This window comes from Harmonia axyridis, chromosome 1 (assembly GCF_914767665.1).
Source record: "Harmonia axyridis chromosome 1, icHarAxyr1.1, whole genome shotgun sequence".
In the NCBI taxonomy this organism is placed as follows: domain Eukaryota; kingdom Metazoa; phylum Arthropoda; class Insecta; order Coleoptera; family Coccinellidae; genus Harmonia; species Harmonia axyridis.
Window position 1 is genome coordinate 7691263 of NC_059501.1, and position 144179 is coordinate 7835441.

General features: G+C 33.5%; 4 protein-coding genes across 15 annotated transcripts; 1 reads left to right on the top strand and 3 right to left on the bottom strand.

Annotated features, from left to right (window-relative positions):
* Positions 1 to 33371: 33371 nt before the first annotated feature.
* LOC123672868 lies at positions 33372 to 35569 on the bottom strand. The gene has a single exon (XM_045607229.1). The coding sequence runs from the start codon at positions 35552 to 35554 to the stop codon at positions 34013 to 34015; it is 1542 nt and encodes a 513-aa protein (XP_045463185.1). The 5' UTR covers positions 35555 to 35569; the 3' UTR covers positions 33372 to 34012.
* Positions 35570 to 37022: 1453 nt separating this feature from the next.
* LOC123672945 (homeobox protein HOX3-like) lies at positions 37023 to 94038 on the bottom strand. 12 transcript variants are annotated; one of them, XM_045607421.1, is made up of 6 exons: positions 93797 to 94021; positions 61071 to 61203; positions 52393 to 52740; positions 52232 to 52304; positions 50448 to 50806; positions 37023 to 37734 (listed from the first exon to the last, which is right to left on the bottom strand). In XM_045607421.1, the coding sequence occupies exons 3-6, from the start codon at positions 52705 to 52707 to the stop codon at positions 37351 to 37353; spliced, it is 1131 nt and encodes a 376-aa protein (XP_045463377.1). In that variant the 5' UTR covers positions 52708 to 52740; positions 61071 to 61203; positions 93797 to 94021; the 3' UTR covers positions 37023 to 37350. The 12 variants fall into 12 exon arrangements, with proteins under 12 accessions (XP_045463377.1, XP_045463455.1, XP_045463783.1 ...); XM_045607945.1 differs by lacking the exons at positions 37023 to 37734; positions 50448 to 50806; positions 52232 to 52304; positions 52393 to 52740; positions 61071 to 61203 and adding exons at positions 65162 to 65367; positions 65430 to 65581; positions 67031 to 67106; positions 67195 to 67542; positions 69886 to 70018 and having other exon boundaries at positions 93797 to 94028; XM_045607499.1 differs by lacking the exon at positions 50448 to 50806 and having other exon boundaries at positions 37023 to 38084; positions 93797 to 94022.
* LOC123673504 (homeobox protein Hox-B3-like) lies at positions 41858 to 46968 on the bottom strand. The gene is made up of 2 exons (XM_045608059.1): positions 46946 to 46968; positions 41858 to 42916 (listed from the first exon to the last, which is right to left on the bottom strand). The coding sequence occupies exon 2, from the start codon at positions 42906 to 42908 to the stop codon at positions 42174 to 42176; it is 735 nt and encodes a 244-aa protein (XP_045464015.1). The 5' UTR covers positions 42909 to 42916; positions 46946 to 46968; the 3' UTR covers positions 41858 to 42173.
* Positions 94039 to 128720: 34682 nt separating the features above from the next.
* LOC123670843 (60S ribosomal protein L24-like) lies at positions 128721 to 129260 on the top strand (the record flags this gene model as incomplete). Its single annotated transcript, XM_045604409.1, has 1 exon — positions 128721 to 129260. A coding segment is annotated over one exon (540 nt), but the record flags the coding sequence as incomplete, so codon positions are not given.
* Positions 129261 to 144179: the final 14919 nt, after the last annotated feature.

The following is a 144179-nucleotide window of genomic DNA, read 5'->3' on the forward strand; positions in this document are numbered from 1 at the left end:
ACTTTGAGTATTCTTTGAATTTTTTATAATAATAGCATTATCAATCTCTTGAAAATGAGCGAAGGCTATAAGTCTTTTGTTATTATAGCGTTCTGAAAGTGATTTAAAGGCGATCGCATAATTGGCACTTGACATTGGCGTAGTCTGCACTAGAGTGAGAGGCGGACCTCGTAAAGAGGAAATCAAATAATTGAATTTCTCGATGTTCGAAAGAGAGGTATTATTATGAATGAGATTTTCAAACATGTCTATAAAGGGTTTAAATGTTTTTATATCACCTGTGAACTTTGGTATTTCAATCTTGGGAAGTTTAACATTATGATTACTGGTTTGAAATATATCCCCAATAGCGCTAGCGGAAGTTGTAACACTGGGTTTCACCTCGAAAAACTCCTGAAGTACTGTTTCAATATAGGAATAATTGAAATCAAAGTCTTTTCTATTTGTTTCCTCTTTACTTATGTCTTCATCATTGATGGCCATAAGAGATATGAGAGTTTGATGATGAGACTTAAATTCTTCGCGGTATGAATCAAGATTCTGACACAAATTTTTGAACTGGGCGCGTTTATTTATATCAATTTTAGCCTCATCAGCAAATGCCTTGATTTCAATAATCTGATTCTCACTCATTGTTCTAAGAGCTTTAGCTTGTTTAATTTTATTCGTGTTTGCCATTTTCGAACTTATCAATCAACTCCAGAACCCCGAAACGGCACGGCACTGACCAAGTCAGCTGTTTCAGGAATGAAATGCGATAAAACACAAAACCTCACAAAAAACGACCAGATTTGTTGTTAGCAGATAAGGCGTGCGAATTTATGTCGCAGTTGAATGATAATGAAATCAATCAATTTGAAACGGAATTATATTGTAATGAAAACTGAAAAATTGAATTCTAATGAATATTGAGTTTATGAAATAATGAACAGGAAGAAATGCACCTCTAGTTATGCGATTCTTGGCACGAATGGACCAAATAATGTCGCGCAAATAATGAAATTTTAGAATTATTTCGAATGTTGAGTGTGCACTTACCTTTTTTTGCGAGTGGACTGTATTTTCCATAGACGAAATAACATGCGGTGATATCTTGTACATATAGCTCTGCGGCGGTTGTTTTCATACTGTCTCCTATCTCTCTTCGACTTCGTAAACTCCACATGACACGGCACACATGTGCAACCCTCAACAAAATCCGCGCAATTCAAAAACGAAAACAGCTAAGAAAGAATGAAAGAAAAACTGAGGTGAACTTCTATCCCAGCAAAACCAAACAAAACAAAAATGAACTAGTGGAAGAGAAAATACCGAACACTGTATATTATCCTTTTTTTCGGTTCGGTGTAGCCAATTGATTATTTTCAAATTCTAGAAGGAATATTTCGCGAAAAATCGTTCAAATGAAAGGCAATAAGTAATATACTGAATATACACATGAAATTTTGAAGGAATTGTTTTTCTTCACTGTCAATGCGATCAAAATTATAACTAGAACATGCAGAAAATTGCTAATAGAAGTTCTCGCTATGTCTGAATCAACTTCTTCATTTCTGGTTGTTATAAAATGAGTAAATTCATTCAATATGTGATATTTAAGTTCCGCTAAGTTTTTAATACCAAAAATTGTTGATAGTGAAAACATAGAAAGTATGAAACATGTCTTTATATTAAATACAGTATACTCTATAAAAGTTTAGAACTATTTAGAGGGGCACTACAGGGATATCGAAAACAGTTAAAAATACAGGATGCATTAAATCACAAAAAAGTTGTGTTATTTAGGAATGAGTGTATTGGTGTACACAGATCCACAATATCTCCAATGGTTCCGGAGATATCTCGAAAAAACCAAAAATCGAGGTTCTGTTTTTGTTTTGTATAACTCATTTGTTTTTGGAGATAACTTCACGAAATTTTCTATTATTTCTAAGACGCGATAGTCAATTTTTGTTCTTATTTTCAGATTTTTCACACGTTCAGCATATATGATACATACTTCTTACTAACTAACCTCTATAACTAAACTAAATCGGTTCGGAAGAGAGTTCTGAGATATGTCACTGAAATTTTGAACACGATATGGATAGCCCAGTATTTTAGCATTTTAGCATGACAAAACTATAAGAACGAATTTTCATGTAACAGTTATTTCCAGCAACGGAATAAAATACAATCTAAAAAAAATCTCCCAATTCCAATAAACCAACCCCTATCCCGAAATAGTTCCCATTCACCACGTATCCCACCCCCGCAGCCCCTAAACGTATCTACATACATATGAGGGTGTTTTCCCGGAAATTGCGAACTGCAACCGAGGGTTGTTCCGATGGCAACGTGAAAGACGTAGTGACAGTCCCCGTTGTAGATTACTACCCTCTCATCTCATCATCACGCGGCCCTGGAGCCGCGAGGGGGTTGCCTCCCCCAACCCCTGCCGCCCACGTATGTCCCGCTCACGTCGTCATCTCTTCGGAATGACAGACAAGTCCTCACAACCCCAATTCTCGGGCTTTTCCCTAAATGGCTTGGTGCTACACTGTGTTATCTTCAACTTGATGCAGCGTGGGGGTTGATTTTTTGGGGGAGATTCGTATTACTAATAGTGTGTAGAGAGGGTTGAAGAGGTTTGTTTGCCAAGACGTTATACCGGATGAAAAATTGATGAAGACTTGATAGAAAATCCCAACCATAAGATTTCCAAAAAACGTGGTATCGTTCAAAATTTTGTGTTTATATGTTATCACAACCAAAGAAAATTCAAGAAAAATATCAACAAACAAAAACAATAATTAAAAAGTTTATTTAATTTGGTGCTGATAGCATCATCAGAATCATGAAAATTTAAAGAAATATATAGAAAAAAAATAAGAAAGAAGAAGTCAGAAGCCATTGCTATTGTTTTTGTTCCAACTATTATTTAACTGGTTCTTAATATGTATCTTGACTTTGTATTTTCAAATTGAGCGAATAAATTTTATTATTATTGCGCACTTGTTCATTTGTATCTGATTTAAACCCCACTTTTGGTTCTGTATACAGATTATTTTCGAAAAAAATACTCTCTTAGTTAATACTCTAGTATTATTATATTCATTATGTCAATTTTTAGGTATTAAAGTCTAGATAATGTAATGTTTCGAATTAGGTGTCTCCGATTGACAGCAACTATTGATTTTGCACATTTTAATCAGCAAAGTATGACTTTTCCTGGCTAAGCAGCAAAGTAACTACTTTCCTGCCTAAACAGCCTGCCCAAACAGCTAAGTGTTCTCAATGAGAATAAAACATTCGACATTTTCTGAAAATCAATATTTTTTGCCACCTTCCTTATTTCTGGAGGAGTAAGTACCGGGTTTTTCACTATAATTTGGAAACATTTTTTTGCACCTCTTTCAGTACCTCTTTATACCTTGAAGCCCCCCCTTCATGGTACAAAGAGGTACTGAAAGAGGTGCAAAAAAATGTTTCCTACAAAAGTTTCACGAAATCGACTACTGTTTTTCAAAATGATTTCACAAATTGAAATATCTACCTAGTAGCCAACATATTGATTGCAACTTTTTTCACCCTGCATATTTTTCTATATTTGACTAGCTTTTTCCCCCATGATTTCGAATATATAACATATATCTCTCTTATTCTTAGTACCACAGAGTTTCAAATTTTAAAAAGCTAAGCTAAGAAAACAGTGGAAGGCTGCGATAATTCAAAATGCCTTTTGTTGAGTTATCTTGTTGGCAACGATATATGACATATGTTTGTCATTGAATGAAACTATTCATCGAATATGCACTACACAGAAGCGGAAAAATTTGAAATATTTTCACTTTATGTGAAGAACATAAAAATAAGAAATCTACAAGGCGAAAATATATGGAGTTGCATCCAAATCATTCAATTCCAATTTATAGTGAAAAACGTATGTCATATCGTTGCCAACGAGAGAGACTAAAAAAAAGGGCATTAAGAGTTATCATAGGCCACAGCCTACCACTTGAAAAGTGATTACTGAGTATGCCAGGTGGTTCTTGAAATTTGAAACTCTGTGGTACTCAGAATAAGAGAGCTCAGCTATATGAACTATCAGCCGCGGCAGTTAATCTACTATTTTGCTGCTTAGTAAAACAACAAAAGTTTAACTGAAAAACGTTCTCTTGAATTTGTTACATAGAATGTAATATTTTCCCGGATAATCGGGTACAAAGCAAACACTATCCACAAAAATTTTTAAGAATCAATTTTTCAAATTTTTCCATTAGTAATGAATGACAGTAGAAAAATTGGCATAGTGCATTTTAACGTTGTCAGATGACATTTAATTGAATTCTTTTATTTTATGAATCCCTCTCGATTCAGTTTTTTTTTAAAAAAGACAGTGGTGAAGATTTTCAATAAGAAAAGGATCATCGCTCCCCTATATCTAAATAACTAGATAATTTTGACAGAAGACGATTACCTTATTCAAACCATCTAATTATCTAGACTTCAATACCTAGAAATTGAAACAATTAATTTAATTATACTAGAGTTATGAGTAAAAAACTGTTTTTTTTTTCAACTTCAACACCCTGTATCTCGAAAACGAAGCTTGCTAGGATATAGGTTTCTAGGAATTTTTTTCATTTAAAAAGTTGTGCTATTCGATTCCAAAGTTATTGCACTAAATTCTTCCAGGCTTCGATTAACGCATCAGTGACAAGCGCTCAAAACCTCCCGACTTCAAGCCAGCGTTTTCCTCATTTCTTTTAAAATGTATCGCTGGAAACAGCATAGCGAAGCCGCTAAATCACCATTGTGCCGTTCTGGAGATCTTCAATGATCAACTTTATCTGACAACCAGGAGACCCAGGCTGAATGAGAATGAAAAATGATAGTAATATTTTATCGGGAGATCAGATGGTGCTCTGCATACGAGCTCCCGGATAATGAGACGGTTTCAGTTTGATACCCTTTCCGCTGTCGTGCAGACTCGTTAAGGGAGGTGTTGACGGCAGGGGGTGAAACTTCAAAATTGGACTTTTCCAAAGAAAGGGTGCCAGCAGATTATTTTCGCGAGTTATTCCTTTGGAAATATCATTAATTCTGTGGTTTGAAGTCGATTATAATTATCTATAGGGTACAGGGGGTGTTCTATAAATTCTATGACAAACATTGACAGTTGATAGTTGCACTCATTCTGAATATTTTTTCCTATGATCATAGGTCCAATTCGTTTTCGTTTGGAAAAAACATGAATTTGAATAATCTGGGATCGTCAATTCTGGCACCGCTCACCGATTTTGAGTAGACCCCAAAATTTTTGGGGAAATTCGAACCCGAAATTAGGGAGAAAATTGAATTTCAATCCAAAAATCGTTATGAATTATTCGTCACAAACCCTTCAAATGAAAACGTTTTTTGATCATCGGGTTCTGATCTGAAACATAGTGAGGTTTCAAGGGCGTAGCTAACGTTCAGGAGAAGTTGTAGCCTCGGAAATTTCATCCATTTTTTTTGTCGAAAATTTCAAATTTTTACCTATAATTTCTGAAAAAGTGTACTAATCGCCAAACTGCAAGCATTTTCGTGATCTACGTATTCGAATCAATCAATAAAATGGTACAATAGTCCCATGAAAGAAATTTTAATTCTTTTCAATTTTCTAAGGGAAAATTTTATGAAAATTTTTCAATAAAAATGTTTCAGGTGAGAACGAAATTCGGCTTATCAGGGATTGTCAACTCTAGCACCGCTCACCGATTTTGCGTAGACACCACAGTTTTGAGGAAAGTGGAACCCGAAATTAGGGAGAAAATTGAATTTCCATCCAAAAATCGTTATATCTCCTGAATTATTCGTCACTGACCCCTCAAATACAAACGTTTTTTGAACATCGGGTTCTGATCTGAAACATAGAGAGGTTTCAAGGTCGTAGCTCACGTCCAGGAGAAGTTGCAGCCTCAGGAATTTCTTCCATGTTTTTTCGAAAATTTCAGATTTTTACCTATAATATATTTTACCGTATAATATAATGAGTAGCTTGATATCAAATCAAGCAATAAATATCTAAAATCAATTCAAGTCAAGCTCAAGTATGTAATTTTTCACGGGCTTGATTTTCAAGTCAAGTAGTTGGTTAAAATGAACAATATTTTGTTCAATTTCAATTTTTTCAATCCCAAAACTAACCATAATACTTCCACCTGCTTAAGGCAAGCAGGAAAGTAAAACCTAATTTGCAAAATAATAATTGATTACAATACGAACAACTCAACAAAATATTAAGCGAACAACTTTCGTCATAATTTGTCGCTGTTCATTCAGTATGACTTGGCCATTTTGGCCAAGTATGGAGAGATATTTCTGAAACTACCGAAATCTACCTATAGATTTCATAGAAATGTGAGAAAACTACAGATAAAGTCACACTGGCGAAAGCTTCAGTCTCTCGACGCTCGAGGAATCGCCTAATTTAGTCTAAGCGCACACGAGACTGCAGAAATATATACCGTGCGATGCGTGGATATCAAGCTCAAGTAATATCAAGTAGCTTGATATCAAGTCAAGCAATAAGTATCTAAACTCAAGTCAAGACAAGCTCAAGTATGTAATTATTCACAAGCTTGATTTTCAAGTCAAGTTTTCAGTTAAAATGTCAAGCTACTTGACCCTAGTGGAAATATTTTATTCAATTTTAATTTTTTCAATCTCAAAACTGACCACAATACTTCCACCTGCTGTAGGCAAGCAGGAAAGCAAAACCTAATTTGCAAATGATAATTCATTACAATACGAACAACTCAACGAAATATTAAGCGAACAACTCTCGTCATAATTTGTCGCTGTTCATTCAGTATACGTACAAACCATGAGACACGGCCCATCATGGTTTTGTACTAATCGTCGATAATTAATTATGCTTTAATGATGTTTCCCTTGCAGCCCGACTTGTTGTTGAATTTGTATCATAAATCTCATGCGACGATCCAACTAAATATTAACCGCCTGTTGAAAGCTCATAATGTGTTGTTTTTTCAAATGACAAATAATTTGTTATTTGGGTCGTTAAAATACTTTGGAAAACACATAGTGATTCTCATATTAAGAGAAAATGATAAGTGATAAAAATTTTAAAATAATGAATATATTCAATTGATTCAATCCTGATCTGAATAACTGTTCTCTTCAAAGCCGAATCGATTTTTTGAATTTTTTTGGTAGAATTGATACATGTGCTGAAACTTTTGAGACATACACACATCTTCTAAATCACCTATCGACTCTCAACTTGTTGAATGTAACATGACAATTCTTTGTGTGCAGTGGCGACGCTAACTTTCGAAAAGAGGGCCAAGAGGGGGCCAGATTTTTTTTGGGGGGTCCAAAGTAAATCGAAGCTATAGTTCTGCAAATTTTTTAGTCTTAGTATGTCACATTTTAGGGGTGGCAGCAGAATTTTAGGGGGGGTGCCTAGCGTCGCCACTGTTTGTGTGTGAAATCTTCACAAACTTATTACTCAAATGAAAGAATAAAGGTGTGTAATAAGTTTTCAGCGAGAAACTAGAGTTGCAATATTAAGAATATTCCAATAATCTCAGTATGACCGGGCAAGAATAGTAGCCCTACATCAAGAAGATTTGTCGAACCACCAGATTGCAATACGTTTGAATATTCCACGGACTTCAGTAAAGCGCATAGTGGCCATTTTCCTGGAAACCTGCAGCGTTGCCTGGAGACCGGTGCCTGGTCGACCCAGAGTAACATCTGCAAGGGAAAACCATTATATCGCAAATTTTACTCGGAAGGAATCGAACGGTATCTTCAACAACCTTTCGAAGTCATTTTTTGAGGACCTATAGACGGGTAAACTCAACCAGTAGCATAAGGAGACGGTTGCATTCCTCAAATTCAGGAGCAACAAGACCTTTAAGAGTACCTCGGCTATCACCTGGACATAGAGCTACCCGTCGGCAATGGGCAGAACACCACCAAGACTGGCTTTTACCACAATGGCGCAACGTACTTTTTTTGGAAGAGTCACGATTCGGTTTACAAAGTTATAGCAAATAAGAAAGGGTTTGGAGAGGTCAGGCAGACTAGAGCGACTCAATTTCGCCCAGAAAGTTATACCCTTTCAAGGCGGATCAATAATTTGCTGGGGGGTATAATGTTTGGTTGCCGTACACCTCTTATTATCGTTGAATGAACAATGGCTGGTGCCATCTCTCAGGAAACATCATTGAACCAATCATTGTTCCTCTGCGCAACGAATTTGGGGATAATTTCATTTATCAGGATGATAACGCCCCACCACACCGCGCACGAGAATTCAAAACATTCTTCAACAGAACAATATCCAGAGAATTAACTGGCCAACAAACTCACCAAACATGAATCTAATTGAACAGGTATGGGATTACTCAGGGAAAGCAATATCCAATCTCCAAAGACCACCTTCAAGTTTTCAGGAATTGAGTATGGCCCTTCAGGTAGAATGGAACGATATGCCTGAAAATTTCATTAATGACTTGATTCGAGGGATGCCTAGGCGTACTGGGCAGTTGATTGAAAGAAGAGGTGATAATATACGGACTATTGAATTTGAATTCAGTTGTGGAATAACTATAGGGTGTTTTTATTCGAGGTATATAACTTTAAGTTGTCATTACTGTTCAAGATGGCAACCGATTTGACAGCTGTCAAGTGATTTATTCTCAGTTTGATTTGGCAATTCATCATGAATAGACTCACGCCTGGTCAACGGTTGCAAATAGTGCAATTTTATTTCGAAAATAATGATTCTGTGCGGAAAACGCATCGCGCACTACGTCCGTTTTATTTTGTTTAGCGATGAAGCGCTGTGAATTGGCCTCCAAGATCTTGTGATTTAACACCGCTAGACTACTTTCTGTGGGGCTATGTGAAGTAATTGGTCTATGCGGATAAGCCACAAACCCTTGACCATTTGGAAGGCAATATTCGCCGTGTTATTGCCGATATACGGCCACAAATGTTGGAAAAAGTCATCGAAAATTGGACGTCCAGATTGGACTACAACCGAGCCTGCCGTGGCGGTTATATGCCAGAAATCATATTTGAAATGTAATGCCACAAGATTATCTTGCGGATAAATGAAATGCATGTCAATCGAAGAATCCATCGTTGTTTCATTGCAATTTAAAGTTCTATAGCTCTAAGAAAAACACACTTTATAATTAATCAAAAATAAATAATCGATAAATTTAGATTTTTTTCCATTTTTCTATTTTGTCTCATCCTGCATAAAGGAAAAGTAACAAACAAAGATCTTCTATCAAATATATTGCAGTTGGAATAGAGGAAAATATTCATCTCGTTTACAGAACGTAGATCGTTCATTTTTTGAGGAACCTAGGGGCAAATACTACTGACAATGTGTGTAATCTTTTTACAGACCTCCTATAGTCAAATTTTGCCCATTAACGAACTCAACCACGGTATCCTTGATCGATTCGGAGAACAAGCGATCAAAAATATGTAGACCAGAGATAGCAAAAAAAAAAAAAACTGGAAGTCCTCGCATATAAGAAATCTCGAACTGGATTCACCTCTGAAAATCATCTCTGTCATTTTAACCCATACCATAACCGTTATATACCTGCATTATCTTTCCATTCCCTTGCTTATTAACTCTCGTTGTCAAGGTGGGCCGGCGACATCAAACTGACAGTCAATATAAGATACAATCCCGGTTAGCTATGACAAGTGCGTAGGACTGAAGACATGTGTGTGAAGTGGACCCACCAGACGGATAAATATTCACTGCTGTCCATCCGTGCAGATAAACACTCGAAAACCCCGATGCTAACAACGGAATCCCGATAAGAGGAAAGACGTACGATTAATAAATGTAGTCTTAAAGTCGCTGACGCTAGGAAACTAATTGGTCGCCCCAAGCCAACCAGAAATACGACAACACGGTAGTCGGAGAATAAATATCAAATGACCTGGTCATGATGTATGAGATGAAGAGACTCATTTATTATGGAGTTTTTAAGGCTTTTTTTTGGTACTAGTGATAATACTTTTGTATTGAACGTTGTGAGGGTAAAATACGAAAGGTTGTGTATTTCATGGAAGTAAAATAAAAAAAATAATAATACCGAGGACAAGCCTGAAGTAGAGAAAACCTTACACTACATCCCGATTGTTTCCGAAAACGTTTTTCCGACAATATAACGTTAGACCCTCCCTCAAAATAAACGAAACTTTGAGATCACATCTCTCTAAAGGTGAAGATTCCGTTAATCTCCTTGATAAATTGGGCATTTACCAACTAGATTGTTCATATCGAAAGAACTTTAGAAGTGTTTAAGCTAGAACCGAGGTGCATTTAAGAGGTATTAATAACAACAACCAGTTTTAATTATCGTTAATTCCAATCGAACAGTACTCGTTTTGGCGCCCAACGTGGGGCGACTCATTTGAAATGAGTAGAGTTGAACATTGTTCAATTTAGGAAGTTTCTGATTTTTTTTGTCGTTGATTCTTTAAGATGGTATCCAGAATGGTAGTGAAGTGGTTGAACCAGGATAAATGCGTCTACGAGGTGGAGGAAAAGTTGTACGCAGTCGAGTTTCTTGTTGTGGATTGGAGTTGCGATATCAGTAGCGCTCGATTTCGGAGGTATCGGTGATATTATCATTGGTAATAAATAGATGACACTTGAGATTGTTGATCTTGTTTTCTTGTTTTTTGTAATAGGGACTGTTAGACGCATTCCTTAGGGGGCACATGTAAAATTAATTGCTGACTACATCTTAAGCATAAAAAAACATCTTATCATAATTTAAATTATTTTTACTGTTACACCTTCGCACACATATTTCGTATGCTTGTTACAACTCCGATAAATCAAGTTTTGCCGTACATGTCTAAACTCTTAACAAACATTGATCACTCCTCATCCTACACTCCCAAAGTCCTTCCCTCTCTTTCCAACACAGCGATTTGCGATACCTTAGGAAAAGTTTGTATCACTAAAGCAAACGACAGAGTACCTTCTGATTTGTTAAATTCCTAGTATTACTTTCCGGATTTAGTTGAATAAGCACCATATCTCCTTCGATACAGTTCGATTTTTCCACAGTGACTTCATCTGTTTGTTTTTCTTGGGTTTTCATTCGTTTCGTTTGTAGTTTCCCCTCCCTTGTTTCCTTCCTTTTTCATAGTTCCACATAGATAAATCCCCTGTTCCTGTTCGATTTTCTGTTATTTGAAGTGCCATTTTAGATAATTTTTTTCTTGCTTTAGATGATTCTTCTCAAATTGATGTAATTTATGCAGACTTCTCTAAAGCGTTCGACCGACTGGACCATGGTATGCTTCTTAGAAAACAGTCTTCCTTTGGATTGACTGAGAGTTTTACTCATTTTTTTCAATCTTACCTTACGAATAGGCGACTTTGGGTTCGATGTTTGGGTTACAGATCGGCTGAATTTGTTGCGTCTTCTGGTGTTCCACAGGGATCTATATTGAGTCCACTACTATTTATAGCTTTCATAAATGATAGTTGTTCACACTTTTTTCCCAACTTTGCTTCATATTGATGATAAGAGACTGCCTGTACGCAGCCCAACTACATTTCATCTACTTTTTCCACGCTCTTACGTCCTTCTTTTTTTGCCTCTGTATCGTATAAGTTATGATCACATCACCAGGATATTAGAGATATTTTTTATTATGAACAATCTGATATAAAGAGGGCTGTTCTAGGATCACGGCTTTCCTGTGGGTGGTTAGGCGTGAGTTTTTTTTTCACTAAAGCCTGGCTTCAATTGATTTGTTCTTTGTTTTCAGAGTATAACTTTCAAGTTTAATTTCATGTATATTCATTTTCCCATTCTGCAATTGGCCCAGGCTGTAGAATGGTGTAATTATTAAATAAAATAAATTTAAAAAATTTTATATCGATGTCGTATATGAATAATGAGGATTATAGATACTAAAATAGAGCCCTGAGGCACACCTATTTCTACTGAGAGATATTTCTAGTTTACAGACTTCTGATTTGCATTTTTCAAATACACAAATTGCTTTCATAACTTGAGATATCTCTTTATTCTCTTCGAATTTTTCCGCGTAGATATAAAGGGTGTTTTTTTTAGAGCTATATAACTTTAAATTGCAATAAAACAACGATGGATTATTCGATTGACATGAATTTTATTTAGCCGCAAGATAATCTTGTGGCATTACATTTTAAATATGATTTCTGGCTGGCTCGGATGTAGTCCAATCTGCAAGTCCAATTTTCGATAACTTTTTCCAACATTTGTGGCCGTATATCTTGGAGGCCAATTCACAGGTCCAAAACGAGAAATTAGGCGGTCACTAAACGTGTCTCTCAATAAATCGATTGTGGCACGAGCTGTGTGACATGTTGCGCCGTCTTGTTGGAACCACAGCTCCTGGACATCATGGTTGTTCAATTCAGGAATGAAAAAGTTAGTAATCATGGCTCTATACCGATCACCATTGACTGTAACGTTCTGGCCATCATCGTTTTTGAAGAAGTACGGACCAATGATTCCACCAGCCCATAAAGCGCACCAAACAGTCAGTTTTTCTGGATGTAACGGTGTTTCGACATACACTTGAGGATTAGCTTCACTCCAAATGCGGCAGTTTTGTTTGTTGGCGTAGCCATTCAACCAGAAGTGCGCTTCATCGCTAAACATAATAAACGTATTCCGCACGGAACAATTATTTTCGAAATAAAATTGCACTATTTTCAATCGTTGTTTAGGCGTGAGTCTATTCATGATGAATTGCCAAACCAAACTGAGAATAATCACTTGACAGCTGTTAAATCGGTCGCCATCTTGAACAGTAATGCCAACTTAAAGTTATATACCTCGAAAACAACACCCTATACCATATGTATTCATTTAGTTTCTCGAACTTTTGTTTATCAAGCGGTATCAAACGCCTTACTTGAATCACTGAAAATCTCCGCACAAGGTGGTCCTTCTTCTCAATTCTCCACAACACATTTCAAGAATGCATAAACTGCATCATTCGTGCTAAGTAGGCATTCTTGAACGAATTCAGAATAGTTATTTATAATACAAGTGCAAAAGGCATTGATATTCTTCCACGAGTTCAAAATTCAAAAACGAGCCACGATTGGCGAGTTTTTGAATGAATGAGTGGTAGAATGAGCCTTCTGTACGAGTACTTTACATTATTTTTTCTAATTCATTACATTCTTATTGAAATCAATGAAATATTTCCATAAATATCGTTTAGTGATTTTTGCATTGAAAAATGTTTTGGTTGGCAGAACTGATTTCTTTAAGGCAAATTGATGAATTGACAGATAAAGCCGCGGAGGAAAGTTCGGAGTACCAACATAGAATAATAAAATATAACCATGAAAACTGTGCGTTTCTGATATATTCTCGCACGAATTTGTTCTACAAGATGTGGAAGAATGAACGGAGTAACCACAGAATTAGAGAATAGTTATTTATAATATATTTCATTGATTTCAATAAGAATGCAATGAATTAAAGAAAATAATGTAAAATACTCGTACAGAATGCTCATTCTACCACTCGTTCATTCAAAAAATCGCCAATCGTGGCTCGTTTTTGAATTTTGAACTCGTGGAAGAATATCAATGCCTCCTGCACTTGTATTTTACATTATTTTCTCTAATTCATTGCATTCTTATTGAAATCAATGAAATATTTCCATAAATATCATTTAGTGATTTTTGCATTGGAAAATGTTGGTTGGCAGTACTGATGAATTGACAGATAAAGCCGTGGCGGAAAGTTCAGAGTACCAACATATAATAATAAAATACAACCATGAAAACTGTGCGTTTCTGATATATTCTCGCACGATTTTGTTCTACAAGATGTGGAAGAATGAACGGAATAACCACAGAATTAGAGAAAAATACCATTACCAACTATTAAAAATCAGCTTCTGGCCGATATTCAAATCTGGCCGATATCATGCAAGGTAGCGGCATTGCCGGACTTGTTTTCGTTCCAGCAGCTGACAAGACCACCTGGGCGCCAGTCGACACCGCTGTTGTCGCACCCACTACGCCCGCCGCCCTTCGTTCGCCCATCCAGCTGAGTCATGTTGGTTATTAGCGATCGGCCCGAGGGTGGCAAAAATCCAGTTGAGACACTGTCGAGGTCCGGGAACAATAAAGCTGTTATCAAGGGGTTGGCAATTTTTGCTACTGGAAAGGGGGGTGCGCTGCTATCGCTTTTGGCAGCCCGAGGGGGTTGAAAAAGAAATGAGGAATTTCGCTACCTCGATAACCGCAGAAATACAGAGCGTGTAACAAATACAGGGTCATTCAATCGGTCGATCGGTCGATAACTATTGAAATTTTCAAATTCTGACGAAATCGACGGTACTCAGCCCATAAGCTTATTTTTGATATTACAGGCTGGTCCAAAAGTGGTAAAACACGATACCATCCTGTCTTTTGAACTGAGAATGTCCAATTTCTGTAATTTACTACTAATCAAGTTTCATAGGGATAAGATTACTCAACTCTATCTAACACATATCTACTAATAATATCAATTGAAGATAAGTCAACTAAAATCATCAACATTTTTGGAAACCTTCATTTTGACCAATACAAATGAAATGGAGACTACGTGAAAAAACAGAAATTACAGGAAAGGACCCCGCACGTTTTATATGGGAAATGGCTTTCCGTGAATTTGGCTGAATTTTTGATATGTTGTAGTTCTTGTTAAACTGATCAGAAGTGTCCATAGCCACAAAGCTCAAAAATGGACAGTTTTCGAGATATGGAACATTGAAAATGGATTTTTAGCAATTTTCGGGGTTTTTGCTTATCAATCGGGGAGCTCTCATTTCTGGTTGGGATGGAATTTGGAAGTTCGGCGGCCAGAACCCGACTGAGAAATGATTTTCTTTGGTTATATTAGGCACCGCCATCGATAATTTTTTATACACTGCTCCACATTGGCTATGAAATGAGATACAAAATCCAAGATCTTCCATACATCTTTTCATGCCACAAGATGACGCCACAATAATTCACATGACCGAGAAACGACATATTGTGAGATTTTTTTTAAGAGAGACCATAATAACCGAATCCTCATATATCTGATGTCCAATAATATCAAATATGTTAGCCAAAATGTTCATAACCAGACACCGCGAGCTGTAATGGGGGAAAATGGGAAAATCATAATCATATATAGTCAGGGATAACAATTGTGATCACTATTGATGTCATTTACATATGATATGTGATTTGTTTCTCACAAATCTCGATAATCTGACAATGGGGTGCCAAGACATTTTCCTCAGAATGTCTCGAAATTGATGATCTCACAGACAAACGAATCCGTGAAAATGTCTGCATTTTTGATACAATATAGTACTATACTATAGCACATTCTCGGGTAGAATATAGAAGTCCAAGTGTAGGAAGCTAACTATGAATGGAACTTCCGAAATTAATCCACGAATTCTTGAAAATACAATTTTTGTTCATGAACTTTTTGATAGGAGTTTGAATGGCGTGAAAGGCTTGATTTTTCTTCTTATTTTTGAGATGATTGGTGATTGTGTTGCGTTCATTGATATACTGTTATATTACCAAATCATTCATTTTGTCGTTTCTCGGTCATGTGAATTATTCTGGCGTCATCTTGTGGCATGAAAAGATGTATGAAAGATCTTGGATTTTGTATCTCATTTCATAGCCAATGTGGAGCAGTGTATAAAAAATTATCGATGGCGGTGCCTAATGTAACCAAGGAATATCATTTCTCAGTCGAGTTCTGGCCGCCGAACATCCAAATTCTATCCCAACCAGAAATGAGAGCTCCCCGATTGATGAGCAAGAATCCGGAAAATTGCAAAAAATCCATTTTCAAAGCTCCATATCTCGAAAACTGTCCATTTTTGAGTTTTGTGGCTATGGACACTTCTGATCAGTTTATCAAGAACTACAACATATCAAAAATTCAGCCAAATTCACGGAAAGCCATTTCCCATATAAAACGTGCGGGGTCCTTTAGTTTTAAATCTCTTGAGGAGTTCAAAATGACTGCAGTAAACGGAAAATATGTATGCTTATTTTCAGTTAAAAATGTCTCATCAATGTTAGGTTAGGTTAGATTTGGTTTATCGCTCATATGATCTGCTTAGATGTCTGTAAATTATGACACAAAAAGTTAAACTAACTCCTTGAAAACTACCCTCACTTATCTGATAATTATAGATAAATAGTTAAATGTACCTAAGTAATTAACCTCTTGAAAACCTATCCTAACCTAATTTAACCTAACCTCTTGAAAAGTTGGCGTTGCCCATTTCTCAAGTTTAAACTTTTCATTTCGAGTTAATAATTTAGAAGCTCTCACGTGAGGTTTTCAAATTTTTTAGTATTCTGATGATGGAGCCACTTAGCACGGAAATATAGATTTACATTTATATAACGAATGGTTGTTTGAATTCAATGGCCTACCTTTCCGAGTACCCAATTTACTTTTGTTAGTTCAGAATTTGCGGCAGCACTGCTTTGTAGCTATATCTGATGTTTAGTATTAGTGCATATGCCTACACATTCTGTATTGTCCAAGAGCGCAATTGGCATACGAACGATACTTCGGCTCCTGAAGTCAATGCTTTTTTCGAATTTTATATAGATATCAATATCGTTATTGATTATTTCAAGACCATAAGTTAATTTTGTAGTAACCACTTTTTAATCAACCGAATCTTTTATATAACGAACGTTTCGACAACAATGTCATCTTGAGAAATGAAAAGTTACCTACTAAACCTATAAATTGATGACAGGTTTCCAATTAAGAATCTGTTTGAAATGTGAGATGAATTTTTGGATTGTTATTTAAAATTATTCCATTATGAAGATCAATTATCTGCATTACGTTCCTACTATAATAATCTATTCAAGGTTGAATATCAATACTGTATAAAATGCCCTAAGTACGAATCTGAATAAGGCATATAAACAAAATAAAGAGCAGCTAAACTTTCTGTAATTTAGACCCATGCTATTTTTCTCTACCAAACTTTGTTCTTTACTCCTCACACTTATTCTATTGAAAATACACGCAATTATAAACTCGAAAATCTAAAAATTACGCTTACAGCGACATCTGAAAGAAGGGAGTCATACTTAGAGATGTATATCAAGGATTCTGCAATTCCGTTTCTTTCTTGTTACTTATCATTGTCATAGATGGCGCTGACGGTTAAAGAAATATGAATTAGCTTTCAGTTTTTTTTCAATTATATCAGGAATGATTCAGCATGAATTAGAAAAAACCCCTATAAAATATTGAGACCTACGTTCAAAGATACACCATTGCATATTTATTTGAGGCACATAAATTACTAACTGAATTGGGAAAATCGTAATTTTTATTTTGTTTAATTTTGTTCGGCTACAGATAAGTACTTGCTAGTTCATATTTTCAGGGATAATTCTTATTAAAGATCATATTCGTTATCGGGAAGTCTTCAAAAATTAGGTTTGTATTTCATGAATTATGAATTATCATCAATAATTCATCAAGAAAACATGATACTGGCGGTACTTCTTGATCTTACTTGTATTGTTCATTAATTCATTCTATGTTTTCAATAGATAGCAGAATAGTGAAGTATAGCTATTTTATTGAATTATTATCTATATATCATTGATCTGTAGATAATACTTAATTGTATTGTCAGACTTTAGATTTTCTATTAGTCACATAAACCCACCTAAATTGAAGGTAATAGGAAGATGCTAGATTTCTAAACAAAATCCTATATAAGAACATAAGCCTGCAAATGCTTTGAATTCGAGATACAGGGTATTTTTTGTAGTCCTCTTCTTTGTAATGATGTTTGTCGAATCGCCAAAACAAATGATCAATTTAGGTATTCATCACTGCTCACTAACTGAATTTTCATGATGATTTGGACTATTGAATATATCCGATATAATAAAGTGTCTATTTTCTTGGTAGTTGGCAGGTCGGTCCTTCTCATGTAGAAATACTATATAACACATTTTACCCAAAAATTTCAAAAATATCGAGCAGGTTCTACAATTGTTTTTCCAAAACTTGGGAATAGGTATTCAAAATGAGGGAAATTCAAACACATCTAAATTTTTTGTATTGGATAAAGTAAAGTTATAGCTATAAAATTTTAAATATCAATAATTTGAGGAACTTCCACCTTAATAATTACAGTATTTATATTATCTGATTAAAAATATTGATTATTGAACATTATATTTTTAAAATTTTTCTTTTGCTGTACAGTCATCCATCCGTAAGATACCTGTAAAGACGAGCTTCTGAAAAATTACAACAAAAGCCCGGATCTACAGGGTAGATCACGAATGTGGCAATAGAACAAATTTGGTATCTGAAATTGATTTTTTCATTGAATAAATATTACATTTTTTGACCTATAGTATCATATATATCAAATCAACGATGTTAACGAATATTGGAATATATATTTTCACATTCTAACTGGTGAATAAAGCTTTTGACAGAGAACTGCCAAAGTACAAATCATAAACCTCTCATTCTCATCTGAGCCTTTTCTTGGATTTTGGATTACATGAAGATTTATTGTGTTGTGGTTTCTTATCAGGAATATGAGGAATTAAACAGAAAGAGGCTTGAATCCATTCTGTGAAAGTAATAAACACATTTCCCCAACAGATAGTTGTCCAATTGCTACCTTCTCAGTAAGCAATTATTGACCACTTCAGAATCCTTGGTGCCTTCTGCCTCAAAAGAGATCCTGAAAAGAATTTACAAATATACAAAAAGGACCAGAAACTAGATAGCATATTATACTATGAATACATTAAAAACTAATTAAATAACGATATATTTATACCTGCTACATTTTGGGTTTACGCACGAATACTTCTACATATTTATTTTCAGTCTTATCTTGTTTCCATTGTGTTTCTAGATTTTTGACGTATTTTCGACAGATATCATGCAAATTTCAATTCTAGGATGAAAATTATTTTCACTAGTTGAAAAAACTGAATATTTATTTAAAATGTATGAAGCTACAATGTGACGAAACAATTGTTAGTAAAATAAAAAAAGTGGAAATTAATAACTGTCATTTAATTGCGACGGTGAATATCTAGCAATAGGATTAGAGTTCAAGTTTTTTTTTTTCGTAATAAGCTTGAAAATAAATACTCCAAAACTATAAGTGATAGTAATTATCGGTAAATATTACCCACTCTATTCAATATAATAACGACAAAAAATTGATGATCCAAATTTTCTAAGAAATTAATTTTCTGAATTTGATATTTCTTGATTCTCCGCTTTCAAAATCTATCGTGGATCGTGTTTTCGATCTATGAGAGCCAATTTACTAACCCATTTGTTTTCTTGAGCGCTATTAGTGATTTTTCACTAAATATAAAAATTAAAACTGCTATGTGTTTAACCTATCAATTTTTTATTTATTTCAAGTCATGATTTCTTTATTTGTAATAATGAAACTTAAATCATTTTTAATGAAGAATAAAACTTGAATTAACTTTTTTTGATGAGAAGGTACATGAATAGTGCCGTTTTGCTGTACAGGTTGATTTCATTTGAATGCATTCTTCTATAAAAATTACATACTGAACTGAATTGATTCTCACCAATCCAGATCTCCGTGGAATAAATTTGAAGAACGAAAAAATAATTTGAATTAAATTTCGCCTCAAATTTTTTAGAACTGTGATGTTTCACTTCCATATTATTCAATGCAAATTTGATTTTTTCCACCCTAATTAAAACTGATTCAAAGAAAACCGTCTTTCATCCAAACTAATTCTTTCAGGCAATTTTTCTCTTCTTTGTAGAATATTATAGTCGAATAGTGCCTTTGCTATTTGGGTTGGTTCAAACCTCAGAGTAATAAACATAGAGGTAGCATATGCCATTTTCAGTAAGCAAATTTTGTTCCCGACACGAACTATCAAATTTGACATGAAGAGTGCGGAAATGAAAACATATCAGGGATAAAATATTTCACTGAATTCGCGAGTTTCTCCATAAAGAACGCACTGCTTATGTCCCATAGTAAATCAATGTTTCACATCAACTCAAAATATATTGAAATGAATACCTAATATTATCAGAAATTCAGAAAACAAACTTCAAGCGCACTGAACGACGTGAAACAACCGATGACACTAGTAGCATTAGATACAGGAAAAAAAAAAGTTCTGCTCGTTATAAATTCGACAATTAGAAAAAATATCATATTCCAAATATTCAAATTTTCATATTCAATCGAGAATTACTCAAATGAATATATTCCATTCAATATAATATACATTCATAACGATAAAGTAAAACTGTGAATTTGAAAAGATATCACAATCCGACAACGTAATCTATCCATATAGGGTTCTTGTATCTAATTATTACTCTATGATTCAAACTGAATGCATTTTTTATATGAATTTCAATTTTATTGCAAATTCAAAAAGTGAATTCAAATTGTCAAATTGAGAATAGAACTGCCAAGTTTCACTTCTCAGTTACTGAATTTGCAATTGGATGGAAATCAAGGCGATTCAAAATTATAATATACTTAGGGAACGTTCAGATTTCAGAAATATGGCATTTTATACCTATTCTTTTATTAGATGTTAATATCAAATCCACTTCGAATTCCTCAAAATAAATGGTTACAATCCACCTCAACTTTTTTAAATTTTGATGAAGATGAAAGCTCTTGGATCTTAATTTCATTCATTGAATAGAATTTCAAATTCCATAAAATGCATGATGAATCTCTAACCTCTCTGTAAAATTTGAGCACAATTGATATAGACAGTAAGAAAAATATCGGTAAACTTTATGATTATTCCATTGCTACCGATCACTTGCATAAGAAACCAACTATCAACATGCAAATTTTCAAACCACATTTAACAAAATATTGTATTAATCAACCAAATTCAATTCTCGACGGAAACACGCGAAAAATCATTATTTTCGGCAAAAAACGTGAATGAAAATTGAACTCCAATTTATCTCACAACATTTAGAGAAAAACAGAAAATTTAGCATGCCCCTTTTAAAAACAGTTGTCCAGCGGACGATACTTATCTATTGATGGAGAAGAGAATTAACTACCACATAACGAAATTGACATGACGGTGACATAGCAGGGACAGAACCGACGCTTGACGACGCCCCGACGGCCGGCGTCTCTAGGCGTCCTGGATTCTGCCAGGCTGGCAAAGAGCGACGAGGGGTGGGAGCTTGTCTCCCCCTCCACTGACAATATTTAAACAGGGTTGTAATTGAACCTATTGTTCGGAGCCTTGAACTCAGTTTCTTTAAGGGTAATAAAGGGTGTTTTTTTTAGAGCTATAGAACTTTAAATTGCAATAAAACAACGATGGATTATTCGATTGCGATGCATTTTATTTATCCGCAAGATAATCTTGTGGCATTACATTTTAAATATGATTTCTGGCATATGACCGCCACGGCTGGCTCGGATGTATTCCAATTTGGACGTCCAATTTTCGATGACTTTTTCAAACATTTGTGGCCGTATATCGGCAATAACACGGCGAATGTTGTCTTCCAAATGGTCAAGGGTTTGTGGCTTATCCGCATAGACCAATGACTTTACATAGCCCCACAGAAAGTAGTTTAGCGGTGTTAAATCACAAGATCTTGGACGCCAATTCACAGGTCCAAAACGTGAAATTAGGCGGTCGCCAAACGTGTCTTTCAATAAATCGATTGTGGGACGGGAAGGAACCAAATTTAGAGAAATTGTGAGCTCATGTAACTCATTTGATTATTATATCTTTTGTTAGGATATGTTGTTGGAATTTGATTTTGATTTGTGGAATTGTTTGAATACCGGCTATTGTATTATATTTTGTTTATTTAGAAGTCACGTACAGGCTCACGCCTCTGTGATTATATGTTTATACCCTGTAGCTTACAAAATAAACCATTTTATTATTATTATTATTTGTTAGTCTTCAAAATTTTTCTTTGTCATTGTTGAATAAAATTTCAATATTATTTCGAAATATGCAGAGACTGACCTGCATCTATACACGAGTTTACCCCTCTTGTCACCGTTGCTCACACTGGTTCCATTAGGGGCAGTCATCGAGTCTTCTGAGCCTTGCAGCCAACGAACATTACGCTTTTGTTGAGTGACTTGTCGTGTATTTTATTAGGCGTGTGATATGGTCTTTTAATTCATCCATGACGTCGAAGGATCCGTCGTCATTTAGAAAGAAAGAAAAAAATTGGAATGGACTGGTGTGATTTGATTCATGGTTCTGTAATCTGGGGAATATTAATATTGGGAAATCAGGAATTTTTGGCAGCATTTTCAGTTCTAAATATTCTAAAGGTTTACTAAAGAGATTTCCAATAAAAGGTTTCATTTTGATATAAAAAAAACGAGTATATTGTGAGGGAAATGAATAGATGTTTATTTCATCCTTAAAACAGTTCTAAACCGTTTCATCGGTAAGTTCAAAAATGAGTACCTACCTACGCTATATTTTACGCTAGAGACCATCAATTTATAGAGGTTTTCCTATAGAGTGATAAATATAGATAGAGGGAGTATACGCAATTTTTACATGTCCCCAACATGGTTAGATTACGTTATCGGATTCTGATATATTTTCAAATCCACAATTCTACTATATCTTTATGAATGTATATTATATTGAATTTCAGTGATTTCCGATTGAATATGCAAACTTGAATATTTGGAATCTGATTTTTTTCCTAATTGTGGAATTTATAATGAGCAGAATATTTATTATTTTCTGTATTTCCCTGATGAAGTCTAGTGTTATCGTTTGTTTCACGTCGTTTGGTACGCTTGGACTTTATCTCCTAAATTTCCGATATATTTATATATTTATTTCAACAATCATTCAACAATTCAAACAAATGTTGGAAAAAGTCATCGAAAATTGGACGTCCAGATTGGACTACATCCGAGCCAGCCGTGGGAGCCATATGCCAGAAATCATATTTAAAATATAATGCCACAAGATTATCTTGCGGATAAATGAAATTTATGTCAATCGAATAGTCCGTCGTTGTTTTATTGCAATTTAAAGTTCTATGGCTCTAAAAAAAACACCCTTTATAAGACTCACCCTGTATATATACTTCTTCGGTTTTGAATATTCCACTCTGAGCACTTGGAAAGTAGCCAGAATGTCGATCAATCTCTTGTCTCAACTGTAATACCAGCATCCTGCTAGCTCAGGGGTTCCCAACCTTTTCGTGGCCAGGGACCATTTTCATATTATTCTTGTTAGCACGGACCTCTATGTTGGTATAACAAAAATAAATCGTTATATTCAAACTAAACCTTTGAGAGATAATAGGAAATTTCATAGAAAAAATATTTTTAGTATAAACTTCTGTAATTTTGTATAAATATTAATGTGATTTCTGAGCTTGCATCTTCTTCACGAGTTCAGCTATCCTAGGACTAATTTTGTTACTTAAGGCTACACGCAAATCATCAGTCACCTCCATACGATTCCTTGCCTTGTTTTTAATTGCCAACAAAGTAGAAAATCCTTCTTCACGCAAATAAGTCGTTGAAAAAACTATAAAATAGCGCAAGGCGATTTCTCAAAGTTTGGTATAAGAAATTGCTTTTTTACACCAAAACGACTCAGGTGAATTTGATTCAAAAGCATTCTTGCAGTTTCTACCATTTTGAAATTCAACGAGTTATTCCTGAATTTCTTCCGTTACTTCTACAGCGTTCGTGCTAAAAGGGTTACAAATAAGGTTTTGATCAGCTTCTGTGGTATATTCTGGGAAGTAACGATTGAATTCATCAATCAGCATTTGTAAGTGTCTCGATGTTTTTCTTTGAATTTGCTTTACTATTATCATATTTCGGGTCTTCCACAAGTGCTTTTAATGTCGCAAATGCAGAATAATTATTTTCTTCAATTTTACGGAACCACATATGAAGTTTGCAAATAAGCTCGGAGTTTTTATCTTCAAAAATGAATATATTGGCCACGTTTTCCAATTTTTCATTTCCGGAACCTCGCAGTTGCCTATTCAATTCATTTGAATATGTGAAAATATCCACAAGATACGCCAAATTCATCTGACATGCCGCATCAGTGAACTGTTCAACAAATCATTAATTTTTTTGTCAACCAAAACAATCTCAACCTCCGCTCTTAGTTCATATAAATTTCCCAACATAGTACCTTTCGATAGCCATCGAACTTCTATGTGAAAAAGAAGTGCCTCATGGCCAGAGTCCATTTCAGTGCATAATTTTTTGAAGAGGCGTGTACTTAAGTCACTGCTTTTTATAACATTCACAACTTTTATGGCCATTTGCAGTGTATAATTGAGGCACACAGGAAGATTTTTAGAAGCTAATGCCTGGCGATGCATGATATAGTGCGTTGTTATTATCTTCGGATTTTTTTTATTAACGTCGCCAGCCCGGAACATGATCCGAACATTGTCGGAGCACCATCAGTACAGAGGCCAACGAGGTTATCCCACATAAGAATATGCGGATATTATTGAAAAACTGTGAACCATTCGCGGACCATATTTTGGGCTCTGCGGACCACTGGTGGTCCACGGACCACCGGTTGGGAACCCATGTGCTAGCTAGATATTCTACTGGGATGGGAGCTCATTTGCATTTTATTGGATCTACGGAAAAGATGTAGGATTCCAATCCATTTTTCAATCTTTTCCATGTGTGAAACATCATCTCTGAAAATGAAATATTATTTGAATACGGAAACCAATAAGGATTTTCAATTTCAAATATATGAAGAGGTAACACAAAATCTTCAGAGGTTAGTTACTCAGTTTCTTAAAAACAAAATTTGTCATACTGAATAATATTGCTACATACGATGTATTATTGTAGTTCACGGTTCATAAAAAAAGTTTGTTCACTTTTGTTGAAATCTGAAGGATAGAGTGAAGAGTTTTTTCACTTTAGGTATGAAATGATATTGCAGACGAATTTGTCACCTGGTACCATTCAAAACTGTCTATCTCATATGAAATCGAATTTTTGTTGAAAGTTATAAATTTTAAAACTCGACACTCTTCGATAATTGTTTTTTTTTTCTGAAAACACAGATAATAGATACTTCATCATTTTTTCCAATGTGAAAGCTACTCAACTGAATTTTTTTTGATAACTCTCTCTCTAACGTTGGACTTACACAAAATTTCATCGAAATCTGCCTCATAGTTTCTTGCTATAAAAATTTCGTGCGATGACACAGATTTAATTTGAATATTCTGTTCAAGTCACAATTCTAAGGACATTTTAACTGAATCAACAAATAATAATAGGGTAAATGCACTGGTTCTCGACCAGTTAACAGAAACATCGATTTCGAGCACGATTTTTTCACACATAAACTTATAAAATTTTAATGGTATTGGTGTTCATCGATTCTTTGGCGAGTTTTAAATGATTTGTCATATAATTTTAAGCATTCTTTCCGCATTTAACCTTTGAAATGTGAAAACATATATAGAAAATCTCAATAACCTTCGGTTCTCGACCACGCCGCAGAGTTCTCGACCATTTTTGTGTTAGTTTTCGACCACTAATAATAGTGGCTGCTCCACTTAAACATTTTATAAAAAACTTTAGAGCGAGATGAGTGATTAGAACTTACTTTCGTACCGTACCATCGACATCACTACCTATCACTCAGATGGGTTTCAGATGAGGTTATCAAGTAAGAAACACTCGGAACGTAAAAAAAATTATTTTGCAAAAGTTTCCACTTTCTATAAATATTTCAAAATAGCAACTCATACAACATTATTTGGTTATTTTGCTCTTAATATCTATTTAGAAACTAATGAGTAAATAAAATATAAAACACCGACCACCAGTGGTCGAGAATTAAGTACAATCAAATTGGTTCTCGACCGCGAATAAATAAAGGGTAGAAATAAGTGTTTCAACGTTAATTCGGTGGTCGCAAACTAATATTCAGAAAGTAGATATATAAATGAATCAGGGTATCGAAAAAAAACGAAAATGATCCAACAGAAATATATCGGTTGAAATAAACAATTATTGAAGTAACATATTGGTCCTCGACCACTTTGGTCGAGAAATAAAAGATAAAAATTTTCCAATACCAGTTCGCGACCGCCTAATATTGAACAAAAAAATATACATTTATTCGCTTTTTGATTGAAATACACTCGAAAATATATCTTATAGTTGATATGGAACGAAATATACACACATAATTCATTTAAATTAAGAAATTATTACTTTTTTCTGGTCATATATCACAAAGCACTTTTCTAAGAGAGGACGACAAAGAACCCTTTTCTATGATAGACGATTATAAACTAATTTTTAGCGCGAAAACTTTGACCTATACCACTACTACGCAAACTATCTTGGAAGGGTAGAATGGTCGAGAACACGTACCGCGAAAATATTTTGCACTACATGATTTATTTTTATTATTATTTTATCTCAAATCACGGAATGGTCGAGAACCAGTGCCGGTCGGCTAACACAAAAATGGTCGAGAACTCTGCGGCGTGGTCGAGAACCGAAGATTATTGAGATTTTCTATATGTTTTCACATTTCAAAGGTTAAATGCGGAATGAACGCTTAAAATTATATAACAAATCATTTAAAATTCGCCAAAAAATCGATGAACACCAACACCATTAAAATTTGATAAGTTTATGTGTGAAAAAATCGTGCTCGAAATCGATGTTTCTGTTAACTGGTCGAGAACCAGTGCATTTACCTACCTCACATATCAAACGATCAGCTGAATTAATTCACAAAATAATCCTACTGAAAAGTGTATAAATTTTTGTGGAAAATCCATATTAGAAATAAAACACAAGATTACTTCCGAACTGTGGTATGTACGTGATAGAACTAAGGTGAGTTTAAATCGCTAGTCTAGGGGTGAGAGTAGAAAGGTCCAGCCGTTGTAGATCATCAATCATCCTGAGACAATTGTAGCTTTGTGCACAGCTGCTACATAGCAGCATATACTATTATACAGGGTGCTGCAACAGTGGCCCATATTACTAGTTGAGGAACAAATAGGAATATATTGCTTCCGAGTCTACTGAAGCTAGTGGAAGCATTGTAATAATCATTTTTAGGATAAAAAAGGTTTGGTCTCCTATTTAGGAATTTCCACCCGCATATATAAAGTTCACATGTCCAAAGAAGAAGTGGTTTGTAGGTGTACCGCAAGGGAGTGTTTTGGGACCCCTTCTTTTTCTTCTTTATAGTAATGATCTGCCTTCATCTATATCATCTTTACAATCAATTATCAATGTACTTTTATTTGTTGACGATGCAAATGCACTCATTAAAAATAAAGTCCGCAAAACTTGCATCGAACAGACGAAAACAGCTTTTGATCTAATGAATATTTGGTGTAGTTAGAACGGGCTCCATCTAAATCTTGATAAAACTAAATGCGTCATGTTCAGGACTAATAGATCTAAAGAGAATTTCCCGAAAACAATAATGTTCGGCAATACCGCAGTAGAAATATCAAAAACCACTAAATTTTTGGGAGTTTATGTGGACAATCAATTGAATTGGTGCGAACATATTCATCATCTATGCAAAAGACTCAATCGGGCTATTTATATGATAAGGGTGTTATCTCGACGGGTAGATAAGCAACTTTTAAGATCCATTCATTTTGCGAATTTTGATTCTATACTCAGGTATGGAATCGTAATTTGGAGTAGTGGTTCCGATTGTAGTAAACTGTTTGTACTTCAAAAGTCTGCTTTAAGATCTATGATTGGTCTAAAATATAGAGAATCATGCAGAGGGCACTTCAGACAGAATAGAATTCTCACTTTCTTTGGGATGTTTGTTTTAGAGTGCGTTTTTTTTTGTGAAAACAAGTCCTCATTATTTCGAGGATCTCAAAAATATTAATAACACAAGACGCACCATTCCCTTTCACTTTCTGATACATAAAATGTCATTAACTGGAAAAGGTAGCAAGTATATGTGTGTTAAATTTTATAATAATCTACCCAAAAATATACTAGACATAGTTGTTATTAGGAAATTCAAGAAAAATCTCACAGACTTGATTATCAATGAGGAACCTTATTCTATTTCGGAATTTTTGTGGTGTAGATTCTAGGATATAGTTTGATTTTTTTCCTGTTATTGACGGTTTTCCATTTCTTTGTATATTTGTGTACAGGATTCAGGAAATAAAGCTATTGTTATTGGTATTGTTATATGATGCGAGGTTAATGTTCTACAGAGTGAATTGATAGATCTCGATCGGTCGATAACTCTTGGAAATTTTGGATAAGGAGAATGACTCCAATTTTGACGGAATCGAGAGTACTCAGTGCAAGAGACTGAATTATTTTGACTCTAAACAGTCTGGTCCGAAAGTGGTGAAACACGATACCACTCTGTTATGCAATATTTATATAAAACTCATAATTTCCATGAAATTCTGATTATGAGATAGGAATTCACGACTTGACTTGATTTTCAAGCTACTTGGATTGAGCTTAACTTGGTTTCAAGTCAAGTAGTAGTTTTTCAATCCCAAGTCAATTCAAGTATTTATTTATCAAGTACTTGAATCAAATCAAGCTACTTGATTTTTAGCAGTTTAATTGTGTAGTGTCACATCAATAAAAAAAATTATGAAATGAAAAGGAACCTTTCAAAAAAAAACACTTTTATTTATTTAACTCTTTGTATAAAAGAACCGAAAATATCAACTTTTTTTAAATGAAAACATAAATTAAATCATAACAAAATAAAAAAAACAAAGTTTCCAATATTGAGAAACCTCCAGGCTTTGGTTTATTTCATAATTTTCCATCCAGGATCTGAGATATATCAGGCATCTTAAAAATTTGTCGCCTAACCTATTTCGGGTTTTTGTAACTGTGAGAGCAGCTCTGGAAAATTGTCTCTCCACAGGAGCAGAAGATGCTGGCGTTGATGAAAAATCCTTGGCCATTTTGGCCAAGTTTGGGAAGATACTTCTGAAACTACCAAAATCTACCAATAGATTTCATAGAAATGTTAGAAAACTACTAATAAAGTCACACTGGCGAATGCTTCAGTATCTCGGCGATGGAGGAATCCCCTTATTTAGTCTAAGCGCGCACGAGATTGCAGAATTATATGCCGTGCGACGCGTGCATATCGAGCTCAAGGAATATCAAGTAGCTTGATATCAAGTCAAGCAATAAATATCTAAATTCAAGTCAAGTCAAGCATGTAATTTTTCATTACCTTGATTTTCAAGTCAAGTTGTTGGTTAAAGTGTCAAGCTACTTGGCTTGATGAATTCCTAAGGAATATTATCTTGTTGAAAGAGAATTTTTTCTATTGCATTTGAGGAGATTCCTTCTTAATTATCGCACACTATCGATCCTGCCCGGATCAAGCTAAATAGCTTGACATTTCAACCAGTTACTTGATTTGAAAATCAAGCTATTGGCATATTGCTTATCTTGACGAAGGTGAAACCTTCAACAGTAATAACGTTATTACTGTTGAAGGTTTCACCTTCGTCAAGATAAGCAATATGCCAATAGCTTGATTTTCAAATCAAGTAACTGGTTGAAATGCCAAGCTGTTTAGCTTGAAGAATCTCTAGATGTAGGCTTCTTTTTCCGACAAATTTCATAAATCACTCCACTCCACATACCTGAGGTCCGAAAAAAAATTGCAATTTTTTTAAGAATGACTTTTGAGAAATGACAATAAGTCCATTTATTCATGCCATGCCATGATATTTTTTGTCTGTTGGAAACTCATCATCATCAAATATCGAATTTTCGAAATATCGATCTGTTTTAATTCATAATAGCACTATTTAGTATTTTAACATATTACGGAGTAAATGAAAGTTAGCGCTCTTATCTCTGCTTTTGAACAATTCCCTCCCTTATTCCTTTTATATGGCAAATGATAATATGTTGAGAAGCTTAGCTTTCAATTAGGTATATGAAGTATGAAGAAGTAAACATTTGCTCAACTGACAATAACTGTATCAATTCTTTGAGCTCAAATATAATAATAATAATAATAATAATAATTTGGTTCTTTGAACAACTAAATATAAATTGAACCTTCAACTTCAAGGATCAGGAAATTTCAAGTTGCAAGGTACGAGCAATTTTTTTGAATATAAAAATGAGATCAGAGCATTAAGTGCTAAATTGAGCTTTGGCCCAACTAAATCGAGACCCAAAACTTTTTTTCGTTTGATACGCTGAACCAAATTATTATTTACACACCAGGTGTTGAAACTAATGGAGAAATATCAAATAACATTTTCGACAAATTCAAAAACTAGAAGAGTGAATTCAATCGCTATTTTCCTGACTGCAAGGATGAAGATATTCGTAGGCTGATCCCCAATCCTTTTATAGTCAATGTTTCTGAGGTGCACGATGAAATTCAATAAGTAGTTGAAATGCAATATTACATTCATTCGAAGGATACATTCGAGGCAGAAATTAATTTGGAGGACTTCTGTGGCCAAAAGCAGTTTTTTTACCAAAGATTCAGAAATTAGAGGAAAGTATGCAGTTACAATAATTGCATTGAAATAATATAGCTTCTGTTTACCTATCTCTATGAAATTCAAGATAAAATTGCTAAAATTGAATACCGTTGGCTCTGAACGATTGCATGAGTGTTTCTTCAGAAATTTATAGCTATAACAACCTTTTATCCATTGAAAAAATCACATTAACATAATATATCCTACAAACAGTTGGTGATCCATGACAATGCAACAATTTTGTCAAATAGTCCCTGATAACTAAAAAGTTAAGAACAATAAGAACCATTTAATGGATTCGGTCCTTACTTGGCGGAAATTCATTATAAATAAAATAAAACGAAGTAATTTCCACTATATTATTTAATTGTTTGCAACAATTGTTTCGCCACACTGTGGCTTCGTCAGGCTACAATGTATATGTAGCCTGACGAAGCCACAGTGTGGTGAAACAATTGTTGCTAACAATTAAATAATATAGTGGAAATTACTTCGTTTTATTTTATTTACAATAAGAACCACTGTTCCTGCACATATAGGTGTTATATTCCAAGATACCGATTTTCAGCTTTGTACCTAAATATTTGGGATCGGTTACTCCTAGGTGGATCCATAAAATTTCAACATCTTCGGATATATAGTGTGACTGGCATATGCATGAAATAACCGAGATTCCAATACTTCTACTTCTGATGAAATTTTGGATAAATCAAAAAATGTAGGAGAATAATAGTATAGTAACGTATTGCTTAGGGTTTATCTTTTAGGAGCGAAGGACAAGAAATGACAATTTTTACAATAATAGTGCCTTATTAAAGCTATAAGGCACTATCATTGTAAAAAAATCGATTTAATAAGAATATTGTCGTTTTCACCAGTAAAATGGTGTTCAATTGTTTAGTGCGAGTCAGCGAGCTCTTTTGTTTTTTTTTTTATGATATGATTTTCGAATTTTGAGCCAGGAATGGTCTCAAACGATAAGCTTCGACTCTTTGATGACGAATATTTTGTGAAATTGAATTGAGGATTTTTTTTTATCGAATGCTGGCGCGCTTACTTTGAATAATGGGTAAAATACGAATGACATTCTGTAAATATGGCCGAAATTGGAGACCAAAAATGTTCTTCATCGTGATCGTTCGGAAACAGAATAGATTTCTATTCGTTTCTTAGAAATATAGAATTATACAAAATTATGTCTATATTAGAATATTAGGTGATCTTCTATCTTGAGACTTGAATTGTAAAATTGAAGTTGAATCAGAAGAATTTGTTTTCTGGAATTGGTAAAAAGCTTCATTATTAGCTTATCAGATATTGGGAAATCATATATGTATATTTTTGCTGGACAGATTTTACTCCTTGTTTCCTTCTTCTATCATAAATACGCTTCAATGTATTGTAGGTTGCCACGATTGGAACATTCGAAACAAGTTACAGGAAATCTTTTTGCCGACTTGGACTAGCTAGAATTACAGCGCTCTATCATTATGTCTAAATTTCTGTAATTTCGAACATTTATTCCTGACAATATAGAAAGGTATTTCCTGGGCGATGGAAAATCGGATATTATTTTTCAAAACCAAATTTCACCAAATATACTTTGGTTGCAAAATTACAGGATTTTTTCAATGAGAAACAACAGATAGGAAATTATCCAGTAGATGGCCCTAGTTGAAAGGTTTGAAAAAAGTTTATCGTTTAGTATTATTTTTTATAAAATTTAAATTCATTGAATTCGTTAAACTCCATAATCGCTCGCGTTGAACGAATTTATTTATTGTATTTTTTATTTATTTTATTCACTCTATCCCAGTACATTCACTATAAATGTTTACATTCATTACAATTTGACAATAATAACAACAAATTTTTCCCTGAGGGCACCTAGGTGTGTTACACCTGTATAAGCTGTATTTATACAAACAAAATATTTTTCTTGTAAAATACAACGCTTTTTGATATTTTATTTTATAATTTCACTCATAGTTCAGCGATTACTTAACACAACCAAGTGTAACTATGAAAAACATTGGTGGTATCAGGCTAAATTGCTATACAGGGCTGGCGTTAGAGGTAAAACAGCAGAGCGACCGTTTCAGGCGTCTCTATTTGAGGGGCGGTAATACGGCCCAGTTTTTTGGCTGCCTTTTCATATTTCTTGATTTTTGAACATGAGGTTGTATCGCTCCGCTCCGTTGCGTTTGTCATCATTCCTTGATATAAAATCTCCAAACCGCCTTTACTAAGCCACCTGTAGAATGAATAACACATGGCAGCCCAATCAATATAAACAGAATTCCCTATTACCCTCATTGAAAGAGGGATAAAAGAGTTCATATTGTTATTGATGCTTTTCAGCAGGGGCGCCTAAAAATTCTTTGCTTCAGGCGCCAAAATTACTCGCGTTTGACCGTCACTATAAAATTTGATAGTCATGGTTTAGCAGGGTTCCAATTGCAGAACCATTGCTTTATATCCCAACATTTTTCTTCTTGATGAAATTTATTTGTCGATTTCCACTCTTTTCTACAGTTCTTATTGTTTTGTCACTCACTGTTCATATATTGGTGTAAGAATCATTACATTGTATCATTATGTGAATGTAAATTATTTTTTTATGGCAGTGCAGAATGTGATGGATTGACTTTGATTTTTTTTTTCCATTTCGAAAGTCTTTTCTTATCAATTATTAGGACATTATAGTAGAGAGGGGAAGTAATAACTAATAAGACATTGTATTAAATTTTATATTTCTTCAACTATTACATTTTTTTCATAAATATGTTAAAACTACACTATGACTGTAAATTTCATATTTAAGAATTGACAGGACCTTGTAGTATGTGTATAACGGTTTTTGAAAATTCAATTACCTCCACATATGTTATTTTATTAACTGAAACGTTTTCTCACAATTCTGTTTTTTTTCTTTTCAAAATTCCTTCACAGCAATAAATATTGTACAATACAAAAATTCAAAAAATATATTATTATTTACATTCATTGTTGTTCTGTTCACCCATGGGACAACATATACGAGAATACAACTAAAATTTACTAACAATATCTTGATAGCATCCCTGAAGTAACAATTTTGGACCATTACTAGAAATAAAACAAGTGTTCAACGTATTTTCAATAATTCACAGGTTTTTCCTATCAATTTCATGGATCAATGATAATTCAGGACGAAAATAGTGTAATATGTATAAAAAAATGACATATCAACATTATTGAATGTCAGCATGTACTGGATATCATGCTAAAGCTGAAATCAATATTTGATGCACAATAATGATGTTTGAATTAAGATGTTTAGTCTCTGTAATATATATACGCCGTACATAAAAAATACTCTTGGAGTAGAAAAACTATCATGAATTCTGATTATTCAGTCGATGCAGATCAAAAGTTGAATTATAACTTGGTAATGGTATACGGTCCAGAATTTGGTATCGAGAGAAAATATCATGAACCATAGATTTGTTCGGACTATTAGTAAAATGGTGTAAATTGTTAAGAATGTCCCCTCTGAGAAAGCTAATTTCAGGGTTATGTGGAGGAACTCCCATTGAGAAAACCCCAGGAACTCTAGGGTAATAATCTGGAGTCCAATTGTCATATCTTCTGTCAATATAAGCATTCGGCCATGACGAATAAGGAGCATGTAATTGTTGACTGACTGGTGCAAAATCTGTAGAATATGATGGTTTCTTCATAGTCTCACTGTATCTGGTCCTCATTAGATCTAGTTGCGCATGCGGTAAATTGGTATGCCTAGAAGAAGGGGAAGTACTCTTGTTCTCCTGCTTCTTCATGTACTCACGCTTGTTTTCAAACCATACCCTGACTTGGCGTTCAGACAGGTGTAGAATTGAAGCTATACGTTTGCATCTTGACCTTGACCTATCTAAATATTTATTTCGATGAAATTGCCTCTCTAATTCTAATATCTGAACTCTCGACAATAATGTCTCTGGTCGTTCTGTACGATTTGTAGAATCAAGTGATGAAAAAGGGGCACTCTTGTACTCCTGCTTCTTCATGTACCACCTATGCTTGTTTTCAAACCATACCCTGACTTGGTGTTCAGACAGGTGTAGAATTGAAGCTATACGTTTGCATCTTGACCTTGACCTATCTAAATATTTATTTCGATGAAATTGCCTCTCTAATTCTAATATCTGAACTCTCGACAATAATGTCTCTGGTCGTTCTGTACGATTTGTAGAATCAAGTGATGAAAAAGGGGCACTCTTGTACTCCTGCTTCTTCATGTACCACCTATGCTTGTTTTCAAACCATACCCTGACTTGGCGTTCAGACAGGTGTAGAATTGAAGCTATACGTTTGCATCTTGACCTTGACCTATCTAAATATTTATTTCGATGAAATTGCCTCTCTAATTCTAATATCTGAACTCTCGACAATAATGTCTCTGGTCGTTCTGTACGATTTGTAGAATCAAGTGATGAAAAAGGGGCACTCTTGTACTCCTGCTTCTTCATGTACCACCTATGCTTGTTTTCAAACCATACCCTGACTTGGTGTTCAGACAGGTGTAGATTTGAAGCTATACGTTTGCATCTTGACCTATATAAATATGTATTTCGATGAAATTGCCTCTCTAATTCTAATATCTGAACTCCCGAAAAACTCTGGTTCTCCAGGTCCTTCTTGTACTTCATACGCCTGTTTTGGAACCAAATCTTAATTTGTCGTTCGGTCAGATTAAGAGCTCTAACTAAATTCATGCGTCTGGGCCTACATAAATATTTGCTGGTGAAAAACTCCTTTTCCAGTTCCACCAGCTGGTTGTTCGTATAAGCTGTCCTTGCTCTTTTTGTGGTGTTATTCGGTGTTATCTGTGTGGGGACTACTTGAGCTTGTTGTTGATGCTGTGGAGTAGTCATCATGTACCCTCCTGAAAATTGTAATTATTGTTGTAAGGGGTTCAATTTGCAAAGATTTCGATACTTATTAAACAGATTTCAAGAGAAGTTTTCACATTGATAAACTGTCTTCACAGGAAGATTCAACGTTTAGTAGACAAATTTATTCCAAAGAGATAACTATTTATTCGGAAATTTTATCTATGATACAATTTGGCAGTTGATAATATATCAATAACGCTTGTTTGTAAACCATACCGTGACTTGGCCTTCAGACAGGTGTAGAGCTAAAGCTTTACGTTTGTAACTTGACTTATCTAAATATTTGTTTTGATGAAATTGCTTCTCTAATTTGGATAACTGAACTCTCGGAAATAATATCCTTGGTTGTTTTGTTCGATTTGTAGAATTTGTGGAATCAATTGATGTTATCTGGGGGATGGTTTCTTGAGTTGGTCGTTTCTCCTTTGGGCTATTCATCATTTTGTATCGTGAAAATTGTTATATGGTTTGAATTGGCGAATTAATCTGTTTCATATTGTACATATTTCAAGAGGAGTTTTCAGATTTATTATCTCGCTATACAGGGTGATTCAACGTTTAGCCCAAGAAATTGTTATAGGCAACTCACAACTAGGTCGCCCAGAAGTATTGGACATCGCAATGTTGAAGAACATTCCACTAGTTCATCAGATGGTAGCCCTATCTGAGTTTATAGTTGAGAGCGAGACTTAGAGCTCAAAACAAACTCATCCCCAAGGATCATCGAGTTTTCAAAAATAGTCTACACCTCAGGGAGATAAACATAGATAGAGGGACCATATGTCATTTTCAGTAAGTAAATTTTGTCCCCAACATGAACTATCAAATTTGACAAGAAGCGGGCGAAAATGAAAACATATCAGTGATACGATATTTCACTAACTCGCGAGGTTCTGCACAAAAAACGCACTTCGTACGTCTCATAGGGAATCAATGGTTCATATTAAGTCAAAATATATTGAAATAAATACCTCAATATATCAAAAATTCAGAAAAAAAACTTCAAGCGTGTCAAAAGACGAGAAACAAGAGAAGCAAATGTTGCCAAACCTTGGATTTCAGCAGGTAGGAAAAATATCGGATTCCTAGTATTCAAATTTGCATATTCAATCAGGAATCACTCAAATAAATATATTTCATTCAATATAATATACATTTATATTGATATAGTAAAATTGTAGATTTGAAAATATATCACAATCCGACAACGTAATCTAACCATGTTGGGGCATGTAAAAATTGCGTATACTTCCTTTATCTCTGTTTATTACTTTATGGTCTACACAAACGCCAAAACGTGTGTTGCAAAAATATCAGAAATAAAATATTAATTTATAATATAAGTGCAGAAGGTGAAGGATGGCAGGCATAGGTTCGATTCTCGATTATGATTGTTTTCAACAATTATTTGGATATTTTAGGAGAGAGGGGAAAATAATAAAACATAGTGTAAAATTTGGTGTTTTCTTCAAGTATAAAATTTTTTTTACATAAATAATTATTAAATATATATATCTTACAGAAATATAGAGCTATATACAATGATCTATACAATTATATTAATAAAACCGCCATGTAATAATAATTCGTTGATTCTGAATTAATGACTGTTAAATAATTCAAACTATAATCAAGAACACAAGCATGATGTAGACACAGATGTAGATGTAGACACATTTATTTAGGAGAAACAACTGAAATTGCCATAATCAGATATCAATATTACTTTAAATGTTAGTATGTGATTATCACACGCACTGGCTATCCCGCTAAAGCTATTACAATTCGGTAATGGTAGTTTCACCGCTAAGTATAGGGTATGAGGTGTTCAAATTTTGATGCAACCAATTGCTGTTATCACCAGCATTCAGAATTTGTTGTTCCTGGGATGTCAATTGGGAAGAAATATCTTCTTCTTTAACATAAACCATAGATCCATTCTGAAGATGAGTAATATTTTGGGCGGAATTGTTCGGAATATAACTTCCATGATAGTTTCTTCCAGGGTAGTATGGGGGATTTCCCATTTGGGTATATACAGGGGCTTCCTGGTAACAATCTGGAGCCCAATTATTGTATCCCCTGCCAATGTATTGATTCGGTCTTGGCAAATAAGGAATATGCTGATTCATTTGGGCGTAATCTGAGTATACTGGAGGCATCTTCATAGTATCATTGCATTTGGTCCTAAGTGGATTCTGTTGCGAGTCTGGAGAATTGGGATGACTAGCGGAAGGAGAGCCACCCTTGTTCTTCTGCTCCTTCTTGTACTTTATACGCCTGTTTTGGAACCAAATCTTAATTTGTCGTTCGGTCAGATTCAGAGCTCTCGCTAAATTAATGCGTCTGGGCCTGCATAAATATTTGTTGGTGAAAAATTCCTTCTCCAGTTCCACCAGCTGGTTGCTCGTATAAGCTGTCCTTGCTCTTTTTGTGGGGTTATTAGGTGTTATCTGTGTGGCTACTATTTGAGGTTGTTGTTGTTGCTGCTGCTGTGGAGTCATCATGTAGCCTGAAAATTGTAATTATTGTTGTAAGGGTTCAATTTGCAAGGATTTCGATTCTTATTAAACAGATTTCAAGAGAAGTTCCCACATTGATAAACTATCTTTACAGAAAGATTCAACGTTTAGTAGACAAATTTATTCAAAAGAAAAAACTCTTTATTCGGAAATTTTATCTATGTTATAATTTTGGAGTTGATAATATATCAATAATTTATTGAAAAAAAAAAGGTTTGAAAACGTTGTTTTACAGAGAAATGAGACGTATAATGGTGGATTGAGTCCAAAAGAGATTAGAAGTCGCTAGATTATATAAAAGGGTATGCGAACGAGAATTTTAAAAATATTCCCAACAAAACTGCAAGTGGCAATCACTCAAATAAATTCTTTACAATAGCATTGTTAATGAAAAAGCTCTTGTTCTCCTGCTTCTTCATGTACTCACGCTTGTTTTCAAACCATACCCTGACTTGGCGTTCAGACAGGTGTAGAATTGAAGCTATACGTTTGCATCTTGACCTTGACCTATCTAAATATTTATTTCGATGAAATTGCCTCTCTAATTCTAATATCTGAACTCTCGACAATAATGTCTCTGGTCGTTCTGTACGATTTGTAGAATCAAGTGATGAAAAAGGGGCACTCTTGTACTCCTGCTTCTTCATGTACCACCTATGCTTGTTTTCAAACCATACCCTGACTTGGTGTTCAGACAGGTGTAGATTTGAAGCTATACGTTTGCATCTTGACCTATATAAATATGTATTTCGATGAAATTGCCTCTCTAATTCTAATATCTGAACTCCCGAAAACCTCTGGTTCTCCAGGTCCTTCTTGTACTTCATACGCCTGTTTTGGAACCAAATCTTAATTTGTCGTTCGGTCAGATTCAGAGCTCTCGCTAAATTAATGCGTCTGGGCCTGCATAAATATTTGTTGGTGAAAAATTCCTTCTCCAGTTCCACCAGCTGGTTGTTCGTATAAGCTGTCCTTGCTCTTTTTGTGGTGTTATTCGGTGTTATCTGTGTGGGGACTACTTGAGCTTGTTGTTGATGCTGTGGAGTAGTCATCATGTACCCTCCTGAAAATTGTAAATATTGTTGTAAGGGGTTCAATTTGCAAAGATTTCGATACTTATTAAACAGATTTCAAGAGAAGTTTTCACATTGATAAACTGTCTTCACAGGAAGATTCAACGTTTAGTAGACAAATTTATTCCAAAGAGATAACTATTTATTCGGAAATTTTATCTATGATACAATTTGGCAGTTGATAATATATCAATAACGCTTGTTTGTAAACCATACCGTGACTTGGCCTTCAGACAGGTGTAGAGCTAAAGTTTTACGTTTGTAACTTGACTTATCTAAATATTTGTTTTGATGAAATTGCTTCTCTAATTTGGATAACTGAACTCTCGGAAATAATATCCTTGGTTGTTTTGTTCGATTTGTAGAATTTGTGGAATCAATTGATGTTATCTGGGGGATGGTTTCTTGAGTTGGTCGTTTCTCCTTTGGGCTATTCATCATTTTGTATCGTGAAAATTGTTATATGGTTTGAATTGGCGAATTAATCTGTTTCATATTGTACATATTTCAAGAGGAGTTTTCAGATTTATTATCTCGCTATACAGGGTGATTCAACGTTTAGCCCAAGAAATTGTTATAGGCAACTCACAACTAGGTCGCCCAGAAGTATTGGACATCGCAATATTGAAGAACATTCCACTAGTTCATCAGATGGTAGCCCTATCTGAGTTTATAGTTGAGAGCGAGACTTAGAGCTCAAAACAAACTCATCCCCAAGGATCATCGAGTTTTCAAAAATAGTCTACACCTCAGGGAGATAAACATAGATAGAGGGACCATATGTCATTTTCAGTAAGTAAATTTTGTCCCCAACATGAACTATCAAATTTGACAAGAAGCGGGCGAAAATGAAAACATATCAGTGATACGATATTTCACTAACTCGCGAGGTTCTGCACAAAAAACGCACTTCGTACGTCTCATAGGGAATCAATGGTTCATATTAAGTCAAAATATATTGAAATAAATACCTCAATATATCAAAAATTCAGAAAAAAAACTTCAAGCGTGTCAAAAGACGAGAAACAAGAGAAGCAATTGTTGCCAAACCTTGGATTTCAGCAGGTAGGAAAAATATCGGATTCCTAGTATTCAAATTTGCATATTCAATCAGGAATCACTCAAATAAATATATTTCATTCAATATAATATACATTTATATTGATATAGTAAAATTGTAGATTTGAAAATATATCACAATCCGACAACGTAATCTAACCATGTTGGGGCATGTAAAAATTGCGTATACTTCCTTTATCTCTGTTTATTACTTTATGGTCTACACAAACGCCAAAACGTGTGTTGCAAAAATATCAGAAATAAAATATTAATTTATAATATAAGTGCAAAAGCATTATAATTTTTCCACGAATGAATAACTGGTAGAATGAGCCTTCTGTTCGACAATTATACATTATTTTCACTAATTCACTGAAAAATGTGGGTTGGCTGAACAGTTTTCTCTATCAAAAATTTGATCGAATATTTCCCTTCTGTCTAAAATTCTATGTACATAGAATGCAATTATCGAAAATTACAGCGATAATTGAATTGTAGGAAGCGAAATAGCACTGCTATAATTGTTCTGTTCATAGATGCATAGTTTCTTTGAATCTCACACAGTTCGAATCTATGGCATCTATGTCACTTTGATAAGTTAACAGTTTATTCGAGAAATATTACCCCGAATTACACTCGTGCATCAAAATGTCCGGATAATTTCGCATTCCAGTTTTCTTTGTTTTCTTTGAAAAACTGCATTCGGTCATATTCATGACAGCACACTGTCATGCAAAATTATCGGTAATTTTGATGCACTTGTGCAATTACTTACGATTAAGATGTCTAAAAACATGGTGAATGCACTAGTCAATTTTTGAATGGAATGACATTCGACCAAATTGAAAATATTAGTTTTATTTCGTGGCGGCGCCGCAATGTCATACCTTTAATTTCGATCTTTATTCCTTTGATTTTGACAGGATACGTCAATTAAAACCCGATCCTAGCCAATCAGAAGCATAAACAAATATTCTCAAAATAGGAAAAACAAAAGCTAATCAGTCCATACACCAGGTTTTTAGACATCTTACTTACGATAATAGATAAATCCGTGACAGGTGAATTCCAAGTACCAACAAAAAATAAAAAAATAAGACCATGAAATATGTGCGAATCTTCGATATTCTAGAACGTTTTTTTTTAATTTACCTTAACGTGTCTCAGCAACTAGGCCATTGACACATGGTACAAGATGTGGCAGAATGAACGGATTAGCCTCATAATTAGCGAAATATTTATCGAAAGGCCTAATCCTGAAAGTTCCAGAGTTATGAATGATATAATACATATTAGTTTCTGAAAAAGAGCCATATGTCCTGCTGGCTAAGTGCTAAAGACGTTTATTATGTTCGGTAGGTTCAGTAACCCTATTTTTTCAACTGCATCAATAAGAAATAATATTATAGTGGATACATAGATGTATTTACTATCTGAAAGGTCTTACGTTAGTGAAACGTACCACAAATTGTATCAAAAAATGTAAATGAAATTTTTTAACTTGTGCAAAAAGTTATGTTTCTCTCAGGCACCAAGAAGGATGGCAGGCATAGGTTCGATTCTCGATTATGATTGTTTTCAACAATTATTTGGATATTTTAGGAGAGAGGGGAAAATAATAAACCATCGTGTAAAATTGGGTGTTTTCTTCAAGTATAAATTTTTTTTTATATAAGTAATCATTAAATATATAAATCTCCAAAAAATACAATGATCTATACAATAATATTAATAAAACCTCCATGTAACAATAATTCGTTGATTCTGAATTAATGACTGTTAAATAATTCAAACTATAATCAAGAACACAAGCATGATATAGACACAGATGTAGATGTAGACACGTTTATTTAGGAGAAACAACTGAAATTGGCATAATCAGATATCAACATTACTTTAAATGTTAGTATGTGATTATCACACGCACTGGCTATCCCGCTAAAGCTATTACAATTCGGTAATGGTAGTTTCACCGCTAAGTATAGGGTATGAGGTGTTCAAATTTTGATCCGACCAATTGCTGTTATTACCAGCATTCAGAATTTGTTGTTCCTGGGATGTCAATTGGGACGAAATATCTTCTTCTTTAACATGAACCATAGATCCATTCTGAAGATGAGTAATATTTTGGGCGGAATTGTTCGGAATATAGCTTCCATGATAGTTTCTTCCAGGGTAGTATGGGGGATTTCCCATTTGGGTATATACAGGGGCTTCCTGGTAACAATCTGGGGCCCAATTATTGTATCCCCTGCCAATGTATTGATTCGGTCTTGGCAAATAAGGAATATGTTGATTCATCTGAGCGTAATCTGAGTATACTGGAGGCATCTTCATAGTATCATTGCATTTGGCCCTAAGGTTAGTCAATGGGTGCTGTTGCGAGTCTGGAGAATTGGGATGACTAGTGGAAGGAGAGCCACCCTTGTTCTTCTGCTCCTTCTTGAACTTCATACGCCTGTTTTGGAACCAAATCTGAATTTGTCGTTCGGTCAGATTCAGAGCTCTAGCTAAATTAATGCGTCTGAACCTACATAAATATTTGTTGGTGAAAAATTCCATTTCCAGTTCCATCAGCTGGTTGCTCGTATTAGCTGTCTTTGCTCTTTTTGTGGTGTTATTCGGTGTTATCTGTGTGGGGACTACTTTAGCTTGTTGTTGATGCTGTGAAGTAGTCATCATGTACCCTCCTGAAAATTGTAATTATTGTTGTGAGGGGTTCAATTTGCAAAGATTTCGATACTTATTAAACAGATTTCAAGAGAAGTTTTCACATTGATAAACTATCTTCACAGGAAGATTCAACGTTTAGTAGACAAATTTATTCAAAAGAGACAACTATTTATTCGGAAATTTTATCTATGATACAATTTGGCAGTTGATAATATCTAATAATAATAATAATAATAATTTATTCATCCATAGCGACATATTACAAATACGTATTGGACAAGTCAATAAAACAACAATAGAAGGAAAAATTTCACATACTAGCCATTATTTAAAACATATTAAGTATATCAACTTCCTAACCTGATATGCTTACAACAATCATAATATTCAGTTAGGGTATAGAAACATTGAGACATTAAGAAATCATTAATTGCCCTTCTGAAACTTTGTACACTTTCAATATCCCTATAGTTCTTTGGAAGGGAATTGAACAACTTAATTCCCATATATCTGGGAGACCTCTCATATCCCACCAGAGTGTGACGTGGTATGATTAGTAGCGAAGAGTGTGTTGTTGAATAAGTATGATTGTAATTCATACGCAGAAATGATTCTTCATTAGTTTTCACATATGTTATAATTTCCAAGATGAATTGAGATACCACTGGCAAAACACCAAATTTTTTGAAAAGCTCTCTACATGATGTTCTCATAGGAACTCCAGCCATGTGTCGTAATGCTCTCTTTTGAAGAAGAAAGACTCGATTCAGTGCGTGAGAAGTTCCCCAGAATACAAGGCCTTATATTATCCTTGACTTGAATTGAGCATTGTAATAAGCCATGCAAATTTCCACATTAGTTATAGATTTTAACCTATAAAGAGCATAACAAACAGAAGACAACTTTTTACATAAACATTCAATATGCTCATACCAGTTGAGGCTGTCATCAATGATTATACCTAAAAATTTTGTGATGGTAGCATGTTCAATTGACCTATTTTTCACCCTTAACAGAAAACTTTTATTTTTATGTTCTAAGTAGTTCTTAAGCCTAAAACAAACAAAAGCGTTTTAGAAGAATTTAGAAACAACTTGTTCGATTCAAACCAATCATAAAATAGATTTATGTGCCTCTGTGCTTTACATAAAACGTCAGTAAGCGAGGTTCCCGAGCATAAGTATGTAATGTCATCTGCGAACAATGTTAGATCCTCAGCATTCTCAACAATATCTGGCAAGTCGTTGATATATAATAAAAAAAGCAAGGGTCCAAGCACGGAGCCTTGGGGAACACCCGAGGAAATGTTGAGAATCGACGACTTACAAACATTGACCTCCACTAATTGCATTCTATTACTTAGGTAAGATTTCAAAAGTTGGTTTATTTTACCGCGAAGTCCTAATCTATCTACTTTTGCAAGGAGCAAGTCATGTGAAACAACATCAAATGCTTTTACTCAAATCCATGTATAATGCTATGTTCCATTTACCTTCATTTATATTATCATAGAGTTTATTGATGAAATTGAATATCGCTGTTTGGGTTGACCGACCTTTTCTGAAACCATGTTGACACGATGACAAGATTTCAAAACGATTCAAAAATTTATTTATTTTTTCACATATTACTCGCTCAAGAATTTTTGACAAAGTCGACAAAAGTGAAATTGGGCGATAATTTTCAATAACTTTAGGATCACCCTTCTTATGAATCATTATGACACGTGCTAGTTTGAGGATATCAGGAAATATTCCATCGAGCAGTGATTTATTTATTGAATAAGTCAATATGGGAGTTATTATCAAAGCCATGTTCTTGAGTATATTAGATGTTATGTTATCATTACCATGTGAATTGGAGTTTCGAAGACTATGAATCAAATTAAAAATCTCTGTTTCCGTTACTGATGTTATAAACATGGTATTTTCATTTTTGGTCAAGTTGGGAGTTTTTTGGTTAACCAAGATCTGTCGTATTCCATTATGCAATTTCAGAGGTTGTTCTATAAGAAATTCGTTAAAATAACGCGAGATCTCCAATGGATCATCAACTAATTTGTTATCTATTAAAATTTCTTGTGTTTTGCTAACCATGTTTGATCCTATATTATCATTGATAAGGGTCCAGACTGCTTTTGACTTGTTATCAGCTCTATTATAAATATCATTGTTGTAATGTCTTTTTGCAGCTGAAATTAACTTCCTGTAGATTTTTTGGTACTTTTTATGAAAACTAACGGCATTAGGATGTTGTGTGGCTTTAGCTAGAGCATATAGATGTTTTAACATTATAGATGACACTTTAATACCTTCAGTTATCCATGGTTTCTTATGTTCTTTATTATTTAATATTTGTCGAATTGAAGGAAATGATATGTCTATATAATATGAGAGACTGTGAATAAAAATTTCAAATGAATCATGAATGATTTTGAATTATATTCCGCTTGCCAAGTTTCCTTTGAAAGATAAAATGCAAGGGTTTCATAATTTTCAGTGCTATCTATATATTCTAGAATATTTATAATTTGTCATTTTAGAATCATGGTTCGATTTAATTGTCAGCAATTGAAAAGTATGATCAGAGATTCCGCTATCAATAACAACAGACTCAACTAGATCAACATTGCTGATGTTCGTGCATATGTAATCAATGGAACTATTTTTTGTTTTACCAAATCTTGTAGGTCCATCAACCACTACTTCAATATTATGAGACGTTAATATGTCTTTAAGTTCTAATTTGAATACACTGGTATCATCAGAATAATCAATATTGAAATCGCCACATAAAACTACAATACATTTTTCTGAACATAATTTATCCAAAACAATATCCAATTCCTCTAAAAAAATAAGTAATATTATTCACTATTGGAGACGTATATAAAGTGACAATTTTGAGTTTTGCCCCATTTTTGTAACTTAATTGCGTCCCACATATTTCAAAATCTTTTTCTCGAGACTTACTTTCGAGGAACAAGATATTGTCGATTTTAGCATTTAATTTATTTCTAATAAATATGGCAACACCGCCATTTTTGAAGTTTTTTCTACAGAATATAGAACACAAATGATAATTCCTCATTTGAATTGTACTATACCCATCTTCCTTGAGCCAGTGCTCAGAAAAACAAGCTATATCAATAACTTGTGCATCCAATAAGAGTTCAATTTCTTCTATTTTATTCCTGAGACATTGAATGTTTTGGTGGAATATTCTCACACAATTTTCTGACTGTTTATCGTTGACACTGGAATCAATAATTTTGCAACGATGAATACTGTTTTCCTCAATAATATCTAAACAGTATCCGTTTGATTCACTTTCGGAGCTTGGCCTAAAAAATCAATATTTTTTGCCTCCATATCCCGTTTCATCCAAAAATTGTAACGTCTGATAACTACGCCGTTAGGCCAGTAATCAGGAACCCCAATTTTTTCCAGGTTATCATAAGGTATTCCCAACATGAAAGATGAATAAGGACCTTTACTTTCTAGTTTCTCAATTTTTATCTGATCACCATGTATATTTTCAGTACTTATATATTCTTTGATCATATCTGAGGTTGCTTCTTTATTCTTTATTTTACCGATATATAACCAAGCCATTTTAGGCTTTGCACCACCTATCAATAAGCCCTTCGATCTATCAATTGTGGATTTACTAACAATAGGTTTGATAGGCTTATATATGGAATTTTTATCAACATTTGGTCGTTTCTTCCGTAAAGACTGCATACTCTTAAAACTCGAGCCGCCGGGATCCTTAGTTGCAGAAGATTTAATTGAAGCAAGATCACTTGCTACACCTTCTGTTACCGCTGCATATGTTTTTGTAGATTTCTTGCGCTCTTTTATTGTTACAGGCTGTTCATTACTATTAATCATCTGTGTATTAACATTTTTTGAGGATCGATTATCTTTTACTCGTGAAACTTCAGGATTTTCATTTCTTAACATTGATATTTCAGATTTTAATGCCATAACTTCGTCTTTTAGTTTTATGATTTCATTATTGGCAATTTCAAGTTTATTACATACCTCTGTCTTTAGTAGTTCACCCACATTTGCAATGACTAATTGTGACAGCAATGTATGAACTTCCTTATTACTTAATACATCACTCAGAATTGCTTTTAGGTCCGAGGAACTTCTTGTTTTGGTTCCCATCATTGCTGTTTGATATCAGCAGGATGTTACACACAATATTTATTTATTAGAATTTCGTTCTCACGAAGTAATTATTCAATTTTTACGCACGATTCAATAACGCGTCTAACTCAAGCGATGACCGAACCTTAATATATCAATAACGCTTGTTTGTAAACCATACCGTGACTTGGCGTTCAGACAGGTGTAGAGCTAAAGCTATACGTTTGTAACTTGACTTATCTAAATATTTGTTTTGATGAAATTGCTTCTCTGATTCGGATAACTAAACTCTCGAAAATAATATCCTTGGTTGTTTTGTTCGATTTGTAGAATTTGTGGAATCAATTGATATTATCTGGGGGATGGTTTCTTGAGTTGGTCGTTCCTCCTTTGGGGTATTCATCATTTTGTATCGTGAAAATTGTTATATGGTTTGAATTGGCGAATTATTCTGTTTCATATTGTACATATTTCAAGAGGAGTATTCAGATTTATTATCTCGCTATACAGGGTGATTCAACGTTTAGCCCAAGAAATTGTTATAGGCAACTCACAACTAGGTCGCCCAGAAGTATTGGACATCGCGATGTTGAAGAACATTCCACTAGTTCATCAGATAGCAGCCCTACTGAGTTTATAGTAGAGAGCGTGACTAAGAGCTCAAAACAAACTCACCCCCAAGGATCATCGAGTGTTCTAAAATAGTCTACACCTCAGGGTGATAAACATAGATAGAGGGAGCATATGTCATTTTCAGTAAGCAAATTTTGTCCCCCACATGAACTTTCAAATTTGACAAGAAGCGCGCGGAAATATTTCGATACGATATTTCACTCAACTCGCGAGTTTCTGCACAAAAAACGCACTTCTTACGTCTCATAGGGAATCAACGGTTCATATTAAGTCAAAATATAATGAAATAAATACCTCAATATATCAGAAATTCAGAAAAAAAACAAGCTTGTCAAAAGACGTGAAACAAGGGACGCAAGGGAAGAAAATGTTGCCAAACCTTGGATTTCAGCAAGTAGGAAATTGCATATTCAATCAGGAATCACTCAAATAAATATATTTCATTTAATATAATATACATTTATATTGATATAGTAAAATTGTAGATTTGAAAATATATCACAATCCGACAACGTAATTCAACCATGTTTGGGCATGTAAAAATTGCGTATACTTCCTCTATCTCTGTTTATTACTTTATGGTCTACACAAACGCCAAAACGTGTGTTGCAAAAATATTAGAAATGAAATATTAATTTATAATATAATAATAATATAAGTGCAGATGGCATAATAATTTTTCCACGAATGAATAAGTGGTAGAATGAGCCTTCTGTACGAGAATTATACATTATTTTCACTAATTCACTGAAAAATGTGGGTTGGCTGAACAGTTTTCTCTATCAAAAATTTGATCGAATATTTCCCTTCTGCCAAAAATTCTATGTATATAGAATGCAATTATCGAAAATTCCGGCGATAATTGCATTGTAGGAAGCGAAATAGCACTGCGATAATTGTTCTGTTCATAGATGCATAGTTTCTATGAATCTTACACAGTTCGAATCTATGGCATCTATGTCACTTTGATAAGTTAACAGTTTATTTAGGAAATATTCCCCCTTATTACACTCGTGCATCAAAATGACCGGATAATTTCGCATTCCAGCGTGTTTTCTTTGAAAAACTGCATTCGGTCATTTTCATTTTTGGAGAAAGAGCCTACCGCCTTCGGTGTCGGGCTCTTTCTCCAAAAATGAAAATGAACTCATGCTGTTTTTATGACAACACGCTGTCATGCAAAATTATCGGTAATTTTGATGCACTTGTGCAAATACTTACGATTAAGATGTCTAAAAACATGGTGAATGCACTCGCCAATTTTTGAAAGGAATGACATTCGACCAAATTGAAAATATTAGATTTATTTCGTGGCGGCGCCGCAATGTCATACCTTTCATTTCGATCTTTATTCCTTTGATTTCGACAGGATACGTCAATTAAAACCCGATCCTAGCCAATCAGAAGCATAAACTAATATTCTCAAAATAGGCAAAACAAAAGCTAATCAGTCCATACACCAGGTTTTTAGACATCTTGCTTACGATAATAGATAAATCCGTGACAGGAGAATTCCAAGTACCAACAAAAAATAATAAAATATAACCATGAAATATGTGCGAATCTCCGATATTCTAGAACGATTTTTTTAAATTTACCTTAACGTGTCTCAGCAACTAGGCCATTGACACATGGTACAAGATGTGGCAGAATGAACGGATTAGCCTCATAATTAGCGAAATATTTATCAAAAGGCCTAATCCTGAAAGTTCCAGAGTTATGAATGATATAATACATATTAGTTTCTGAGAAAGAGCCATTAGCCAGCTGGCTAAGTGCTAAAGACGTTTATTATGTTCAGTAGGTTCAGTAACTTTATTTTTTCAACTGCATCAATAAGAAATAATATTATAGTGGATACATAGATGTATTAACTATCTGAAAGGTCTTATGTTGGTGAAACGTACCACAAATTGTATCAAAAAATGTAAATGAAATTTTTAAACTTGTGCAAAAAGTTATGTTTCTCTCAGATCCCAAGAAGGATGGCAGGCATAGGTTCGATTCTCGATTATGATTGTTTTCAACAATTATTTGGATATTTTAGGAGAGAGGGGAAAATAATAAACCATCGTGTAAAATTGGGTGTTTTCTTCAAGTATAAAATTTTTTTTACATAAATAATTATGAAATATATATATCTTACAAAAATATAGAGCTATATACAATGATCTATACAATAATATTAATAATAATTAAATATTAAATGTTAAATAATTCAAACCATAATCAAGAACACAAGCATGATGTAGACACAGATGTAGATGTAGACACATTTATTTAGGAGAAACAACTGAAATTGCCATAATCAGATATCAACATTACTTTAAATGTTAGTATGTGATTATCACACGCACTGTATATCCCGCTAAAGCTATTACAAGTCGGTAATGATAGTTTCACCGCTAAGTATAGGGTATGAGGTGTTCAAGTTTTGATCCAACCAATTGCTGTTATTACCAGCATTCAGAATTTGTTGTTCCTGGGATGTCAATTGGGACGAAATATCTTCTTTAACATGAACCATAGATCCATTCTGAAGATGAGCAATAGTTTGAGCGGAATTGTTCGGAATATAGCTTTCATGATAGTTTCTTCCAGGGTAGTATGGGGGATTTCCCATTTGGGGATATACAGGGGCTTCCTGGTAACAATCTGGGGCCCAATTATTGTATCCCCTGCCAATGTATTGATTCGGTCTTGGCAAATAAGGAATATGTTGATTCATCTGGGCGTAATCTGAGTATACTGGAGGCATCTTCATAGTATCATTGCATTTGGCCCTAAGGTTAGTCAATGGGTTCTGTTGCGAGTCTGGAGAATTGGGATGACTAGTGGAAGGAGAGCCACCCTTGTTCTTCTGCTCCTTCTTGAACTTTATACGCCTATTTTGGAACCAACTCTTGATTTGTCCTTCGGTCAGATTCAGAGCTCTCGCTAAATTAATGCGTCTGGACTTACTCAAATATTTGATGGTGAAAAATCCTTTTTCCAGTTCCACCAGCTGGTTGTTCGTATAAGATGTCCTTGCTCTTTTTGTGGTTGTATTCGGTGTTATCTGTGTGGGGACTATTTGAGGTTGTTGCGGCTGCTGCTGTGGAGTCATCATGTACCCTCCTGAAAATTGTAATTATTGTTGTAAGGGTTCAATTTGCAAGGATTTCGATTCTTATTAAACAGATTTCGAGAGAAGTTTTCACAGTGATAAACTATCTCCACAGGAAGATTCAACGTTTAGTAGACAAATTTATTCAAAAGAGATAACTATTTATTCGGAAATTTTACCTATGTTCCAATTTGGCAGTTGATAATATATCAATAATTTATTGAAAAAATGATGTTTCACAGAGAAATTAGACGTATAATTGTGGATTGAGTCCAAAAGAGATCAGAAGTCGCTAGATTTTATAAAAGGGTATGCGAACGAGAATTTTTACAATAAAAACAAAACTGCAAGTGGCAATCACTCGAATAAATTCTTTACAATAGCATTGTTAATGAAAAAGCTACTTGAATTAATCAAAATAACTCATATTTAGTATTATCTTTTCATTCGATTTTTCCTTAAAATCACGCTGAGAATACGCAGTAGGTATATTCAGTACCAAAAACAATTATAATCATGTGACCCATCGATGACAATTATTTATGTTTATTGATTTTAATTATTCAATCTAACGTGATATTTCTACTAATTTTTAATTCACTTTTACACGAAGTATTACCATAAACTTTTATATAGGTTTGGAAACATTTTTCACTATTTTTCGATATTTCTTATTCAATATTATTATGAAAACTTGGGATTCGTGGTTTGACTTGATATTCAAGGTATTTGACTTGGGCTTGACTCGAAATCAACTCAAGTTCAAGTCAAGTAATAGTTTTTCAATGTCAAGTACTTGATAAATAAACAATTGACTTGACATTGGAAAACTACTTTCTGACTTGAACTTGAGTTGATTGCAAGTCAAGTAGCTCGAATATCAAGTCAATATCTCAAATATCAAGTCGAGCCGCGAATCCCTAATGGAAAGTTACACTTTTCAACAACGTTTCATGAAAAAGTAGCGATATTCTAAAATTCATCTACAAAAAGTTGTCTCTTTCGTGAATTTTATGAACTACCAAGAAATGTACAGGGACGGATTCAAGCAAATTTTGTTACTTGTAGGTTGGAGGTTATGATATCTATAAAACCAGAAAATATTTTCAACCAAAATTTCTGACTCAATGTTATAACTTAGGTGATAAGTAAGCATTGATTTCTATGTATAAAGTTGAATAATTTGGAAAAGCGTCGACATAAAGGTTCATATATAGACAGGTATATTTATTATTTGAAGATATAGGTTTTAAAAAATTTTGGACTTTCATAGTAATAATTGATTACAATCTGATTTATAATGGTAGGTTGAATGATATTTTCTAGTGAAAAGATAACTGAATAAAATACAAAATTCAAAATATTGGGATAAGGTTAGATGTTAATCAAATATAAGAAAATTTAAAATTTGTAGGTAAATGATGATTTGAACTTACCACCTAATTGCCTGTCATCTCTGATATTATTGTATTCGTTCATCCTATATGTAGTCATGTTCCAATTGCCCGCCTGAAAAAAAGGAAAAAATATTATTTGAAAAAAACTATAGAGGACGAAATCTTTTAAAATATTTTATATAATCTTTGAAATCATTCACCTGAAGCTGGTGAGAACTGTTACGATTGTAATCGTAATAGTCATCTAAGCTAACGTATTGTTCAGGATATTCACTACACATAGGGGTTATGGTTATCTGAGAGGGGGCAGTTGATAAACCGTTTCCTTGAATATCACTATATATCTCAGAATCACTGTATCCGTTTCTCTGTTGTATGTGTTGTTCTATCACTGGTGACTTTATCTGTCCATCACCATTACACTGATTCCCCTGATCTATGGACACTAATGGCCTCATCTCCTCAACGCCAGTTTTTTGCTCTTCGTGAACTACACTATTTACTTTATCTTCCATTCTTATTTACTTCTGTTACTTCACAAACACGAACTACGAAAAATCTGAAGAAAAAATTTGTGAAAGTTAGCTGATGAGTTTGGGTACATAGAGTGGGGGGGGGAGCTGTCGACTAGAATTTTTTGGACCTATAGTAATTCGTTTATCCTGAAGTATAATGTGTCAAATTCGCATTTCAATGGAATTGTTTATTTTTGTCGATTATTTAAAAGGATTCATTTGGATTAATTATTTGGCGGACTTCTATAATTATTTCGCTATCATAGTTATCAGGTTTTTAACGCATTTGAGCACCTATGACACCTTCGCTTGTACCTATATACAGTATCTACTATAGAATTTGAAATAATAGGATTTTGAATAGAAATATTCCATCAGATGTCGAAAAAAAAATTGAAAACATTTAGTTTTCGAAACTTCTATTCCACTGTCAAGTCGAGAAGTTTTGAAAGCTCATTTATGCGCCTATTGCACCTTGAGATATACCCATATTTAGTACTATAGAATTTGAAATAATAGGATTTTGAATGAAAAAATTTCATGCAGTCTTTCATAAGCCGTCAAAATTTAAATTGAAAATATTCATTTCTTGAAATTTCTATTCCGATTTCACTGACGTAAAGTCAAGAAGTTTTTTTTTTTTTTTTTTTTTATTTCGAATTAACGTGTCTCGACATCGAGGTCATTGACACGAGGTACAGTACATATTAACTTATTCTAAATATAAATCTAAGTATTCGAAGCTTAAAGAACTAAAATTTGAGAATATATCATACAAGTTCATATATTATTGTAAAGTTGACATTCTTTGAGGAATTTAAGAGCTAATTCAATTTGTTTTTGAGTATTGAGGATATTTCCAAGATTCTCTCTCAGCCCAAGTCGACGTCGGTCATTTCCGTAATATGGGCAGATGGATAGTAGGTGTTCAACAGTTAGACGAGTATTGTGACAGTGTTCGCATTTGGGTTGATTTTCTGAAGACATCAGATAGCTGTGAGTTAGCTTGGTGTGACCTATTCGAAGTCTTCTTACTACGGTTTTGTCTTTTCTGCCCAAACTAATTTGTGGTGAATTATGTATTTTGGGTTGTATCATATGCAGTCCAGTGCTAGCTCCTTCCCATTGGACTTGCCATTCCTGTAAGGATCTCAGCTTTATGGCATTTTTGAGGTCTGTATGAAGTTGGATTTGGGTCACAGGAAGTTCGGAAGTTCGTGCTTGATTTGCGGCCTGATCTGCAGCTTCGTTTCCTGTTATACCAATATGTGATGGGATCCAGATTATAGTGGTGGAAATATTCTCCTTCGCTTTAAGGGTATGGCATCGTTCTAGAATTTGCTGTACCAGAGGGTTCTTCGAGTAAATGTTGTCTATGGATTCAATTGAAGATAAAGAGTCTGTGAGTATTGCGAGCTTTTGACCTGGGATAAAAGAACTGCAAAGAGATTTATAAATTGCAAAGAGTTCACCAGTGTGGATGCTGCAGATGGATGGGAGTTTGTAGGACACTGGGGCATTCGATTTATTGATGATCGAGCATGCTATTCCCTGCTCATCTTTGGAGGCGTCGGTGTATAGTTCTTCGTCAAACTTTTCATGCCCAAGTAGTTCAAATAAGTGTTGCTTAAGAATTGTTCCCAAAGTTTCTAGTTTGATGTGTCTATGCAGAGAGGTATTTAGCCTTGGGTGGTGTCTAGACCATGGGGTGTGTTTCGGGAACGTAATGGGGGATGTCAAGGTAACATCTATAGGCCTCAAGTTTTGCTTTGCGATTTGTGGAATTGAGAGCAAGGTCATGGGTTTCATAGTAGGCGGCTCTTGTGAAGTTTCAAGCAGGTGTCGCACTGGGTGATTCGGAAGAGCAGACACTTTCGATATGTAAGTAAGGAGAGTTTGCTGTCGACGAAAGTTGAGCGGAAGTTCTTGTGCTTCAACGTGTAAACTTATTGATGGGCTGGATCTGAATGCTCCAAGGGAGAGACGCAGAGCAGTGTTGGGTATGCTGTTGAGCAATTTTAAATTTGATTTGCTAGATGTGGAATAAAGCATACTGCCGTAGTCAAGTCTTGAACGAATGAGTGATCTGTAGATTTTGAGTAGTATTTCTTCGTCACAGCCCCAGTGATGGTGAGACAATGTTCGTAGAATGTTCATGGTATTCATACAGGAGCCTTTGATTTTCTTGATATGAAGTGACCACGTTAGTTTCTGGTCAAATGTCATTCCGAGATAGTCTAGGTGATCAACGAGTTCTATGGGTGCATCGTATATCGTTAATTGTGGTAGGACTGTAGGTTGTCTTCTAGTAAACTTGATTAGTTTAGATTTAGAAGGAGAGAAATTGAATCCTATTGTCTTAGCCCATGAGGTGATGCTATTCAGAGCCCGTTGCAAAAGTTTACATGTACTTTTGGTACTTTTGCCCGAGCAGAAGAGAAGCAGGTCATCGGCGTATAAAATGAATTTGATTGGGGCCTCAATAACGGTACAGATATCATTGATGGCTAGTATAAATAGCGTTGTGCTCAACACTGAGCCTTGCGGAATGCCGTTATGGGTGACAAAAGAGTCGGAGGACTTGCCATTTACTAACACCTTGAAACTTCTATCGGTCAGAAAGTTCTCCAGAAAACAGTAAACATTTCCGTCAAGTTTGATATCATGTAGTTTGTTCAAAATCGCTTCTCGACTTGTAGTGTCAAAGGCACTATCGATGTCTATTAATGCAGCTATAAGGTCTTGTTGGTTTGCAAATGCGTGAGCTATTTCTGTTTGAAGTATGACGAGGTTATCTGTTGTGCTGCGGTTTTGTCTGAAGCCTGATTGGGCGGGATGTAAGAGATTGCATTTTTCCAGATACCAAATCAGTCTCCTATTGACCATCTTCTCAAGAACTTTGCACAGTGTACAGGTCAATGAAATTGGTCGGAATACATTAGGAGTAGGTTTTGATTTGCCTGGTTTTTTAATTGGTATGATGTGTGATTGTTGCCACTGTTTGGGGAATTGATGACTTGTCCAGATATTATTGTACAATTTCAGTAGTTTTGGCAGTGTCTCATCCTTCAGTTTTTTTAGGAATATCATTGGAATTTCGTCCGGGCCTGCTGCAGTGTTCCTCATAGAGGAAAGGGCTAATTTAAGTTCTTGTAAGGTGAAGGGATGATTGATAGTCTTTTCAGATTGTCCTATATTCATCGCTTGTTTCTTGGGGCGTTGTGGAATATCTTGATTAACTGTTTTTTCAAAATAATGTTTAGCCAACGTATTTGCTATGTCTTGACTCTTAGTGATGGGTTCGTCTTTCTCGTCAAGGATGGAAGGAATGTTGTAGGTTGTATTCTGACCTTTTATTTGTTTTATTTTGGTCCAAACTTGAGCAGGTGTTGTATTCGGAGAGATTGAAGATACAAAATTCATCCAAGATTTTCGTTTGCTTTCCTTAAGAATTCTCCTAGAGACTGCCTTGAGTTTTTTGAAATTTACCAAGTCTTCTTGATGTTGTGTTCTTCTGTAACGGTTCAGTGCACTTTTACATTGTTTTACGGCGAGTTTGCACGCTTCATTCCACCATGGGACTATCTTCTTGTTTGTTTTTATTGTGATTCGTCCGATATGTTCTTCCGCTGCTGAGATTAAGATGTTTGTGAATTGGTGGACAGCTTGATTTATGTTATTCATGAATTCTGCAGCTGTAACTTGAGAGTTCACCTCTTCCGCGTAGGAATCCCAGTCAGCACTGGTCATTCTCCACTTTATAACGTTATCTGAGGGGTTGGAAATGCTATCTGTTATAACAATGGGAAAATGATCGCTATCATATAGACTGTCCAGAGTGGTCCAGGAGAGATGAGTCGCTGTAGTAGGATCACACAAAGAGAGGTCAATAGATGAAAATTTCCCGGTTGATACATCGAAATATGTGTTTTCTCCCGTATTAACTATGTTGAGGTCGAGATCTGATATCACATCTGCAACCACTCTTCCTTTACCAAATGTTGTTTCTGAGCCCCATGCCGTATTGTGAGCATTGAAGTCGCCTACCATGATGAAAGGGGTAGGCAATTGGTTCACGAGATCTGTTAGTTCGGAGTAAGAGAGGTTGTGATTCGGCGGAATATAAACGTTGCAAACAGTAATTTTTTTGGGGCACCAGGTAGTGACGGCTACGGCCTCGAGAGGGGTATGTAGGTTGATTTCTCTGTGGTAAATTTCTGTTGAGATGAATATAGTTGCACCACCGCTAGCTCTGGTGTTTGTTCTTCTGATGAAGTGATGACCTGAATAGTTTTTTAGGTAAGGATTATGACTGGTTTTGAAATTCGTCTCTTGCAGGCATAGAATGTCAGGAAGAGTATCGGAGACAAGTTGTTGAATCCGTTCTAGTCGTGGGTAAAACCCTTTGCAATTCCATTGTATTAATTTGAAGGTGGGTGGTTATTATTGGTAGTGTGTAGATATTTGGGAAGAACTGTCAGAAGGGTCGTCGTCTTCTGTAGTTATGTCAAGGCTATTGAGACTTTCAACTTCAATCTCTTCATCCTTAAGTTTTTCTTTGATTTTCTTTGAAATTCTGGTGATTCTGTTTTTGCTTGCTCTTTCTACGTATGGGTAAATATTATGTAGGTCCTGTAGTAGTGCTTTTACATTCGTTGTGAATTTTTCAGCTTCGTTATAGGGTGAAGGGCTTCCATAAGAATTTTCTAGAAACGCAATTAGGTTATCATAGGGTATATGGAAGGATTCTGGGTTTTCTTGATAAGCAGTTGAAATTGCAGTTTTGGTGGAGTCGCTCAGGGCGTGGTCCTCAGGTACCTCTATTTTGCGCTTCTTCCTGACTCTTTTGTTATCGGGAATCCTTTTCGTTGGAGTTTGTGGGGGCGGCATGTAATTCTCACTTACAGGGTCAGACCCGGTGGTAGGTTCTTGTTGACTGGTTTGATCACTAGATGACAGGATCTCTGAGAGTCCTCTCTTGGGAGCAGGAATCTCACCCGCTTGTGGTATCGTAGAGGACGGATGATGAGCTTGAACATAGTTTGTTGGGGCTTGTGTTTGTGGTTGGGTGTTATGTACTTGAACTGTTTGAGGGTTAGGGCAGGTTGATGCTACGTGGCCAGTTTGGCGGCAAATAAAGCACTCCATTTTGTCTGTTGAAAGGAAAATCCTATATTCATTACCGTCGTATTGGACTAAGGTGGATGTTTGTAGTTCGTAATTCTCGTTAGGGGGGAAAATATATACTTGTCTTCGGAAACTGAGTATATGGGAGTACTCATCTCCAGGTATACCAGCTTTCAAGAATGAAACGGGGGAAGCCAATTGTAGTCCGATGTCAGTTAAGACTTCTGTTACGAGATCGTGTGGGATGCATGGTGAAATATTCGAAATCACAATCCTCTTTGTTGGTGAAACTAGCCTTCTTACATTCAAATTTGTGTCACCTATAGTCACAGTTGGGTGGGTTTTGATAAGTTGGTCTACTAGTTCTATATTGGCTAGGTATACGCAGATCCTGTTGTTAGATATTCTGGAAGCGAAACAGATATTTTTCGGTTGGATAATGTTACCTATAGCCTGGACGTAGTCGAATAGTTTCAGGTTGTCCTCCGCATGTAGCACTATAGCTTGTTCTCTTTTTGGAAAATTGATTTTTGGAATTGTTTTAGCAGCAGTTACGTAGGATTGGGAGCTCATTATATGTTCAGTGTTTTTCGACATTGTTGTATTGTGTTCAGTAGGGTTCATGGATGCCATGCTTAACACCCTTGTACTCAAGAGTGTTCGGTTTGAAGTTTGTATTTAGGTGTTAACTATCAGCGTATATGTAGTTTTATATACATCATAATGTATTATTGGTTGCCTATTAATAGGCAGTGAATAATCCGTTTATACTATCAGCCGTGTGTATATGCTGACAGAATAAAGTGGGAAAAAACTCGTTTGTTTACAAACGAAGTCGGGGTAGAAAGTCTCTCAAATTTTTGATAAGTAACTCAAAGTGAGTATCACTTACGTATACTATTATAGCACACTCGTTGATAACCACTTATTTCGTAATTAGGTACATTCAATTGGTAGCCACCAAAGAACGATGCAAACACCGTGGGTGTAGACTCGCGAATCCCAAGAAGTTTTGAACTTGCACCTATTGTTACTTTTGATGAAACTACTATATACATTTCTGTAGCATTCGTGATAATAGGATTTTGCATAAAAATATTTCATTCGGCGATTCATCAGATCACCAGAATTATAAAAAATTTATTATAAATAATTATATGGCAAATCCGTTCTTCTGCCATATCTTGTAGAACTAAATCGGGCGGGAATATTTCAGTTTCATAGTTAAATTTCATTATTATGTATACAGGGTCTTTCACGAGGAACTTCACCCATATTTATACGGGAAACTACTGAACGTATTTTCATGAAATTCAGCATTTATAAGTATTTCACGATGCTGATGAAATCTAAAATATTTTCAAGGCATGAGCACCTCCGGTTTTTCCGGAAATGACGTCAGCTTCCGTTTTTCAAATTAGAACACCATTTTTTTATTGCAGAAATAGATTCCTTAGAAAATTTCAAGTTATTTTGATGTAACATTTTTCAGTTTTGGTTGGAAAATTCTCTCTGAGCGGGAAAATTCGAAAAAAAAATCGAAAATAGAGCTCCGCTGAAACAAGAATAACTTCGAGGTTTTTGGATGGAAAATTTTCATTTTTGGGATTTTTCAAGATGTAAGATTGATGTATCCACTTTAAGAATCGAAATCGCGATTCATGATACAGGGGGTGAAAAAATCGCTTTCAAAGTTAGGGATGACAAAATCGTGAAAAATCAATTTTTTCAAATTAGAACCCCATTTTTTTATGGCAGATATTGAATCTACGTTAAAAAATAATGTGAGTGTATGCATCACACCCTTGCCCTAAAGTGGATATTTTCTGAGTTATTCACAAAAAACTGTTTTTCGTCTTGAATTTTCAGCTATTTCTTTTCCCTTCACGCCAAAAAGATGAAATTTTCAGGAACTGTTACTTAAACCATGTTTTAGATTTTACTACCCTAATATGCAAGAGAAAGTTACAGGTTGTTCCTAAATAGATGGCGAATTTTGATTCGAATTTGTATCGGTAACCTTTTTATTTCAACTAATCGGCCATCGGTTTATTTCGACCTCAGGAACCTTCGGAGTCAATGTCTCTTCCTGTATGAGCGCCCAAAATATCAAATAATTGCTCAAAAATATAAAATCATGAAAACTTGAATTGAAACCATGATATTATATGCGATATTTTTCAAACTGTTGAAGTAATTTCGAGATCATCAATTTCCATCCGATCTTTACCTGAATAACCTTTACTTAAAATCCATTTATTGTAATTTTGTTTCATATTTTGCGATATGAGTAGAAATGATGGAAGAAAATGTTATAATTAGTGATTAATGATTCATGTTCTATGAGGATGGTGAATGTCATAAACGTCTGTATAAAATTTACTCTATTTTATTAGAGAAGACATACGTGTAAATTACAACATATTAAACTATCAATTAAACAGTTAATACAATTAACGGAATGAAAGGAATCAATGTCAAATCATTAATACATCATAATCACTATCAACATCAATGTTCTCTTGTAATGTATAAATTAATTAATATGAATTGTTTTTTGTATATATGACTTTTCGATGATTTTTTCAAAATTGAGAAGAATTGAATAAACCCTCAACTTTATTCTCACAAAATTATTTTATATGAAATGAATTACAAACAAATAAAAGAAGAAGTTGATATTTTAGAAAAAAATCAATTGAAATCTTTGAATTAAATAACATTTCAGAAATTTTCAGGGTAGGTTTGGATTTTGAATTTAGCAGTTCTGTGAGTATGGCCGTTTGAAATTTTGTATTCTTATTATTTTTGCAACTGCAGATCAAGAAATTATTTGTTGATATGAGAAACCAATTCTAGCGTTGAAAATTTGGGAAGGATATTGGAAAAAATACTAAATACCGAGTATTTCCATGATCGCATATCGCATTAAGTTGGAAGTTGGCTATAAATAAAGGACATCCATTTCATCCTTTGTGCCAAATTTTGTGTTGAAAGTCAAAACCATAAGAAATTCAAGAAGTATATGAAAAAAAATATCTCCGTGCCATAAAACCGATGGTGTTAAAATTTCAGGATTTCATATGAAATATTAATTTCAAGACCTCTTTGCGAATTTTCAAGTCGATATCATCAGAACCATAGAAAAAGCAATGTGATATATTTTTCGTGTATATACAAAAAATAAACATTTCAAGCTACAAGCAAAATTGTTGATAGCCTTATCAGAACCATACAAAAATAACCAGAATACTGAGAAAAATTTAGTATAAACTGTCCTTGCTCTTTTTGTTGTGTTATTCGGTGTTATCTGTGTGGGGACTACTTAAGCTTGTTGTTGATGCTGTGGAGTAGTCATCATGTACCCTCCTGAAAATTGTAATTATTGTTGTAAGGGGTTCAATTTGCAAAGATTTCGATACTTATTAAACAGATTTCAAGAGAAGTTTTCACATTGATAAACTATCTTCACAGGAAGATTCAACGTTTAGTAGACAAATTTATTCAAAAAAGATAACTATTTATTCGGAAATTTTATCTATGATACAATTTGGCAGTTGATAATATATCAATAACGCTTGTTTGTAAACCATACCGTGACTTGGCGTTCAGACAGGTGAAGAGCTAAAGCTATACGTTTGTAACTTGACTTATCTAAATATTTGTTTTGATGAAATTGCTTCTCTGATTCGGATAACTAAACTCTCGAAAATAATATCCTTGGTTGTTTTGTACGATTTGTAGAATTTGTGGAATCAATTGATATTATCTGGGGGATGGTTTTTTGAGTTGGTCGTTCCTCCTTTGGGGTATTCATCATTTTGTATCGTGAAAATTGTTATATGGTTTGAATTGGCGAATTATTCTGTTTCATATTGTACATATTTCAAGGAGAGTTTTCAGATTTATTATCTCGCTATACCAGGCGCGGATCCAGGGGGGGGGGGTGAACTGGGGTAACGTTCCCCCCCCAAATGGCCCGGGCACCTCTTAAATTTTGCCGGCCCTCCTAGAATTTGACATACTAAGGCTCAAATAATTACAAGATCAGAAAAAATTTTACCTTCAATACATTTTGTGAAAACCCATATTAATGAACGGCAAAAAAATGACGTCCCAAAATGGCGGAAGGATTTTCAGTATTTTGAGAATCTGAAAGTTCCCCCCCCAAAAGTGGGGCCTGGATCCGCGCCTGCGCTATACAGGGTGATTCAACGTTTAGCCCAAGAAATTGTTATAGGCCACTCACAACTAGGTCACCCAGAAGTATTGGACATCGCAATGTTGAAGTACATTCCACTAGTTCATCAGATGGTAGCCCTATCTGAGCTTATAGTTGAGAGCGAAACTTAGAGATCAAATCAAACTCATCCCCAAGGATCATCGAGTTTTCAAAAATAGTCTACACCTCAGGGTGATAAACATAGATAGAGGGAGCATATGTCATTTTCAGTAAGTAAATTTTGTCTCCAACGTGAACTATCAAATTTGACAAGAAGCGCGAGTTATATATCTCGTTCTAAGACCATAACAACAAGATAAGCAGACTAAGGAACAGAAGATATGTGTAACCTGACCGCTTCTTGGAAGATGGCTAAGTCCGCAATTCTTACCAGCGACACGGACGCTTTATTTTATCTTAGTCTGTAATAAACATCTAATACAAACACTTGTATTTGACAATAAAATTCTATCGTAGAATTAACTGGTCATTTCAATTGTAATATTAAAGTTTTTAAAAACGATCTTGCTGGACCAAAAAACATAAGTCGCGCGGAAATGAAAACATATCAGTGATACGATATTTCACTAACTCGCGAGTTTCTGCACAAAAAACGCACTTCTTACGTCTCATAGGGAATCAATGGTTCATATTAAGTCAAAATATATTGAAATAAATACCTCAATATATCAGAAATTCAGAAAAAAAAACTTCAAGCGTTTCAAAAGACGTGAAACAAGGGACGCAAGGGAAGAAAATGTTGCCAAACCTTGGATTTCAGCAGGTAGGAAAAATATCGGATTCCAAGTATTCAAATTTGCATATTCAATCAGGAATCACTCAAATAAATATATTTCATTCAATATAATATACATTTATATTGATATAGTAAAATTGTAGATTTGAAAATATATCACAATCCGACAACGTAATTTAACCATGTTTGGACATGTAAAAATTGCGTATACTTCCTTTATCTCTGTTTATTACTTTATGGTCTACACAAACGCCAAAACGTGTGTTGCAAAAATATTAGAAATGAAATATTAATTTATAATATAAGTGCAGATGGCATTATAGTTTTCCCACGTAATGAATAAGTGGTAGAATGAGCCTTCTGTACGAGAATTATACATTATTTTCACTAATTCACTGAAAAATGTGGGTTGGCTGAACAGTTTTCTCTATCAAAAATTTGATCGAATATTTCCCTTCTGCCAAAAATTCTATGTGAATAGAATGCAATTATCGAAAATTACAGCGATAATATTATTGCATTGTAGGAAGCGAAATAGCACTGCGAAAATTGTTCTGTTCATAGATGCATAGTTTCTATGAATCTTACACAGTTCGAATCTATGGCATCTATGAAATCTATGTCACTTTGATAAGTTAACAGTTTATTCGGGAAATATTCCCCCGAATTACACTCGTGCATCAAAATGACCGGATAATTTCGCATTCCAGCGTGTTTTCTTTGAAAAACTGCATTCGGTCATTTTCATTTTTGGAGAAAAGGCCCTCCGCCTTCGGTGTCGGGCTCTGAAATGAAAATGAACTCATGCAGTTTTTATGACAACACGCTGTCATGCAAAATTATCGGTAATTTTGATGCACTTGTGCAATTACTTTCGATTAAGATGTCTAAAAACATGGTGAATGCATTCGTCAATTTTTGAAAGGAATGACATTCGACCAAATTGAAAATATTAGTTTTATTTCGTGGCGGCGCCGCAATGTCATACCTTTCATTTCGATCTTTATTCCTTTGATTTTGACAGGATACGTCAATTAAAACCCGATCCTAGCCAATCAGAAGCATAAACAAATATTCTCAAAATAGGAAAAACAAAAGCTAATCAGTCCATACACCAGATTTTTAGACATCTTGCTTACGATAATAGATAAATCCGTGACAGGAGAATTACAAGTACCAACAAAAAATAATAAAATATTACCATGAAATATGTGCGAATCTTCGATATTCTAGAACGATACTTTAAAATTTACCTTAACGTGTCTCAGCAACTAGGCCATTGACACATGGTACAAGATGTGGCAGAATGAACGGATTAGCCTCAGAATTAGCGAAATATTTACCCAAAGGCCTAATCCCGAAAGTTTCAGAGTTATGAATGATATAATACATATTTAATTCTGAAAAAGAGCCATATGTCCAGCTGGCTAAGTGCTAAAGACGTTTATTATGTTCAGTAGGTTCAGTAACTCAATTTTTTCAACTGCTTCATTAAGAAATAATATTATAGTAGATACATAGATGTATTAACTATCTGAAAGGTCTTACGTTAGTGAAACGTACCACAAATGGTATCAAAAAATGTAAATGAAATTTTTTAACTTGTGCAAAAAATTATGTTTCTCTCAGACCCCAAGAAGGATGGCAGGTATAGGTTCGATTCTCGATTATGATTGTTTTCAACAATTATTTGGATATTTTAGGAGAGAGGGGAAAATAATAAACCATCGTGTAAAATTGGGTGTTTTCTTCAAGTATAAAATTTTTTTTACATAAATAATTATTAAATATATATATATATCTTACAAAAATATAGAGCTATATACAATGATCTATACAATAATATTAATAATAATAAAATATTAAATGTTAAATAATTTAAACCATAATCAAGAACACAAGCATGATGTAGACATAGATGTAGATGTAGACACATTTATTTAGGAGAAACAACTGAAATTGCCATAATCAGATATCAACATTACTTTAAATGTTAGTATGTGATTATCACACGCACTGTATATCCCGCTAAAGCTATTACAAGTCGGTAATGGTAGTTTCACCGCTAAGTATAGGGTATGAGGTGTTCAAGTTTTGATCCAACCAATTGCTGTTATTGATAGCATTCAGAATTTGTTGTTCCTGGGATGTCAAATGGGACGAAATATCTTCTTCAACATGAACCATAGATCCATTCTGAAGATGAGCAATAGTTTGAGCGGAATTGTTCGGAATATAGCTTCCATGATAGTTTCTTCCAGGGTAGTATGGGGGATTTCCCATTTGGGGATATACAGGGGCTTCCGGGTAACAATCTGGGGCCCAATTATTGTATCCCCTGCCAATGTATTGATTCGGTCTTGGCAAATAAGGAATATGTTGATTCATTTGGGCGTAATCTGAGTATACTGGAGGCATCTTCATAGTATCATTGCATTTGGTCCTAAGTGGATTCTGTTGCGAGTCTGGAGAATTGGGATGACTAGTGGAAAGAGAGCCACCCTTGTTCTTCTGCTCCTTCTTGAACTTCATACGCCTCTTTGTGAACCAAATCCTGATTTGTCGTTCGGTCAGATTCAGAGCTCTCGCTAAATTAATGCATCTGGACTCACTTACATATTTGCTGGTGAAAAATTCCTTCTCCAGTTCCACCACCTGGTTGCTCGTATAAGGTGTCCTTGCCCTTTTTGTGGTTGTATTCGGTGTTATCTGTGTGGGGACTATTTGAGGTTGTTGCGGCTGCTGCTGTGGAGTCATCATGTACCCTCCTGAAAATTGTAATTATTGTTGTAAGGGTTCAATTTGCAAGGATTTCGATTCTTATTAAACAGATTTCGAGGGAAGTTTTCACATTGATAAACTATCTCCACAGGAAGATTCAACGTTTAGTAGACAAATTTATTCAAAAGAGATAACTATTTATTCGGAAATTTTACCTATGTTACAATTTGGCAGTTGATAATATATCAATAATTTATTGAAAAAACGATGTTTCACAGAGAAATTAGACGTATAATTGTGGATTGAGTCCAAAGGAGATCAGAAGTCGCTAGATTTTATAAAAGGGTATGCGAACGAGAATTTTTACAATAAAAACAAAACTCCAAGTGGCAATCACTCGAATAAATTCTTTACAATAACATTGTTAATGAAAAAGCTACTTGAAATAATCAAAAGAACTCATATTTAGTATTTCATTCGATTTTTCCTTAAAATCACGCTGAGAATACGCAGTAGGTATATTCAGTACCAAAAACAATTATAATCATGTGACCCATCGATGACAATTAATTATGTTTATTAATTTTAATAATTCAATCTAACGTGATATTTCTACTAATTTTAAATTCACTTTAACACGAAGTATTACCATAAACTTTTATATAGGTTTGGAAACATTTTTCACTATTTTTCGATATTTCTTATTCAATATTATTATGAAAACTAGGGATTCATGGTTTGACTTGATATTCAAGGTATTTGACTTGGGCTTGACTCGAAATCAACTCAAGTTCAAGTCAAGTAATAGTTTTTCAAGTAAAGTACTTGATAAATAAACAATTGACTTGACATTGGAAAACTACTTTTTGACTCGAACTTGAGTTGATTGCAAGTCAAGTAGCTCGAATATCAAGTCAATATCTCAAATATCAAGTCGAGCCGCGAATCCCTAATGGAAAGTTACACTTTTCAACAACGTTTCATGAAAAAGTAGCGATATTCTAAAATTCATCTACAAAAAGTTGTCTCTTTCGTGAATTTTATGAACTACAAAGAAATGTACAGAGACGGATTCAAGCAAATTTTGTTACTTGTAGGTTGGAGGTTATGATATCTATAAAACTACAAAATATTTTCAACCAAAATTTCTGACTCAATGTTATAACTTAGGTGATGAGTAAGCTTGAAGAATAAATATACTCCACTGTAAATTTTCATTGATTTCTATGTATAAATTTGAATAATTTGGAAAAGCGTCGACATAAAGGTTCATATATACAGGTATATTTATTATTTGAAGATATAGGTTTTAAAAAATTTTGGACTTTCATAGTAATAATTGATTACAATCTGATTTATAATGGTAGGTTGAATGATATTTTCTAGTGAAGAGATAACTGAATAAAATACCAAATTCAAAATATTGGGATCAGGTTAGATGTTAATCAAATATAAGAAAATTTAAAATTTGTAGGTAAATGATGATTTGTACTCACCACCTAATTGCCTGCCATCTCTGATATTATTGTATTCGTTCATCCTATATGTAGTCGACATGTTCCAATTGCCCGCCTGAAAAAAAGGAAAAAATATTATATGAAAAAAACTATAGAGAACGAAATCTTTTAAAATATCTTATATAATCTTTGAAATCATTTACCTGAAGCTGGTGAGAACTGTTACGATTGTAATCGTAATAGTCATCTAAGCTAACGTATTGTTCAGGATATTCACTACACATAGGGGTTATGGTTATCTGAGAGGGGGCAGTTGATAAACCGTTTCCTTGAATATCACTATATATCTCAGAATCACTGTATCCGTTTCTCTGTTGTATGTGTTGTTCTATCACTGGTGACTTTATCTGTCCATCTCCATTACACTGATTCCCCTGATCTATGGACACTAATGGCCACATCTCCTCAACGCCAGTTTTTTGCTCTTCGTGAACTACACTATTTACTTTATCTTCCATTCTTATTTACTTCTGTTACTTCACAAACACGAACTACGAAAAATCTGAAGAATAAATTTGTGGAAGTTAGCTGATGAGTTTGGGTACATAGAGTGGGGGGGGGGGAGCTGTCGACTAGAATTTTTTGGACCTATAGTAATTCGTTTATCCTGAAGTATAATGTGTCAAATTCGCATTTCAATGGAATTGTTTATTTTTGTCGATTATTCAATAGGATTCATTTGGATTTATCATTTGGCGGACTTCTATAAGTATTTCGCTATCATAGTTATCAGGTTTTTAACGCATTTAAGCACCTATGACACCTTCGCTTGTACCTATATACAGTACCTACTATAGAATTTGAAATAATAGGATTTTGAATAGAAATATTCCATCAGATGTCGAAAAAAAAATTGAAAAAATTTAGTTTTCGAAACTTCTATTCCACTGTCAAGTCAAGAAGTTTTGAAAGCTCATTTATGCGCCTATTGCACCTTGAGATATACCTATATTTAGTCCTAAAGAATTTGAAATAATAGGACTTTGAAATGAAAAAATTTCATGCAGTCTTTCATAAGCCGTCAAAATTTAAATTGAAAATATTCGTTTCTTGAAATTTCTATTCCGATTTCACTGACGTAAAGTCAAGAAGTTTTGAACTTGCACCTATTGTTACTTTTGATAAACTACTATATACAGTTCTGTAGCATTCGAAATAATAGGATTTTGCATAAAAATATTTCATTCGGCGATTCATCAGATCACCAGAATTATAAAAAATTTATTGTAAATAATTATATGGCAAATCCGTTCTTCTGCCATATCTTGTAGAACTAAATCGGGCGGGAATATTTCAGTTTCATAGTTAAATTTCATTATTATGTATATATTATGGTATTTTTAACTCTCCTGTCATGGATTTATCTATTATGGGTCAAAATTGTGATACAGAAAATCTTTCTGCAAAACAACATTTTTTGAGGCAAAAATCACTAAACGATATTCATGGAAATATTCCATTGATTTCGATAAGAAGTCAGTCTTGACGGAACTTTATGTTCGGAATACATTCATCATACCAATAAAAAATTATATTCCAAAATTATTTGCGAGATATAACTAATTATTATTTTTTTTTTTTTGATTTTCAAGAGATCATATCTTTTCAAGCGAGCAGAATCGAAAAAATGCTAAAGGAAAAAAGTGTTTATTTCGACCTCAGGAATCTTCGGAGTCAATGACTCATCCTGTATGAGCGCCCAAAATATCAAATAATTGCTCAAAAATATAAAATCATGAAAACTTGTATTGAAACCATGATATTATATGCGATATTTTTCGAACTGTTGAAGTAATTTCGAGATCATCAATTTCCATCCGATCTTTACCTGAATAACCTTTACTTCAAATCCATTTATTGTAATTTTGTTTCATATTTTGCGATATGAGTAGAAATGATGGAAGAAAATGTTATAATTAGTGATTAATGATTCATGTTCTATGAGGATGGTGAATGTCATAAACGTCTGTATAAAATTTACTCTATTTTATTAGAGAAGACATACGTGTAAATTACAACATATTAAACTATCAATTAAACAGTTAATACAATTGACGGAATAAAAAGAATCAATGTCAAATCATTAATAAATCATAATCATTATCAACATCAATGTTCTTTTGTAATGTATAAATTAATTAATATGAATTGTTTATTGTATACATGACTTTTCGATAATTTTTTCAAAATTGAGAAGAATTGAATAAACCCTCAACTTTATTCTCACAAAATTATTTTATATGAAATGAATTACAAACAAATAAAAGTAGAAGTTGATATTTTATAAAAAAATCAATTGAAATCTTTGAATTAAATAACATTTCAGAAATTTTCAGGGTAGGTTTGGATTTTGAATTTAGCAGTTCCGTGAGTATGGCCGTTTGAAATTTTGTATTCTTATTATTTTTGCAACTGCAGATTAAGAAATTGTTTGTTGATATGAGAAACCAATTCTAGCGTTGAAAATTTGGGAAGGATATTGGAAAAAATACTAAATACCGAGTATTTCCATGATCGCATATCGCATTAAGTTGGAAGTTGGCTATAAATAAAGGACATCCATTTCATCCTTTGTGCCAAATTTTGTGTTGAAAGTCAAAACCATAAGAAATTCAAGAAGTATATGAAAAAAAATATCTCCGTGCCATAAAACCGATGGTGTTAAAATTTCAGGATTTCATATGAAATATTAATTTCAAGACCTCTTTGCGAATTTTCAAGTCGATATCATCAGAACCATAGAAAAAGCAATGTGATATATTTTTCGTGTATATACAAAAAATAAACATTTCAAGCTACAAGCAAAATTGTTGATAGCTTTATCAGAACCATACAAAAATAACCAGATTACTGAGAAAAATTTAGTATAAGCTGTCCTTGCTCTTTTTGTTGTGTTATTCGGTGTTATCTGTGTGGGGACTACTTAAGCTTGTTGTTGATTCTGTGGAGTAGTCATCATGTACCCTCCTGAAAATTGTAATTATTTTTGTAAGGGGTTCAATTTGCAAAGATTCCGATACTTATTAAACAGATTTCAAGACAAGTTTTCACATTGATAAACTATCTTCACAGGAAGATTCAACGTTTAGTAGACAAATTTATTCAAAAGAGATAACTATTTATTCGGAAATTTTATCTATGATACAATTTGGCAGTTGATAATATATCAATAACGCTTGTTTGTAAACCATACCGTGACTTGGCGTTCAGACAGGTGTAGAGCTAAAGCTATACGTTTGTAACTTGACTTATCTAAATATTTGTTTAGATGAAATTGCTTCTCTGATTCGGATAACTGAACTCTCGAAAATAATATCCTTGGTTGTTTTGTACGATTTGTAGAATTTGTGGAATCAATTGATATTATCTGGGGGATGGTTTCTTGAGTTGGTCGTTCCTCCTTTGGGGTATTCATCATTTTGTATCGTGAAAATTGTTATATGGTTTGAATTGGCGAATTATTCTGTTTCATATTGTACATATTTCAAGAGGAGTTTTCAGATTTATTATCTCGCTATACAGGGTGATTCAACGATTATCCCAAGAAATTGTTATAGGCCACTCACAACTAGGTCACCCAGAAGTATTGGACATCGCAATGTTGAAGAACATTCCACTAGTTCATCAGATGGTAGCCCTATCTGAGCTTATCGTTGAGAGCGAGATTTAGAGCTCAAAACAAACTCATCCCCAACTATCATCGAGTTTTCAAAAATAGTCTACACCTCAGGGTGATAAACATAGATAGAGGGAGCATATGTCATTTTCAGTAAGTAAATTTTGTCCCCAACATGAACTATCAAATTTGACAAGAAGCGCGCGGAAATGAAATCATATCAGTGATACGATATTTCACTAACTCGCGAGTTTCTGCACAAAAAACGCACTTCTTACGTCTCATAGGGAATCAATGGTTCATATTAAGTCAAAATATATTGAAATGAATACCTCAATATATCAGAAAAAAATTCTAATTCTATTCCCAAAAATGATGTAGTTGTGGTGATGGGAGATTTCAATTCAAAAATTGGTAAGGGTCCTGAAGCAGAACTTGTAGGGCCACATGGTCTGGGTAAGAGAAACGAAAGAGGAGAGCTTCTGAACAATTTCGTCGAGGAACACCAATTCGTTGTGCTAAACACATTCTTCAAGTTACATCCAAGGAGATTATATACATGGAAATCGCCTGCAGATACCCCTCATAGGGTAGTTAGAAACCAAATCGATTTTATGCTCATCAACAAACGTTTTCGTAATAGCTGCTTGTGGGCAAAGACCTTTCCTGGGGCAGATATCGGCTCTGACCATCATCCGTTGATCGGTGGCTTCAAGCTTAAATTGAAAAAAGTTGAAAAGAAAAAGATTCAGATAAACTACAACATGAGACTTCTGAAAGATGAGGAAATAAAGGAACGAGTTAAGTGTGACTTGAACCAAATAATATCTCAAGTGAATCAGAGTGAAGCAATAGAGGAGGAGTTGGAAACTTTCGGAGCTGCCATGACAACATGTGGAAAGCAGTTTCTCAGAGCTGAGCGAGAAAAACGGGACAAACCATGGATGACCGGCCATATATTAAATTTAATGGATAAGAGAAGAATGGCAAAATCAAATCTGGCGGATTATAATGGTATTAATAGAGAGATCAGAAGAGAAATAGGAAAAGCAAAGGAAAATTGGCTCGATGAAAAATGCGAAGAGATTGAGGAACTTGAGAGGAAACACGACAATTTCAACCTTCATAGGAAGGTAAGGGAAGCAGCCGGAATAATAATAATAATAATCGTTTTATTTCTTAAAGCAAATTTACAATTGTGCGGTAAGAGTGACGTCATAAATTTAATTCACATAATGAAATTACAATGAAACATACTTCTAAAGACGAAAATAAACCTCAAATTTCTCAATTATTTGTGTAGTCTGCACACTCCTTAAAACTTTTGAATGTTGTATGGTTCGCAGATTATCAGGAAATCAGCTAGCTCTTCTTTAACTCCAGTCCATTAAGGGAAGTTTATAACGATTGAATATTTAGATGTGTCAATGTTAAGTTTTGTTTCTTTTCAATTTTTGTATCTTTAGTCTTTGTATTTTTGGTTGGGGTGTGTAGTTCAGACAGTTGTGTTTTTTTTCTTATAAAAAATCCTTACCTTGCTGAGTAAGTTCTTTGTGTTTGGAAAAACTAAATCTTTTTATACCAACCCCTGAGGGCCAAAATTCTGGTTTGTACATCTCATTTTTTTTAGCTATTGGAGCTGTTAACACAAATCTCTTCAGGCTGTTCTCTTCAGATGGAATTTCTTTTACCATAATTGTTTGTTTATCAAACCCTTCCTTCGTTAATATATAATCTTCGATCATATTGGTAGTTGTATTTCTTTTTACTCTGTATATGTATAGCCAAACTTTCCTTTCTTGTCCAGAAAATCCTTTACTTTGTTGTCCAGTTCCAATATTCTTTTCAGGGTTTTTGAATCGTCTTTTCTTTCCACGATTGACTTCCTTGAAATCCTCTTCTTGCTTTCGTCCTGTATTAGGGTGTTTTGTTATTTCAGCGATGTTTTCCTTTTGATAACCCATTGTTGTTGTTTGTTTATCGTCCAAGAATGACATATCATCAGAATTCTGTGGTCTGGGCGATTTAAGGTTAGCTGGTGCTGCCATCTTCTGAACAGTAGCAGAAGTAACCTTCGCATAGGAAGAGGTTTCTTTATCATTTTCTTGGGCTTTTTCAGTTGTTCTGTCATTGTGAACTAAAATTGGTGAGACTTTTTTTTGAATGTTTACTTGCGTTTTTGTTGATTTTTGACTTTTTCCTTCCATATATTGTACTTTTTCCAGTAATAAACAACTATTTTGTTTCAGGATGTTGTTTTTATCTCTTGTCTCTTCTAGTAACTCTTGTAAATACTTAAGTTGTAAAATTAAATTATCTGTTTTCTCTGCACTTCTTGGATTTTCTTGTTTTTGTTCATCTTGTTTATTCAAATCTTCATTCAGTTGAATTTTCTTCCTGAATTCTTTAACAAAGTTAATTAATGTTCCATTTGTCACATATTCAGGTAATGTAGCACTCATTATTAAATCTACGAGTTCATTTTTTCGTAATTTATTTAGCTCGGCTGCCACGACATCCGCACTCTCCGGCATCTTGACACACACTCAATATACAAACATCGAACGTCATCAGAATTGGTGGACGGAGACGGACTGTGGGTCACAGATAAACAGAAAACCGTCGAAATGTGGAAACAGTACCTAAAGGAGCTCTTTGAAGATGAAAGACCTGACATACACTTGCACAGCTATGATACTGGCCCATCCATAACCGAAGAAGAAACTAGAAAAGCTTTAAGCTCAATGAAAGATGGTAAGGCTCCTGGCCAGACGGGGTGCATGTAGAGATTTTAAAACTGTTGGATGATAATAATATAAAAAGACTTACCAGAATATTCAACAGGATATATGATACTGGCGTCATTCCAACTGAGTGGCTCAAATCCACATTCATCGGCATTCCTAAGAAGACATCACCTAGAACATGCGGCGACTACCGAACAATTAGCCTCATGAGCCATTTGCTGAAGTCTTTTTTGAAAATTATTCACCAGAGGATATTACGTGTTATGTGAGGAAAACATGGGCGATACACAGTTCGGGTTCCGACGTGCTACAGGTACTCGGGAGGCTCTTTTTTGTTCCCAGGTGCTGTTTCAGAGATGTAGAGATGTGAATGCAGACATATATGCCTGTTTCATAGATTACCAAAAGGCGTTTGATAGAGTGAAACATCAAAGGTTAGTTGAGATATTGAAGAAGATAGGAATAGATGATGAAGATCTACGCATCATTAAGAATCTATATTGGGAGCAGATAGCAAAGATCACCTTTAAAGGTGAAATGTCTGACAATATCCGCATAAAACGTGGCGTAAGACAGGGCTGCATTCTGTCACCATTGCTGTTTAATGTATATGCTGAAGAGATTCTCAGTACTGCGCTTCGTGACGTTTCGAGTGGTATCAGTGTGAACGGAAGAAAACTGAATAATATAAGATACGCAGATGACACCGTATTATGTTGCGATAATCTCTCGGATCTGCAAGGGCTTGTGAACAGATTGGTCCGGATAAGTCAGGAGTTTGGTATATCTATTAACATCAAAAAAACGAAGTTCATGATAGTCAGCAAAAATTCCACATTACAAGGACAATTTTACATCGACAACAGAATGGTAGAGAGAGTCAAAACAATTTCGTACCTCGGCACTACGCTGAATGATGAATGGGATCATTCGAGGGAAATACGCTGTAGAATTGAAAAGGCAAGAGCAGCTTTCATTAAAATGAAAACACTTTTCACGAATCACGACCTGAACAAGAAGACCAAAATACGACTTCTGAAGTGCTATGTCTTTCCTGTGCTTCTGTATGGGGTGGAGTCATGGACGCTTACTGAAGCTTCGTGTAAGAGGCTTGAAGCATTCGAGATGTGGCTCTACAGAAGAATACTCCGAATCAGTTGGACAGAGCACATGACCAATGAGAGGGTGCTAATATTAGTCAACAAGAAAACTGAAATTGTTGACACCGTGAAGAGGAGGAAACTGGAGATCTTGGGCCACATCATGCGGAATGAACAAAGATACGGCCTTCTCCAGCTAATACTACAAGGAAAGGTTGAGGAAAAGAGAGGTCCCGACAGGAGGAGAATTTCGTGGCTCAGAAATTTGAGAGTCTGGTTCTCGGAAACAACAATTGGACTGTTTCGTGCAGCAGTTAATAAGGTCACAATAGCCAGAATGGTCTCCAATATCCGATAACGGATTGGCACTATCAAGAAGAAGATATCAGAAAAACTTCAAGCGTGTCGAAAGACGTGAAACAAGGGACGCAAGGTAAGCAAATGTTGCCAAACCTTGGATTTCAGCAGGTAGGAAAAATATCGGATTCCAAGTATTCAAATTTGCATATTGAATCAGGAATCACTCAAATAAATATATTTCATTCAATATAATATACATTTATATTGATATAGTAAAATTGTAGATTCGAAAATATATCACAATCCGACAACGTAATCTAACCATGTTGGGGCATGTAAAAATTGCGTATACTTCCTCTATCTCTGTTTATTACTTTATGGTCTACACAAACGCCAAAACGTGTGTTGCAAAAATATTAGAAATAAAATATTAATTTATAATATAAGTGCAGATGGCATTATAATTTTTCCACGAATGAATAAGTGGTAGAATGATCCTTCTGTACAAGAATTATACATTATTTTCTCTAATTCACTGAAAAATGTGGGTTGGCTGAACAGTTTTCTCTATCAAAAATTTGATCGAATATTTCCCTTCTGTCAAAAATTCTATGTACATAGAATGCAATTATCGAAAATTACAGCGATAATTGCATTGTAGGAAGCGAAATAGTACTGCGATAATTGTTCTGTTCATAGATGCATAGTTTCTATGAATCTTACACAGATCGAATCTATGGCATCTATGTCACTTTGATAAGTTAACAGTTTATTCGGGAAATATTCCCCCGAATTACACTCGTGCATCAAAATGACCGGATAATTTCGCATTCCAGCGTGTTTTCTTTGAAAAACTACATTCGGTCATTTTCATTTTTGGAGAAAGAGCCCTCCACCTTCGGTGTCGGGCTCTGAAATGAAAATGAACTCATGCAGTTTTTATGACAACACGCTGTCAAGCAAAATTATCGGTAATTTTGATGCACTTGTGCAGTTACTTACGATTAAGATGTCTAAAAACATGGTGAATGCACTCGTCAATTTTTGAATGGAATGACATTCGACCAAATTGAAAATATTTGTTTTATTCCGTGGCGGCAACGGAATTTTATACCTTTCATTTCGATCTTTATTCCTTTGATTTTGACAGGCTACGTCAATTGAAACCCGATCCTAGCCAATCATAAGCTTAAACTAAGATGGTGTGTCTACTTATAGCTGTAAAACTTTCAGACAAAACGGTGGATTTTTCGGATTTATACCTACTTGATTTCGAGGGATCGCGGGCTTTTCAGATGGCGCTTACATCGTTTACATTTGACATTTCTCGACTCTTGTGAAACAAGGGCGTAGATCTTTTTTTTCTTGGGGAGAGATAATCGAAAAAAAATTTTTGACGACAACTTTTATTCATATCTGTAATGTTAGAAAAAGAAGTTTGATAATGAAGTTTGAACCAAATTACTCGAAATAATTTTTGTTGTTACTAACTCAGTTGTGCTTACCTTGTTCTCAAATAAGAGTTACGAAGGAAAATGAGAAATTACTTGGATAATTTTAAGAAAAAAAAGTTTCATGAATATGAGCCCACAAAGGCTTCGCTTTCAATATACAGGTTGTTTCTAGTGTGTCGTACAGTTTATCAAATATTTATTAATCTTCGCTACAGATTAGGTAAATAAATACCAAAACTTATAATTAATGCATTCATTAGAGCTTACTACTAGCTGGATCTTCATAATAATTTGGATTTTCCTGAGGATTACTAGAGATTTTTCTCGAAATCGATAGCAGATACGACAAAACTATAACAAACCAAAAAGTATAGTACTGGACCAGAGTTTTTTTTCTACATTTTTCTAAACTAACAGCCATTCACCAAAAAAAAAGCAGGCATCCTTCTAGAAAATATATCACCCTGTAGATTTGCATTCAAAATTAGCATATCACATAGTGAAAACTTCAAACTGGAATATCTATGGCCAATTCATATTAAATATCTTGTGAAGGGAATGTTATACGAGAAAATAACTTGAACTTCAACACATGTATCTCAAAACAAAATGTTTGGGGACTCATGCTATAGGACTTTTTTTCTTAAAATGATCCGGAAATCTGTCATTTTCATTTGTATCTCCAATTTAGGAGCACCGCGTTATTACCCCTAGTATCCCCCTATTTCTACGCTCTTGTCGTGAACTTTGAGTATAGAACAATAATATTTTATATTCTATGGTCTGTCATTATATTCCATTCATTTGAGTAAAAATTCGATATGAACTGAATTGTAATTTATTGTGAATGTTTGCAGTGTCTAAAATCAGTATTTCCTTTTTAAACGGCACCAGGCAGATGCGGGAATTCGAAAAATTTTAAAGAGCGCCACCTTACAGCACTCTGGTGAAGCACACCACCAAAGCAACAGGTGGGTCTCTCAAAAAGTCTGAAACAAAATCGAATCAGTAAACACACCAGGTATTCTATGCATCTTAGCTTAAACTAATATTCTCAAAATAGGTAAAACAAAAGCTAATCAGTCCATACACCAGGTTTTTAGACATCTTACTTACGATAATAGATAAATCCGTGACAGGAGAATTCCAAGTACCAACAAAAAATAATAAAATATAACCATGAAATATGTGCGAATCTTCGATATTCTAGAACGTTTTTTTTAAATTTACCTTAACGTGTCTCAGCAACTAGGCCATTGACACATGGTACAAGATGTGGCAGAATGAACGGATTAGCCTCATAATTAGCGAAATATTTATCGAAAGGCCTAATCCTGAAAGTTCCAGAGTTATGAATGATATAATACATATTAGTTTCTGAAAAAGAGCCATATGTCCTGCTGGCTAAGTGCTAAAGACGTTTATTATGTTCGGTAGGTTCAGTAACCCTATTTTTTCAACTGCATCAATAAGAAATAATATTATAGTGGATACGTAGATGTATTAACTATCTGAAAGGTCTTACGTTAGTGAAACGTACAACAAATCGTATCAAAAAATGTAAATGAAATTTTTTAACTTGTGCAAATAGTTATGTTTCTCTCATACACCAAGAAGGATGGCAGGCATAGGTTCGATTCTCGATTATGATTGTTTTCAACAATTATTTGGATATTTTAGGAGAGAGGGGAAAATAATAAAACATAGTGTAAAATTTGGTGTTTTCTTCAAGTATAAAATTTTTTTTACATAAATAATTATTAAATATATATATCTTACAAAAATATAGAGCTATATACAATGATACAATGACTGTTAAATAATTCAAACTATAATCAAGAACACAAGCATGATGTAGACACAGATGTAGATGTAGACACATTTATTTAGGAGAAACAACTGAAATTGCCATAATCAGATATCAACATTACTTTAAATGTTAGTATGTGATTATCACACGCACTGGCTATCCCGCTAAAGCTATTACAATTCGGTAATGGTAGTTTCACCGCTAAGTATAGGGTATGAGGTGTTCAAATTTTGATCCAACCAATTGCTGTTATCACCAGCATTCAGAATTTGTTGTTCCTGGGATGTCAATTGGGAAGAAATATCTTCTTCTTTAACATGAACCATAGATCCATTCTGAAGATGAGTAATATTTTGGGCGGAATTGTTCGGAATATAACTTCCATGATAGTTTCTTCCAGGGTAGTATGGGGGATTTCCCATTTGGGTATATACAGGAGCTTCCTGGTAACAATCTGGAGCCCAATTATTGTATCCCCTGCCAATGTATTGATTCGGTCTTGGCAAATAAGGAATATGTTGATTCATTTGGGCGTAATCTGAGTATACTGGAGGCATCTTCATAGTATCATTGCATTTGGTCCTAAGTGGGTTCTGTTGCGAGTCTGGAGAATTGGGATGACTAGCGGAAGGAGAGCCACCCTTGTTCTTCTGCTCCTTCTTGTACTTCATACGCCTGTTTTGGAACCAAATCTTAATTTGTCGTTCGGTCAGATTCAGAGCTCTCGCTAAATTAATGCGTCTGGGCCTGCATAAATATTTGTTGGTGAAAAATTCCTTCTCCAGTTCCACCAGCTGGTTGCTCGTATAAGCTGTCCTTGCTCTTTTTGTGGGGTTATTAGGTGTTATCTGTGTGGCTACTATTTGAGGTTGTTGTTGTTGCTGCTGCTGTGGAGTCATCATGTAGCCTGAAAATTTTAATTATTGTTGTAAGGGTTCAATTTGCAAGGATTTCGATTCTTATTAAACAGATTTCAAGAGAAGTTCCCACATTGATAAACTATCTTAACAGAAAGATTCAACGTTTAGTAGACAAATTTATTCAAAAGAGAAAACTCTTTATTCGGAAATTTTATCTATGTTATAATTTTGCAGTTGATAATATATCAATAATTTATTGAAAAAAAAAAAAGGTTTGAAAACGTTGTTTCACAGAGAAATGAGACGTATAATGGTGGATTGAGTCCAAAAGAGATTAGAAGTCGCTAGATTATATAAAAGGGTATGCGAACGAGAATTTTAAAAATATCCCCAACAAAACTGCAAGTGGCAATCACTCAAATAAATTCTTTACAATAGCATTGTTAATGAAAAAGCTACTTGAAATAATCAAAAGAACTTATATTAAGTATTATCTGTTCATTCGATTTTTCCTTAAAATTCACGCTGAGAATACGCAGTAGGTATATTTAGTACCAAAAACAATTATAATCATGTGACCCATCGATGACAATTGTTTATGTTTATTGATTTTAATTATTCAATCTAACGTGATATTTCTATCTACTAATTTTTAATTCACTTTTACACGAAGTATTACCATAAACTTTTATATAGGTACGGTTTGGCAACATTTTTCACTATTTTTCGATATTTCTTATTCAATTTTATCATGAAAAGTAGGGATTCACGGTTTAACTTGATATTCAAACTATTTGACTTGGGCTTGACCCGAAATCAACTCAAGTTCAAGTCAAGTAATAGTTTTTCAATGTCAAGTACTTGATAAATAAACAATTGACTTGACATTGGAAAACTACTTCTTGACTTGAAATTGAGTTGATTACAAGTCAAGTAGCTCGAATATCAAGGCAATATCTCAAATATCAAGTCAAGTCGCGAATCCCTAATGAAAAGTTACACTTTTCAACAACGTTTTATGAAAAAGTAGCGATATTCTAAAATTCATCTACAAAAAGTTGTCTCTTTCGTGAATTTTATGAACTACCAAGAAATGTACAGGGACGGATTGAAGCAAATTTTGTTACTTGTAGGTTGGAGGTTATGATATCTATAAAATTAGAAAATATTTTCAACCAAAATTTCTGACTCAATTTTATGACTTAGGTGATAAGTAAACTTTAAGAATAAATATACTCCACTGTAAATTTTCATTAATTTTTATGTATAAAGTTGAATAGTTTGGAAAAGCGTCGACATAAAGGTTCATATATAGACGGGTATATTTATTATTTGAAGATATAGGTTTTAAAAAATTTTGGACTTGGAAAATATTCCACTTTCATAGTAATAACTGATTTACAATCTGATTTATTATGGTAGGTTGAATGATATTTCTCTAGTGAAAAGATAACTGAATAAAATACCAAATTGGGATAAAGGTTTGATGTTAATCAAATATAAGATTATTTAAAATTTGTAGGTAAATGATGATTTGAACTTACCTAATTGCCTGTCATCTCTGATATTATTGTATTCGTTCATCCTATATGTAGTCATGTTCCAATTGCCCGCCTGAAAAAAAGGAAAAAATATTATTTGAAAAAAACTATAAAGGACAAAATCTTTTAAAATATCTCATATAATCTTTGAAATCATTTACCTGAAGCTGGTGAGAACTGTTACGATTGTAATCGTAATAGTCATCTAAGCTAACGTATTGTTCAGGATATTCACTACACATAGGGGTTATGGTTATCTGAGAGGGGGCAGTTGATAAACCGTTTCCTTGAATATCACTATATATCTCAGAATCACTGTATCCGTTTCTCTGTTGTATGTGTTGTTCTATCACTGGTGACTTTATCTGTCCATCACCATTACACTGATTCCCCTGATCTATGGACACTAATGGCTTCATCTCCTCAACGCCAGTTTTTTGCTCTTCGTGAACTACACTTTTTACTTTATCTTCCATTCTTATTTACTTCTGTTACTTCACAAACACGAACTACGAAAAATCTGAAGAATAAATTTGTCAATGTTAGCTGAGGTCTGCTCAACGATGACTGTTTTGGAAATGGTCTTAGCGTTATCAGTAATGTTGTTTTTATGGATATCCCCCTCTTAATGAGTTTGGGTACATAGAGTGGGGGGGGGGAGGGGCCGACTAGAATTTTTTGGACCTATAGTAATTCGTTTATCCTGAAGTATAATGTGTCAAATTCGCATTTCAATGGAATTGTTTATTTTTGTCGATTATTTAATAGGATTCATTTGGATTAATTATTTGGCGGACTTCTATAATTATTTCGCTATCATAGTTATCAGGTTTTTAACGCATTTAAGCACCTATGACACCTTCGCTTGTACCTATATACAGTACCTACTATAGAATTTGAAATAATAGGATTTTGAATAGAAATATTCCATCAGATGTCGAAAAAAAAGTTGAAAAAATTTAGTTTTCGAAACTTCTATTCCACTGACAAGTCAAGAAGTTTTAAAGCTCATTTATGCGCCTATTGCACCTTGTAATATACCTTCATTCAGTCCTGTAGACTTTGATATAATAGGATTTTAAATGGAAAGATTTCATGCAGTCATTCATAAGCCGTCAAATTATAAAATAAACATATGTATTTCCTGAAATTTCTATTTCGATTTCACTGACGTTAAGTAAAGTAGTTTTGCACTTGCTCCTATAGTTACTTTTGATTAAACAACTATATACAATTCTGTAGCATTTGAAATGATAGGATTTAAATAAAAATATTTCTTTCGGTGATTCATCAGATCGCCAAAAATGAATTGAAAAAATTTATTATAAATAATATTATGGCAAATCCGTTCATTCTGCCATATCTTGTAGAACAAAATCGTGCGGGAATATTTCAGTTTCATAGTTATATTTCATTATTATGTATACTTTTAACTCTCCTGTCATGGATTGATCCATCATCGGTCGAAATTGTGATACAGAAAATCTTTCTGCAAAACAACATTTTTTGAGACAAAAATCACTAAACGATATTCATGGAAATATTCCATTGATTTCGATAAGAAGTCAGTCTTGACGGAACTTCATGTTCGGAATACATTCATCATACCAATAAAAAATTATATTCCCAAAATCATTTGCGAGATATAACTTAGAATTATTTTTTTTTTGGATTTTCAAGAGAAAGAGAGACTATCTTTTCAAGCGAGCAGAATCGGAAAAAATGCTAAAGGAAAAAAGTGTTTCAATGGAAGAAAAGGTTATAATTAGTGATTAATGATTTATGTTCTATGAGGATGGTGATTGTCATAAACTTCTGTATAAAATTTACAGTATTTTATTAGAGAAGGCATACGTGTAAATAAAAACATATTAAACTATGAATTAAACAGTTAATACAATTAACGGAATAAAAAGAATCAATGTCAAATCATTAATAAATCATAATCATTATCAACATCAATGTTCTCTTGTAATGTATTAATTAATTAATATTAATTGTTCATTGTATACATGAACTTTCGATAACTTTTTCAAAATTGAGAAGAATTGAATAAACCCTAAACTTTATTTTCTCAAAATCATTTTATATGAAATGAATTATAAACAAATAGAGGTAGAAGTTGATATTTCAGAAAAAAATCAATTGAAATCTTTGAATTACATAACATTTCAGAAATTTTCAGGGTAGGTTTGGATTTTGAATTTAGCAGTTCCGTGAGTATGGCCGTTTGAGATTTTGTATTCGTATTATTTTTGAAACTGCAGGGTAAGAAATTGTTTGTTGACATGAGAAACCAATTCTAGCATAGACAATTTGGGAAGGATATTTCAAAAAATACTAAATACAGAGTATTTCCATGATCGCATATCGCATTAAGTTGAAATTTGGCTATAAATGAAGGCTACCCATTTCATCCTTTGTGCCAAATTTTGTGCTGAAAGCCAGATCCATAAGAAATTCAAGAAATATATCGAAAAAAAATACCATATCTCCGTGAACACAAAACCGATGGTGTTAAAATTTCAGGATTTTATATGAAATATTAATTTCAAGACCTTTTTGCTAATTTTTAAGGCGATATCATCAGAACCATTGAAAAAGCAATGTGATAATTTTTCATATATATATAAAAATTACCATTTCAAGCTACAAGCAAAATTGTTGATAGCTTTATCAGAACCAAAAAAAAAACAAAATATTGGCAAAAATTTAGTGACTAAAGATAAAATAACAACTCGGTTGTAGATTTTTGTTCGGAAGATTGAATTATGCTGTGAAACGAGATTTGAAACACATCTAATTTTTAATACCTATACATGAATTTGCTCACGATTTCATGCGCAGTGGTGTTGTCAATTATGCAATTATAATTTCACCAAAATGAATTATCGATAATCTAATCAATTCATAAAACAAATTAATGATCTTAATTGACGATTTATTATTGATATAGTCTCGTCCAACAAAATCGTTTTGTTACATTAGCTTAATTTAGATAATCTTCGAATTTCATCTGCAATAAAGTAGAGGTTTAAAACATTATTAAATATAAAGCATCACATATTTTCTGATTCTTTCAACACTGAAAATGGATAAAATCAAAAGTTTTATTCAGACATTTCTGGATTTCATGAAAGTCACCTTCCAAAACCGGCTTTCAATAAATATATACATGAATTTTGTCAGATATGCTCTAGACAACTCACTGTGCTTTCTATAGACAGCAACTTGTCGCGTCGAGGAAGTCGTAATGATGTCATTAGAATCATATTAATAAATTTCTATCGATTGCATCTTATCGTTTGGAATTTCGAAATATTTTATATTTTCTTGGTAAATTCAGCAGAATGTATAACAAAGTTTTCATGAATTATTTACGGTGTGTTTTCATTTTCCTCCATTTCTAAATTGAAACATTTGGTGTTGTAGTGTACTTTTTGTCTTAATTAATTTGAAATGAAAAAATTCTGTAGTTCAGAGAACGCTGAGTTGAACCATACATTTTATAAAGATGTTTATGACATTCACCCCTATCACAGTATATTTTGAATAAATTGAGAAAAAAGTTTTAATTTTATTGAAGAATGGCAAACATCAACTTGATATCACTGTTACAATGTTGGTACTTTTTCATCAATTCAATCAAATTTTATTCCTAAACGTATATCCTTCATTTTTGATATTATCAATCATCATTATCAAGATTCTAAAATTGATGATGCATGTTCGTTGTTACATATTACTTTTAGACTTTCTGTGCTCGTTCCCTAAACAGATTGCTCTAACATTTCGTTAGAAAGTCCATATTTTTCCAATCAAGATCCCGAAAGAGTCTAGATAAATCCGTCCTCGAATTAAAAATTTATTTGTATATAAAAAATTGTTTATGAATCGCTTCATCAGAAATATCACAAATTTAAACAGAATAGAAAAAATTTATTTCTGTGAAAATTTGACATTTTCGGTGAAACAAGATATATCAACATTCTTAGTTAATTGAAGGATAATAATAGAATGCTCATTATAAAATGAGCGTAACTCATAATATTTCGAAGTTTGTAGAAAATATTATTTCGGATACAAATACAAAACTTTAAAATGATGAAGCAGAACTACACAACCTATAAAAGTTTACCCTTTTAGTCAACAATAGATTATTCAATTTACTAATTCAACTACACTTGAAATCCAAAACAGCACCGTTATCTGTTTGTACTGATAGCAGGTAGTAAAACCATTATGACACTCCTTAGAAATTCATGAAGTACTTAGTTAGTGAGGGGATTGATATTTTGGGTTTTCCTAATGACTGATAACAAAGAAATATACAAAAATTGGACGTGGACTATGTATAAGGGTTGATCATAAATTATTCTCGACGAATATAAGCTTGTAAAACTGAAATATTTTTCAAAACAAATTTTACCGATTTATTATTATGGAAGAGAAAGGAAAAGGATATAGGTAATTATTCATATTTTACACTATGATTTATAAACTATTTCCGCTTTCAAAATACAATCTCTACTTCACTGTTTCACCCCTAACGCCGGCCCTGAGGAATCACCTTCTGAAGTTTGTCAAAGTACTTTTGAATCACCTTGTATATGTACAGGCGAAACTTTAATTTGGTTACAAACACGAGATAAATTTATTAGTGATTGCTATTCGTGAGGTATTTTATTTTGAAAATCAAATACAAACAACATTCAAGTTGTTTGTATCTTCTCTGTAATCTGTTATCCTTTTTCGTGTCATCTCACTCAATAGATGTCTAAAATAATTCTGTTCCCTAGATGTTTACGTTGAAATTTTAGCTTTTTACGTTGATATGTTATCGTGTTCATGGACAGTAAAATTAAATTTGCACACGTCATTAGTCAGTTGAACCTTATAGTTTGAAACCATTCAAGGTTCAAATTTGGGAAACTGCAGACCTCTTGTAGAGATGATATGTCATTCTGTTCGAAAGTGAGGTATTGAATTAATAAATGGGCTTTAAAATGATTCAGACCCAAATTAAGTGCTTTTCTCGAGTTTATCTCGAAGTGTGAACCGAACATTGTAATATTGATCATTTGATTGGTATAATGAAAGTTGTTCCTTGATGCAAAAAAAGGAACATATAATAAACGATCCTTATCTGATATATCTCAAATTGTGAAATAACCACTGATATTTCAGTTCAAAAGAAAATCAATAATAATTTTGCTTTTTATAATTTCCTCCAAACTCACAAAATATATCATGAGCAATGAAACAATATAACAATGAATTGATCTAAAATCAAGGTTATTCAAAAAAAATTTCTGGAAATTGAGGACACTTAAACTAATATTGCATTCCTATATAGTATCACCTTTTCAATAATAAATTTTTATGATTTTTGGGTAATGATTTGATGCCTTTTTTTAAGGTTTAGAAATGTATGTATCCGATGGTTTTTGACATTGAACAACTTTTATAATTTCTCTAGATTGCCTTATTTTTCTAGTTTTGAAATGAAGTGTTGAATAAATCGGTTAAAAAATAATCGTTATAATAATGAATCAAAGCATGAATGCGGTATGATTTATAAAAACTATATAGTCACCTACTTGTATGGAATATAGTATAAAGTTTTTAAAGAAACGATAATTCAAAATTATCTACTTATACATTTTTGACTGCTCGTTCCAACGTCTCAATGTCTGCTCTGCTCGAAAAATGAAGTATTCAATTAATTAATGAGTCCTTAAATGATCCAGTCATCAAGTCAATGCATTTCTCGAGTTTGCTGCGAAATGTTGATTTTAAACTCGAAATTCGCACATAAAACGTCGTTTCAGTTCAATAAATTGATTGAAATGGCTGGAAGAATCACCTGATTTTTTTATTTAAAAATCGGAATCTCAACTCTTGTAGCGGTCATTCCTCGAACAGATATCTAAAATCTTCAAACGATAAGATTCGACTCTCTGATAAAAACTCATGGTTCCACTCAATTAGGTCCGTCCGCATCATACCTCTCAAACGGAATATTTACAATCTTGAATTCAATGGATATGAAATTTTGCATTAAGATATAGACTAATTATTGCAAGTTTGAGTCAAAATATCATGTATATCATTCGGCAAAACCATAGAAAATTCAAGAATTCAAGAAATAAAAGAATATTTTGGTGACAACAGATTCAAACGGCTTGAAGTTTGAACTAAGTGCAAAATTTTATGTTAATCGCGTCATCATAACTACAGAAAATTGAATACGGGATACCAATGAAATAAACAGCCATTTATTTCTCTTATGATAAATTTGTTTTTTTTTTAATGATCAAAATGGAACCTCTCAAAAAAACCCTATATTTTAGTGACAACAGATCAAAACGATTTGAAATTTGAATACATACGTATTGATGTAAAATAATAACTCAAAACATGCTGAACATTTCATACTTCATAGGCAAATCGTAAAAACCAAGTGGTCAAGGTTTTGATATTTGAAATAATCACTCGAAGATTAATACTGAATTTCAGGAAAATCATTAGAACTCCTTGTCCTTTTGTGGTCTCACATCAGTGGCGACGCCAGCTTTCAAAAATAGGGCTAACCAAGGGGGAGCCGGATTTTTTGTGGGGTGGCCAAAGTGAAGCGAAATTATAGTTCAGCTAATCTCGTAATTATTTTAGCTTTAGTGTTTCAAATTTTAGGGGGGGGCGGCAGAATTTCAGGGGGGGCTCGGGCCCCCCCTGGCCTTTCCCTAGCGTCGTCACTGTCTCCCGTAGGCGCATGAAAGAACGAGCGCTCAAAAGCTCCTGACATCATGTCAATGTTATCTTGAATTTTTTGCTTGGCTGGGTTTGCCAAAGCATGACGTAACAGGAAATGAATAATTCGGCAATTCCGACTTTGACAAAGGTAGATCCTAATTGGATAAGAATTCCATTGATTGGTTTCCATAGAAATTCTGAACTTCAGGTATCGCTCGATTAACACTTGTCCATTTGGTGTCTGTTTTTGTTGGCCTGTTTCAAAGTAAACAAACCCAGCATGTCTTTTTTGATCCCGACAAAAATGATCAGTGTGAAACATTACACTCCGATGGAACACAGAAATGATGCAAATTTTGAACTTCTGATTATTACTATTCAGTTTTTGCATGGAGATAATGCAAATTTTGAAACGATTTTTATTATTTAATTTTTGCACGTTCTTTGAATGAGCATATTATAATTTGGCGTAAATGCCCTAATTCCTTATTTTCAGACAAGGACGGTCTTAAAAAATAATATTCGTCTCATTGATGAAGAATTTGAAATCAAAATTAATTTTGTCTCTTTGAGCATCAGCCATGGAATGGTTCAAATTCGATGTCTATGTATAATGATTATGGGATCTTCGCAAGACAGTTATAGAAAATGAATAACACATTTAACAAAAAATTCAAACGAAAATTCGAATTTCCATCAACCACATCACATTTTTTATGCTACCCCTGTGAAAATAAAACATTATTTAATAGGAATTTGAATCTTATGGTAACGTTGAAAAAATTATTTCTCAATAAGTTTTAATATAAAATAAGGTTTTCCACAATTTTGATTTTATATTTAAAAGCTATTGGAAAATTTCAATTAAACAGTGCTTTGTTTCATAGTGATAGCATCAAGAATCTGAAAGTTCTGATGGTCAGAGAAAAATGAAAAATTTCAATTTTCTTTCTTATTTCGTAGATGAAAGGAATTATAGCATTGCGTTTTACAGTTTTTTCACTTTTCTCTTAAAAAAAGCTCGAAAATGAGAGATATAGTTCCCGAGATCCTGTCATAGGCCATCGAATTTGTCCACGCTGTATATGATCACGAATTTCAGAATTCAAATATTTTGGTAAAGACAAAATCCATTCAATATTGTTTCTGCAGTTTTTACAAATATAACACTCAATGAATTCTCAATAATTGGAAAAATGCACAATCGATCCAACTAAAATTTGAAATTCAGTTACAAAATTTTGAATTGAATGTTCCTGCCTAATTTTGTGTGGATTTTATGATTGGAAATCAACAAAAAATGTTTATTGGAATTTGTGTATATCAGAATCTATGAAATTCTGTGTGTACATATATGAATTCAAATGAAATTATAAAATTATTTTTCTGGGAAACAATCACTCAAAAATGCTGTAACTATTCCTATTGTTACTTTCGCTGTGATATTTTACACTGAAATTTGTTTTTCACATTGGCGACAAACATGTTTGACTGTTACTTTGAAACAGGCCGACAGCCGCCAACAAAAATGTCAACTGGGGTGTTTCCGAAAGTAACAAAAGATATAATTCCTATGTAGACTAATTATTCAGTTAGGTACTTATTCTCTTGTTGAGATCTAAGGTTGATAAAGTTGACGCAACGGCTCAAGTCATCATTTCCTGTTGTTCAGTTCGGCTCCGAGAAATGATTGTCATCATATTCGATAAGATTTTTTCAGGAAATACATAAATCAAACTCAAATAGATATTAAAATTAATAATCGCATATTTGAATATGCAAAAAAAAATTTTTTAATTAGATATTTTCTCTGCTGTATATTGATACCATATTCTCCAGATTAAGTAATCAATTAAGAACACTTTTCCTCATCCATATCATCTCACTAAACATCTCAAAATATCTATAAAACAAAATTATAATAAATGAATTTGAATACAAGATTATCCATATAAAATTTCGGGAAACATAGTCTTCCCCGCATTTTTCAGCATTTAGAATGAAATGTAAAAGAAATCTATCAATGAATGTCTCTAAATTGAAAGCATTGAAATAATTAATCAGATAATAAAATAGAGAATATGATTTTAAAGCAAAGGAAAAATAGAAATTCCTTATAAATTTTTGAGAGTTCGTTTCTGTACAGATCGATCGCACTTTCATTTCTATACAATTTCTGTATTTTTCGAATCAAGATCCGAGAATTGTCTCAGATGATAGGGATAGCCTATTGAACCCTTGAAGATAACAGAACTGTATAAAGATATAAACTGCTATTCAAAAGTTAGGGAACTCAAGAAAAAATTGATATCTATTATATATTTACTCTGAAATCATTGTTTTAAGTAGCATAGTAAAGTAAGACAAAACTTCAAAGACTGCCTGATATTATGTACTTATTTAAAAAAAAAACAGCATTTGTTCACATATACCTACACATTTCAGAAAATTAAAAATTCAGAATTCCCTATCTTTTGGAGAGCAGTATATATGAGGTATTATTATGAGCCATGTCATTTTGTCGGTTAGTTTATATATCCTGAAATCGGCATAAACATTCGAGTGTTCAGCTTTAAATTCTGCAATGTGCTTGAAATTGTCATTTCAGATAAAAACCAGAAATCTCAACTGCATGGCATTTGTGATTACGAAAATATTTAATTTTTTTTCGATGTTCTTCTTGCAAATTCTATGCTTCTGGATATGCGATCAATATTAAATTTCGAACTAGACTTCAAACTATAATTATACATCCTACTGCAAATTTTTATCTTTATCGAATTTGCAGGTGTGTAATGGAAAAACGAACAAATTTTAATTTTTGAACGACCATATTTATGGAACCCCTATCGGATTTTGCCCATTAATAAACTTAACCGCGATATTCAACTAACCTACCCTGCCAATTTCAAGCTTCCAGGTCATTTTGTTAGATATTTTTAGTGAATATTATAGAAATACCAAATAGAATTTGAGCCCTCAAAAATACTATTTCATTAATTTTTTTTTTGTGCGATGTAGCATGAAAAAAAAATTCAAATTGAAAGTTGTACATGCTCCTCATTGCCAAGACACTTGAAATGAAAGCAGAAATTTCAGCTGCACTTGTTGTTCAGTAAATATTCAACCTGCTCCAGTTCCTCAATTTAGAATATTTGACTTAGTCCATAATTGAGCAATTTATAAATTACTTCTTGAATGCTTTGTAATTAACGTGTTCTTCCACAGCGCCAAAAATGATATAATCAAGGTATTCACGGGCATTGGAATTTCTAATATTCGAGACATGTAATTTCGTCTCTTCTGTGAACTGTGCAGAAATGCAAGAGGCATTCATGAGTATACTAATTAGAAATCGAGCAAAGTCTAGTATCTAGCTCTAGAACAATGTCTCAAATCGATCTAATCTGTAATCTGGGAATCGTATATTCTGTGTCATGGATAGAATCAGAGCCGTCTGGTGCCAAACCCTCTTTTCTCAGCCGCCTGTATAATAAATAACAGTCCAACCAAAATAAACCTAATTCCTTTTTACCCCCGATGTAAGAGGGATAAAATCCATTATGTATTTCACAAAAATGAAAAACAACACTACAAACGCGTAGACCTTTATTTTTCTTGGGGGGTAATCGAGAAACTTTTTTTTAAAACAACGTTTACTCATATCTGAAATATGAGAAAGAAAGGTTTGAAAACGAAGTTTGAACCGAAAATTACTCGAAATTATGGCTTTTTGTGATTCGATTGTTCCTAAATTGGATGTACGAAGAAAAATGAAAAATTCCTTGAATAATTTTAAGAATAAAATGTCCCATACTTGGGCCCGCAAATGCTTTGTTTTCGATATACAGTTTCTTGTAGTCCTACTTTTTTATGATGCATATAACAGTTTATCGAATTTTTATTGATCTTTGCTACAAATTACCAAAACTTATAATTAATTATTTTTTCATCACAGCTCACTGAATCTTAAAATAATTTTAATTTTCCTGAAGATTACTGAAGAATTGTTTGACAAGAACCGACAAGAAACCATAAAGTGTAGTACTGGACCACAGTTTTTTTTTTATTTTTTTTTTCTAAACTACTAGTGTTTCACCGAAAAAAAGTTCTTGTGGAAAGAAGCGGGCACTTTTCCAGAAAAATATCACCCTTTAGATTTGTATTCAAAATGAGCATATCACATGATGAAAACTTTAAATTGGAATATCTATGCCAAATTCAAGTCAAATATCTTGTGAAGGGAAGGTGTTATGATTAAAAATCTTGAACTTTAACATTTTTATCTCGAAAACAAATCATTTCCGGACTCATTTTATAGGACTTTATTTCTCAAAATTATCCGGGGAATCTGACATTTTCGTTTGTACATCCAATTTAGGAACACCCTGAATAGTCAATTCAAAACTGATGTCTTCACAAATAAATTGCAATTTGAATGAAACACATTAAATTGTAAAACACAATACAGACAATTTTTCGATGCGAATTTTGTGAGGAAAATTATACAAAAAACCGAAAACAACGGGTATACCGATGACGAATGCGAAAATCACAGATTGTAAAATAAGGGGGACGCCGACAAAACGGTTAGATAAAGGAAAATAATAAACTTCGGTCATAGACGTGCTCGTAGTGGAACAAAAGTAATCATCTTCGCCTTGGCATTATTTGGAAACCGATGTTTACAAATTCAATATATATGGGAATTTGCATTCAAAACTGTTGAATGCCGAATGTTTTCAGCATGCTAGTGTTAACATTTTTTTTAAAATAAAGATCATGTTGTTATTGATGCTGTTTCAGCAGGGGCGCCGAAAAATTCTTTGCTCCAGGCGCCGAAATCACTCGTGCCGGCCCTGCTTAGGAAGTCAACTATCCATAATGCAAAAAAGTTCTACCTCTTTTACCGAGAGATGAAAAATTGAAAAAACCAACAATTTCAAATCTGTACTAAAAATCAAATTCATTTTGGGAGATATATACCCCCCTTATCCACCCCTTGCGTAAGCCACTGAAGCCCTTCGCAAAAACATTAAACGATTGAAAAATGTTATAATTGATGTAGGTATGAAATGAAAACACTTGTTATATTTCTCTGGAATAATAAGATGAAAAGGGTGAAATGTAAGTTTACATTCATTTGAGGAATCAACATTCTGATTGGGGAATTTAAAATAAAAAATATTCCTGAAAACAAAAGAAAACGTTCATTTTATCAAGAAACAACAGTAGAAATTAAAAACAAATCCCAAGCGACAAAAACTATTTCCTAGCCCTTCCTTTATTTATTATATTTTGACAATTATCCAAATTGAAAACCAGATCCATAATTTCAGGGGCATAATAATTTTAAAACTCCGATTAAGATGAAGATCTAATTCGTTTGATGCATCCATTTTTGTTGAGACGGTAAATATTGAATCATGTCATTCAAAAATGAAACTGACTTTTCAAAACTGCAATATATATGGCAGTCAATTCGGATCAAAGATAGATTTCAATCTTTTTGTTATCGATATAATTTCATAATATTCTTTGCGTAACCAGTAATATTCATTTTGAATTTTCTATGGTTCTAATGTGAAGAGATTAATTGAACTGAATCAAAATTAATAATAAAAGCTTCAAAACATTGATTACTGGTTCAACAACTGTGCCAAATAGAGACGTGTAAGTTCTCTTCAAATTTAGATATCGCAATCAATAAAAAAAAATTGTACAGAAGAGATGAGACTTTTTTGTTAACCCCTGTATATAACAAAAAACGAAGTAACTGAGGACGACATCTTAACAGTTATGTCCCTGCAGAATCAAGTTACAATATAGACAAATAATTGTTGAAATCGACCAAAGGATTCGAGAGAAAATGAACTACAAACTTGGTTGAGATTTGGTCCATTCTTCTAATTTTGCGGGAATGTGTGTATTTATCTGACTGCAAATTTACAATTCAGTCATATCGGTATTGATCATATTATCGAGAGGAAAAGAATTCAGTTGGCTATATTTATGCCACCACTACTGATAATGTCAAGTCTGTTGGTTTATCATTATGATATTCATGATAAAACGACCTAGAAGACAAGTATTTCAATCAGCACACTTGTTTTTAAATCTATAGTTGAGGTAAAGGTTAAATATACAATTTGTTGTTACGTTTAAAACATAGGTCTATCATATCTTAGATATTATTCAAAGGAAAATATTAACGTTTTGGAATGTGCGACATCCAACAATACATAGGTATTGCTTGCAATGAAATCCTTAATCTATTCAATTGAAATTTTATACAACACTCAAGATCTAGAAAAATTGATTGCAATACCGCTATAAATCTTCGATAAAATATATTTGGAACTAAAAGTACAACAAACCTCATGATTTCATCTTTCAACTCATTTGCATTTTTTCCTCGAACGATTTCAGGATTAACAATTAGAAATAATAAAACGAATCCATCAATATCCATAGCGTGATTTTAGTTACATGATGTTTTCATAAATGTTGAATCGCGTGATAAAATAGTTAATTAATCAACAATATACACAAAAGTTTTTTTACCTGTAAAAAAAGTATAAACAAAAGAAATTCCTTATACACAGTAAAATTCGTAAATTGGGACACTACACTTCACTAAAACTCAATTTAACGAAGAATAAAATTTAAAAATTGAAAAAATTCCGCTTCAGTTGTACTGTTTTCAACATAATCTGTATCGTCTTAACACGTAAAGAAATAAATTTGCCTCATGTTGGATATTTATACATCGCTTTCATCCGAGAATATGTACGTGACAGATTGATAAAATATGACGAAACGATTTTTGTTGCAGGAAATTTTCGGTGGTACGTTATTATTTATAATTTATAAGATTCGAAAATTTTTTGATATGAAAAATTTTTTGTTTATATCTATGTTTGAAATTACTATAAAAATGTTTTCAATTTTGCGTGGGATTGGTTCCTGAATACCTCGCGCAGCGGAGGGCTAGTATCAAAAGGGCCCCCAAGTCCAACGAATGAGAAATAAATGAGTTTCCTCATAATTTTTATTCGGATATGAAAATTTATTTAGATAAATACAGGCTGTTCTTAAATTAATATTGTAAATGAAAATGAGCGAGTCCTTGAATAAATTTGGGAAAAATGTCTCATAAACATGTGCCCCCAAACGCTTAGTTTTCGAGATACAGGGTGTTTCTTGCAGTCCTACTCTTTATTCAATCATAATGAGTTAATCGAATATTTATGAATCATGTCCTAGAGTTCGGCAAAATGAACAGCTAAACTAATAATTGATTTATTCATCACAGCTCACTAACTGGACTTTTAAAATTATTTGGATTTTCCGGAGCTGTATAATTTTTTTTCTCAAAACAACAGACACGACGAAATTCTATGGAACATAAAAGTTTAGTAGAAAACCAAACTTCGTTTTAACAATTTTTTGAAAAACGTGGACTTTATTCCAAAAAATATATCACCCTGCAGCATTTGAAATTGGCATATCCCGTGATGTGAATTCTAATTTGCAGTATCAGTGTCAAATTTCAGTTGAATATCTACAGAAGTGTAGATACTATCAGAAAACAATCAAAATTTAACACCGTGTTTTCCAAAAACAAAGCGTTTGTGGTTCCATTTGTGTCTTCAATTTCAGCACCAATAGAATCATATAGGTTAACATGAATATGGCAGCCAGCATTCATTATTATTATTATCTGTTCACCCTATACAGGGTGTTTCAAATTAAGTCGGCACCATTGCTAACTCCGTTATTATTGATGCTACGATGTCGGTTAAATGGGCAAACTAGTAGCATTTTTAGTGGTCTTCTCGATGCCGAAAACGAACAAAAAATATTGACAGTCGCGTTTTCAAAATATTTCATAAAATGAAATTTTTTTTAATGGAACACCCTTTATTTTTTCATGTATTTCGATTCGTTCAACATTCTCAACAACAAAACGCATATCACCTTTCTTCCTAAAGTGGAAAATGAGCGACTTATTTTGAAATATTTATTTCTTTCACTAGTACAAAAATTTTATTTGTTTTGGCGAATAAAGCTCATGATTGTCCAAACAACCATTTTTTGTACTTATACGAATGACACTATTTTGTTAATAATACCAAAATAAGACAGTAAAAGGAAAAAAGTGCGCTGAGATGTGAACTCGTGAAACCCGTGATCATCATGTAGCACCACTCAATCGACACCACTAAGTTATTTGATATTAATAGACGAAACGAAAATTTCCATCTTAAAGCCATTCCGCTAGCCGCATTCATTTTGTGAATCAATAGTGTCAATAGAAGGGCTCAAATATGTGTTCAACAAGAAGGCGGTGTTTTTGACCATTAACTCGATATTTTATAGCGCTTTATCAAATCCGTTTGTTATAATGTTTCTATTAATATAACTGTCTTATTCTCACCTTTACGAAAAAAAGTCAAATGAGCTTTGTTGTTGAGAATGTTATTACGAATCGAAATGCATAAAAAAATATAGGGAGTCCCATTGAAAAAAATATCATTTGATATTGGCTAATCACTAATTCCATCCTTTGAAGTTCCAATAACGCATTAAAATCTTTGTTTGTGAATACATAAATACCTATAAAAATTCTTGATTAATAAAATCAGGTTGTTGAAATGTTTGAAGTAAATTACCGATCTGACTAACAAAAAATTAAAAATTCTGAGGTTTTTTTGCTGGAAAAAAAGGTTGAGTTATTTTGTAACTATTGCACTTCACAATATTTTTATACATATATCCGTTTAAATATAGGTCGAGTGGTAAAGGGTTATTAGGTCTCGAAAATTTGTCCCAAATTTCTACATTCAATTTTAAAAAGAACACATAATTTCACGGTTATTTTTTCAGCACAGATTCAATTAAAAGTATAAACAACAAAATTTGTAATCCAAATGAAATGTAAAGTTAAATGCTCTTCAATAATAGGTACGTAGTCTTCTCATGGGTACATCTAGCAAGTCTTGGATCGTTCGAACAGTCATCTCATTTATTAAAAATACTCCGTCTTAAATATTGCTTGTTTTTCACATCTCTATTTCCTATATACAGGATGTCCCTAAATTGGAGGTATGAAGGAAAATGAGAGATTCCTCAATTAATTTTAAAAAAATAAAGTCTCATAAACAACGCAATTGCTTTGTTTTCGAGATGCATGGTGTTAAAGTTCGTTTTTTTTTTTTGAATTTTTTCTCATAAAACTTTTCCTTCATAGGATATTATACTTAAAATTGGCAAAGATATTATAATTTGAAGTTTTCATCATGTGATATACTAATTTTGTATACAAGGTGGTATTTTTTCTGGAATAGTGCTCGCTTCTCTTCTCCAGAACTTTTTTGAATAGTATAGAAAAATGTTAAAAGAAAATTTGGTCCAGTATCATACTTTTCGATTCCTTGTAGTTTTGTCGTATCTGCTCTAGAAAAAAATTTCAAACAATTCTTTAATAATCCTTACGATAATCCGAATTATTATGAAGCCGTAGTAAGTAAGCTGTGATGTTTTGGTACTTATTCTAGAAATAGGACTACAAGAAACACCCTCCCGGAAACAGAGCATTTGCGGGACCATGTATATAATTTTTTTTTTATCCAGAGGTATCTCATTTCCCTTTGTATCTCCAAAATAGCCAAGAAATGGTCATTCAGGCTATCCTGTCATAAATTTTGAGATTTATAATTTTTTGTCAGAGAAGGTAAGTTGTGAGCATTCAACTAATTTTGAGTGTCACGTGCAAAATAACACGAATAATATCAGTTTGAGCAATATTAAGTAGGAAAAAAAACCAAGTCCGGGAAACCCCACCAACTCATAAATATCACGCACCAATATAAAATGTTATCAGCAAATTTGGCCTTTTTCTCGAATTTCACATTGTCTGGACAATTGTCTATAAATAACGGTCTAAAATTCGTCTTTTCTTTTGAATTAGTAATTTCTCAGAGTGAAGTACTTTTCCATACAACTGCTAATGAAAGTTGCGTTATTTTTATAGAATACCTGGATTTCAAAATTATGTAATGATCATACTGTAGGAAAAATTATTCCTCACGCAGGGCCGGCGTTAGGGGTGAAACAGTGAAGCGACTGTTTCAGGCGCCACTTTTCGATGGGCGGCAATTTAGCCCAGTTTGTGTCCGCCCTTTCATATTTCTGAAAAAAAATCTTTATTCTTGAAAACAACATGAGGTTGCTCCGCTTTGCTGCGTTTATCAACATTCCCTGCAATAAAAATCAATAAGGGATGGAATGTATTTCACAAAGACGAAAAACAACACTTCGAATTACGTGGAAGTTGTTTACACATTCAACATGGAAAATTCCTACGATTCTGAATGCGAAACAAGTTACTGATAAATGCTAAAAGTTTTCAGCTGAACATATGTTTTTTATCCCATTTAGTTTTTGGAGCTATGCATGCCTTACCGCCCTTTGTATCTTGTGGTGTGATAGGTAATCTTTCATCGATCATATGTGATCGATTGTGAATGTGAGAATCAGATATATTACTTACGCATTGTTCATCGGTGTCGAAGAAATTCAGCAATTTATTGTAGGAAAAAATGTCCGAAAAAAAAAGAAATCCAGTGGAAACGACTTTAGAAAGAAACAATTAGCAAAATCGCTAGAGAAATCAAAAATGGCGAATTATCATTGAGGCAGGTGATGTTTTTTGTTAGGAGGGGAGTTGTTTATTGATAGTTTTTCAGCAGGGGCGCCAAAAAATTCTTTGTTTCAGGCGCCAAAATTGCTCGCGCCGGCCCTGTCCTCACGTCACTCTGCCCACACTACGCTTGATAGACCAATGAAATTTGGCTTTTGAAAAGTTGTTTCTATGGAAACGCATGAAATGCACAAAAACTGTTACGAAGGCCATTTTGAATTGAATCAAGTATATTACTTGTATTATTCAAATTCGTGGAGTTGTAGGCAAAGTATAATGTGCAACATGTGGAGAAAGTTGAACTTTGTCCACTTGTTGCATAATATACCTACTATGTCTTATCCATTAAATTAATGCACCTTAAAGCACGGCAATATCTTGGTATTCGAGCTGTTAGATTTGGCTTTTATTTTCAACAACTCTTTCCCGATATTCTATTCCTATTTTCTTCAGTTATTGGGAAATTGTATCCTTAGAAACACTGTGATAGATTTTTCAATGACTTACCAATTATATTTTGGCACTTTCGATTAACTAATAGATAGATTTTTCAATGACTTACCATTTATATTTTGCCACTTTCGATTAACTAATAGATAGCTTTTTCAATGACTTACCTTTTATATTCCTGGCACTTTCAATTAACTAACTTGCACTGTCCACTTAACAGTATACCTCTTCCACTTAGGCAGGATTTAGGCATTGTCAACTTTCCTCGCATTTTGTTTTGCACTGTATATCTTTCTCCGTGAGATATTTTAATTTTCAAAAAGTCGAACTGTTTGAGCTTTAGGCATCTGCACAACTCAAGTATAAATACTACATCTATAAAGTCCAATTTATAAGCCATTATGACATAATCAATTTTGTAAACTGAAGTATCATTGAAAAGACAAATCGTTGAATAAGAGTTCCTTCAATGCCGAATCGGAATTTGATTTTTGAAAATGTTTTCATATAGTTGAAATTGATGACAAAACTTTAATAACATACATTATCGCTACATTATTTACTGAATGGCTTGAATTGATATTAAAAAAACAGTATATTTTACGTTGAGAATATCAGTATTACTTTTCGCAAATTTTATTTGAAATTCTAACTTAATGTCATCTTAATTTCAAAATAATAGTCGAGATCTCAACAATTAGAAAATTTCTCTTTATCCATCAACGTTATAAATTATAAAGAATGACGACAAAATTTCGATTGTGTTCAAGTATTTGTGCATTAAACACTTTTACCTAAAAAATATATTTCAAAAAAGATGGTTCAATGAACAATGTATATTATAATAAGAGTTGTGTCGTCGATCACTCTATCTGATGCTTTTATTTTTCTTGAACAAGAATCCAAGACGTTTCCAATAGTCTTCATTAATATCTCTGTTTATATATTCATGGAAAATATTTGAGGCTGTTATTCAAAAGTAGAGATATTGCTACTTGCTACCTAACTTGTTTTTCAGCTGATTCAAGAGAAGTTATCTCTATTCAAAATCCTATACTTCTTTTACGAAGATAAATCAATAGAAGATATGCTCGCAAAAGGTTTTGTTTGTTGGGAACAACCACCTTTTATCTCCCATAATATTTTTATGGTTCTTGATAATTTTTTCTAATCTGCCACCGAAAGCTTATAAATATTTATTTCTTATCGCTGACAATATTTACAGCTCAATTCGGAAGCTCAGAGAAGAGAATTATAACTATTTCAACTAACCAAACTGCAAAATTTTTGGAATATGATTTTGAATGGAATATGAATTTTTCAGAAACTGCTCAAAAGACAAAATTTCAAAACCCAGTTCATGATTTAAAACCTCCTTTCAAGTTATAAATAGATTGAAAAAGAATTGAAAAAAAACACAGGGTTGGTATAAGGAGCTTTTGAAAGGTCGTTCATTTATGTGCACATGACAGTCGCACATTGTATTATTTGAGATATAAATTATTTTTCTGTTAATCTGTTATTCAATTTAGATGAGGAGTTCTGATGATGCGAATATTTCTCTGGAAAAAAATTCAAATAAATCCTACCTTTTTTCTATATACATATAGGGTTTTCCAATAAATTTCATTTCGATATAAAAAAAAGAGTATATTTTAATAGAAATCAATGAATATTTATTTCATTATAAAAAGGAAGGTATGCCAATAAAGATGGAAAACGTTATCGGACAAATGACTACCACGACTACGGTTGCAGCACAATAGCCTTTACAAGAAAATATCTATCAACAATACGCACATTTGCGGCTAAATGTCCTCGATAACTTCACAAATTCTATTCTGGAGGTCTTGAATCGATCGTGTAGTGTGAGCATATCTTTCACGAGCTCCCAGAGAAAAAGTATAACGATGTCAAATCAAAATATCTCGGTGGCCAATTGTGATAGGCCAGGACACTAATTGTAAAATTTCGATTGTTTCGTTGCTTCTGTGGCACGTATCGCAGTCTTGTTGAATAAACGTCGTCCACATCAATACCTTACAATTTAATGTCGTGAAATGCCTAATTTTTTAGATCGACAAGGAATCGACCAACCTGGATTTTCGTCAATTCTACGGGCTACAGCAGCAATATTCACAAGCGACCAAAAAGTGTTTTAGTTATGAGAACTGTGATTGCAAAATTTCCACCATTAACGGAATCAACAATTTCAATACGTTGTGTCATTCCATTTTTAGTGATGGCGTAGCTTTTACTTGTCATATGTCAAAATATAACAGCTTCAAAATTTCTCAGTTCAATAATTCTTCAACTAGTCGATTGAATAATTTCAAATTTGAAGTGTAGTCGCTCTTGTATGTCTTTCCTTCAATATTTCTGAAATCACAAACAAATCAGATCCGGAATTTTTCTATTTTCGGGAATATTGGATCACCCTGTATGTTATGAAAAATTATAATAAAAAAGTCAGCACTTTTTTTTCCAAAGGAAACATGTTCAAATAATTATGCTACTGTTTTTCCCGAATATCCCGATAATTCTTCCAAAAAATAAATGAATAATCAGAAAAAAATTATCCCTGCACTTCAATTCTTTTTTTAGCGAAAGTGATTTGTGATATAATTATGCCAACTTATGCCCGTTAGATTTTCAGAAAAAATCAATAGTTTTTCCCTCATAGGCGGAAAATGAGAAAAATCAGTAGATTGTAGGAAAATCAGTATAAATGGCAACACACAACTGGTGGGAAGTTCTATATTTCCCAAAAAAAATTATAGAAAATCCAAAAGTGCTGGGTCAACTTTACTCACATCAAAAAATTGTGTTACACCCAAGTAAAAGTAGAAATTTCCACATAAAATTAATAAAAAACAAAAAAATTAAAAAAAGTTAACCCAGCTAACAGCTTTGGTCTTTTTGAACGAGAATTGTTTTATACGGGGTGGGTCTTTGATTTGTACACATATGTCAACCGAAGATTCCCAACGTCAAGGGAAATACTTTTTTCCTTTACCATTTTTTCCGATTCGGCTCAGTTGAATTGATTTGGGCTGTTGAAAATCCATACAAAACTGTAATATTTAGTTATATCTCGCAAATGGAATGAAATCAAAGGAAATGATTTTTGGAATATGGTTTTTATTTCGATTGAAATATATGTACGAGCAAAAACTCTCCCTGTATAGTCTGTAAAATTTCAAACAATTTAGTGATAACTGATTTCTTTCCTTTGAAGAAATCTGACCAGAACAAGACAACTGCACAAATGAATCAAAAGTATCTGAAGCAATTTTCGCCGGAGAAAAACAAAAGTGCGGGACTAACTTTCTTCAATTTTTTTTTACAGAAATGTCAAGAGTCAATACTTAAGAGCATGACTTCCCATAAGTGCAGCACAATTGTTACCCATATTTTCATAAAAAAAATCCAAATACAGATATGCTGGGATGAGTTTTTCTTTATTTTCGAGACTTCTTGTGAAAAGGACAGTCCCATTCAAAAAGGGATGTCTGCTCACATAAGGCATAAGTAGTAAGTACAAAGTTTTATCTACGATTGCTCATAATGAAAAAGAATGAACACAACGGTGATTAAATTTTGTGAAACTAAACTGAAAAATTCAAAATTATTTGCCTTGATGAGAACATCGAACTATCTTTATTTCTTACACTGACAATGACAACCACTTGACGTCTAGCCAGTCAAGCGCGGAACTTTAATTAAGTAAACAATGCCTTTTAAGTGAAATTTTCGACTGTTATTTATGTAGTTCAGATAAGTGATTCAAAAAGAACTGCATCTAATATAGCAGAAGCAGTGCGGGCTATTTGTTAATTATAAGATCCTTTTGTGTCTGAATTCTTCTCCGAAAATATGCATTACGTAATGAAATATTAGTTGTGTAATGAGCTTCATTACGTAATACAAATGGACAAAATTACGTGGTCGAATAACTTCAAAATGTAGCAGTCGTAGATAAGGTATATCTTGTCAGGTTAGGCAACCTAATAAAAGGCGAGGGAAGATGTTTTTCTAGAGAGAAATGCGCAAATATTACACTCAGTTAAATTACATCTATAAATAAAACAGACCTTATAAAGGAAAGAACTTTTCATAGTTTTGTCACAGTTGCTGCGCACAGTTAATATTTTAAACTTAACTCTACAGTATACTAGAGTTTATTTATGTAATATTCTGAATAAACTCTCTTATTAATCTTATTATTATTATTATTATAGTTTTGTCAGATTTTTGTTTATCGATCTTGTGATGAGGTCAATAAATAAATATTTTATTTTCTAAAATTTCAATACTCAATGTTAGTGAATAATTTGAATTTGAATTAAAACACAATGGCGACAATGCATCATTAACATTCGGTTTTTTAGATCTTCTTTATGTATATGTGTATTTCAAAAGTTTCAATAAAAATAAGTGAATATATACATAGTGTGTATGAAAATAGGGGTTGATTTCTTCTCAAGGAATAGAGGAGTCTTTCATATAAACTTTTTTTTTGTGAGCCCCTTCCCGCTTAGTTACAAGCTACAGCCCCCTAAATATGGCGCCCGAAAAGTAGTTTTCAATTTTTTTCTTGAAAACCAAAAAATTCACAAAAATGAAATAAGCTGACATTTTATGCGGGCCAGAAGGCATTCAAAAAAATTGTTGGTGGTGTTCCTTCATGATTCCAATGGAAAGAAAAAGCTTGCTTTGCAATAACTTTTTCCTTTTCATATTTTACAATGAGAAAATTAATTTTGGATAGACTGATCCATTTTCAATAAATAATAAGATCTCTTGTAAGTTTTTGCTAAAATTCAGGGTTTTCGAGAAAACAAAAATATCAACAGATAAGACGCCTGAGTTGTGGAGGTTGGAATTATTTCGACCTCATATTTTTTCCAATAGGCGCATGTCAAAACGATATTTTTATTACTTCAAATATAATATAATTGTAACAAAAATAAACAAATATAAACTTTTCACAAATTAAAAACTACTTTTCGAGCGCCATATTCAGGGGGCTGTAATTAAGCGGGGGATAAAAAAAAAGGTTTATATGATAGACCCACCTAATTTTTTGACAAGGAATTGCCTCTGAATTTTTTCGCAACTCTTCATATACCTACACCCTGTATAACTATTATTGTGTATTAATTCAAAACATTAACGAAAATATATGACTCAAATTATGAACAAATAAATACTATAAAAAATTATAATGGATGAAAAAATCTTCGAAAATTAGGGGCGCTGTCTAATATATTGCCACAGGCGCAATAGTACCTAGATACGCCTCTGAATGCCACCATTTATGTAGGCTCAGAAACTGACAGCCAATCAAAAACGAGACCACTCGTGACGCCACTGTATTAGTTATGATGTTTACTATCTTATGTCTTTTGTTATCATATAATGCCATTATAACAGGCAATTTAACACGCAAATCTTCCAAGTCCCTCATTGAACTCATTAAGAAGGGCTCAAAATATTTTGTTATCTAAAAAATTTCAGTTGCTACATTTAATTAAATTACGGCCCAAAAGAAGATTCATTCACTACTTGAGACGTCTCAAAGTTATCCCAAAAATTTCCGAAAAGAGGAACATAATGTGATAAATGGATGAAGTCAAGTACCTAGTAGAAAGAAATACATTAAGGGTACAATTCCTGTAATTATGTACATACTTGTTACCTTTCAAAATATTTCATAATCAAAAGTTGTAATTAATGATTTGCTTCTACCTAATTTACACTTATGTTGGTGAATTCAAAGAAATATTATACATTCACTACCTGAGAAGTCTCAAATTTATCCCAAAAATTTCTGAAAAGAGGAACATAATGTGATAAATGGAAGAAGTCAAGTACCTAGTAGGAAGAAATACCCTACCAAACATTAAGGGAACAATTTCTGTAATTATATACATACTTGTTACCTTTCAAAATATTTCATAAACGAAAGTTGTAATTGAGGATTTTTGAAGTTTTGATTCTATTGAATAGCTTTGGACACGCTTCTACCTAATTTACACTTATGTTGGTGAATTCAAGGAAATATTATACATTCACCACCTGAGACGTCTCAAATTTATCCCAAAAATCTCTGAAAAGAGGATCATAATGTGATAAATGGAAGAAGTCAAGTACCTAGTAGAAAGAAATACCCTACCAAATATTAAGGGAACAATTCCTGTAATTATGTACATACTTGATACCTTTCAAAATATTTCATAATCATGTAATTGAAGATTTTTGAAGTTTTAATTCTATTGAATAGCTTTGGACACGCTTCTACCTAATTTACACTTATGTCGGTGAATTCAAAGAAATATTATACCTAGTGTACTTCATGTTAGATGTATTGGAAGAATTGTAATTGGATAATTCTGCTTTCAGTTGGGGATACCATTTTTTTTTTGAAAACATTTTTCCAAGCAAATTACACTACGGGAGAGGTGACATTCATTTAAGCTTAGTGTTTCCATGCAAATTTCAACATTTCCTAAAATGAAATATGTTAGTTCATTGAACATTTATGCATTAAAAACAGTTCTTACCTCAAACAGTTTGCTATAGTCTGAATGTAATATTTATAATAAAGTACTCAAAGTAGGTACTAAAACGAGATATTGAAGGTTAAGTAATGTTTCTTGTTGTTTGGACAATGTCTATTAGAAACATTTTTCGTATATTAATAAAACATGAGAAAAATACTGTGCAAGAAAAGTCAATACTTGATATGCGTTATTCAGACTCCGCTCCATCGACAACAAAGGTTTAAAAGGTGATATGCTGACTATAAAAATTTGGAAATCACAGATTTGCAGATATATAGGTACTTTTGGGCGCTCTTTCATTATTGCCCCAATTGCGCGCTTGGAGACCGTAGAGCTGTAATATGTATACATATAAATAAATGTTATCTCGAAGTGAGAAATTGGCGCCTGAATGAAGGACAGCTGAAAAGTTACAGACTTGAAGTCAGTGCTTTTCTGATCTTTTCTCGGTTGAAATCAAATTTGCAATTACATATTTGAATTCTTTCAGTGTTTTGTTATCGGAGTTATATACCTATTCCTTCAAAAATTGAACCATCACTTTCAATCATACCTTCAAAAGATGTCAATGAATTATGGGAATCCAACTATCTACTTCAAATTTTAAGTTTAGAATCATTAGCCAGTCACGTGAGACGTGTGGTTTTCTGAACTCAAATATGAAATTATCTCATAAAAATTCTGTGATTATGCACGTGACTTCACCATCGTATCAGTTGGCAAGAATGAGAAATAGACTTACAAAATGTATAAAATCTTAATTCACATGTGTGATGAAAGTACACAATTGGGTAGGTAGGTACTTTTATAAAGCTTCGATTTTGGACTTTGGATAAATGTGTACACGTTCGTTTATTAGATTTAGTTTAGTTTTTCACCACATATTGGGAAGAATATTCCAACGTAATGAATACTTCTTTTTAACTTCAATCTTTCTCACCAATAGTTGAATAAATTCATTTTGCAAAACCGACAGGATTTTGCAGAATTATGGTACAAGCTATGTATAAGAAAAAATATTCGAATTGTTATTATAAATAATCATGTACAAGAATGTTTTAACTAGTAGATATACACACACAAAAAAAATGCATAAAATATATTAAACATAAAATTTACTACTATAATTGATTTTCACAATCTCCTAAGTTTCAAATAAAATGTTGTACTTACGATTTAATATCTCTATACATATAATAGATATTATAGTAGGACAACGTCGTTCAAATTCGAATTGACGTACAACAGTACCATCTAGGAAGGAGTAGCCATACTATCCATAATGCATCCATATAAAGCTACCTCTTTCGGGAATTTGATGAACTATCTAAGAAAAACAGGGCCGGCCTGAAGCAGAATTTTCGGTATCATAGACATATAATAATATGAAATGGGCGTTAGAGAGAGACCGTTGATATCGGTATATTGTGACAAAAATAGAATAGTTAATGGCGAAATTGGTTTCGTGAATTGATTGTGAGTTTTCTTGTGGAGATTATGGATTCTTCAACGAATTACTAAGTGTTTGTTGTAATTCTTCTACTTATTTCAGTACTTATGAACAATTTCAGATATCCTGTCGACTTATCTACCATATATCATCAGAAAAAGGAACCTGCAGTTGAATGAAATTTATTCCTTTTGTTGATATAACCTAGAAAATAAAATATAAATATTTTTTCTGAAATATAAGATAAATGAGAATTAGTTTTGGTGGTTCATTTATCCTTCCGTGTTTTGATGTGCCCAAGGGCGTAGAAATAGGGGGGTACTGACTACTGGGGTAATTATCCCCCTCCAAGATTTTCGAAATATAAAATTTCAGAAATCTCGCACAGATGAAGAGCGAAAATCTCTCTATAAAATAAACCAATAATAATCATTTTGCTCTCCATGAAATCGATACGTCGGTAAAAAATCGGGACCCCTTTACGGTTTATAAGTTTATTATCGCTTTCAAGATGAGTACTTTTTTGCACTACGCGCTCGTCTTTGTCCGAGGTTTATTATTTTCCGTTATCTATCCGCTTTCTCGGTATCGCCCCTTATTTGCCATCTGTGATTTTTGCATTCGTCAGCGGTATGCACTTACCTGTTGTTTTCGGTTTTTTTTTTATCGTTCTCGTCACAAACTATCATTATGTAGTTATCAAAGAACTGAACTGAAAAATTCGCATCAAAAAATTGTCTGGGCTGTGTTGTACAATTTATTGTGTTTCATTCAAATTGCAATTTATTTGTGAAGACATCAGTTTTGAATTGACCAAATCTACTGGTTGTTCCTAAATTGGAGGTGCAAATGAAAATTACAGATTTCTCGGATCATTTCATAAAAAAAGTCATATAACATGAGTTCGCAAACGCTTTGTTTTTGAGTTTTCTTCTCATAGCACCTTCCATTCTCAAGATATTCAACTTGAATTGGCATAGATATTCCAATTTAAAGTTTTCATCATGTGATATCCTAATTATGAATGCAAATCTACAGGGTGATTTTTTTCTGGAAGGGTACCCCGCTTCTTTCCACCAGAATTATTTTTTGTGAACCACTGGTAGTTTAGAAAAAGATATTTTGATTCAGTGCTACACTTTTTGGTTTGTTGTAGTTTTGTCGTATCTGCAATCGATTTCGAGAAAAAAAACAAACAGTTAGCTTTCTATAGTTATTCTCAGGAAAATCCAAATTATTATAAAGATCCAGTTAGTAAGCTGTGATAAATAAATTAATTATAAGTTTTGGTACTTATTTACCAACTCTGTAGCGAAGATTAATAAAGATTCGATAAACTGGTTTACCATCACAAAAAAGTAGGACTAGTAGAAACACCCTGTATCTCGAAAACAAAGCGTTTGCGGGCTCATTTTTATGAGATACATTTTTTTAATCTTTCTCGATACTTAGACATGTCAAGTATAGAAATTTCTAATTATCAAAATGATTATACTCGCTCAAAAAGGTCTGAATATGAAAAAATAAGATTCACCTCACAGTTTAGAAAACGGAGCAGTCAGTTGTTGTTGAAATCCCAAAGAAATCTCGATGAATATTGCGAACTCGTAATTATTAACTGCCCTTATATGGCTTGAATTATTTAAAAATATTATTCCAATCACAAAATAACACGAAAAACTGAGACAATAGTCAGTTTTGGTCCATAATAAATAAATAAAGATTAAACATACAAACTCGCCAGTTTCGATTTGAAATCAAGGCTATTTCCGCTACGCCAGCGAGTAAGAGTGAGAAAGACTTCCCACAAATGCTCTATTTCAGTCGGCCTCCCTTTTCTGTACCTACGGGTCCCTTCCAGTTCTTTCTTCAGTTCACTATGGGCAGTTATTATCATTAATTTATCCACCATTTATGTAATTCAGACCTGAAATACATTCAATCAATATTCAAATACAAGAAAGCCTTCTGTGATACATTTGGCTAGGCATTTATAGAAGAACTTTGTTGTGCAAATCACAAACAATTGAAGTCACTTTATTCTTCTAGTATATACTGCATTATATAATAAATGAGTTTATTCAATACAATAAGTATTATAAGTATATACAATACAATAAGTATTATTAGTATATAAGTATTATAAGTATATAATTACCTATTCATTGATGGTAACATATTCCTACGAATTTCGAGACAACCAGTACCAGATATACAGTAATACAAATTAAAAAAAAAATGTAATTTTCATAAGTGTCATCTATGTATATTATTCAACTATAGGATGAAGGTCTCAGGTTGTTGGTTGATGACCAGTTGCAAGCTCGATGATGGGCAGTTATTATCATTAATTCATCCACTATTTATGTAATTCAGACCTGAAATACATTCAATCAATATTCAAATACAAGAAAGCCTTCTGTGATACATTTGGCTAGGCATTTATAGAAAAACTTTGTTGTGCAAATCACAAACAATTGAAGTCACTTCATTCTTCTAGTATATACTGCATTATATAATAAATGAGTTTATTCAATACAATAAGTATTATAAGTATATACAATACAATAAGTATTATTAGTATATAAGTATTATAAGTATATAATTACCTATTCATTGATGGTAACATATTCCTACGAATTTCGAGACAACCAGTACCAGATATACAGTAATACAAATTTAAAAAAAAAATGTAATTTTCATAAGTGTCATCTATGTATATTATTCAACTATAGGATGAAGGTCTCAGGTTGTTGGTTGATGACCAGTTGCAAGCTCGATGATGGGCAGTTATTATCATTAATTCATCCACTATTTATGTAATTCAGACCTGAAATGCATTCAATCAATATTCAAATACAAGAAAGTCGCCTGTGATAAGTTTGGCTAGGCATTTATAGGAAAACTTTGTTGTGCAAACGACGAGCAATTGAAGTCACTTTATTCTTCTTGTATGTACTGCATTATAAGTATATAATTACCTATTCATTGATGGTAACATATTCTTACGAATTTCGAGACAACCAGTATCAGATATACAGTAATAAACATTTTACAAAAAAAAATGTAATTTTCATAAGTGTCATCTACGATATTATTCAACTATAGGATGAAGGTCTCAGGTTGTTGGTTGATGACCAGTTGCAAGCTCGATGATGGGCAGTTATTATCATTAATTCATCCACTATTTATGTAATTCAGACCTGAAATGCATTCAATCAATATTCAAATACAAGAAAGCCGCCTGTGATGAGTTTGGCTAGGCATTTATAGGAAAACTTTGTTGTGCAAACGACAAGCAATTGAAGTCACTTTATTCTTCTTGTATGTACTGCATTATAAGTATATAATTACCTATTCATTGATGGTAACATATTCTTACGAATTGCGAGACAACCAGTATCAGATATACAGTAATAAACATTTTACAAAAAAAATGTAGTTTTCATAAGTGTCATCTATGTGTATTATTCAACTATAGGATGAAGGTTGTTGGTCGATGACCAGTTGCAACCTCGATGATGGACAGTTATTATCATTAATTCATCCACTATTTATGTAATTCAGACCTGAAATGCATTCAATCAATATTCAAATACAAGAAAGTCGCCTGTGATAAGTTTGGCTAGGCATTTATAGGAAAACTTTGTTGTGCAAACGACAAGCAATTGAAGTCACTTTATTCTTCTTGTATGTACTGCATTATAAGTATATAATTACCTATTCATTGATGGTAACATATTCTTACGAATTTCGAGACAACCAGTATCAGATATACAGTAATAAACATTTTACAAAAAAAATGTAATTTTCATAAGTGTCATCTACGATATTATTCAACTATAGGATGAAGGTCTCAGGTTGTTGGTTGATGACCAGTTGCAAGCTCGATGATGGGCAGTTATTATCATTAATTCATCCACTATTTATGTAATTCAGACCTGAAATGCATTCAATCAATATTCAAATACAAGAAAGCCGCCTGTGATGAGTTTGGCTAGGCATTTATAGGAAAACTTTGTTGTGCAAACCACAAGCAATTGAAGTCACTTTATTCTTCTTGTATGTACTGCATTATAAGTATATAATTACCTATTCATTGATGGTAACATTTTTCTATATATTTCGAGACAACCAGTACCAGATATACAGTAATAAACATTTCACAAGAAAAATGTAATTTTCATAAGTGTCATCTATGTACAGGGTGGGCAAATAAGCGAGGTAAGCGGCTATATCTCAGGATCCACTCATCGTAGAGACTTGCGGTAAAAAATTTTACCACTAAAGTAAACAAAAGAAAACACTGGAAATTGTTTTGAAGTTCATACCTCCACCGCTAGGGGGCGTAATAGCTATCGTCGAGTAGAAAAATGCATTTTACTCGAAAAATTTTCATATTAAGTTGGAAAAAAAATATCATCACTGTAAACCTTGGAAAATTCTCTATTTGTTTGAATTGTCACTTTCGATTTTGCGACATCGAATAAGGGTGGCGGAAAGATAGAAATCTGACTGATTGAAATGTCTGTAACTTCAGTTTGGCTCAAAATTTTTGAGCAAATTAGATCTTATTTGAGAGACAACATCTTGTTGATTAAGGAAAAAATATACTCATGATGAATTTGATTCAGCTGCTTCCGATAGGGAGCGCTAAGTCAGAAGTTCATTGTTTTGTTCATTTTTCTCTGAAATTTCAAATGTAATGATAGGATTTTTTTAACAGAAACAAAAATTTCATTGAATTCGCATGAGAGAACCTGAAGGTCGCAAAGCGATAATTACAGGCGTTCTGAAGTTATGGCCGAAAGAAGGTATTCTTCAACTGATGCACTGCGAAAAACCAAATTGAGTCTTCAAGTTCTAATAGAAACAGAAATCCCATCAAATTTGTATGAAAAAACCAAAAAGTCGCAAAGCGATAGCTTCAGGCGTTCTGGAGTTATGGCCGAAAGAAGACACAATTTAGTTTTTCAGTGCATCAGTTGAAGAATATCTTTTTTCGTCCATAACTCCAGAACCCCTGAAGCTATCGCTTTGCGACCTTTTGGTTTTTTCATACAAATTTGATGGGATTTCTGTTTCTGTTAGAACTTGAAGACTCAATTTGGTTTTTCGCAGTGCATCAGTTGAAGAATATCTTCTTTCGGCCATAACTTCAGAACGCCTGAAATTATCGCTTTGCGACCTTTAGGTTTTTTCATGCAAATTCAATGAAATTTTTGTTTTTGTTAAAAAAATCCTATCATTACATTTGAAATTTCAGAGAAAAATGAACAAAACAATGAACTTCTGACTTAGCGCTCCCTATCGGAAGCAGCTGAATCAAATTCATCATGAGTATATTTTTTCCTTAATCAACAAGATGTTGTCTCTCAAATAAGATCTAATTTGCTCAAAAATGTTGAGCCAAACTGAAGTTACAGACATTTCAATCAGTCAGATTTCTATCTTTCCCCCACCCTTATTCGATGTCGCAAAATCGAAAGTGACAATTCAAACAAATAGAGAATTGTCCAAGGTTTACAGTGATGATATTTTTTTTCCAACTTAATATGAAAATTTTTCGAGTTAAATGCATTTTTCTACTCGACGATAGCTATTACGCCCCCTAGCGGTAGAGGTTTGAACTTCAAAATAATTTCCAGTGTTTCCCTTTGTTTACTTTAGTGGTAAAATTTTTTACCGCAAGTCTCTACGATGAGTGGTTCCTGAGATATAGCCGCTTACCTCGCTTATTTGCCCACCCTGTATATTATTCAACTATAGGATGGAGGTCTCAGGTTGTTGGTTGATGACCAGTTGCAACCTCGATGATGGACAGTTATTATCATCAATTCATCCACTATTTATGTAATTCAGACCTGAAATGCATTCAATCAATATTCAAATACAAGAAAGCCGCCTGTGATGAGTTTGGCTAGGCATTTATAGGAAAACTTTGTTGTGCAAACCACAAGCAATTGAAGTCACTTTATTCTTCTTGTATGTACTGCATTATAAGTATATAATTACCTATTCATTGATGGTAACATATTCTTACGAATTTCGAGACAACCAGTACCAGATATACAGTAATCAACATTTTACAAAAAAAAATGTAATTTTCATGAGTATATTATTCAACTATAGGATGAAGGTCTCAGGTTGTTGGTTGATGACCAGTTGCAATCTCGATGATGGACAGTTATTATCATTAATTCATCCACTATTTATGTAATTCAGACCTGAAATGCATTCAATCAATATAGTCAAATACAAGAAAGCCGCCTGTGATAAGTTTGGCTAGGCATTTATAGGAAAACTTTGTTGTGCAAACCACAAGCAATTGAAGTCACTTTATTCTTCTTATATGTACTGCATTATAAGTATATAATTACCTATTCATTGATGGTAACATATTCTTACGAATTTCGAGACAACCAGTACCAGATATACAGTAATAAACATTTTACAAAAAAAATGTAATTTTCATGTCATCAATGTATATTAATTTAACTACAGGATGAAGTTCTCAGGTTGATGAATGATGACCAGTTGGAAGCTCAATGGAGGGTAGTTATTTCTATTAATCCATCCACCAGTTATGTAATTTAGTCCTGGAATGCATTCAATCTTCTAGATCAATGACTTTTCAGTTTGAGAAGGCTTCCATTATTTCTTGTAACCAACTTGAATATCTGAAAATAAATGAATAATTTCATTCAAAAACTCGATATATTCATTGTAAGTACCTTAGAGTACAGTGGTGACAATTCGTTCAGATTGAGCCTAAAAATGGCGAATGGGGACATAGAACCATAGAACTTGAATAAAATTGACTGAACTGAAACAAAATCAAACAATCAAAATCAAAATTATTGGGGCTGACAGTATTTGATTGTATATCGAACAAATTTATTCAACTGAAGAATACAACAGTGACTTAATAAAAAGGGCCTCACATTTTGAATAAATCCCAAAAGTCAGGTAAACGGAGAATGTAAACAAAAAGCCGCCATATTTAGGCTCAGCCAATAAAAAACGAGACCAAGCTTGTTGCCTTTGTGGTTTATTAAGTCACCAGTGGCGTACGCAAGGGGGGATAAGGCGGATATATCAATCACAAGAAGTTTCTGTAAATTCAAAGGACATCGGAAACGAATACTCAATTTTTTATTTTTTTTTGTTTTCTTCGAGAAAGCACAGAAAACTACCTAACCTCAATATACCTACTTGACCGTAACAACCTATCGAAAAGAGGACAGTCTAACAGGCCAATTGAAAAGTCCCAGGTCTACCATAGTAAAACACATTTTTTTGGCAAAATTCGATTTTATTATTCAACATAGTTGCCTTCGAGGGCGATACAGCGATCTTCCAACTTTTCGATACCATTTTTGTAGTACGATTTGTCTTTCGCTTCAAAATAGGCCTCAGTTTCGGCGATTACTTCTTCATTGGCGCTAAATTTCTTTCCAGCGCGCATTCTTTTGAGATCTGAGAACAGGAAAAGTCGCTGGCGAATACGGTGAATGCAGAAGCAATTCGAAGTCTAATTCATGAAATTTTGTCATTGTTTTCATTGATTTGTGACACGGCGCATTGTTTTGACGAAACATCACCTTTTTTTTTCTTTAAATGGGTCCGTTTTTTAACGATTTCATCCTTTAAACTATCCAATAACGCTATATAATAATCGCTGTTCATGGTCTGGCCTTTTTGGAGGTAATCAATAAATATTATACCATGCGCATCCCAGAATACTGATGCCATAAACTTACCAGCTGATTGTTGTGTTTTTCTTCGCTTTGGATTCGGTTTATCGTGTGCAGTCCACTCGGCTGACTGTCGATTGGATTCCAGAGTGAAATGATGGAGCCATGTTTCATCCATTGTCACATATCGACGCAAAAATTCAGGTTTATTGCACTTCTTCAAACAGTTCAGAATCAATAATACCTTGTTGCTTTTGATCGATTGTTAGCTCGCACGGCACTTATTTTGCACACCGCTTTCTCATGTACAAATATGCGTGAATGATATGATATGTACACGTTCAGATGATATCTTCACAAGGTCTGCTATCTCGATCAACTTCACTTACGTTCATTCAAAATTATTTTGTGAACTTTTTTTATTTGTTCGTCGATTTTGGGCCCACCGCGTCTGCCGTATTCGTTGCTCATTTCACCACGTTTGAACTTAGCATACCAATCAATGATGGTTGATTTTCATGGTGCAGACCCCGGACACTCTTCATCAAGCCAAGATTTTGCTTCAACTGTATTTTTTCCCTTCAAAAAGCAATATTTTATCAGCACACCAAATTCTTTTTTTTTTTTTCAACTTTTCTCAAATAACAAAAGTAGCTACACTCACAACGTAATATCTCACAAACTAATGGTCGGACTGCTGTCAAATTCGGACACGTATCGTTTGAAGATTGGTACTAACTAAAAATCATATGGAGACTAGCACCGTCATCTATTCATTAGACCGGGGACTTTTCAATTGGCCTAATATTATCGTCACTTGAATAATCACTATATATTATGTTTGTGTACTATGTTCATGCCACTTTTTTCTCTCGTTACTACTTAGATTCAAAAGATGCGTGTCAAAATTCGAAGCATAGAGAAAAAGTGTTTTTACTGGTTAGGCCCGGTAAGTGTTAAATGTATAATAACAAATTATTAACTTACCTACCTTTTCCAAAACAACTCACATTGTTGTTTTTTAATTTTGGAAAATGAATAGTGAATGGAAGCAGATGTTTCGCATAGAAATAAGTATGAAATTATTTTTGGATTTTGGTTATGACAGATAAAAACATTTTTGTATATAAAATGGGACAATAAAAGCCAGGAGTAAATTTGAACAATTTATCTAAAACTATTTACACCTATTTACAATGGATTGAATTGATTAACAATTCAAAAAATAAATACACAATTCTTTCTTACAAAAATAAATATTTTTCTCAACAAGGATACGATTTAATGAAAATAAATGAATAATTTTTCTTAACAAAAATAAACAAATAACTCTTTTGAACTTAAATAATCATTTTCTCATTTTTTTTTAAATAAATAAATAAAAAAAAATTACAAAAAGGAAACAACTATTTACAATTAAAAATAACTTTTTTCTACAGAAATAAATCAAAATTCTTTATTTTTTTTTATTTATTTTTTTTAGTTTTTTTTTTAGTTTTTTTTTCATTTTTAAATTTTTTTTTTTTCATTTTTCATTTTTAATATTTTTTTTTTTTCATTTTTAATTTTTTAATTTTTTTTCAACATAAAACGACTATTTACAATAAAAATAAACTTTTTCTACATAAATAAATCAAAATTTCTAAAAAAAAAAATAGGAGACAACTATTTACAAATCTCCGAAACTTACTTCATACTCCTCCTCTAGTTCAATTTTTTTTTATTTTCTTAAATATACATTCCTCAGTATCAGGTCACAAATAAAAACATATTTGTATACAAAAAATGAAAATACTGTCCCACCTATTTGAATAAACACATTATTTGACAAAGAATTGCAATGGACTAGTTTAGTGATGTTGATAATACTATACTTGACACGATAGAATCAAAATATAGAGCAAAACTGATAAATCAGTGGAAAAATTTTGAAAATCCATCAATAAATGACTGAGAAATAGATTATTTAAATTTACGTATTTTGGTCTCCGACTTGTCTGTGACGTCACGCCACTTGCCTGTGCTACACCATAAATTACGTTTAAATACTTAGCCGTTTGTAGTTGTACAGTGTAGTTTTAACTCGAGTTTTGTTTTTATGTCACCATAATGGAAGAAGGCTTCGTGAAAGGACAAAGTGACAATTTGCCTAAAATAGATATATTCGCAGTGATAGAGTTTTTTTCTTCAAATCTATCTTATGTGCTGAAATAAAAGAAGTTAAACTTCACACATATATGACGTAGTTTTAGGTCCAATTAAGTCACGCCTCATTAATTTGCACCACTTCTTCCTTTGATTCATGTCATTTGGTACATGAAAAAACAATTTATTGGAGTTTTTAATATTCGTGCTTGCACACATAGGCACAATACAACACGAACGGCACAAGTGATTATACACCAATGAATTCGTAAGCACTTTGCGAATACCAGTCGCCTCTAAGTGGCGTGAGGTCACACACTAGACGCTACGTACTATGAAATTATTCTTCCAAGGGCAACTTCAAAGTCCCATAACTTTTTCATTTCTAGAGATATTTCAATGATTCTTCCACATTTTTATTAAATTTTACTGAATTTTTCAGAATTAATCCTTAACAACAAAATAAAAACTAGTCCATTGTACAATTGTTTTTGCTTTTAGTATGTTTTCGTTACTGGTTCTGATACCTACTTGGCCTTTATTGATACGGTGATTTGTATTTTTTTGGAACACTCAATAACAAAATTGCCTGTTTCATTTCAATCCATTAAAACTTCGTTGAGCACATTGGAAAAAAATTATAGTTTGGCGAAAAGAGGACTATGAATCGACCGAAAAGCTGTAAGGTTACAAGGGTTAATCTAGAACTGTCTAGAATATTATATTTATAAATAAGTTAGCAGAGTATATCGACTTGAAAATTGTTTTCGCGAAACCTACTTTGTCCTACTGTATTATCTATATACAATGTTGGAACTGTCAAAAATGAGATTTCATTAATACTTGCCGATACCTAATGCTAGCACTATGCCATATTTCAGACCATTCACTTTCTGTGGCATTGATTCTTTTGATGTGATATATTTCATACGCTTAACAGTTCGTGCAAATGCTGGATTTACTGATCATGCAAACAGTAGCCAAGATACGAAAGTTTTTCGCAAGTCGTTGAAGACTCCAACCTGTCAACCCAGGGGCTTACGCCAAATCTGGGCACGCCACTGCGTTTGAGAGCCAAGTTCTGAACCGATTCTTCTGTGTTTTGGAGCAAACCTGTCGTTCTTTGATGATAGCACTTAATATCGTACTTTCTGGCTTTTCATTCGGCAATTACTGATGAGTTTTCATCCTACGTTTTTTCCCTACAACTGCACTCGACATTTTAGGAGTAATCAGAACCTCAGATTTCGATCTCGAAGACGAATCGCGGTTGACTTCGAACTGTCAATCCAGGGGCGTGCGCAGGGTTTTTGTCTCACCGCTGGGAACGCAGTGACGTGGTGAACAACACTGGTCTCACCTAACCATCTAAGTGAGTTCGATATGTGCGTCTTGATGACAAAAAGTAAGCACCCTCCCCATGATTGTCAAGATCTATGGGTTCAGTGTTCATTTTCTAACAGAAATTCCTCAAACAAAGAAAAATTCCTGCTCTCAAAAAAATCATACCACGCTCATCCCCCAGAATAAGTTGCACATTCATTGATTGATCTAAATGGTTATTAGAAAACGATAAAACACTTTTCCTAAGTTCACATACACTTTTCCTAATATGTAAAAAAAGGAATTTGAAATTCGATGAGAATATTGAAAGAAACGAGGCGAAAATCAAGCAGAAAATAAAGAAAAAGGAAGGGATCTGAAATTCAATGAGAATATTGATAGAAAAGGAGCGAAAAGCAAACATACAGAATAAGAATTTATGAAAGACAATTGTGTCATTGATTGTGGTACGCCAAAATGAAGAAATTAAAAAAAAAGAATATTGAAACTAGAAATAGACAATATGAAAGAAATGAAATACCACAAAAAATCGGAATCCAAGATGCAATGAACTATTACCTTATATGTATGAAGGTAGAGGTAAAAAGACGCAAAACTAGATTTAAATGAACTTATTGGATACATAAATAAGAGTGAGTAAAATGTGATGATTCGTATGAATTGAAAAGAAAAAATGGCAGATGAATAGAAAGCTAAATATTGGAACTGGATCTGAGTTGCTTATCTGAAGATGACTAAATATATGATATTTTTTTTCTTATTGAAAAATAAAGTGACTGCGAAATTAGAGAAAAGTGAGTATGTACCTATATTGTATTGTATAATATTCCTTCTCTTCAATTTTCGTATGAAAATAATAAGTAACAACGAAATCGCTGTATTGCGACTATGAAAATAAATAATAATTAAAACGGAAACGTTCAACTACTAAAATTATAAATTGATTGAATTTCCTACAGAATAAAATAAACACAAATCGAATGCTAAAGTTTTTGTTTTGATGAAAATTTGATATCCGGCTCAATTATGAAATTTTTCGCACCCACCTCAACATCTCACCAATGCCTCTGAAATTTCTTCTATTAGAATCATTCTCACAATATTTGCTATCAGGAAATCCATTTATTTCAACCAAACCCAACATATCTCCAAAATATTTTTTCTGTTGTGATTAGTTTTCCTCCATCACGAAATTTGCTGCAGTCAGGATATATAAATTGATTGAGTAAAGTTGTGATAAATATAATAGCTTTCTGCGGAAGTTGTTTTAGAATTTCGGCTGTTATCAGATCAAACCTAGGTGCTTTCTTAATTTTTAATTTCATAATTTCCTGGAAGACTTCCTTGGTACTGAATGGTTTGATTGGAAGACACATCTGGCAGGCAATATCTCGAAATGACTCACCTTCTGTGTAGTTGTTTCCTGGATGGAGATCACCTGGAGTGAGTATATATGAGAAATGTGATAAAAATAGTGTCGCTTTCTCCTCGTCAGAACTAGCCCATTCTCCATTTGTCTTTTTGATCGGAGATTTACGCATTGCTGGCCTTTTGTATTTTTTGGTAGCCTTCCAGATGTTGTGATCACTTGTGTTGTCAATATTTTCCATTTGGTGTTGAAATTTCGAATTGAAGTACTCTTGCAGGATTCTATGCAGTTTTCTTGTGAGGTAATTATATTCTCGTTTAGCAGTCAGGATCTCTAATAAAAAATTTTCTGATTTCAACAAACCTTAGCATATCTTCATTCTTCTGTCGATAGAATCAATCAATCAAATCACTAATAGCATTTTTTTAACTCAGTTTGCTTTTCTAAAAAAAGTTTATCGACCCTTACCATACACGATGCGATGAAGAGGACGACAATAAAGAAATAAGATTCTCATGAAAAAAAGTGAAATGAAGAAACTAGAAATATCTCAATCTGGGTGAAAATGAGGGAATGAAATAGTTCTTAGCTGGATATAACAAGATGTTATTGCAACGAAGACATCATCGCAGCAAACAGCATTATTGCCAAATCAATGTAACACATCTACTTAAACAAATGACCATTCATAAAAAGAATACAAAAATTATTGATGAGGAGTACTTTCAAAAGATTTTACAAAGGTTAATCTAGAACTGTCGTTGTAGAGAATTTCAAAATTATTTATGAAATTGATTTGTTGTTATTCAAATGAGAAATATGATCTGATTACTGTCTTATCCTGATTTGGTTTGAAGGAAGACTATGTAAGGAACTCTGAAAGACCTGCATGTTCAGGATTGACATTGCTTGTTATCCAACCAACACGAAATCCAGAAAATTACCATCGAATTAATTATGTACATGGAAATGTTGATAGCCACAATTGCAGGCATATCTTTATTTCTATGAACAACAATTTGATTCCTGAATGTCATTATTCTATATTCATTGGGGTAAATGGCAATATTTTTAAATCAAATTAGTGGTGAAAATGGAAAAATTGATAAGCCACAACTATTGACATATCGTTATTTCCAGTATATTAGATCAATTTGAATCCGAATTGTCGGTGTTCATGGAAATGCTGATAAGCCACAATTGTTGGCATATCTTTATTTCCATGAACAACAATTTGGTAAGGAAAAAGTATTTTAGTAGAAACTGACATTTTCAAATATAAATTGGTGGTGTACAAGATAATGTTGACAAGCCACAACTGTTGGCATGCCTTCATTTTCATGAACATCATCAATTTGATTCCGAATTGTTGATGTTCATGGAAATGCTGATAAGCCACAACTGTTGGCATATCTTTTTTCCATGAACAACATCAATTTGATTCTGAATTGGTGATGTTCATGGAAAATCTGATAAGCCACAACTTGTGGCATATCTTTTTTCCATGAACAACATCAATTTGATTCCGAATTGGTGATGTTCATGGAAATTCTGATAAGCCACAACTGTTGGTATACCATTTTCCATGAACAACATCAATTTAATTCTGAATTGGTGATGTTCATGGGAAATCTGATAAGCCACAACTGGTGGCATATCTTTTTTCCATGAACAACATCAATTTGATTCCGAATTGGTGATGTTCATGGGAATTCTGATAAGCCACAACTTGTGGCATATCTTCATTCCAATGAACAACATCAATTTGTTTACGAAAGGTCATTATTTTATATTTATTAGGTTGAATAGCAACATTTTCAAAATCAAATTCGTGGTTATCATAGAAAGATTGATAAGACATTTTTCCATGAACAACATCAATTTGATTCCGAATTGGTAATGCTCATAAAAATGCTGATAAACCACAACTGTTGGCATATCTTTATTTCTATGAACAAAATCAATAGGATTATGAAATGTTATTATTCTAGATAACGAGTGAAAAAGTGACATTTTCAAATATAAATTGGTGGTGTATATAATAATGTTTACCCATTGGTGAGAAATAAATATCATCCGCCGACCAACAGGCAGGGTAGATGAGACTCTAAAGCTGTAGTGAAAGCAACTCATTTAGGAGAAGAAACCTCTGAAATAAAATCCCTGGTCCTCCAAGTTAGGGGTTAAGGCATCGGGCTAACTTCTTGCTACTCATAAAAAATATGAAATGTTGAAAAAACCTAATAAAAGCCTCGGAAATATTGATGGGAATAATGGAAAACGAAAACAGCAAAGGAATAGAATATTGAATTTTGGTACTTAAAATGTACAAGGAATCTATCAGAAAACTATTGAGGTAACAGCAGAGCTCCAGAATGCAAGAATAGTTATCACGGTCATAACAGAAACGAAGGAAAAATCTACTGGCTCAGAAAATTTGGGATATTAGGTATGACCTATCTTATAGTGGAGTGGAGAAAGATCAAAGTGCTCAACAGGGAGTGGGTATATTGATTCGAAAAACCTTTAGAGGATGTATTACCTCTTGGGAGCCCATTGACCAACGATTCATAAAGATGAACCTAACAATTATAGGACAACGATTTTGGATAACAATTTTAGGAGTAAATGGAATCAACGACGATGTATTGATTAACAACAAAAATGAATTCTTCGAAACATTGAATGACGAAATTGTTTACATAGGGACAACAAGAGAAATTTTGTTGTTAGAAGACTTCAACAGTATAGTGGGACGAGAATACGATAGCAACAATACTTTGAATCATAAATGTATAACCAGTTTTTTACAATGAAGCCTTGAATTTCGAAAAAAACGGCTGAAGCAAAGTTGTAGGTACGCCTATGTAGATTTTTGGTGAGCAGATTTTTTGAATTGCGATCGATCTGTTGATCCTACCATTGAATTTACATTGATTTTCTTCGGAAATAATAATTTCACGCTAAACATGAATTGTAAGTTAGAATAAAGTATTTATATATTTTCTCCTTCTAAAAATTAATTGATTGATCCTTTCGTACAAAATGAACTTCTGATGAATAAGATCCAATGTCAGCTAAGCTTCTCCTCCAACGTGTTTGTTATCAGATTATTGTCTATGGTACCTGACTATAGTTAAAGGACACACTGGTACTTCCTTCTCTGAAGATGGATAATATCCTCATTATTCCTACTTGTTTCAAGACAATACCACTCCCTCATGTTTCGCCAAAATAATGTAAAACTGATTTTTCTTTAATCGAAATTCCGTTGGAACTACTGCCTTGTATTCTTTGCGAGTTTTAGTAGTAATGAGTCATTTCAGAGAAAGTATATACTTTATTTTTTGACGACATAAAGGAAGTGTATTTCTTTCTTCCCAATAATCTTGGGACAATCTTCATTAATCTTAACATCCAACTTCTTTTCAATCGTAGTCAACTCCTGTGGCTATGTTAGAGGGCTGATATTTCTTTGTTGCTTACTTTTCTTGTCTCGTTTCTACCACTTCCTTCGTATGAATTTACTACTGCATGAGTTTTGTCATTTTGTCACTTATAAACGAGACTCATAATGTTCAGCTGATTTTGCTGTTTAATTCCTTATTGATTGGGAATCCAGACTTGGCTATTTCGTTGAATTTGGTAGCATGTTGAGATGGTTGATTGAATAATTCAATGTGGCAATAAGATTTTATTGGATTGGTAGATCATTAAAGCCATTGCAACAAATTGACAATTCGGACACTATCAAAATGAAAACGCGTAGATAAAAAAGGATGTAATCAAGTATTTTATTATTCAAAAATTGCATCGTTACGATGTAGAAAAACATTTTCAGAATGGGTGGAAGCAAAATGTTAATTCGAGTGACATCACTAATCTCAAGAAAGATGTAGCCTTAGGACTGTTATTACGAAATTTCTCTAGTTAAAATACTCACACTGAATCTGAATTATAAGAATTGTTCACTATTGTGAGGACTACGAAAAATGTATTGAATATTTGAATGTAATAGCCGAGAACTTATATCACAAAAATCACAAAACTTGGAAAGGATCTCTAATGACCTTTCTGAAAAATTACGAAGGGCAGAAAACTAGGAAACACAGATTTGAAAGCTTGAAAAAATTTGAATATATGAACAAGCTACTGGGACTAAAACAAACAAAAAATGAAACTTTATAATAAGTGAATGAATTTTAAAATATTTCCGGAAGAAAAATATGAATTTTATTGCGGTAGCCATCATGATCTACTAGCTAACTAGTTATTTTTCGGATATTATTAGAAAAAAATAAGTCAATTTTATTTTATGTTCTGCAAAATTTGAATCATTCCATAATTTTCATTAGTTGAACTTAAAAGGGAACACCACGTGGTACATGATTGGAAAATTACAACATCTTGCGATTTCATTGTGATTGAGTAAACTTTGTTTGGAAAAAACCGAATTGAACTGACTATATTATATACCTAAGTTATGATATACAACGGTTGTAAAAACGAATGGATTTCATCCGTATTTAATTTAAATTTTCATTTTATTTTTGATTCTGTGAATCAAATAATTTTTTTCTTCTTAGAAATGAAGTAGGCGTTTTTTTCTTCAAAGCAAATTTTAAGCATAAAACAATTATTGTTAATTTGTTAATATTGAAATATTTATGGAAATTTATTTTGTTTTATTTTATTTGGAAATTATATGCACGGTGTTCCTAAATTGGACGCATAAAGAAATAATTTGAATGATAATTTTAAGGAAAAAAAGTCCTATATACATGGGCCACATACACTTTGTTTTCGAGATACAGGGTGTTTCATTTAGTCCTATTTTTTGAGATTATTATAACAGTTCACCAAAAATTGATAATGAATTTATTCAGCTTACTATCTGGATCTCTATAATCATTTGGATTTTCCTGAGTATTAAGTATAGAGAATTGTTTAAAATTATTTTCTTGAAATCGGTAGCAGATACGACAAAACTACAAGGGACCAGAACGTGAAGTACTGTGCCAAAGTTTTTTTTTCACACTGGGCACTGTTCCAGAAAAAATATCACCCAGTATATTTGCATTTGCAAAACGAAGAAAATTATCTACCAAACTATTACCAAAACCAAAGTATAATGACATATTTTTTTATTTATGTTGAATAAACATTATGATTATGATGATATGCCGCAGAGATCTGGGTAATAAATAAAAGGAACCATAGAAAAATCTGGGCTACAGAAATGGAATACTGGAGGAGATGCTGTGGCTTGACCATGAGGGATAGAGTTACAAACGTGGGTTAAGAAGGAGGATAGAGAATCTCTACAACACATAGAACAGCAGATATTGATATGGTATGGTCATGTTAGAATGGGCAAATGACAGATAGATGGATTAATAAAGTTGCGGAGTGGAGCCCAGTACAAAGAAGAAGAAATAGGCCGAGAATATCATGGCGAAATCAGGTCGACGAAGCTATGCATAGCAAACGAGTAGAAGATGGAGACTGGGAAGACCGGGAACATTAGAAAGTCTGGTTGAAGAAAGGGAGATAGCATCAGCTATTAGATTTGCATTCAAAATGATGAAAACTTTAAATTGGAATATATGTGTCAAATTAAAGATGAATGAATTGTGGAGGTAAAGAGCTGTGATGAAAAAACTTGAAATCAACAGTCTGTATCCCGAAAAAAATGGTTTGCGGGTCCATGTTCATAGGACTTTTCTTCCTAGAATTATCCGAGGAATTTTAGTTTGTTACTTCAATCAAGGAACACCTTGTATCTATAAATAAAATGAGGAATGCAAAGTGATATCCAGATTCGTTTTTTCAAGCCGTTGTTTAATCTAATATCCAAAATCGCAAAAAATGTTTTCGAATCCCCAATCAAATCAACCAGCAGTCGTACAACCTACTCATTAGGATAACCACGATCTGATGTTCAATGATGGCAAAAATCACCTCTATTTGAGGAATTTCTGTCAGAGAACAAACATTGGAACACACTGAACCTCGCAAACATGAAGACAACAGGAAGAAGATAACTCTTCCGTTGACTTTGGATAAGTACCTCTCACTGCCAAAACGCTCGAACCCACAGCGATGGGAGAGTAAGAACCAGTGGTGCCCAACACGTCTTGGCGTTCCCATAACGGTGAGACTTACACCCTACGTACGCCCCTGGATTGCAGTTAGAAGTCGACCGCAACTCGTCTTCGAGATCAAAATCTAAGGCTCTGATCACCCCCAAAAATGTCGAGTGCAATTGTAGAGAAAAAACGTAGGAAGGAACCTCATCCGTAATTGCCGAATGAAAAGCCAGAAAATACGATGTTGAGTGCTATTGCACACATCAAAGAACGACAGGTTTGCTCCAAAACACAGAAGAATCGGTTCAGAACTTGGCTCTCAAACGCAGTGGCGTGTCCAGATTTGGCGTAAGCCCCTGGGTTGACAGGTTGGAGTCTTCAACGACTTGGACACACAGGTCGGACAGGGATGCTTGAACACACTGGAAAATCTGTTCTGAACTCGATTTTTATATTTATATAAATCGGTGGCGCCCTCTAGTGGCCGTACTCATAGTCGATACTCCGTGCTTAAGAAGTGCTCAACTTAAAATTATTGTTTTCTGTCATTTTATATCGTAACATTACTCGAAATAGTAATTTCTTGTGTACGTTGATAGTAATTGTGAAAAAAAAATGTGGCTGATGTTGTATTATTAGTTATTGAAGTTACTGTGGAATACAGTTGAGAGATAATAAAGTCTCATATATTCTTTCCATACTTTGGAAATAATCAGCGCTGAACTTAGTTCTCATCGTCGAAAATCAAGTGGACTTATTTATTAATATAACAGGCGATTGGGACAATAAAGAGCGTTTAGGTGTTTAGGATTTCTAGAATTCATTGACTTGGTAGAGAAGAAATCGATCCCGAAGATACATATTTTGAATGTCGCAAGAGAAAATAATCCAATGCCCTTTTTTCTTCCTAGAATATTCATAAACAAATATTTTCGACCAATTACAGATAATATAACTTGAAATAAATAATTATCTCTTCTAATAGATTAATATCTACTGTTCCAAAAAAGTTTCAGATTGTGACACAAAGACAAATTCGAGTTTATTCAATTTGACGACTATGGGAACAAATGAATAATTCTTAACTATTGTGAGTTTTGATTTTTAATCACAATTTTTGAAATAAAAAACAGGTCATTCATACATGACTACTATGGAAAAGAGAAATGTAAACCAACTATATTTGATTTCATTAAATAATACAAGGAGATTAACTCCGTTTTCTACTCAAGCCATAATTTTACTATGAAATAGAAAAGGGCTTTTTATTGTTTGAAATATGTACGTTAACAGCATTCCGTTAAATATCAGAGCACGAGTTTGAGTATCGACTATGAGTACGGCCATAGGAGTCTGTTTGGAGATCGATTATTTCCTATATATGGGGTCAATATATCGGAAAATTCACAATCTGTATCAGGTATCGGCAAGTATTAATGAAAGCTCATTTTTGACAGTTTCAACATTGCATATAGATAATACAGTAGGACAAAGTTAGTTTCGCGAAAAGAATTTTCAAGTCGATAGATATTCGGCAAATTTATTGATGAATTTTGATTATATTTCACTAACTTTAAACAGAATTAGTTCTGAGCAACTATGGACCTTGGTAACAAACCTGATCATTCTTAACATTCTTTTCAATCGATTCATAGTATAAGTCCATTAAATTTTTGATGGTCGCCATTTCATTTTGACTCGTTTTCATATTTATTTGTGCTCAACGAAATTTTAATGAATTGTATTCTTGGATGACTTTGATTTTCGGCGAATCAATGAAAGCCATGTAGGCTTTCTGTAAAGGCACTGATAACAGATCAGTTGTAATTTACATACCTTGATTCCAGTTTATATATTAATTAAAATATATTACTAGAGAAAGAGCATGAAAGTAAGTCCGGGTGATACAGAAACATTTTTTTTACATTACAGATTATGCCTTAAGGGCAAATTTCCTTGAGAGGAATATATACATTTTCCTGATATCTTTAGGGGTTTTGAGACTGACTTGATGTTCGGTCGATGCACGCCTGACAGCACGGGTCTTCTTGGGTCTGAGGTCTAAAGGCTTGTACTTTTTGTTTTTGTACAACTTCCTCAATTTTTTGTTTTGTTTTTGGTACATAACAATGTATACCGTAGCAATTGCCTTCCTCATAGACGTTGGACAACTTGGAAGGAGCACCTCCAATAACTTTAGCGGCCCTAAGGCTAGTAAGTTCTTTTTTCAACTCATCGAGTTACCTCGTGAGCTCTTTTTTGTCTTTAGTTATCAAATCGAAACACTTGACTTTACACATTTTGGTGGTTGCGTTTCAACTTGGACGCCACAAACTTCAGAGAGGTTGAGTGTTATTCGCCTACCTTTCTATGTACACCAGGTATTCTTCCAAGTCTTCTTTGGGTGTTCTGTAATGAAATATTATAATCAGTTTCAAGAACAATAGTTTTAAATTATTGTGATACAAATGAATATGAATTTTGCAATTCTTGAAGAGCATGTAGTGCCATTTGCCAATGTATGGATAAAATTTCATTTTTATGGACGATAATGCCAGACCCCATCGTGCGCGCATCGTTCAGGAGTACCTTGAAGAGGTTGAAGTCTCTCGAATGGAATGGCCAGCAAAAAGTCCAGATCTCAATCCGATTGAGCAGGTTTGTTTGGGACAACCTCAATAGAAGGCTGAGAAGTTCAGAAAATCATCCAGCTACTCTTAATGACTTAGGAATCCAACTCAGAGAAATCTGGGAAGGATTAGATAAGAACATTTTAAGATCACTCATTTTGAGTATGAATCGTCGTTGCCGAGCTGTAATTAACGCGAGGGGTGGAAATACCAAGTATTAAATCACTTATCAGCATTCCAGTATTTTGAAAATTGTTTATTTCTCTTCTTTCACATAAGATTCGGTGAAATCCTGAATTTTTCTTCCATTTAATGTGTCTTGTTTCGTTCAAAACCTTCCCGAGAGAATATAAAAAATAAGTTATAAAGTCAATGTAGAGTTAACTTTCATTAAAATTGAGATTTTCAGAATGTGCATTAATTTTTTTGCGCAGTGTAACATAATACATCTGATAGTAAAAGCCATGCATACTTTCTCGGAAAACCAAATAAATTATTTTTTTCCCTAAAATATTTTCAGTCTCTACAACTTCCGGTTATACCGGAAACAGACTACTACTACACCCTTTTTTCAAGTGGCACACCCAGTATATTATTGCATCATTAGATAGCCTTTTTTGATGAAATTGCAGCTATATGCCATACCTTGGGCAAAAACTCAACGGTAAAGTTATGAAATAAATGACGGAGAAACTTGAATGCTGGCCGTAAGGCAAAACTCAGAACAATTCAACGATTAATGGTCGAAGTTAACAACAATTTTTGTTTACATCACTAAGTCATTAATTAGATTTTATTTGATGATTGTTTTTGGTATTCCAAACTTCAATTCCACTCTAATTCCAAAACTAATCATTTTTTACCTATAGCTTATTAATTATTGTTATTTTTTAATTCTGAATTCATGGTGAGTGAGTGGCGGTTTACTTTCGGGACAACCTGATGCATATTTTTGATTTGACCAATTCCTGGTACTTTTTTTTTAGCAAATCACTTACTCTTTTCATTTTGGTGTTACGTTTACATCCAAAAAGTTGAAATAAAAATCGGAATCTGGCCATGGTAAAACCTTGGTTAAGGTAGATGGAAAGAATTACACATTCTTGAACTCAAAATGTGGGAGGGCCCATTTGTTGAGGAGGAAACCAAGGAAAGTAAGATGGACCATCCTCTACAGAAGGAAACATAAGAAGAGTCAAGAGGAGGAAACTAACAAAAAACGTACCAGGAGGACTCAACAATTCCAAAGGGCTATTGCAGGAGCTTCTCTAAATGGCATTATGGCTAAGAGTAATCAAGGGTCTGAAGTGAGGAAAGCTCGGAGAGAACAAGCCATCAGGGCTGCCAAAGAGCAGAAGGAAAGCCAAAAGGCTACCGAGAAGGCTGCCGCTCCACCTAAACCCAAAGCTGCACCTGAACAGAAAGCAGCCAAAAATGTAGCAAAGGCTGCACCACGTGTCGGAGGAAAAAATTATTTTAAGATCCTTAATAAATCATCAACTTACTGGTTCTCATTTCCAGCTGCTCGGAATCGGACTGGTTGCCTTCTGGCCCGAGTAGACCTTCTCCAACCTGAAGAATAAAGAAAAATATTTCAGAATTGAAAACTAATTTGAATGTGAAAAATTGTTATTGTTTGTCTTCTTTATGAATCGATTATGTTACACACAAAGGAAAAGCGATAACATAAAATCCGGATCTTTAAGAAGCTTGTGGAAAATCATCGGCCGGCCGTACAGAATTGATATTGATCACGTATTCTTCATCAGTGAATCGAACCAAGTCGATTTAAAATCCCGCCTGGTATATTTTATGATTTTTTTCATCTTGAAAATGGGCCATGTTGTTCTGAATTTTTGTAATGGGTGTTTTTTTTCGAGGTATATAACTTTAAGTTGGCATTACTGTTCAAGATGGCGACCGATTTAACAGCTGTCAAGTGACTTATTCTCAGTTTGATTTGGCAATTCATCGTGAATAGACTCACGCCTGAACAACGCTTGCAAATAGTGCAATTTCATTTCGAAAATAATGGTTCTGTGCGGAATACGTATCGCGCACTACGTCCATTTTATTTTGTTTAGCGATGAAGCGCACTTCTGATTGAATGGCTACGTCAACAAACAAAACTGCCGCATTTGGAGTGAAGCTAATCCTCAAGTGTATGTCGAAACACCGTTACATCCAGAAAAACTGACTGTTTGGTGCGCTTTATGGGCTGGTGGAATCATTGGTCCGTACTTCTTCAAAAACGATGATGGCCAGAACGTTACAGTCAATGGTGATCGGTATAGAGCCATGATTACTAACTTTTTCATTCCTGATTTGAACAACCATGAAGTCCAGGAGCTGTGGTTCCAACAAGACGGCACAACATGTCACACAGCTCGTGCCACAATCGGTTTATTGAAAGACGTTTCACGTTTTGGACCTGTGAATTGGCCTACAAGATCTTGTGATTTAACACCGCTAGACTACTTTCTGTGGGGCTATGTAAAGTCATTGGTCTATGCGGATAAGCCACAAATATTGTGTATATATTTGGAAGACAACATTCGCCGTGTTATTGCCGATATACGACCACAAATGTCGGAAAAAGTAATCGAAAATTGGACGTCCAGATTGGACTACATCCGAGCCAGCCGTGGCGGTCATATGCCAGAAATCATATTTAAAATGTAATGCCACAAGATTATCTTGCGGATAAATAAAATTCATGTCAATCGAATAATCCATCGTTGTTTAATTGCAATTTAAAGTTCTATAGCTCAAAAAAAAACACCCTTTATATAGTTAAATTTTTTCTGTCATTGGCTAAAAGCTTTGTGTTATCTACTATCTTTATACAATTATTCGCCGAGCAGGGCCGGCGTTAGGGGTGAAACAGTGAAACTCCTCCCTCAAGTTCTTGCATCAGTCCGAATAGTTTCCAAAATAATTAAAAAAAAACTGCAAAGAAGAGAAAATTTCCATAGTTCCAATTTTGTGAATTATTTCTACTGTAAATATCGTATGCGTTAACTCGATTCACATTTTCGAAGTAGAATAATGTATCAATATCTTACATCTTTAATTTGAAAACTATTATCACAGTGTTTCAAATGTTCAAGAGTTATTCGAGATTTAATGAATTTATACTATACCTAGAGTAAATTTCTTCGCTGATTACAATGAAATTTGTTATCCTATTCGGATTGTAGGTAGTCCCAGACGAATTTCATATTTTCGAAATATCGAAAATCTTAAAATTCATGAAATAATCCACCTATAAATTACAATAATTCAAAGTTGAAAACCCTCGACCTCTCTCGGAATTGATTGATTTATTGTACATCTCTATTTCTTGAATGAAATCATCCCCAAAATATTCAGATATAATTTCCATTTTGGCATTTGAATCAGATTCATTGCAGAAATCGAGGTATTCCAACATTTTAAACTAATTGAATCAAAACAACTTCCCTTTTATCAGAGCCGTATCTAGGTACAATTGCGCCTGTGGCGATATGTTAGACAGCGCCCCCCATTTTCGATGATTTTTTTTTCACCCATTATATTTTCTTATAATATTTTTTTATTCATAATTTGAGTCATATGCTTTCGTTGAAGTTTTAAAATAATAACTATATATGAAATAGTTGCGAAAAAATTCAGGGAGAGATTACTTGTCAAAAAATAGGGTGGGTTTTTCATATAAACTTTTTTTTTGCGCCTCCATCTCCTTAGCTCTAGCCTCCTAAAAATGGCTCCCGAAAAGTAGTTTTCAATTTGTGAAAAGTTTATAATTGTTGTTTTTTTTTTGTTTCGTTCATTTTATTTTTGTACCATTTCTCGATAAAATCATCGTTTTGACATCCGCCTATTGGATAAATTTGAGGTCGAAAATAATTTCAACCTCCACAACTCACACGTATTATTTGTGATGTTTTTTTTTCGAAAACTGTGAATAAAAGCAAAAAATTACAAGAGACCTCATTTGTTAAGAATAGATTAGTCTATCCAAAATTAATTTACTCATTGTAAAATATGAATAAAGAAAAAGTTATCACGAAACAAGTTTGGAGGGTGGCTTTTTTCTACCCCTTGGAATCATAGAGAAACACCACCAACAATTTTTTCGAATGCCTTCTCGCTCGCATGAAATGTCAGCTCAACTTAATTTTTGTGAATTTTTTGGTTTTCAAGAGAAAAATGATGTCAAAACGATATTTTTTTGGGAACTGTTACAAATATAAAATAAAAACATTTATCAACTTTTCACAAATTAAGAACTACTTTTTCAACTAAGCGGGAGAGAGCTCAGAAAAAGTTTATTTGAAAGACCCACCCTATTATTTGAATCTCCCCCTGATTTTTTCGCACCTTATCATAAACACCCCCTGTATATTTACTCATTTTTATGGAAACCATTGATATTCATATAGGAACATATAAAGACTATAAAGAGATAACTCCTGAAGATCTAAAAAACCGATCCTTATAAAATTGCCATATTTATATTATTTCTTCCCTTAAATTAGAGTTTTGTTGATCTTGAGATCATTTTGGGCAAATTCTATGGAAGGCTAGCAATATTTTAAATGTTTCCAGATTTCTCGGCATCGCTCGTTGCGAGGCGTACCTATATAGGTATAACATGAAAACCGAATTGTGATCTTTCGAATTATTTCGCCCGCAGCTCCAATATTTTTTTTTTTATATTTTTGGGCGCCCCTGTGGGCCTTGCGCCCGTGGCAAGTGCCACTTTTGCCACGCCCTAGATACGGTACTGCCTTTTATCTAGGTGCACATAAAATTCCCACCCAGATGTGAGACCTACTTCAGGTCATAAACAGAAATGAGTGTTTTACAACAACCCTAGGGCTTCAATACAAAGAATACCGAAACCGATCCCACCGATGTCTCAATATGCGACTGTGAATCTGAGGTATTTAATACCCAAATGCAGTATCTAGCAATGTCTGGCATAGGCTCACAATATGCGCCCGGGCGCATATTGAATGCCAAATATTTTGAGCGGAACACATGTTTGTAATCCTTATCAGTTCTCGAAGCAATACTGAAACTTTGCATGTCCAACCGCTGTTTGTAGGTATCTTGTGATGTGATAGGTGATCAGCTGTTTTATTAAGATCTTTTAGACACATAATATAGAAAGAAGAATTTTTTATGTCTACGATATACTATGTGTAGTTTGATATTTTTGACATATGTATATGTATCTGTTCTGTTTTGCTGTTTAATTGTATTCAAGAACCTTGGAAATACTTGATATAATATTATACATATATTAGAGTATTTCAATCCTCTCCATTCACTAGAATTTTACTTTTTTACGCACGATTGCAAGCTTCGTCATCGGAAGCAGGTACTGTTGTTTTTTAAGAAGGGTGGGGGTGGTTATGAGGAAATTCATGTTGCTATTGATGGTTTTTAACCAAGGACGCCTAAAAATTCTTAGCTTCAGGCGCTAAATTACAAATGTCACCACTAGACATAGTAAACGTAAGTACCTAACTTACCTTCTGTGGCAGTGGGCGATTGCGTTGGTCTAGGTATCGATACATCAACTTTTTTTTAAAGCCGGGCGCCTCCATTGGCCGATGGATCATCACATCAGCCATTTTGGTAACTCCGCACTCGAGAATGATAGTATTGGGTAAATTTTGACTTGTCTCAGGATCTAGAAAAAAAAAAATTGTTTAAAATCTGGACCATCAATTAAATTTGTAACCATCATAAAGAATATTTTAATAATAATAATAATAATAATATAATATATAATAATATAATAATATAGTTTATTCTCAGAAAAAAAAAACAAAATTTCTCAAAATGACATCAATTCCCAAAATCTACATACTATGAAAATAAACATCACACAATCACAGAAGTAGCGTTGCTACTTATAAGTGATGTTCTTTCACTTCTACATATCAACGAGGTCACAACAATGCTGATCAAAAATAACAATAAAAAAAGAACGAAAAACAATTTTACAAAATTCAGACTCATAACAGAATCACAATATCCTATCATCAATATATCTCTTCTAATTTTTGAGTACAAGTTATTTGTTGTTTATCAAGTCGTAGATAATATTTGTGTCTGAACATTGAAGCCATTTCCTCACTTTTCTCTTGAAATTAGGGTGGTGTACGGAAGATTTATATTCTCCAGGAAGCAAGTTGAACAACTTAGGAGCTATATACTATATATAATATATACTATATATAGTGTATATAAAGTGTTTATTTATGAAATAAACTTTATTATTATTATAAGAGGATATTCAAGAACAGCGATAAATATACGCAGAAACGTTTATACTTAGGGTGGGGGCAAAACCATACTGAATAGATCTCCATCTGGGGAATACAGATCTAGCCAAAAAAAATGTAGTTTGTAACTCACGTTATTCATATAATTTTTTGAATATCGACTTGAATTTTGCATGAGTTAATTCAAAAGACGTTCGAAGTCCTCTATGATAAAGAACAGACGTCTGTCAGGTGCGTAGTGTTTACGAAAACAAATGGGTATATAATTTTTATCTTGTTCATCTTATATACTGGTGAAATATTTTGAATGGTTAGGTGCCTCTCAATCAGAGCTTTCGCTAACCAAACTGCCGCCCAACACTGAGAGAAGTATTTATTTGATATTATCGAGAATGTATAATAAACAATCAATCATTTAGTGGTCATATGGATAAATTGATATTTATTTAATGGCAATAAAGAATTTATTTAAATTTTCACCAATAATCATCATTAAAGATCACACTATATTCATTTACGAATACTTTTATTCAATAATGCTGGATATATATTTATTCGATTGAAAAACTAGGTAATATTTTAGAGTTCATATTGAGGGTATCCGGATTTGAACCCTAGTCATCTTGATTGCATCTATTCACTCTAACCACTCTTCTGCCAACAACACTCATAACTAATCAGGTACAAACGATCTAAACCCAAAATTCAGTAGGTACAGATGTGCTAAGCGGCGTTCGATAAGCCCATAGTAACACAGATTTTATGTTCAAAAAGGAAATTCAAATCAGAGGAAAAGTTCAAGGACAGATCCTTCAAGGAGATGCGTTTCTCTTTGAGGGATGCGTCCTTAAACTTTTCCACAGATTGGATCGCTAGAATTTTGTTAGTTTGTTAATTATTCATAAGTCCTATATTCTGAGTGAATAAAATATTGAATTCTTGTAAGAGTTCATTCATAAATAGCAAATGTTCATTAACTACCAGTTGAAAATTTGTTGATACTGAATTTATGTTATTTGTGGAGATAACGTAAGTTCATATGAATTATTTATCACCGAAATATATTAAATATTATCAAATACCTTGTAAACAAATATTTTATTCTCTATTAATAAAATTTTTTGAATGCTTAATTTAACTATTGATGAATATATCAAATATAAATCTGCTGTAATATTTGTGAATAAATAACCTCCAAATAAGTTCTTTATTAATAAAAATATATGGATTTCTCTCAGTGCAGATGGTAGTTGCTGAATCATATTATCACATTAGTGCTTTAAAATGTTTATGTTACTTACCAACTTCGGCTATTGTGGAGAGGTCGGGCACCCTCGACTTCCACAATAGCTTCCATCGAGACAAGTCAATCGCCTTCTCGTCCTTTTCTATAAAAAAAAAAAATAGCGTATTAAGGAAACATTCTGAAATGAATAATTCATTTACATTAGCACATTACCAAGAATAGGTCATTCCATAAACACTCAAAGGAATCGAAATTCTTCATTTCGCTAAATGAGAACAACTGTTCAATAAAATCACGCGAAGTTGCATTGCTCCATTTTGACGATTGTATTTGAAAAGATTCAACAGAGAACTTGTTCTATATTTTGTAATGCAAAGAAATTTCATTAATCTTCATTTAAAAATTAACGAAAAAATACACCAAACCTTTACGGAACCCCTCGTCGGTTTTTCACATTAACGAATTCAACAGTGGCATTCAAAACCTGAGTACTTTAAAAAAAGAATATTCAAAAAAAATATTGGTCATTCGTTTCCAATGTCCTTTGATTTCTCAGACACTTCTTGATTTTGATTTTCCCATGTCGAATTGTAAACTGTTTTATTCAAAAGTAAGAAATTTGTATAGATTCGCCTGCAACAATTTTCCTTCTTCTAAAGAAGTTTTCCAAAACATAGCTAACTCATAAATTTGATTAGTTTCGAGATCATGCTACTCACATTGAAAGTTATACATGGAACATGATAAAGAATAAACACTGAGAGAAATCCATATTTTTTCATTAATAAAGCACTTATTTGGAGGTTATTTATTCACATCTATTACAGCAGATTTATATTTAATATATTTATTAATAGTTGAATTATGCATTCAAAAAAGTTTATTACTAGAGAATAAAATATTTATTTACAAGGTATTTGATAATATTTAATAATTTTTGGTTATAAATAATTTATATGAACTTAGTTAACGAACATTTGCTTTCTATAAACTCAAGAATTCAATAATTTATTCACTCAGAATATAGGATTCATCAATAATTAACAAACTAACAAAATTCTAGCGATCCAATCTGTGGAAAAGTTTAAGGACACATCCCTCAAAGAGAAGCGCATCTCCTTGAAGGATCTGTCCTTGAACTTTTCCTTTGATTTGAATTTCCTTTTTAAACATAAAATCTGTGTTACTATGGACTTATTGAACGCCGCTTAACACATCTGTACTGAATTTTGGGTTAGGTTCGTTTGTACGTGCTGAGTTATTAGTGATTTTGGAAGAACAGTGGTGAACAGATGCGACCAAGATGACTAGGGTTCAAACCCGGATACCCTCAATATGACCTCTAAAAAATTACCTAATTTGACAAACGGTTCTTCTCAGATCCTAACATTCTGTTAATAAAAATAACCAAAATAATTATCTAAGGAATACGTGTACCATTACTGAATTGAAATATTTTTTTTTATTCAACATGGATACATATAACATAAAAATAAGGTTTATTAATTATAACTGAATGATATATTAACCTCAACGATATTTATTTCCTTCAAATGGATATTTCTTCAGCATTATTTTTTTAAGTTGTGCGTAAATAAATGAAATGTAATAATAAATGATGATTATTGGCGGGACTTCAAATAAATTATTTATTTCCATGAAACTAATATTTGTTTTTCCGTATATCCAATAAATGATTTATTAACTATAATGCATTTTCGATTATATCAAATAAACACTTCTCTCAGTGTAATAAAAAAATTTCACGTCATCCAACTCAAATTAATCCACAGAAAATACTCAACCTACTGATCTACCTTTGTGAGTGAAAATTTTAACGCATCAGTGACTAATGGAATCCGCAAAATGCCGACAAGCAGATTCTTTGCAATAAAGGGATAATAAGATATAATATGGTATTATTTGTATACTTTAGGGACCCAAAATTTTAGAGAACCATCAGGACATTGTGACGAAATGAGCGTAGGAAAAAAAATATGATGATTTGAATATTCGCGTAAGTTCATTGTTTTGAAATTGGAGTAAATTCAATTTTTTTATCGACCAATTCTTGAAAAAATAATTCGACATGGGTAGTACTGATACTTACTCTTTGTTATTGGTGACTCCATATTGTAAAGGACTGGCGGTCCCATGGATCGTGTTCTCCGCACTGGAAAATAAAAATGATAATGCTCTAATGAAATGAGTCCAGTCGGCGGCTTGTGCGTGCTTGTTCAAATAAGTTTTCAAACCATTTTTTAGCGAAATATCGCATTAATTAAATTCCCTAAAATTGTGGATACCATCTATAATTTTAGGTAAAGTAAAATATAAATATTTGCTCCAATTTTATCCTAGTTTTCAAAATAAGTATATGTGCCTTCAAGTTTATAATTCAACAAACATAACAGAAAACTTAGTTGATATTCTCAATTAACTTTAAATTTGATATAGCAAAAAATTTTTCATCCCTTTTTTCATATGGAGCGGTGTTTTTATGTGAAAAATAAAACATCTCAAAACATATTTTTCATTTATTTAATGAATTATTGATTATAATATAGATGTGGATAATATATTGAAGTTTAAATGTTTTTGTTCTCATATCAACGGCACCCTATATAAAAAGGGCAATGTAGTTTCTACCCAAAATCAACCACTTAAAAAATTCCAGTGAAATTTAGTAAATAGATTCTGAGGAGTTTGTTCTCAAATACTGAGCAAACAAAACTTAATGGGGGTAAACCGAGATGTTCCGAGTGTTCAGACCCTGAAACTACCCTCATAATTTCAAGTCTCCAAACTCTCTGACTCCTTCCGTTCGACCTCTTTATGATTGACTACAATCATTCGTTTGAGACTCGCTGCTGAAAATTTCTACGTGAATAACATCAAACATTCAGGCAAAATGATATCCCGATATCTCCTTTGAACAAGCGCGCACATTACTACGTAGCCCATAAAATCATCAAGAATTAGCTTCCATACAGAAAAAAACGCTAATGATAATAATTGTTGATTTTACGGACTTCGAAGATATCAAAAAACAGTAGGAATATACCTTTGGCGGGTGGTGTCGCTGTTGAACTATTTGCAGGCTCAGACCGCCTTCTCTTTCCTGGGATCAGAAATAGAGTATTAACAGAGAGAAATTTCAAAGGAGAAAAATAACCTTATAATAATATAGGGGCAAGGTGTACGAGTTGATGCCTTCAGGTAAGATGATTCCTTTCATTTACGAGCTCTTGAGCGGAGCTATCTAGTTGAATTCTATGTCGTTACGTACACTGAGAGAAATCCATATTTTTTTATTGATAAAGCACTTATTTGAAGGGGGATCATCTTGGCCACCTTACCCCCAATCCTAATAATAATAATAACCTAACCGTCGTATTTAAAATACTTTATTTCTTTAGTTTCACTCAGGCATGTTGAAATTTTAGGGCCAGTTACATAATCCATCCGAAAAGGCTGCTCTTGGTGAAGACCGTTTCATAAGAAAGTCGCCTTCAAATGGAGCTTGAAAGTGGCTACTGTTTCATGAATAAATTACAACCGTTTTTTCGAGAAAGCTTTCGTTTATTCGTGAATGTTAAATTTCTTGGGGTTGGCTACTCTGAGAACTAGTCATTAATTGCCTGCATTCGGTAATATTTCAGAGAAATTGAAATTTTGTTAAATTTAAATTGAAATTGAATTTAGATTTTGTATATAAAGCGAAAATAAATAAAGGTCCTCAATTTCAAATATGATAATTTCAACAAAATAGGATTAAGTGGTAGAGAAAAAAGTGTGATGGAAATGACACAACAGAATGAGGTTATGTTTTGCATAAAGAAGATTTTTCACGGAAGACGAGACTTTACTTTCGTTTATGAAACTGGCCCTAAGTTCGGCAATTTACTTTTAGTACGAGGTATACTTTTTCGGGAATAGCGATCAACATCTTCAGAAATTTGAAATTTTTTTTATGAATAACGATTTTCGATTACAATCTTAGGGTACAAACACAGTGGAAGCCGGTACTGACCGACGCTAGCAAGCTTTATAAATTATTCTATATAATAATGAATTATCGATAACACAGTGCAAGCCGGTTGAAACTTGTCTGCGCTGACAATCCGCACCGGCTGACTTGTCGGTATTGCAATTCAGTTCTTTCAAGCCGATTGACCAGCGCCGACTGTGTTGTGTTCAAATTCTCCGGGGCAGAATATTCTTCCAGAAATCAATTCTTCGGTATTAAATTTATCAATAACAGATTATATAGATTTATAAGTTATGTGATGATTCATTAATAAAATATTTTAAATCAGAACCTACAACCTCTGAAAGTTTATTGGTTATTCATTAACCCATATAATTACCTTTCCTTAATCTTACCTATCATCCTACGATAAATTTTGTGATAATTTGTAATATAACTTAGCTTAGTGTATTGAAAAAACCTATCGTCATCATTTTTCAATTTCGAAACATGTGATGATATTCACTATATCTAAATCTCAAACGATTTATTGGATGAATATCGACTTTTGGTTTTTGCCAGTTTAAAAACTACTGAATCTAGGGCAATCATATCAGATGATGACGATGACATCTTTCACGCTCAATGTTTCGAACAGAATTACCAGTTTCAGCCAGCAATTACTCTTTCCTCCATAGTAGCGAGAAAACAGAACCTTTCGGTGCCGGTCGCCGGTAAAAGGTATACCAGCTTTCACTCTGTAGCTGCACTTATTGCCTTTGAAATCATTTCCTTGACAATCGATTCGTTAATCGTAGTGGCATGGTAAGTTGGTTTTAAGCGTGAATTTGCATATTATCCAAAGTGAACCTTTATAAAAAACGAATAGAAATGAATTAAAACGGCCTAAAATGGAAAAATAAATATTTCGGACCGAAAACAGTTCGGGAGTGTGACGGATCAGACCAGAATTTGCCCTGTGAAAGTAGAGGAATTCTTGAAAAATTTCAGAAAAAATGTATTTTGTGTTTCTTCGATCGATTTCCGCTGCTTTGTTTGGCATAGTCGTTACAGTATATAATTTTTCTAGTAGTGATTATATTTTCTGAGTAATTTTTCTATATCAATATCATTCAATAAAGAGGAATTCTCATTATTGGTAGAAGCATTGTATCATTTACATTTAACATTCAAACATAAAACTTACTTCTTGCAGTGGTGGCCTCGGGGACGACCTCGGGGACGAGCTCGGGGACTGAAGGAGTTGGTACTGAAATAAAAATATATAAGTATATAATTTTTCTAGCAGTGAAGATATTTTATGAGTAACGTTAATTTAAGATCCTCAATAATTCAACTTACTTGTACTCATTTCCAGCTGCTCACGTTGGAATCGGACTGGTGACCTACTGGCCCGAGTAGACCTTCTCAAACCTGAAGAATAAAGAAATATATTTCAGAATTAAAAATTAATTTGAATGTGAAAAATTGTTATTGTTTGTCTTCTTTATGAATCGATTATGTTACACACAAAAGAAAAGCGATAACATAAAATCCGGATCTTTAAGAAGCTTGTGGAAAATCATCGGCCGGCCGTACAGAATTGATATTCTTCCAGAAAACAATTCTTCGGTATTAAATTTATCAATAACAGATTATATAGATTTATAAATTATGTGATGATTCATTAATAAAATATTTTAAATCAGAACCTACAACCTCTGAAAGTTTATTGGTTATTCATTAACCCATATAAATTACCTTTCCTTAATCTTACCTATCATCCCACGATCAGGGCCCCCGCAACCGCGCGTTCAACGCGTGCACCGCACGCGGGCGCCACTCTTAAGGGGCGCCAAAATCTCTTATAGACCGCATGAAAATCCGAAAGACCAAAGATTTTTGAAAAAGATTTTTTTTATTTTTTCAACAATTTTAACCGTGCTAAGACATCTTTTACACATCCAAACAAGTTCCCGAACGTCACAATCCCTATAAAATAACCTCGGCCACAGATTGCAATTATACGATTCTTTTCGAGTAAACAAATCATAAATAATCATCCCTTTGTCGGTACGTGATTTCTTCATGGACCACCTTGCACCGGACGGCGGGCACCATTTCTTCGATCATCACTAAAACGCATATGGTACACATAAACAATCATAAATACCGAAGCGATAGCTTTTAGCCAGGGGAATTACTGAAACTTTCGCCACCATCTGTAGGAAAAATACTACATGTTACAGAGAATTTCTGAAACTACCAAAATCTGCTTGCTATGCTATAACAGCAGAAACCTATCCAAAGAATAGTTATTTTGTTTCGAAACGTTTAGGGGTTGAGGTCAAGACGCAAAAAATTAAAATACTCAGATAATTGGAAAAATTTGTATTTTGTGTAATTATGGTTTGTTTTACTGTTTCTTGTTGTGATTAAATTAAATTTTATGAAATGGTAAGTACCTATCCACATACAGTATTAGCATTTCTATTAGTCTATACAATTCGATATTTTTTTTTTCTGTTTAAAATGGTGCACATCCTAAATTAGCCCATACCTATATACTATAATATTATTTTTCGGCAACCGTCCGGGAAGTGCTCACTTCCCGGACGCTTTTTCTCTGAGAAAGTAGCATTTCCCGGCCTAGTCCGGAAAGTACGTACTTCCCGGACTAGGCCGGAAAAGAATCATAGAATCCATAGCAACCGAGATAACGGCTGACAGTTCATATGAAATTAGTTGTCAAAAATTTGCATGTTTTTTTATCGCAATCGCAATAAAATATGGAAAGCAGCAGCGATAGTGTTATTTTACATGGTTGCCGAAAAAATATTGTACGCAACACGCCCGAAAATGGTTTTTTTGGACTCACAGACTTCCAGGACTCGCTTACGCTCGTCCTGGAATTTTGTCTATTCGTCCGAAAAAAACCCTATTTTCCGGACTTGTTACGTAAATTACTATTTTATTTGCTTCAAATAGGGAAGTATTGTTTGTAATTGTGAAAAAATTGAATCGACTTTGATATTTTGAATTTGTTTCCTGGGGCCACCATCATATTATACTTAATTTTTTTTTAATATGCACCCTGGATCTGTATTATTTATTTGATGTTCGTAGCCGTTTGACATTCTAAAAAAATTATATTTCACCTTTGCCAAAAATTAATTATTATAACAGGAACAGGGTATGTGCTTCAGATCGGTCTTAACTTATTATTATTATTAATATTAACTCCATTTAGGTTTAAAGGCTCGGATTTAAGGTTTAAATTCATAAAAATGAAAACATACGGGTTATTCTCAAAGGGATGGCGCAAAGTAAATCATGGGTGAATGTCCTTACCAATTTTGGATCAAGTTTTCCTTAAATTCTAGGAGCCATACAAGAGAAAACGACCTTCTGATGCAAAATTTCGAGAGCAAAAAAAAGCTAGACTTCAACAAAGGGAGAAGATGGCTGGGAGTATGGAATAATATTTTATAATTATTAATAATAATATTAATATTATTATTATTAATTATTATTATTAATATTATGAATAATTTAAAGAAGAATAAAGCTCAGGTTTTGAAAACTCTGCAGTTTCATTACAAAATTAAAATAAAATGCGGTTTTGATCGAATGCTTGAATAAAATAATGAAACATTTAAAAAATGTATTTTGCAACAACTGACAGCATAAAGTTCTTAAGGCATTCAATAAAGGTTGCTGATAGTTTTTTTAACCCTTCTACAAATAAATTCCTAACAAAAACTCAAACATTTTTTGCCGATTATCCTGCGACGTTTTTCTCCACTTTCCCCCCTTAAGGGGCGCCAAAATATTTTCGGCACGCGGGCGTTGATGACCCTTGCGGGGGCCCTGCCCACGATAGATTTTGTGATAATTTGTGATATAACTTACCTTAAAGTAAACACAAATCTTTTTTCAGGATATATAGGCTGTTTATGTAAATAACACCAATTTGTAGTTCAATCTTATTCAAAAATTTTGAATGTTTCCCGGCTCATTCATTTTTCAATTTCAAAAAATGTGATGATATTCACTATATCTAAATCTCAAACGATTTATTGGATGAATTTCGACTTTTGTTTTTGCCAATTTAAAAACTACTGAATCTAGGGCAATCATATCATCAGATGATGACGATGACATCTTTCACGCTCAATGTTTCGAACAGAACTACCAGTTTCAGCCAGCAATTACTCTTTCCTCCATAGTAGCGAGAAAACAGAACCTTTCGGTGCCGGTCGCCGGTAAAAGGTATACCAGCTTTCACTCTGTAGCTGCACTTATTGCCTTTGAAATCATTTCCTTGACAATCGATTCGTTAATCGTAGTGGCATGGTAAGTTGGTTTTAAGCGTGAATTGACATATTATCCTAAGTGAACCTTTATAAAAAACGAAAAGAAATAAATTAAAACAGCCTAAAACGGAAAAATAAATATTTCGGACCGAAAACAGTTCGGGAATGTGACGGATCAGACCAGAATTTGCCCTGTGAAAGTAGAGGAATTCTTGAAAAATTTCAGAAAAAATGTATTTTGTGTTTCTTCGATCTATTGCCGCTGCTTTGTTTGGCATAGTGGTTACAGTATATAATTTTTCCAGTAGTGATTATATTTTCTGAGTAATTTTTCTATATCAATATCATTCATTAAAGAGGAATTCTCATTATTGATAGAAGCATTGTATCATTTACATTTAACATTTAAACATAAAACTTACTTCTTGCAGTGGTGGGGACGACCTCGGGGACGACCTCGGGGACGACCTCGGGGACGACCTCGGGGACGACCTCGGGGACTGAAGGAGTTGGTACTGAAATAAAAATATATGAGTATATAATTTTTCTAGCAGTGAAGATATTTTATGAGTAATTTTTCTATATCAATATCATTCAATGAAGAGGAATTCTCATTATTGGTAGAAACATTGTATTATTGATTATATTTTTCGTTCATTTTGCTTGAATTTGTGGGAAAAGTGACAAAA

What these genes read in the sequence shown, in the direction of transcription:
- LOC123672868 (XM_045607229.1), bottom strand. Translation starts at nt 35,554, where the DNA reads ATGATGACTACTCCACAGCATCAACAACAAGCTCAAGTAGTCCCCACA.
- LOC123672945 (XM_045607344.1), bottom strand. Translation starts at nt 39,149, where the DNA reads ATGATGACTACTCCACAGCATCAACAACAAGCTCAAGTAGTCCCCACA. An exon ending in GGTATGGTTTGAAAACAAGC is followed by an intron (nt 38,085 to 38,521) that starts GTGAGTACATGA and finishes TACAATTTTCAG; the next exon opens with GCTACATGATGACTCCACAG.
- LOC123673504 (XM_045608059.1), bottom strand. Translation starts at nt 42,908, where the DNA reads ATGATGACTACTTCACAGCATCAACAACAAGCTAAAGTAGTCCCCACA.